Genomic DNA, 144,179 nt, shown 5'->3' with positions numbered 1-144,179 from the left:
AGCCTGCCTCAGGTTTGTGGGTGCTGGCAGAAGACTCGAGATTCCTGGGTCAGAGACAAAGGGCTTTATTAGATGTTGCTGCATAGCCAGCCACGGGGGCTACTTGTCTGCATCAGTTCCCCTTGTTCCCTAAGTTCCCTCAAGGTGAAGGGGTTTTGGTGGATGCTGTGCAAGTTTGTGCAGAGCTTCTGTCATAGCTGAAGAAGCCCGAGCTTGGGAAATACATGTCTTTTCACATGGGCAGTAAGGAAACCTGCCAGAACTTTGTTCCTTAAGTAGACATTTCTGCTCTCTGCTCTAGAAGGAGACACCATTTCTGTCTTCCAAGGTTGCTGTATTTACAGATGTCCTTGAAAAGTTTGTCTAAAATAAAGGGAATCAGTGCCTTTCCTTGTCAGACTTGCAGAAAATTGAGAGACCTGGGGATAATTGTCTTCCAGTAGCACCTGTTAATCATTTTGACAACAGAAAGAATATCCCCATACGTTTTCAGGTGCCTCCCAGTTGAGAACCAGTAGGCCAGATGGCATAAGTTTAAAAAAGAAAATATTTTTACATTAAGATGTGTAGAAGAAGGAGTTCCTGTCATGGCTCAGTGGTTAACGAATTTGATTAGGAACCATGAGAATGCAGGTTCAATCCCTGGCCTCCCTCAGTGGGTTAAGGATCCGGTGTTACCGTGAACTGTGGTGAAGGCCCTAGACGCGGCTTGGATCTGGCATTGCTATGGCTGTGATGTAGGCCAGCGGCTACATCTCCAATTAGACCCCTAACCTAGGAACCTCCATATGCTGCAGGTGCAGCCCTAAAAAGAAGACAAAAAAAAATGTGTAGAAGAAAAGATGATGACTACCCAAGTTACCTCTTGGTAAAAAGAAAGCATGTTGCCTTTACTTTCGAGTTGCATGGAGGTTATCTTCCCTACCTAAGTGTCCAGCTTTGTTAAAGCAAGTGGATTGACTCTGTGTTCTGTGAAAAGTTTGAGAGAAGAAGTGAATGTATTAAAAAAGGGATACGATGGCATAGATTCCATTGTTTATCTTGTACACCACATAAAACATGAAACTTGAAACCCAAGTAAAGTCTTAGCAGTCTTTCACTATATACTAACAGCCTAGCTAAATTTCTATTATAGTTTTGCCAGTCATCCAACAACATATTCTGATATCTGCTGTCTTCACCTTTTCCACTAAATCACTGGTTTCCATTATTACCCATGTAGGTAAAGGTAGCAACACACAATCCACATGTGATCTTTCTGCCATCTGTGTAATAAATGTCCATTACTATGTATAATATCTCAAAAGTTATTTTTACTTTCAAAACAGAATTTGTTAAAACAGTACTATTTTCTTCATCCCGGTCTACGTGCTCTAATATGGTAGCCACTAGCCATGTGTAACTGTTTTAAGTTTGAGTTGATTAAAATTAAACCAAATTGAGAATCTAGTTCCTCTGTCACACTCGCCATATTTCAAGGCCAGTAGCTGCCATGTTGGCCAGGGCAGATACAGAACATTTCCTTCTCGCAGGAAGTGCTACTGGACGGCGCTCATCTAGAGCCTTACCTAGAGCCTCTCTGAAAATGGACTGGAAATGTCTCTCTGTGTTAATTTAAGCAACATAGTGTCACGGGAAGTTTCTGTTTTCTATGGTAATTAATATTTTGAAATAGAAGAAATCAAACCTAAACCATTATAATATCTTTTTCTTACCTGTTTTTGGTCATGCCTACCTATCTGGTAGCTGCCATTTGCAGTTGCTTCTTTGTAGTTTTTGCTTTAACCATAAGCAAGATTGACATGGTCTTCAGTCTCTGCTGAAGACAGGTAAAAACTTTAATAAAAATTACTGAGGAATTTCCTTAGACTGCAAATGTTTATTCGGATAACCACCTCACTGGAATGTCAGATCCCTGAGCACAGAGATTTTTGTCTGCTCTGTTCTCTGCTGTGGTGAATCCTCAACATCTAAAGCACATAAAGGACCACAGTAATCACCCCGTAGTTACTTACGGGTTAAATGAGAGGGAGGGAGGGAGGAGGGCAGGTACAGCGTATTGAAAGAAGGGATGACTCAGTTTCTCAACTTAATTTTTGTGAACACTTCACATTAATAACAGTATTGTTATGGTCTTGTTTTGTTTTTGTTAAGGACTTCTTTATTCAAGATATTAATGCAGGCTTAAAAGATGAAACAGAAATACCTGAACAATTAGTAAGTACTTGACCTTAATTTTAAAGAGTATTTATGAGCATCTCCACACTGTGAATAATTTTCGGAATAAATTAATTGTTTGATTTAGAATGTATTTTCTTATAGAATCAGTATCATCACTGATGGTCAGTGTCCAGACCAGCTCATGTCCCGTTTTTGTGTGTAGGTTCCAATTTCTTCTCTTTCTGAAGACCAGTTGGAAAACTTAATTAAGAAATTGAGAAAAGCAAGTGAAGGTAAGTCTGCCTAAAGTTGCAAGTTAAATGTTTTTAGAAGAGTCAGGTAGTATATGAGTTAATTCCACTGTAGTTTTAGGAGATGTTATTACAGTTGTTCAGAGCCCCACAGTTTTGTGTTTAGTTGCTTAAGTTTCTGTGCTTTGATTTGGCACAGGTTTGAACTTTACACTTGAAGATCAAATTATGTCCCATCCAGCATTGCATGATGCCCTTAATGACCCTAAAAATGGTGATTCTGCAACCAAACATCTGAAACAGCAGGTATGTTTAAGCTATAGTAACTCTGCTAAAAATGCCTTTTTGTCCATTTGTCAAAGCTAACATTTTATTGTTTCTTAATTTAGTTGCTAATAAGATTTTGTTTAGATTAACTTTCAGGTTTCAGAATCTTTCCATTTCAAAAAAAAATGTATATAAATATATATAAAATTCTTTGGCATGGATATGGTTTTAAGTACTATGTGTTAAGTATTTAAAAGCTAGAGAAAAACTTTAAAGTCAAACAAAAATTATCAGTGTGATAATTCTACACTGCCTTATGTAGAAATTACCTTATTATTTTCCCATTTGAACCAAATGTGTTTGCTGTGGTTTATAAAATAATCTTGTGAAGTTTGCAGGCTTCTATTTTAGGTAACATTGAAAAATTAAAGTTACTTGGTCCAAGAAGATGCTTTGTTGAGTTTGGAGCAGGAAAGGGAAAATTGTCTCATTGGGTTGATATTGCCTTAAATGATGCTGAAAAAGTTCACTTCATCCTAGTAGAAAAGGTGACCACAAGATTCAAGGTAAGTGAAACCATTGCAATATGTTGATAACCACACTTTGTACTTTTCTTGTTTGAAAAATTGATACTCAGAAACATGCCTCTTAAAGAAAATGTATTGTGTGTTTATTTGATTAGAGCTTTTTATTCTGATTATATTGATGACATGAACTGAAGGTAAATTTTTTCATCTGAATTCTGATAGTTCACTGATCTGAGTTCTTAAAGTATTTACAAAGACAGGAAAATATATGGAAAGAGCCAAGCTCAAGCTAGGAGTTACAAGTCTTGAGCCCTAACCTGTCTCTGCCACTTACTGTTCATTCAGTAAACGTTAATTGAGCATAGCACCAGCACCATGATAGATGTTGGATAGATAAAGTCAAATGAGACAAAGTTGGGAGTTCCCTTTGTGGCGCAGTAGAAATAAATCCGATTAGTATCCCTAAGGATACGGGTTCGATCCCTGGCCTCACTCAGTGGGTTAAGGATGAGCTGTGGTGTATGTCGCAGAGGCAGCTCAGATCCCGAGTTACTGTGGCTGTGGTGTAGGCCAGCTGCTGTAGCTCTGCTTTGACCCCTAGCCTGGGAACCTCCACATGCTGTTGGTGCGGCCCTAAAAGAAAAAAAAAAAAAAGCAAATACAACCAAGTCCCTATGTTCTGTTACTTATATTTAGAAAGAAGAAACAGGAGTTCCCACTGTGGTGCAGTGGGTTAAGAATCTGACTGCAGCAGCAGCCTGGTTCGCTGCGGAGGCACAGGTTAAATGACAGGGAAATGTGGAAACATTTCTATGTGCTGGGAGTACATGGTATGAAGTAGAGTCGAGCGATGATGAGATGGGAGAGGGGGCTGAACTATGGGAGGGGTCATATTTCATGCTAAGGAAGGAGTTCGACAGCATCCTGCTACCTGCTGGGGATGTGGTAGAAGCAAGATTTAGTTCTCATCTTCAAGTTTACATCTAGTGGGATAGCCGTGTATTTTGGTTCAGTATACTGAGTGTCTTAGGGTAATGAAAAGTACCAGATGCTATAGGGGTATGACAGTAGAACACCAGCCTCTGTCTAGTGTGGGTCCCTGAAGTCTTCCTGGAGGAAGTGGCAGGTAAGAGGAGATTGAAAGAATATATAAATATTGGTGGAGTAGGAGTTCCCTGGTGGCTGGCATTGTCACTGCTATGGATGGAGTCACTGCTACGGCGCAGGATTCTATCCCTGACCCAGGGCTTTTGCATGGCCAAGGGTGTGGCCAAAAAAAAAGAAAGAATTAGTAAAAAGCAAAGAGTTTGGGGTGGTTTGTTTGTTTGTTTTTTAATGGCCACATCTGCAGCATATGGAAGTTCTTGGGCCAGGGGTCAGATCAGAGCTGCCGCTAAAGCCTACACCACAGCCACTGTAATGCCAAATCCAAGCCACATCTGCTTGAGGCAACACCGGATCCTCAACCCAGTGAGCAAGGCCAGACATCAAACCCATATCCTCAGAGATAGTATCGAGTCCTTAACCCGCTGATCCACAATGGGACTCCTAGAAAAGGGTTTTAAGAGTTCATCATCGCAGTACCATTAAAGCTGTATCAGAAAAGTCTGAAACTCGAAGTAGAGAGATTAATAATAAGACATTTATTATCCAGTAATCCAAGTAAAAAATGGGCTGGATGTTACAATGAGCTAGAGAGAAGGGAAAGAGCGTGAGAAATATTAGGCTGTTGGAAGCCATGAGACTTAGTGATTTATTATTCATTAAGTATGAGAGGAGTTACTTCTGGTGACCTTTTGTGGCTTAAGTAACTAGGTGATGTTCTTCCCTGATGTAGAGATTATAGAAGGAGGAAGAATAGTCTGGAAGGAGAAATAACGAATTCAGTTTTGAATGAGTTTGCTTTTGAAGTAGGACTTTCTAATAGGCAGTTGGGTTTGTGTCTGTGCTCATCAGAAAGGTCTGGGCCACAATATAGATTTATAAATCGTAAGCACATGAATATGGATTAGAATGATTATGATCTTTCAGGGAGAGTAAGAAGGGAAGCAAGCCAAAAATAGTATAGTAGGGGCTGGCAAAGATAAAGGAACTGGCTGATACTCTCAGATAAGTCACGTAACATCTATGAACCTTAATTCCTTCATCAGCAAATTGGGAATTTTTAGAGTTAAAGGAAATAATGAGCACATGATAATTAATAAAATGCTCAAGACTTACAAAACTGTATGATATTGTTGGAGTTCCTTGTGGCACAGCAGGTTAAGAATCCAGGAGTTCCTGTCGTGGCGCGTGGTTAACGAATCCGACTAGGAACCATGAGGTTGCGGGTTCGGTCCCTGCCCTTGCTCAGTGGGTTAACAATCCAGCGTTGCCGTGAGCTGTGGTGTAGGTTGCAGACGCGGCTAGGATCCCGAGCTGCTGTGGCTGTGGCGTAGGCCGGCAGCTACAGCTCCGATTCGACCCCTAGCCTGGGAACCTCCATATGGTACGGGAGCGGCCCAAAGAAATAGCAAAAAGACAAAAAGACAAAAAAAAAAAGAATCTAAAGTTGTCACTGCAGCAGCTTGGGTTCCATCCTTGGCCTGGGAACTCCCACATGCCATAGGCCTGAACAAAAAAAATGTATGATGTTATTTTGGAGTTTTCATCATAGAATATTCCATCTTAAATTTTTAAATTACCAGTTTTACTTTTTAAATACTAAAAAGTAAGATGGAGGAGTTCCCATCGTGGCACAATGAGATCAGTGACATCTCTGCAGCACAGGTTTGATCCCCAGCCTGGCACAGTGGATTAAAGGATCTGGCCTTGCTGCAGCTGCGTTGTAGGTTGAAACTGTGGCTGGGATGTGATCCTTGGCCTGAGGACTCCGTACGCCATGAGGCAGCCAAGAAAATAATAAGATGGAAAATTATTTCAAAAATTTTGAAAACAAATAGACATCTTTTAATTTTTGTAAAACTTTTTTTTAAAACCTAAAAGCCATGGTTGTAATAATGTTCTGTTTGTACAGGTAGATGGCAAACACAGAAAGAAAAACTCAGTATTCGAGAGACTTCAAATTGACATTCAACACTTGTGTTTGAGTAAGTTGCATAACTTTCAGTTGCTCTTCCATACATCATAGAAGTTTCAACCTCTGACGGTTGCTTAGAAATCCAATCATGCAGAACAGTGCTTCGGGGAAAACAAATATTAATCCATTGTTAATATAGAGTGTCATATCTAACATTTAGATAAATATAAATGGAATTACTACTGAAACTTAAAAAGTTATTTTTCAGTTACAACTAGAAATGAAGTATCATACCAGGGAATAGTTTAAAAGTTTTGATAATGTGTCCTTATATTGCTTCTTTGTCCCATTTAAATTAGTTACCGAGTCTGTTTATACCTTACCCTAGCCTTCTGCCTGTAGTTAGCATGACTGCCTAAACTATTAAATGGGATGTATTCTGCCTAGCTAACATGTAAAAGATATTTCCTAGAATTTTAAATTTGTAGCCAAGAAAATAACCCATCTCTGTGAAACTCATTTCATACATGCAACACCCCATCAATCATACTCTTTAGTGCCCTTTCTGTACCTCTTAATAGCTTTTCATATTATTTTAAATTAAAACAATACAAATATATGCAAGCAACCACTTCCACTAATTCTAATTCAGCCTCGTGACTCGACCCACAGCTGGCCCATGTAGTAAATGAAGTTCATTTATTGAATTAATAGTTAATTATAATTTTGTTTACTAGGTCTTTTAAAAGGTATTTCTTTTGAGGTTCCCGTTGTGCAGCAGAAACAAATCTGACTAGTATCCATGAGGCTACAGGTTTGATCCCTGGCCTCGCTCAGTGGGTAAAGGATCTGATGTTGCCACGAACTGTAGTGTAGGTCACAGACACGGCTTGGATCCAGCTTTGCTGTGGCTGTGGCGTAGCCTGGCAGTTGTAGCTCCGATTCCACAGCTAGCCTGGGAACTTCCATAGCCATGGGTGCGGCCCTAAAAAGAAAAATAATAATAACAAAATTAAATTAAAAATATTTGTTTAAATATGTTCCTCAAGTATTTTATTAGTTTCCATCCTCCTGAAAAATTCTCTCTGGGATCCTTTGGACATGTTTTAATCCAGACTGGCTGCTGTCTGATCCTGGAGTACAGTCATCAGCTTCCTAAAACTCTCTTCATTCTTATCCGGGGAATTCCCTTCACTCTCCTTGGAATTTATTTTTGCACATCTTATCCCACATCTTCCTTTACTGATTTGCTCTCTGTGGGGAAAGCACCTCCTTGTATAGCTTCCTGAGTAACAGTTGGCATTAGAGATAAATTTGAGGCTTCGTATTGTCTAAAAATATCTTTTACTTTACCCTTAAATTTGATTTAGCTGGGTATTTCGAAGTTGAAAATCATTTTCCTTTAAAAATTTGAAACCGTTACTTCACTAGTGTTGTTTATAAGTTCAGTGCCATTCTGAGTCCTGATCTCTTGTGTATCATCTGCCTTTTTCTTTCTAGAAATTTATTGGCTCTTTTCTTTGTCCTCAGTGTTCTAAATTCTCACAGTGATTGTCGATGTAGTTTTATTTTTATCTATTGTGCTGGCACTTAGTGGACTCTTGTTTATAGCAGTGGTTCTCAACTGGAGACAGTTTTGGCCCCCAGGGAATAAAGTCCTACTAAATATCCTATGAAGTACAGTACAGCTCCACACAACAAAGAATTATTGGGGCCAAAAGTTAATAGTGCCAAGGATGAGAGGTCCCTACTTAGAGATTCTGGTATTCACAGCGTTCTGGGAAATTCCCTTGCATTCGTTCATAATTTCCTCTGTTCCATTTTCTCTTTTCTCTTTTTTATGATTTAATTTTTAGACCTCCAGGAATGGGTGTCTTCTTTTCTTGACTCTACTTCTCCATTCTGTATTTTTTGGTCTTTTTCCTATACTTTCTAAAATTGCTTCAACTTAATTTCTTCTATCATAGTTTTAATTTCTAAGATAATTTTTGCTCTGACTTTATTATTGTAACTGTTCTTTTTTCATAATTCCATTATCCCTGTGAGGACATTAATGATCGTTTTGGGGGGAAGTATTCTCCCTCCATAGTCTGTTTTCACTGGGTTGCTCTTTTCCATGTTCCAGTCTCACTCTTTCAACTCAGAGGCTGTCCTCAAACATAGTGATTGAGGGGCCGAGAGCTCTGAGTCCTCAGGTAGAGCCGTTGTCTCTGAGCTCCACTTTGGAGTGATCTAAGATGAGATCCTTCCCCTTGGGCCAGTCCGGTTCTCCAGAAAAGACTCTTCTGATCACCTGCCTGGAAGGTAAAAGCCTGGTTACCAATATTTTGGCACCCAGTGGAGAATAAGACCCTAATTCATACCCTTGTTATTTTATTACACTTCAACTTTCTTTTTTCTTTCTTTTTTTTTTTTTTTTTTTCCTTTTTACAACTGTACCAGAGCATGTGGAGTTCCTGGGCCAGAGGTCATTCGGAGCTGCAGATGAGGCCTAGGCCACAGCAACGCTGGACCCTTAACCCACTGAGCGAGGCCAGGGCTCAAACTTGAATCCTCACAAAGACAGCGTTGGGTCCTTAAGCCACTGAGCCACAAAGGGAACTCCTAACTTTCAATTTGTTATTTTCCATCAATCCAGTGACCTCCTCTTTTACTTGCTCCAGAGAATTAATGTACAGTTTTCCATCAAGTGGTAGAGTAACCAAGTGGCTCTGAGGTGAGGATCTGGCTACTGAAATTGACTTCCCAGTAGTACTCTCTGTTACAAGGAACTCCTCAGCTCTACTTCTGAGGTTCCTGGGACCCCCAGTTCCTGAACTTTCAGGAGGCTTGTGGATTGAATCATACTGATTCTCAGCCTTTCCCACTTTTGTCTCCTTTTCTCTTCTTCGGGATCTTGTGGGTTTATGCCTTTTTTAAAAATTCTTGGAGTTCCCGTCGTGGCGCAGTGGTTAGCGAATCCGACTAGGAACCATGAGGTTGTGGGTTCGATCCCTGGCCTTGCTCAGTGGGTTGACGATCCGGCGTTGCCATGAGCTGTGGTGTAGGTTGCAGACGCGGCTCGGATCCCGAGTTGCTGTGGCTCTGGCGTAGGCCGGTGGCTACAGCTCCGATTAGACCCCTAGCCTGGGAACCTCCATATGCCTCGGGAGCGGCCCTAGAAATGGCAAAAAAATAAAAAATAAAATAAAATAAAAATAAAAATTCTTGTATTTTCATTTTGATGGAATTTTAGGAGGGAGCAAACTAGAATCTTATACTCAATCTACCATCATTTCCCAGAAGTTTTACACTCCTTTCTAAGCCCAAAGACTTGGGAGAGAGGTAATGCGGCAATTTTCGAGTATAAAGGCTTTCTTGGACACCCTTTCTCTTCACCCTGATTGATAAGTAGTTTACACCTCTGTGTTCCTTTACACAGACAAACTATTCCGCTTGATTCCAGTTTCTCTTAGCATGTGATACCATCTGGAAGCAAGCAACAGAAGATATTAAAAATTACTAAGGACCTCCATTGGATAATTCACTGGTGCTGAGTGCTGTAGCTGGATTTGAAGGGGGAAGCATACTTTTCATTTCAGAATCTTAGAGAAAGGAAAATGATTTGAGGGGTGGATTGGGAGTCATAACTCTGATATACTACGTTTTACTGCATTACCTTGTAGACACTACTATTAAGATTATTTTCTGGGAGCTCCCGTCTTGGCACAGCGGAAATGAATCCGACTAGGAACCATGAAGTTGCAAGTTCAATCCCTGGCCCCACTCAGTGGGTTAAGGATCCGGCATTGCTGTGAGCTGTGGTGTAGGTTGCAGATGCCACTCAGATCTGGCGTTGCTGTGGCTGTGGTATAGGACGGCAGCAACAGCTCTGATTAGACCTAGCCTGGGAACCTCCATATGCTGCGGGTGCGGCCCTAAAAAGACAAAAAACAAAAAACAAACAAAAAATATTTTCTTTTATTCAGAACGCTGTGAAGATATTTTATTCTTGATGATCATACATATTTATCATGTATGTTATTTATGCAGAATAAAACTAGTAGAGAAAGCTGTGAGCTGTGGTGTAGTTCACAGATGTGGCTCCAATCCCGCGTTGCTGTGGCTCTGGCGTAGGCCGGTGGCTACAGCTCTGATTAGACCCCTAGCCTGGGAACTACATATGCCGCGAGAGCGGCCCAATAAATGGCAAAAAGACAAAAAAAAACAAAAAAAACTAATAGAGAAAGTTTTGAGTCTTTTTATCAATGGGTTAATAATATTTAGCAAAATAAGGCTTCTACAGGGTGAAGTCCTGAGTCAACATAGAAGAAATAGCATATACTTAACTCTTATTTTGGCTGTGTCAGTAGTCATCTGTGTTATTTATCAAGTCACTACAGCTTTGAGCCTCTTACTCTTCATCTAAAAAGAAAAAAATTTTTGTGTCTCTTTCAGCCCTAAAATTCAAAGATTCTAATTAGTTCTCTCTGTGGGAGGCCCCTAATGCCTTATCTCACAAGAGAGCTAACTTCTCATTTCTTTTTATTTCAGGCAAGATCCCTTTGTTAAGCAAAGAAAAACTACCCGTGGTCGGAATTGGGAAGCATCTGTGCGGTGTGGCCACAGGTAGGTAAACACACGAATAACGTTGAAATGAGCACATTAAAATTTAGCTTAGCTTTCTTAACCTGGTGCCAAATAGCGAAAGAATCTCTTTTGAGCTTATAATAGAACTTTCCTATTTATCTGCTCTTTTGGGCCATTTTGCAGGATGAATTAAGAGTTTTATGTGTAAATACTGTCATATGGGACTTAAAATTCTTTGGGTTATATTTCAACCGAAAAAGGAAATGAATTGTTTAGAGAAACTGTATGATTCCATCCCAGAAGCTACCACCTTTTTGGAGGAGTTGCTTAGGAAGAACTCTGAAACCTGTCCTCCCACTAGGAGATGATTCTGTGTCAGGATTCTAGTGCAACAAAAAAGGGAATGTTGAGATGTGTTGTCTTAGCGCTTGGATCCATCGGATGTAGCATTATAAAGTAGAAAGAGCACAGCTTTGAAATCAGAGAGTCTAGGGTTTAACTTTATTGTGTAACCTTGGCAGGTTACTTAACCCTTCTGAGCTCTGGTTAGCTCATCTGTAAAATTTGCCAGTTTGTCTGTAAAGAGTCTGGCGTACCTCAGTGCTAAGTAAATGTTAACTATTGTTATATCTCCTGGCTCCTGCTCGTTTCCTGTCTACCAATACGGGGAACTTGAAGCTTCACTACGAGATGATTCGAGTTGCTGGAAATGGCTTTGAGCGCTATATGTTTGTATTGTCCTTTATAGTTTAGATGATTTTAAACGTACCTTGTCTCATTTAACTTTAATAAAAGTCATTAGAAGTAAGCCACTTCTATCCGGGGGAAGAAACAAAGAACGCTCCTTTACTCCTATCCATCTGTATTTCTTAGAAATAAAATCTGTGCTGGTCATTTCTCATTGTTTCACACCCCCCTCCTCTTGGGTCGCTGTCTGAATCCTCCCTTCATCACTCTATCAGTATCTTCCTGGAAAATCTCTGCTATTGTTGCTCACCCTTCTTGAAATTGTTTTCTTCTCTTTTGTGACCTTCTTTCCTGGTTCTTCCCTACACCTGTGCCACACTTTTTCTGTGTCTCATGGTGTCCTTCCACTACCTGGCCTTTAAATATTAACATTCAGACCCATCTGCCACACACCTAATGTGTCTTTTCCTTCTTAAAGTTAATCAGCAACTCCCAGTCACCTACACCTTAAAGTTTAAGCTCTTTGACATGACATTCTAGTCTCAGTCTGGCCTCTGCCTTCCTCTCTTGGCCACTTCCTGCCTCCATAGTTATTGGTCTGCAAATTCTAACCCTGTGTATGTTCCCATGTATGTTCCCGTGTTCCTTTCTAAACTGGTCAGTGACTACTCCTTCAGCTCAATTATCACCACTGTCAGGGAGCCTCCCTAAATAAGATCCTCCTCCTTCATGTTAATGATAATTGCCTCTGCATAGCTTTACCTCATTGTATTTTAATCGCCTATTTACAGACCTAATTCTCCCACCCTGTTCTGGCTTTTTTTTTTTTTTTTCTTTTTTGAGCATAGGGACTGTGCTAACATGATGCATGGTATATAACAGGAACTCAGTAAATCCTTGAATGAGTAAATAATCTTGACCACCGATTTGCTGTGTTTCCTTTGTAGGTAACCTTTGTAGGCACGTGGCTTTGTCCCATAAGTTCTGTTTAAAGGAGGGGTTGAGATAGATCGTTAAAGCTCCTTCTGATTCTAAAATAACTTCATTCTTGCCACAGGTGTGACTATAAAAAGAAAAAAAATTAACTTCATTCTTTTAATAATTTTTCCTACTGTTCACATTTCTGAAATCATTTGAGTCCAATATAAGTAAAACAGTGACTGAATATGTTTTGCCGAAATAATGGTTTATAAAATAATAGATCAATTATCACCTTCTCCAAATAATAGATTCCCAGTAATGTTTGTTGACTTAAATTCGTATATCAAATTAAATTTACTAGTAAAATATCAGGTCACTTACTAGTCACTTGTGACATCTTAGGGTGGTAAAGTTTAAAAATATCTATGTTCTGGAGTTCCCATTGTGGTGCAGCAGAAACGAATCTGACTAGGAACCATAAGGTTGTGGGTTCAATCCCTGCCCTCAATCAGTGGGTTATGGAGCCAGTGTTGCCGTGAGCTGTGGTATAGGTCACAGACGCTGCTCAGATCAGGCACTGCTGTGGCTGTGGTGTAGGCCAGCAACTACAGCTCTGATTAGACCCCTAGCCTGGGAACCTCCATGTGCCGTGGGTGCAGCCCTAAAAAAGACAAAAGACAAAAAAATAAAAATACATGTTTTGATTGAACAAGCACTAATCACACAATTGTGACAGTCTAATCACACAGAAAGTGTGGATTTTATAGCATAGATCAGAACTTGCAAGTATTGTCAACGATATAGCAGTCGTCACTGGGAAACTATCATAGTCATCAAAAAGCCATTTGTTTAGCTTTTAGGTGGACTATAAGTTTTTCATTTTAACATTCACATAGAGTACATTCACATCTAAGTTTTTGTTTATTAACGTTACAATCCACAAAGCCTTGCACATGAAAGACATCCAGTCACTATATGCTGAATGAATATGTAACTGCAGTGAGGCTACTCCTCCTGAGTGAGGCCTACTTTCCACAACCTGACCCCCTCTTCTTAACTCTTTACTCTTTGCTGTGAACCTCTTACATCTCAAGACTGGCACCTAACATCAGCTCTGGCAGAGTCTTAGCCAGTGCCTTCCCTCCTTTGAGTTCCTTAAGCTCGAAACATCCCTGGAAGGGAAATGTAGATACATCGGTTTTTTTCTATACAGGTCATTTCCTTAGAAAAGAGAGGAGAAGTGAGAGCCAATTTAACTAGTTTGACTAAAAGTTTTACAAAGTGTAGATCTTAAGCTTCAGTCAGTTTTGGGGGGACTTTATGCAGAGTCAGTCATTAGAGAAAGTGATACAGCAATGAGAAAAGAGCAAGTAGAACAAACTTGGTAGTTCATAAAAGAATTAGTACAAGTACGAAGCTAAGTAGGTTTTTTGTTGTTGGGTTTTTAAAAACCATACTGCCTAATAAATGTAAAAAAGACTTATTTTTAAAGATGATGTGGTTTTGGGGGGCCACATAATTGTGTTTGCAGATCTTGCATTACGATGTTTGGTTGAAACCTATGCTGCCAGTTGTGAGGAAAGGAATGAAGAACCTTTAGCCAAACGCATAAAGAATGATAAAACAGAAAAAGAAATTAACACTTTGGCCAAGGAAGGAAATGAAAAAAATGTCCCAGAGAAGTGGACCCCTGTGGCTGGCATTGTTATTGCGCTCTGTTGTCACCACAGGTGTGATTGGAGACATTATGTGGGCAAAGAATATTTCAGGGCTCTAGGCCTTGGAGCAGTGGAATTCCACTATTTCCAGCGAATGAGTAGTTGGGCGACTTGTGGGATGCGAAAAACATCTTCAGAAGCTTCAAACATTTCCACAAAAAGAGAAGAGAAACAGAACGACGACAGCGAAGAGCATGAGGGTGGAGGATACAGAATCACAGACGACAACACCGAGAGTTTGCCTGGGTAAGTGACCACTTTGAAATGCACAGCACTAGAGCAGAGATCCTTTATTACTGCTCTAATTTCTTTTTAGATAAATAGTACCAAAAATTCATTTATGAAAATGTATTTTACTAATTTTAGAATAAATTAAAATACACTTTTATTGTGGCGTAAATAAAACATATCGTGGAAGCATGGGACATAGCTCCTAATATATTGTGGGTTATTTAGCAACTTGTCAATACATAGAAGTGACCAAAATCATTTTTATAAGCTTTTTGCAGAATTTTAACAACATGCTGTATTTATTCAATTTAGGTTTCTTACAGTTGAAGAAAAGAAGAAAATAGGGCATCTTTGTAAGTTGCTGATTGACCAAGGCCGAATCAAGTATTTACAGCAGAAAGGATTCAATCCTGCTTTACAGTATTATACAGACCCTCTGGTGTCTTTGGAAAATGTATTGTTAACTGCTTTACCAAATCATTCTTCGTCACCAGAAACAACTGCTTAATGGAAAAGAAATTTTGAACATCTGTCTTCCACCAAAAAACATTTTTTAATTATATTTTTATATTCATGAAAATATAAATAGCAGATAATATGAACTTTAAAAAATGTTGCAGCCTCATGGAACTTTGGTAATGGCTTTGTTTTTTACTTCAGAAGGTCCAAACATTAGAGAATTCACCAAATTCCCAAAGTAATCCTCTTCAACAGGGCATCACGGATTATATTATCCATCAGCATTTACAGAGTTTGGTAAAGTAGTTGAGCAGTTTACTTGGTTACCTGAAACACACATAACATGTCAGCATGTAACTAGGCATATTAACTTTCTATTTACATTAATTTTGGAAATTTATTTTCCTTTGGTTTTATTTAATACTTTTTATTTTTCAAGTTCAAGATATAGTGGACAATTGTCAATTTATAGCAAGGACCAATATGAGAGTCTTGCTTATATACAGATTTTTTTGTCCAGGCAGATCTGGAAAGAATAATTAATTTTCATTGTTTCTGATGCAAACAAATTCAGAGATATTCACAAACAGTTAAGGAATTCGCCTTCAGATTTCGAGAGCCATACCTGTATTTATACACTGTCAGAACTTGTTCATGACAAACACCAAAACTAAAGATGTTTTCAAGAACAAAAGCTATTTTACTTCACTTTTTTAATTGGATAATTATCTAGTTAGAACTTCCAAAAATAAACTTATAAGCCTAATTCACAAATTAAATTGAAACTTGCAAATAACTTCTGAAGTTAATTAGGTATTATATTTTTTAACAGGCCATTTTTAAATGTACAGGAACAAATATAAATATATTTTCTATTTCTATTTGGGAAAATAATTTGAAGTAAAATGGAAATTAGATAATGATACCAAAAACTTTCTCACTTTTTGGCCTCATTTAACTCACCATCTGTTTCTATGCATAAACAGACATTAAGCCAAACATATGGTAGGACTGTTAATCTTTTCCTCATCTTATCTTTGGTTTATTTCTGCCTTATTTGTAAAAATGGTCTTAATTGGCACATTTGCCAAGATAAAGATCCAGAATTACTGATTTTAGATATTATAATGATATTTTTCAGTAACTATATTTTTATTTGTAGGTCTGTGTTTACATTAATTATAAATTAGAAGACTGGCTCATTTTTAATTTCTGACCTTTCTACCTTAATCTTAATGTCTAATGAGACTACCTAGTTTAAGCCCCAACCCTACTACTTGATCTCTTTGTGCCTCAATTCCCCTCTTAAAATGGGGGTGATACAGATAATAATACCTCACAAGGTGGTTGTGAGCATTAAGTGAAATAACACATTAAAATGCGTAACACTTCTGGAGTTCCTGTTGTGGTGCAGCGGAGATGAATCTGACTAGGAACCATGAGGTTGCAGGTTCAACCCCTGGCCTCACTCAGTGGGTTAAGGATCAGGCGGTGCTGTGAGCTGTGGTGTAGGTCGCAGATGCAGCTCGGATCCTGCATTGCTGTGGCTCTGGCATAGGCCAGCACCTGTAGCTCCGATTGGATTGGATCCCTAGCCTGGGAACCTCCATATGCCGCAGGTGCAGCCCTAAAAAGCAAAAAAAAAAAAAAATGCTTAACACTTCTAAGTACAGAGCAACTACACAATAAATATCAACTATTATTAATAGTACTAATTCATAAAAATATTTTTAATGACATAACAGGCAGGCTTGGTTTTATTATCTTAGTTTAAATTGTAACCTTTTTTATTTTGTTGTAAGTTCTGTACCAAATACTATTAAAATAAGGTGGCTTGATTATTTTTTAAATAAGCTGTTCATGCCTGCAAATCAAGAACATAAATGAAGATAATACATCATTCAATAATTAACCTGATTGTACTGAGTTAGGCAATGCTAATTTGTGTCAATCTGTTTCACTTCATTCAAGGATTTATACCCAGAAATAAAAGATATTCTACAACAGGCATTATCTCTGTTATATTTCATAAAATATGTATACACACACAAGAGTTACTCTGAAACAGTCCCTTGGCCCATTTAGGTTAATGAATGTTTCTGACAGTGATACCAAGTACTGTATGGGAAGGTAAGTTTGCCCTCGAGCCTGCCAGAGACCAGGACTTGACAGAAGAAGTAAGATGGAATGAAAAGTCTATAAAGGAGTTAGTAAATACACACATTCCCCTACTAAAAAGATGTCTTGACCTGTATTGCATACAGACCTCGTACCTGCTCTCCGTGACTCCTCTATGTATGTGTGCATAAACTGAAGGCCAAATAATTCCCGTTCCTCTTCCTCATCTACGTTTTCACTGGGAGGAAGTGTTACTTGCAATTTCAGTGGGTTGTCTCGGAAGTTGACAAACCTAGTAGTTCACCAAAAAACAGTATTTTATAGGTGCCATAGAAATGTATATTTATTTCCCTGGAGAAGAATCAAATGACAGTATACTAAATAACTGTCTTTTAACTGCTTTCAATAACTGAACATCTTGGTGAGACATGATATATCCCAAGTATATTTAAGTTTCTTTCCTAAGAAGAAAAAATATATTAGCTTTAGACAACTTATTTTCCAAGCTTGTAAAAGTAAGTGTTAGTCCACAGCGTAAGTTTAATATGGTGCGCTTTTCCTAGAGCAGTCCTAAGGCATCTCAAGTATACAATTAATGCTATGAACTTAAAGTTTCTGCGTATTTTATAAAACATGTCTTATCATATTTTCACCATCTAGTACAGAGCTCAGAAGTTACTGAATAAGTAAGTGAATGATTTTGTTACAAAGGTTGTGTCTTATGCTCACTGTCAGGAAATAAATTCTGAAAGGAAGATTAATGAGGGAGTTTGTTAGTAATTAACTTAGGAAAAAGTTACATTACTCTATCGGTAATACAACTGCCTTCTCCATTTGTAGTTATTTGGAAGCAAAATAATCACGATTCTTATGTTTCCGGTTTTTATACCATGAATAAAGGTAGCAGCTATAAAGATGATTTTCGGGAAAACATCACCAACCAACACAGGACATTCCATAAAGCTGATAAACCACAGGGGAGTTCCCCTTGAGGTGCAGTGTTAACAGATCCCACTAGTAACTAGTATCCATGAAGACACAGGTTTGATCCCTGGCCTTGCTCAGTGGGTTAAGGATCTGGCGTTGCTGTGAGCTGTGGTGTAGGTCGCAGATGCAGCTCAGATCCCGAGCTGCTGTGGCTGTGGCATAGGCCTGCAGCTGCAGCTCCAGTTCAAACCCTAGCCTGGGAACTTCCATGTACCATGGGTGTGGCCCTAAAAAGTGAAAAGAAAAAAAAAGGAAAAAATCTAGACCAGTATTATTTGAATCCTATTTATAAGTTATAAAATTTCAAAGTTGGAAAAAGATTTTTAAATGGCTTCATTCATGTGCATAAGTCAAATCTGTTAATAAAAATTTCTCTATATTACTTTGTTCTGCAGCCAGAAAGCAATATGTCAGTTTTGTGTCTACAACTTTTACCTCAGATTGGTCATCTTTTCCATGCACACTGGAATATCTTGTAGTTTATTGTTGCTGAGAACAAGAGTACCCAGATTTTTCATATTGCTGATTGTTTCTGGCAAGCATGTTATTTCATTCCGTTGCAGCCATAATGTATGTAGATTTTGCATTCTGAAGAATTAAAAAAGGCTTCTGTGATTAATCACATATAATATGAAAACCCTTGTTCTTATTAATCCCAATTTTTTTTAATGTCATTTTGTACAACAACACCTTCAACCAGTATATCTATTGAGTTAATTGACTTCATGTTACCTGGTTTTAGAGAAACCACATTGAGGAGTTAATATCTATCTACCATACAACTCTTCATCATGTAACGGTAGAAATGAAGTCAGTGTATTCTAGAACTTTTCACTACTCTCATAGTATTTCTTGCAGAAGAACTGCTAAAATGTTATCTAATCTAAATTAGAATCTTAAGAGAAAACTCAGAAATATATGTCCATTTAGGGCAAGGCAAATACGCAAAATAGTTAACAGGCTGGACTCTGAGGCCAGGTGCCTGGGTTCAAATCCTAGCTTGCGCACTTACTGTGATCTTGAGCAGTTTAACTAACATATCTGCATTCGTTTCCTCCATCTGTTTGTAAAGTGCACAAAAGAGCCTGGTATGGAGTTCCCATTGTGGCTCAGCGGGTTAAGAACCTGATGCGTGTCCTTGAGGATATGTGTTTGATCCCTGGCCTTACTAAGTGGGTTAAGGATCCGGCATTGCTATGAGTGAGCTGTGGTGTAGTTCACAGACTCAGCTCAGATCCCGCATGGCTGTGACTGTGGCTGAGGTGTAGGCTGGTAGCTGCAGCTCCAATTCAACCCCTGGCCTGAGAACTTCCATATGCCACAGGTGTGGCCATAAAAAGAAAAAAAAATTCTGGCATACATTAAGCAGTGTTGTTATTGTTGTGGCATATTCTTATCAATTTGTTGAAGTCAGATAGCCAGTTTTTCTCTCCCAAAACCCTTTTTTTTTTCTTATTTGGAGTAAATGAAAATATTCTGTTAAAAAGTGGCATGAATGATTTAGAACTAAGTGCATCTATCGTGATTAATTGTGCTTGGGGTCCCCTTTGTTTTGTTTGTTATTTCTTATTATGATTTCAACACATCTCTTGGTAGCAAAACCAAAAATTATTTATTTTACCTTTCTATGGTATCAGGAAGTTGTTCAAGTCTGTTGCTTCCCATATCAAGCCACTCAAGGGCAGGCATGTTCAACACAGCAGAAGGAATTGTTGTAAAGTGGTTCATACTCAAATCCAGGTGAGTAAGCTTCAACAAATTGCTCAGCTGAAGAGGAAGGCAAGAGTTTTCAAAATAAATGTCCACAATATAAACTACTGGAACATACACATTGTTTGTAAAGGAGATGTTTCACATCTGGGAATGGTTACATTATAATGAAGCTTTATTTAGTCATAACAGTCCACAGTGAATTTGAAATAACAATAAAGCTAAATACTCTCCAGATAAATTAAAAAGCTCTCTCAGGAGTTCCCGTGGTGGTGCAGTGGTTAACGAATCCGACTAGGAACCATGAGGTTGAGGGTTCGGTCCCTGGCCTTGCTCAGTGGGTTAATGATCCGGCGTTGCCGTGAGCTGTGGTGTAGGTTGCAGACACGGCTTGGATCCAGCGTTGCTGTGGCTCTGGCGTAGGCCGGTGGCTATGGCTCCAATTCGACCCCTAGCCTGGGAACCTCCACATGCCGCAGGGGCGGCCCAAGAAATAGCAAAAAGACAAAAAAAAAAAAAGCTCTCTCATAAAAAGGTCATCTATTCAAAGAAAATTTATCTTCCAAAATAACCAAGTGCCAGGGTTTATAGAAGCGCCTAGCAGAAGCTTTTTTTCTTTCTTTCTGGGAGTAAACATATGTTTTCCTTCTATCTAGTAGTCAAGAATTTCATGGTAAAATTCAACCTTCAGAATAATAGTTACCTTTATTAAACCCCCTTCTTTATACCTGATGCTTTACATGTATTATCTCAGTCATAGAATTTACTGTTTGGTAATTCTATTTTTTTAAGTGAAAACAGTAAAAAAAAAAAATTATTAAGACTAACAACACCAGTGTGCTCAGCTTAAGAAAGAAAATATATTCAGAGACTTTGAAAACAAACTTATGGTTTCCAAAGGAGACAGGTGCAGGGGAGAGATGGACTGGGAGTTTGGGATTGGCATATGCACACTGTGGGATATGGAATAATTGGCCAACAGGGACCTGCTGTATAGCAAGGGAATTCTGCCAATATTCTATCATTATATGGGAAGAGAATCTGAAAAAGACTGGATGTGCGTACATGTATAGAACTGACTCACTTTGTTGTACAGGAAAAATTATCATAACATTGTAGATCAACTATATTCCAATAAAACTTTAAAAATACACACACACACACAAAATATATTGATATAACTGCCCCTCTGTACTTCTCCCTTCTTCCTCTTGAAAGATAAGTCTATCCTAAATTTGATATCTGTCATCCTCATGCATTTTTAATGTTTTTATTACTGCACACAAATACATGTTTTCTATATATTTCTTTATGTACATCTATATATTACTATTATGTATTTTTTCATTTAAAAGTTAGTCTTTTATGTTTTTAAATTTTATTTAAAGATGATGATACTGTTCTTTCTTCAACTTGCTTTTTTCTTTCAATATCAGTTTGTAAATGTATTCATGTTGATGCCTATGGCTCAAGTTTATTCATCAGCTTTACAAGGTGAGTACCTCTTTTCCATTTTCCATGGACAGTGTTGGTTAAAGAGGCCATGTAACTAGAAACAATGGAGCTATAATGTACACTCAAGTTTTCATGGACCAAAAGCTACAAAATTTCTAAATTTCTCTTTACTATGTAGTGAAAATTTCAAGATATAAGAATTTAGTTAACTTTTACCAAAAAAATTCTCTATTTTACCTAGGCAAATTCTATATTTCTATCTTGGGGCACAATCAAATTCATTCCACAACTTTAATACCTCAAAAAAATGCACAAATGTAGTGTTTTATGGGTAATACAAAAAGTAGTTTTCCATTTAGCAGGTGATTTTTTTTAGCTTTAGAAGTCAAATCATGAATACTTTTTCAACTTTTGTCATCAAATTTAAGTTTTCAAATGGTTCAGAATAGTGTATAAAAAGATTTTATGTTAGCATAAATATGTGTGTTACAGTGTGTGCAATTTAATGGCTGAGAGATAAATCTCCCATTGCAGATTTCTCAGTGGTGCTAGAACCCTTTCATTTTAGAAGATTGAAGAAAGATGTTAAAACCATTATAATCCAAGTCTTAATTCTGCATATGTGAAAACTGAAACCTAGTTATGTAAAGTGGTCTGTTCAAGGCCACATAGTTACTTAAAAGCCACACTTGGAAATAATCCCAGGCTCAAGATCTCAGTTCAAAACAAACAAACAAAAAAAGATTTCGGTTCAGTATTTGTTCCCATGAAACCTATTTCTTCAAGTAAAGACATTAAAGACAGGTTAATAGATGTACCCAAATTCATAAAGCTTTTTAATGATTAGGAAAAAAAAGTACAAGAATTAGAAATTAGAAATAAGGGAGTTTCTGCTTTAGCACAATGGGTTAAGGATCCAGCATGGCTGCTGCTGTGGCATAAGTCACAGCTGTGGCTTGGATTCCACCCCTAGCCTGAAACGTCCATATGCCATGGGTGTGTGACCAAAAAAAAAAAAAAAAAGAAAAAAAAAGAAATTAGAAATAAGATATTTATTGGCTCTCTTTCAGATATGAAGAAATTGTCCCTATTATGATTTTCATCATAAGCAAGTGTATACATTTCACTAAATTGAACTATTATCAGAAGAGATGGGTATAAATTTTACTTGCAAGAGTAAAATTTTTGGTACATGTTTACTAGTTTGGGGGTGGGGTGACTGTCATGCTTACCAAAATACAGGGGTAGAAGGAAATAATCTTTTATTTTGAGCCTATTATTTTTCTTAACCTTTATCTTGCAAAATCATTACTTTCTAGGCAAAGCACCATGGAAACTTCCTCTGCTGAATCTAAGAGCCTTAAATATGTTTGAAAAGTAATACAAATGTCTATCTCTATGATCAGTTTGGTTTTATCAATAACATGTTATACCGATCAAAGTCCGAAGACATTCTAAGCCCCATTGCCTTCCCTTTACTTGGTGAAGCCTAGGAAGCTAGCAAAAGAACCCTTTGCCTAAACGGAAGAAATCATGTCTTTTCACTTTATCTCAAAAACTGATCACCTCTAAAAACCAACTAATAAACAAAGGAGTTTTTCTATCACCACACTGTCTGTGTTTCATGATAATCATTTATTCACTCAATAAACACTAAGTAATGACTACCACCTAGGCGGTGCCTTCAATTCTAGGAATAGAAATAAGTAAGATGCACTCTGGTCTTCAAGATCACAGTCTAGTCAACAAATGATGTCAGAGATGTGTCAATAATAGAAATACCTTTTTACACTAAATAGATCTTTCTCTAATTAAAAACATGCTATGTAATAAAACCAGGAAATGGTTTTCACTGAATATTTTGATATAAAATGTATAGCACCTTTTCATTAGTGTTCTTTTTAATCTACCACTAGTAGATGGAACATAAGATCGTAGGCATTTGGAGTTCCCGTCGTGGCGCAGTGGTTAACGAATCCGACTAGGAACCATGAGGTTGCGGGTTCGGTCCCTGCCCTTGCTCAGTGGGTTAAGGATCCGGCGTTGCCGTGAGCTGTGGTGTAGGTTGCAGGCGTGGCTCAGATCCCGCGTTGCTATGGCTCTGGCGTAGGCCAGTGGCTACGGCTCCAATTCGACCCCTAGCCTGGGAACCTCCATATGCCGCGGGAGCAGCCCAAAGAAATAGGAAAAAGACAAAAAAAAAAAAAAGATCGTAGGCATTTATATCATTCTGACCTCATGTGGAAGATCGCATATATCTCTGTTAACAGCAAGCTCTAGTTTCTCCAAGCTGACACAGTGACTTAGTTCACTGGGGACAGTCTTGATTTTGTTGTAACTAAGATTCAGTTCCTGAAGTCTAGTGAGCAGTCCTACAGAAAAACAATACACAATAGAGAGCAGATGGATATAAAAAATATTTCCAGGTATTGAGTATTACAGCATAACTTACTTGCCACTTTCATATTGGCAAATTCATACATGGGCTCTTCCTTTTCCCCAGTATGTGTCCTGCCCATTCTTCAGATAAGGAGCAAATGAGTTATCAGTGCTATAGGCAAAAAAAAAAAAAAATTTTTTTTTTCATTCTTTTTACCTGAACCTTATCCTGACTAATTTTCCATTTGGGGATTTTTGTTTCTCATTTAAGGAACTTTTTTTTTCTTGTCTTCAACCAGTTCCCTTCTAGGAAGAACAACTGAACCAGCAATATTTTTCTAGAATCTACACAGTATCATTTACAAAGAAACTTCTTTGTATTGAAATCTCATCTTGAATCACCTCAGTAAATCCAGAAGCTTGGGTCCCTTGGAAGCATCAACTTAGATTAGATGTTTAAAATTTTCTCAAGACTCAAGCATGTTATAAGGATGAGACCTTTATTCCATGTATTTAAAAAAAATGCTCAATAAAAGTCATGGGAATAAAAGCAATCTTTCTTACCAATTCCTCGAGGTATCTCTGAAATTGTGTTCCGAGATAAATCTAGCACAATAAGGTTCTGGAATCTTCCAATGAATTCAGGAATTTTCAGCAAACCAGTTCTATGAAGTTGCCATTCCTGTAGCTGATTCAGTTTCAGTAGGGAAGAAGGGAGGGTCTAAACTCAAGTAAAAGAAATGATGGAGTTACTATATTACTTATTACAGCATCATGCCACGCTGAAATATGATTGTGGAGATATTATTTGATTTGGAAAAAAAAAAACCTTAGGAATATTTTTTCTTTAATGAGTTCTATTTCCAAGTGCTTTGTGTTACTTCTAAGACCTTTACTTTTTTGGGGGGAAGGTGCTAAAACCTCAGTCATTATAGAAAAAAAAAAAAGCACATTTTGGTCAATAGTCCAGACACATAGAGCTGCATTCTAAAGATTCTACTGTGGGAGTTCCCTAGTAGCACAGTGGTTTAAGAATCTGGTGTTGTCAGAATTCCCATCATGGCTCAGTGGTTAACGAACCTGACTAGTTATCTATGAGGATTTGGGTTCAATCCCTGGCCTCGCTCAGTGGGTTAAGGATCTGGCATTGCCATGAGCTGTGATGATGTAGTCACAGACACGTCTTGGATCTCGAGTTGCTGTGGCTGTGGTGTAGGCTGGTGGCTACAGTTCCAATTGGACCCCTAGCCTGGAAACCTCCATATGCCTCAGGTGTGGCTCTAAAAATACAAAAAAAAAAAAAAAAAAGAATCTGGTGTTGTCATTGCTATGGGTCAGGTTGCAGCTATGGCACAGGTTGGATCCCTGGCCCTGGAACTTCTGCCTGCCATGGGTATGGCCAAAAAATAAATAAATAAAAATAAAGACTCTGTTGTATTAGGTTTTCCTAGAGTACATGTGTTACTGAAAATGAGAATTAGTGGTTAATTGAAATCATAGAGAAACAAAAAAATCATTTGACTCAATTCAAACTTCCTTTTCTGTTTTGAAGTAGTTTATAAAAGTTTTTTAAGAGGTTTTTTTTTAATTTAAGAATTTTAAAAGTTTCAGCTATTCCGATCTCTATGCCTTTTCCCTTTCAGCCTAGAATAGCCAAAGATAAAATAAAGGAGCTAACCCCTTAATTAAATGTACCTGTATGAAAACCAACACTAACTCAAGGCATAGAGGCGGCCCTTGTCAAAATTAGAGTAAGCCTAATGTAATCAAGCAACTAAGTGTATGTACATGAAAGAGAAAGATAATATGAATCAGGTTATGAATCTAAGAAAAAAATTAACATACATTTCCATTTGTGCAGTTTGAGCATTTGCTTTGGAAAAACTGTATGATTTTTGTTAAGCAGCTGGTCACCTTTTTATGGAAAATGAGAAATTGCTTATTAGCAGGACAAGTAGGAGAAATGTTACAAATGACTTAAATTTAGGCAGAGTTAAAGCACATTGGTTGAATTTCTGCAAAAAAAAAAAGTGAAGTTATGTTAATTTTCAGTTGTTCATGTGGCCCAAATTCATTTGGCATATTATTAAAATTAGAATCCCTTCTTATTCCAGCCTTAAGCACATAGGCTAAGACTCATTCCCTCAACTTTCCCCCAAAATGCAAAATACAGAAAATCAAATATTACTTCTAGGAGTTCCCTTCATGGCTCAACAGTTCATGAACCCAACTAGGATCCGTGAAGATGCGGGTTTGATGCCTGGCCTTGCTCATTGGGTTAAGGATCCATGAGCTATAGTGTAGGTCACGGATGCTGTTCAGATCCTGAGTTGCTGTGGCTATGGTGGCAGCTGGCAGCTGTGGCTATGGCGAGGCTGGCAGCTGTAGCTCCAATGCGACCCCTAGCCTGGGAACTTCCATATGCTGCAGGTGGGTGCGGCCCTAAAAAGCAAAAAAAAAAAAAAAAAAGAAAAGAAAATTCTATAAAGCTTACCTGCCATTCCTCTTTTTCTATCTTCAAAATAGCTCTTCCATCTTCCATGGTGACCTTTTCCCTTAGCTTGGTTAAACATACTCGCTCTTCCCAAATCCGCACTAGCCTAGGAAACCAGGAAAATCATTTTAGTTCACAGGTAATGACAAAGGTAGCATTCACTTTTATGTGAAAGAGCGACCCATCAAAAACAAACATTTGGGAATTCCCTAGTGGCTCAGCAGGTTTAGGATCTGGCATTGTCACTGCTATGGTTCTGGTTACATTTTTGGCTTGGGAACTTCTACATGCCTCAGGTGCAGCCAAAACAAACAAAACCATTTGATTGATAGTATTTGGAAATAAGAATACTTTATCTTGCAAGAATTATAAATATGATCAGTGGAGTTCCCATCATGGCTCAGTGGAAATGAATCTGACTAGTATCCATGAGGACACAGGTTCAATCCCTGGCCCCGCTCCGTGTGTTAAGGATCCGGCGTTGCCGTGAGCTGTCGTGTAGGTCACAGATGCGGCTCAGATCTGGCACGGCTGCAGCTGTGGTGTAGGCCAGCAGCTGTAGCTCTGATTTGACCCCTAGCCTGGGAATCTTCATATGCTCTGGGTAGGGCCCTTATAAAAAAAATCATACATACATATATATATATATGATTAGTATAATAAATACCCTATTTTAAAGTTTCTAAAAAGCATCATAGATATTTTTAAAATTTTTACGGCTGAACTCATGACATGTGGAAGTTCCCTGGCCAGGGACTGAGTCTGAGCTGCAGGTGCTACCTATGCCACAGCTGTGGCAATGCCAGATCTTTTAACCCACTGTGCCAGGCCAAAGATCAAACCCACACCTCCATAGCAAGCACAGTGACTGTAGTCAGATTCCTAACCCCTTGCACCATGGCAGGAACTCCATATCATAGATTTTTTTTTATAGCAGCTGTATTGAGATTCAATTCATATATAAAAATCCTTCTGGAGTATACAATTCAGTGTTTTTTGGTATATTCAGAGAGCTGTGCTATCATCACCACTATTTGATCCAAAATATTTTTATCACTCAAAAAAGAGACCCCACACCCTTAGTAGTCACTCTCCATTCCTCCCTCCCCAGCCCCTGGCAACACCTGGTCTACTTTCTAAATCTATGGATGTGCCCATTCTGGACATTTCGTATAAAGGGGACTATATAGCAGGTGGTCTTTTTGTGTCTGGCTTCTCATGTAACATAGTTTTATCCAAAGTTTATGCATGCTGTAAAATATATCAGTACTTTATTCCTTTTTATAGAAGATTAGTATTCTACTGCATGGATATACCAGATTTTGTTTATCCAGTTGATAGACATTCGAGTTAATTCCGTTTTTTTAGATGAGTGTTGCTGCTATGAACACTCATGTACAAATTTTCATGTAGACATAGTTTCATTTCTCTTGAGTGTGTATATTCCTAGGAGTAGCATTGTCACATCATTGGGTAACTCTATGTTTAACTTTTTTAAGAACTGCCAAACTATGTCCAAATTGCTTGCATCATTTTACCTTCTCCCCAGCAGTATATGAGGATTCTGGCTACCATTTTCACCAACATTTGTTATCGTCCATCTTTTTTTCTTTTTTCTTTCTTTTTTGGTCTTTTTTGTACTTTTAAGGCCACACTCACAGCATATGGAGGTTTCCAGGCTAGGGGGTGAATGGGAGCAGCAGCCACCGGCCTACACCACAGCTCACAGCAACACCAGATCCTTAACCCACTGAGTGAGTCCAGGGATCGAACCTGCATCCTCATGGATACCAATCAGATTCATTTCCACTGAGCCATGATGGGGAAATCCTTGTTAATGTCCATATTTTTATCATAGCTATCCTAGTAGGTGTGAAATGGTACCTCACTGATGTTTTGACTTGCATTTATTAAATACCTAATCTATAGATACGTAATTTAAAAGTGTTGTTGTTGTTGTTGTTGTTTTCTTGGAGTTCCCAGGCCAGGGATCAGATCCAAGCTGTAGGTGTGACCTATGCTGCAGCTGCAGCAACACCAGATCCTTTAACCCACTGTGTTAGGCCAGGGGTCAAACCCGCATCCTGGTGCTGCAGAGATGCCTCTGATCTTGTTAGGCCACAGAGCAAACTCCTGAAAGTTTTTTAATGAACTGCCAATGATACAGTTCGACTTCAGAGTTAAACTGTACATTACTATATTCAATTTTATCCAGGTTTTTTTTCAGATATAAAAATGTACAAAATTCTAGAGCACATCCTACTGATTTTTTGGTTCATTCCAAACATATATAACAGCTAGCCATAAAAATGGCTAGGAAAAGGCTGCAGAAGTTTTCTATTTTTTTTTTTTATCCTTTTTAGGGCCACTCCTGTGGCATATGGAAGTTCCCAGGCTAGAGGTCAAATCGGAGCTGTAGCTGCCAGCCTACACCATAGCCACAGCAACGTGAGATCCAAGCTGCATCTGTGACCTACACCACAGCTCACAGCAATGCCAGATCCTTAACCCACTAAGCAGGCCAGGGACCAAATCCAAATCCTCATGGTTACTAGTCAGGTTCATTTCCACTGCTCCACAACAGGAATTCAAGCTTTTCTTTCTATTTCTATACTAGAATTTTTCATGTATGAAAATTAAATTAAGATTTGAAATCTTTGCACTTTTAACCTATTAAAATGATAAATAATAGATATAAGCAATCATCAAATAACATAGGTTTAATTAATTTGACTATTTATTTGCCAAGATTCTCTGACATCCGAGAGTTAATATATATTCTCAGCAATTTTGTGTATTAACTGATCTTCAGTGAGAATTTTAATGAACAGAAAACCAATATCTCTGAAAGTGTAATATTTGCTATCTACATATGTGTTTGCAAAATATTCCTGTAGAATTCCCATCGTGGCTCAGCGGTTAATGAACCCTGCTAGCATCCATGAGGAAATGGGTTCGATCCCTGGTCAAGTTCAATGGGTTAAGGATTTGGTGTTGCCGTGAGCTGTGGTGTACGTCACAGACACGCCTCAGCTCTGATCCCCAGTGGCTGTGGCATAGGCCAGCGACTACAGCTCTGATTAGACCCTAGCCTGAGAACCTCCATCTGTCGCAGGTGTGGCCCTAAACACACACACACACACACACACACACACACAAATTCCTGTAGAGTATGTATTTTCACCCACTACTTTTCTGAAAGTTAACTAATCTGCTAACAAGTGTACTATAGTAATGGCTTTGTGGTGACTTTTTAGACTGAATAGCTAAGCTTCCTACAGGTGTGGTTAAGGGAGATAAATGTTTAATGCCATCTATTCAATTACACCACTTTTCATAAAAATAGAACTATTTAAACAGTAGATATAGCAGTTCCCGCTGTGACACAGCAGAAATGAAGCTGACTAATATCCATGAGGATTCGGGTTGGATCCCTGGCCTCACTCAGTAGGTTGGGGATCCAGCGTTGCAATGAGCTGTGGTATAGGCTGACAGCTGTAGCTCCGACTCAACGCCTAGGCTGGGAACTTCCATGTGCACAAATGCAGCCTTAAAAAGCAAAAACAAAGCAAAACAAAGAAACAAACAAACAAACAAACAAAAACAGTAGGCATAGGAGTTCCTGTTGTGGTGCAGCAGAAACGAATCCAACTAGGAACCATGAGGTTTCGGCTTCCATCCCTAGCCCTGCTCAGTGGGTTAAGGATCCAGCGTTGCTGTCAGCTGTGGTGTAGTTTGCAGACATAGCTTGGATCTGGCGTTGCTGTGGCTGTGGCGTAGGCCTGCGGCTACAGCTCCGATTGGACCCCTAGCCTGGGAACCTCCACATGCCATGGGGTACAGCCCTAGAAAAGACAAAAAAACCCTGCAAAAACCCAGTAGGCATAATGATTATTAATTACTTATTACTCACTGAGATATACATATTTCATTCTCTTTAAATTTATTTTATTTTTTTTTGTTTATTTATTTTTAGGGGTGCACTCGAAGCATATGGAGGTTCCCAGGCTAGGGGTCGAATAGGAGCTACAGCTACTGGCCTACACCACAGACAAAGCAACGCAGGATCCAAGCCGCATCTGCAACCTACACCAGAGCTCATGGCAATGCTGGACCCTTAACCCACTGAGCAAGATCAGGGATCAAACCTGCATCTTCATGGATGCTAGTCAGATTTGTTAACCAGTGAGCCAGGATGGTAACTCCTCAAGATAAATATTTCAGAGCAAGATTTAATGCAATGAGGTATCTAATTCCCCGAACTTTAACTTCAATTAAAGAATTCATCAAGCATCCCCATTAAATGCCAAATACTATGCTAACCTCACACAGGTCAGATTGGTCATCATTAAAAAGTCTACAAATAACAAATGCTGGCGAGAGTGTGGAGTAAAGGGAACCCTCCTACATGGTTGGTGGGAATGTAAGTTGGTGCAACTACCATGGAAAACAGTATGGAAGATGCTCAGAAAACTAAAAATAGAATTATCATACGATCTAGCAACCCCACTCCCAGGCATGTATCTAGACAAAACAATAATTTGAAAAGATACATGCACCCCTATGTTTATAGCAGCACTATTCAGAATAGCCAAGACATCAAAACAACCTAAATATCCATGGACAGATGAAAGGATATAGAAGATGTGGTATATATATATATACTATGGAAAACTATTCAGCCATAAAAAAGAATGAAATAATGTCATTTGCAGCAACATGGATGCAACTAGAAATTCTCCTACTGAATGAAGTTAGAAAAAGACAAATACCATAAGACATCACTTTTATGTGGAATCTAAAATATGGCACAAATGAACCTATATATAGAACAGAATCAGACTCACAGACATAGAGAACAGATTTGTGGTTGCCAAGGGGGAGGGAGGAGAGAGTGGGATAGATGGGGAGTTTGGGGTTAATAGATGCAAACTATTACATTTAGAATGGTTAAGCAATGAGGTCCTACTCTATAGCACAGGGACTATATTCCATCTCCCGGGATAAACCACAATAGAAAAGAATAAAGAATGTATATAGGTATATAACCGAGTCCCTTTACTGTACAGCAGACATTAATTAGCACAACATTGTAAATCAACTATATACTTAAAAAAAATACCATGCTAGACTTTGTGCATCTGAAAAGCTCTGTCCTTAATGAGTTTACAGTGACGCTAGTTAGACAAGTTTATTTCCATCTCCACAGTGACTCATTAATTCTTCCTGGCTTCTGAATTACTATGATCCAAGTCTGGAATGCATCAATTAATTTGATGACCATGGCCAAGATATCTCACATCTATGGGCCTTACTATGAAACAGGAGGTTTGGATTAAATAATGCCTCAGGTCTCTTCTAGCTCTAGCATTCTATAATTCCCACATTGCTTATTTTAAGCTTGAGATTCTTTCAAGTTTTGAACAGACTTTTTCTACCTCTTCTAAAAACCCTTTGATTACAGTCTAAAGCCTTTCTCAAATGTTGTTACACAAGCTCTTACCCAAGTACTTGATTTCTTCCAGGCAACTTGACATCAAAAGACAATGAGAATGATTTCTGCCTAAACTTAAGGCTTTTTGTTTAGCCCCTTTTGGCTGAAAAAAAGAAGCATTAAAGTACATTCTTATCCTTTTAGGGCCTTGCCTGTTTTGTACAGAGAAAACTTGAAGCTGCTGAAATGAAATAATTCCCTTTTTTAAACATTATTTATCTTTGGCCACACCTGAGGCATTCAGTAATTCCCAGGCCAAGGATCAAACCTGCGCCACAGAAGTGACAATGCCAGATCTTTAACCCAGTGAGTCACCAGGGAAATAAAAATGATCTTTTTTTTTTTTATTTTTAGGGCTGCCCTCATGGCTTATGAAAGTTCCCAGGCTAGGGGTCTGATAGGAGATGCAGCATCACAGCCAAAGCAACACCAGATCCAAGCCAAGTCTGCAACCTACACCACAGGTCACCGCAACGCTGGATCCTTAACATACTGCGCTGGTCCAGGGATTGAACCCGCCCCTTCATGGACACCAGTTGGGTTAGTTTCTGCTGAGCCATGGGAACTCAGTGGGAACGCCATTTTTAGCTTTTTCTTTCACTTGCTGAAAGACACAAGATCATTTTTTACACTCGATCTTAGCCAAAAGGCTGAGAAGCAATACAAGACCATTTTTAAAATGGAGATATAGGGAGTTACTGTGGTGGTGCAGTGGCAACAAATCCAACTAGGAACCATGAAATTGCGGGTTCAACCCTGGGCCTCGCTCAGTGGGTTAAGGATCCCGGGTTGCCATGAGCTGTGGTTTAGGTCACAGACTCGGCTCAGATCTGGTGTTGCTTGGTATAGGCTGGCAGCTGTAGCTCCAATTGGACCCCTAGCCTGGGAACCTCCGTATGCCACAGGTGCTAAAAAGCAAAGAATAAAATAAAATAAAATAAAATGGAGATATAATTGACATATAACAATGTTTAGAAAGAGACCTAATGAATGATAATTATAGGAAGCTATACGGAATCTGTGAGGAAAGGGGGTATTCTTGCAAGAATTGTGGGATAGTTTGGAGATATCCTATTAGGTGAGTAGGTAGAGATTGACAGGGCAGCAGAAGTGAACATTAAACTAAGGAGAACCCGAAATGATCAGGTGGATGAAGCAGTCCGCAGGGCCCCTGGGTGGAACTCACAGCTATGCAGATAGGTGAGATTCTACTGCACCGTCCTCGCCAGATGTTGTTTTAGATCCTAAGGAATACAGTGTTGACCAATCTCTGAAAAGCAGGCTAAATGATACTTTCATGAACATTAAACAAATGCCTATGAGGGCTTAGGATAACAGTTGTATTTATATATAAACACGTCTATTTTTTGTTTGTTTTTTTTCCACACCCATGGTACATGGAAGTTCCTAGGCCAGGAATCAAACAGGAACGGGAGCTGTGACCTATGCCACAGCTGCAGCAATGCTGGATCTTTAACATACCGAGCCACAGTGGGAACTCCGACACTTGGTTTTTTTTTTTTTTTTTTGTGGCCTTCATAACATAGCCACACTTAATTGAGTCAGGTGCTTCCTTTAGTTATATTTTGGGCTTTCAATAAATAAAAACCTCTATCAAATTCAATAATAAGGCATTTAATAAATGCTCTTTTCAGAGTTCCCATTGTGGCTCAGTGGTAGACTACTATCCACGAGGATGCGGGTTCCATCCCTGGCCTTGCTCAGTGGATTAAGGATCCGGTGTTGCCATGAGCTCTGATGTAGGTCTCAGATACGGCTCAGATCCTGCTGGTGCTGTGGCTGTGGCATAGACTGGCGGCTACGCCTCCGATTCAACCCCTAGCCTGGGAACTTCCATAAACTGCACAGGGGGCCCTACAAAGCAAAAACAAAACAAAATAAAAATGCTCTTTTCAATAATAAGAATGTTATGAATTTTTACTAATTCAAAATACTAAACAGGTTATTACATACTTTTGTTGAAATTCCTTCTCTCGCTTCAGGTCTTCATTGTGTTTCTTTATTCTCTCTTCCCAAACTTCTTTTACAGCAGTGACAGCCCCAGTACAAACCACATTTTCTGACATGATTTCTCCACATTGTCACAGAGTCATCAACTTCATTAATTTTTGAAGAGCTGAATCACAGATGCCATCTCAGAAAGGACCTGGTTGTACCAGAGGGAAAAAAACGTGTTTCAGAATGTTGATTGAGGAGTTCCCGTGGTGGCACAGTGGAAACAAATCCGACTAAGAACCATGAGGTTTGGGGTTTGACCCCTGGCTTTGCTCAGTAGGTTAAGGATCTGGCATCGCTGGGAGCTGTGGTGTAGGTCGCAGACACGGCTCGGATCTGGCAATGCTGTGGCTCTGGCGTAGGCCAGCAGCAACAGCTCCGATTAGACCCCTAGTCTGGGAACTTCCATATACTGCAGGTGTGGCCCTAAAAGGACAAAGACAAAAAAAGAAAAAAGAATGTTGATTGAGTACCATAATTATCATAACAGCTATGCTTCTTGAACATGTTCCATGTTCCCAAAATTATTTGATGCACTTTACATACCATATTTTACTTGGTAATTCTCATAAAAACATCATGACATGGTTATTTTTTTGTCTCTAATATATAGATGAGAAAACCAAGCCCTAAAAAAAGTGGGCTATTGGTTAATGTCTCATCTCTAATAAGTGGCAGAGATGGGACGTGATGCCAACTCTACTTCTTTTGTGACTATTAATTCCCAGCAATGAAAAACCACAACTAGTTTACATGTCCAATGACAGAGAAATGTTTAATAATGGATTTATATGATAAGCAGGCATGTTGAGATATCTACTGAATTTAGATGCTATGTGCACAGGCTGGAATTCCATTAAGTGGTAAAATATTGGAGTGGTTTGCTCTTGCATAAAATAAAGTGCAAATGGAGTCATCCCGCATTGAGGATTGTGACCTGCATCTCAGAAATGGGAGGAAGAGGGGAATGGTTATGTAAATGACGGTAGACCTGTTTGGTGGAATGTAATTCGCCTTACATATAATGGTATTGACTTTTTACCAGATTGTACTAGCAATGATGCCAGAATAGGATTCACAGTTAATTTAATAATTTTCTTCAAAATTCAAGAAGTCAAAGATGTCTACATTTACCACCTCCATTGAACCTTATACTGGAAGGCAATAATGCAGAGAAAGTAAATAGAAAGGCATAAAGTTTGCAAAGGAAGAAGTGAAATTTGCAACAGCATAGGAAAACAGGTAGTCTCATACACTAAAAGTGCTAGTATATACAGTCATCTTCTATGGAGTGAATTTTGGTAATATCTACCAAACTTACAAATCCACAGTCACACTTGTAGGAATTTATATTGCAAATATTTTAAATTATAAATTGACATCTTATGAAGTTATTCCGTACAGTGTTTTTCTCAATAGCAAAGATTGGAAAAAACTTTCCATCAGTAAATTATAGTACATCTGTATCATGGGAAATTACATAGCTCCATGAAAAAGGAAAGCATTTTATACACCGATATGCCATGATCTCCAAAACATGTGCCTGTGACACTATTTATTTGTCCATTCTAACGAATGTGGATATTTGGGTCCCAGATTTTTGCTATAATGAACAATACTATTTCTAAAATTCCTGTTCTTATATTCTTAGTACTCAAGTGACATTATTTCCGTTGAGTATATATTCAGGATTAGAGTTGCTAGATCATAGTGATGTGGATGTGCCCATTTGTAAGACGGAGCCAAACTGTTCTGCCAAAGTGGTTATGCCCGTTTACACACTAACCAGGACTGTATGGGTCCCCACAGGTGTATGTCCTCACCCACACACCGTGCATAAGAAGATATCTCATAATGCTCATAATTTACACTTTCCTCACTACTAAGTGAGCCAAGTTAATATAGAAAGATTATCCAATTAAATAAAAGACAAAATCCTGTGGCTTGTTTAGAAAAGGCTCAACTAAAACATAAAGAGACCCACGTCACTGAGGCATAGGCCTGGCGCTATAGCTCCGATTTGACCCCTAGACTGGGAAGCTCCATGTGCCACAAGTGTGACCCTAAAAATATAAAAGTTAAAAAAAAAAACCCATAGAGAAAAATGGTAAGTAAAAAAATAGAGAATGATCACTCCTAGGTTTATACCCAAGAGAAATGAAAATACATGTTTACATAAAAACTTATACCTGAATGTTGATAATAGTATTATTCATAAGAGCTGAAAAGTAGAAACAAATGGCTATCAACTAATAAATGGACAAACAAAATGTGATTTTTCCATAAAATGGAATATTATTATGCCATGAAAAGGAACAAAGCACTAATATGTGCTACACCATGAGTAAATGTTGATTTATGCTGATAGAAGCCACTCGTGAGATACCACAAATTGTATGATCCCATTCACATGAAATGTCTAGAGAAGGCAAACCTATGGAGATAAAAAGTAGATTAATGGTAACCAGAGGGGTAAAAAGGAATGATTGCTAAGGATACAAAGTTCCTTTTTTGTGTGATGAAAATCAACTTTTGAAATAAACGAAACTATGAAAAAGCAGGCTTATATATGGCTAAAAACCAGGATGTAATACATCTTGAAAATGTAAAAATAAAAACATTTTTAATAGCACGTGGAAGAAGAAAACAGAGAAGTAGAAGGTAGGGAGATCAAGAAATCCTGCCTATACTTCATGGAACAAGAAATAGAGATTTAAGTATGTACATTATAAAAGCAATCAGAAGAAAGTAAAATAGAGATATAACTTTATGGGGTGTAAGTGAACTTAAGCATCGCCTTTCAAAATGAAACTCGAGATAATATTTAAGGCTGATAAAACATAGCACAACTGCTTTTAAAAAAGAAAAAAAAAGTATTGTGGAGATAAATATTGAAAACTAAATCCTGAAATATTTAAAATCATTTTGTCCAAGATGATAGAAATTAGATAGATAATATTGCTTTTATTATTAATCTCCTCTAAATTACTGACTTAAATCTAAATTACTGATTTCTTCAAACCAAGTATACAATTCCTGTGTGAGAAAGAGACAGAGAGAGAAAAATGTATTACAGAGGAAAAGAGTTTAACATTTTAGGAGGAATATAAAATTGCAACACACAGAAAATTATTAGGAGGTGGTCCTTATTTTTAAGCAATACATGCAGAATTTATTTTTTATTTACTTATTTATTTTTGTCTTTTATCTTTTTAGGGCCACAGCCGAGGCATGTGGTAGTTCCCAGGCTAGGGGTCTAATTGGAGCTACAGCTGCTGGCCTATACCACAGCCACAGCAGTGCCAGATCCGAGCTGCATCTGCGACCTACACCACAGCTCACGGCAATGCTGGATCCCTAACCCACTGAGGGAGACCACGGATTGAACCTGCAACCTCATGGTTCCTAGTCGGATTCGTTTCTACTGCACTGCGATAAGAAGTCCTACAGGCAGAATTTAAACAGGAACAGATTTGCCAGGTCTTTCTGCCATCAAAAAACTTGGGATACCCATGCTGATAATTCAGTCCTCAGGGTATGTCACAGTCCAGCTACAATTTATTTGTTTATCAAATAATAAGACTTTTTTTTTTTTGTCTTTTTGCCTTTTCTAGAGCCACTCCCACGGCACATGGAGATTACCAGGCTAGGGGTCGAATAGGAGCCGTAGCCGCTGGCCTACACCAGAGCCACAGCAACGCAGGATCCAAGCCACTTCTGCGACCTACACAACAGCTCACGGCAACGCCAGATCCTTAACCCACTGAGCAAGGCCAGGGGTCAAACCCGCAACCTCATGGTTCCTAGTCGGATTCGTTAACCACTGCGCCACAACAGGAACTCCAATAAGACATTTTTTAAATGTCAAGAATCTACATGTAAATGCATATGTTACTAAACCCATGTAACAATTCATGTGCTATTCATTTCCCCATTTGCCATTACACTTGAGCCCTCAGTTTTCCCATAATAGTGACCAATGCCCCTTTGAGGAAAGCAAGTCAGTAGTGATGAATGTATTTCTACCTCCAACACAGGCTGGTGTTCTCTAGCTTGGTTATTACTATAACAGGAAACCACGTAGCACAGCAGTAAGGTAAGCATGGCTATGACATGACTGGGGAGTCGGCTTCCCAGAGTCAAAAGAAAGCAAAAGAAATACGACCTCAGAAGAAATACTTCTTAACTTCCAGGGAAATTGACCTTCTGGAGGAAGACAACTACATGAATGACTATGAACCCTCAAATAGACTTTTAAACTCAATTCTAAGTTTAGTTGTATAGTGCAGCAAATATAGACACAGTAGAGACATCAATAGCACTCTCTTTATGCCAAGAGTGGGAAAAGAAGGTTTTAAAAAGTACTTACCATGGGCAGTGGATGCAGAAGCCAGCATCCCCCAAAATTAGTGATTATCAGCTAAGAGCGGACTTCGGGGAGTATTGTTTTCAGGGTGACTCCGAATGATTAAAATCCTCAGTCAGACTCTAACCAAGTGGAATGCAATGTCAGCCCAGTTCTAATTTTAGTTCATGGACAAAGCTGAGAATAGCAAAAAATCACATGGAGCTTCTGTGCACAGGATCAACTGATATAATGTATGTGAGAGCGTTCTGTACACGGCAAAATGCTGTGCTGCAGGTATTTTAAAACCCTCAGGCATGACTATTTCTAAGCTCCCGAAAAATAATGTGACTTGTGGGGAGCCGAGAAGATGCAGGGACTCAAAAAAAGAACTTTGCCCCTAATGGCAAAAAAACCTGAAGGCAAGTTTCTAACCAAGGAAGGGAGCTCACCTGAACGGTACAAGCCGAAGGTGGGCTCCTGGCCAGGATGAAAAGCCTGCCTGAACAATACAAGCCGAGGGCAGGCCTCAGGTTACACAGCTCTCATTTTGGTATTGATGGGAAGAAATTGGGGCTTTCCTGGGAAATCAATTTCCATGTTTGCGCTGGAGAACATGGATTGCTTCTCAGGTGACCTAGTCTTTCTGTTTTATTTGTTATTCAGTTTTCCTCAGTCTTTCCTGATCATTTACTTATTATTTTTATTTCCCATTCTTATTTTCCTGTGGTGATTTGTGATTTAACAAAATTGCAACAATAATAAAAATTTCATCCTAAAGGACTTTTTCCTATTCATATCCAACTTAATGAATGTATAGTGTTTATCTACTAACGAGCTACAGTAATCTTTAGAGTTAGGATTTTAATGAGGTTTATAGAAGTTAGGCATATATTATTCTTGATCAAAAGAAACCCAGCTGTGAGTCTTGTCCTTGACTTTAGAAACTTTTAGTGGTAGCTAGCTAAGTTGATTTGTATTTTCTCATACTGTTTCCCTGCCAAGGACACCTTGAAGATATACACTAGTCTAAAAACAAGATTTGTAAATGCCAGATTTTTGTAACTTCTTCAGCTTGTGGGACTTGGCTGGCCATGAGATGGTTTGTGCTGTCTCTGCTTTCCCACATGATATGCTACACCTGTTTGTCCTTGAATTGTACTCATTATATTTAGTTAAAGATTTAAAATGTGATGTATTGCTACTGTACCATGTGATCAAAAAACAAAGCCTAAGAGTTAACTAATGTACTTTTAACACTATGATGTAATCTGTAGTAAAAAACTGTCTATATAATCAACCACTTATGCTAATAAAATTTGAGCAGTCCAGCGCCCTAAAAGAAGGGACAAAGAGGCTGTCTCAGTATGTACATTCGCCTACGCTGTCCATCTCCAATGGGGATGTATACTCCCTGGCTGCCGGAGCTGCCTGGAGTCCATTTTTGCTGCTGTGGGCACCACAGAGAGTATATTCAGAGGTTAGTTTTGGCAGCAAGTTTCCTGACCACGTGAATGCAGCAGGTCCTGGGCCACCCTCAGCAGCCCCCTACATAGGCCAGTCCTGGAATATGACTCCAGGAGCTGTGTTGTGCACTAATAGCCCTTCCTTAAACTTGCTGGGGTGGGGGAGTTCCCATCATGGCTCAATGGTTAATGAACCCGACTAGTATCCATGAGGACATGGGTTCAATCCTTGGCCTCACTCAGTGGGTTAAGGATCTGGGTTAAGATTGCTGTAAGCTGTGGTGTAGGCTGCAGATGAGACTCAAATCCCGAGCTGCTGTGGCTGTTGTGTAGGCTGTCAGCTGTAGCTCCGATTTGACCCTAGCCAAGGATGTAGCCCTAAAAAGCCAAAGGGAAAAAAAAAATTGTTAGGGAGAATTGTTCTTTGCATTAGAGAAACTGACACACGGCCACTCGGGATCTAAGCTGCATCTGTGACCTACACTGCAGCTCTCAATAACGCCAGATCCCTAACTCATTGAGTGAGACCAGGGATCAAACCTGCGTCCTCACGGTTACTAGTTGGGTGTTACCACTGAGCCATTCTCAGCACTCCCATGACACAACTATTTTTAAAATTTCTTGTTAATTTTCAAAAATATGCATATTTCAAAAATACGCTATTTCTTCACCTACTAACTTCAGAATCACCTACTGTTACTCTGGAAGATGAGAATTCTGCAGTCTTAAACCACCTACTCATTATCCTACATTTCTCCTCCTCCTGTCTTCCCAATATAGTTATATCACAATTTTTCTTAAATCAGTAGTATTATTATTTGTAAATATCATTCATAGATGAACCAAATAGTGGAAATGATTACTTTCCTTTTCTTGGGTATTTTCTGGGTTTTTTCTGAAGTGTTATTTTTTTTTACTTGCTTAATTTTCTGTGTACCTATCACGAAATCTCCATATTCTTTATTTTTTTAACTTTGTGATGAAATCTCCATATTCTTAAATACATCAGCTCCCATTGTGTATCTCAGACAAGTAACTTAAACTTCCTATGCTTAAGTTCTTTTTTTTTTTTTTTTTAAATGGCCAAGCTCACAGCACATGGAAGTTCCTGGGCCAGGGATCAAAGCTGTATCACAGGAGTTCCCGTAGTGGCACAGTGGTTAATGAATCTGACTAGGAACCATGAGGTTGCAGGTTCAATCCCTGGCCTTGCTCAGTGGGTTAAGGATCCGGTGTTGCTGTGAGCTGTGGTGTAGATTGCAGACACGGCTTGGATCCCGAGTTGCCGTGGCTCTGGCGTAGGCTGGCGGCTACAGCTCTGATTGGATCCCTAGCCTGGGAACCTCCATATGCCTCAGGAGCAGCCCTAGAAAAGGCAAAAAGACAAAAAAAAAACTGTATCACAGGAGTTCCCTTTGTCGCTCAGTGGGTTAAGAATCCAACTAGCATCCATGAGGATGTGGGTTTAATCCCTGGCCTCACTCAGTGGGTTAAGGATCTGGCATCATTGTGAACTGTGGTGTAGGTTACAGATGTGGCGTTGCTGTGGCTATGGCACAAGCCAGCAGCTGTAGCCCTGATTCACCCCCTAGCCTGAGAACTTCCATATGCCATAGGTTTAGCCCTAAAAAGAAAAAAAAAAAAAAAAAGACTGCATCACAGTGGTAACCAAAGCCACTGCAGGGATAATGTCAGGTCCTTAACCCACTGAGGCACCAGGGAACTCCTCCATCTCTGTTCTTTATTGCTAAAACGTAGATAAAAGTAAAAGCTTGTCACGGGCTTTTGTGAGGATGAAATGAGTTAATAAATGGAAGAGGTGGGACAGTCCCTGAGCATAGTAAGTATTCAGTGAGGCTTTGTTATTATTCCCACCCTCCAACAGCAGAGCCAAGACAGGGGAAGGGGGGTATGGATGTGGGCTCTGTATGAGCATAAGAGGCTTTCCTAAGGCGGAGAGGGTTTTCTTCTGAGGCTGAGGTAGAATTAAGGAGAAGACAGCTTTACCGTGGAGGGGAGATGAGGGAGCTCACCTTAAGTGGGGTCACTCTTCGCACAAAGTCATCTCATTCTCCAATGTTGCTGACACTGCTTTACCCTCTCCTCTGTCACTGTGTGCTTCCTGCTGCTTAGTGCCCAGAGTTACATCCCGAGATCCCTCACGGGATCCATGGCCCTGATGGCACTCACCTGCAATATGTGTTTAGAAAAAGAAAATAAACCTCCAAGAGGGCCAAGTGGGATGGCCAAGTAAGAGAGGAGATAACAGCACATTAAAAATATAACTTCATCCAAAAGAACTCAAAGCACGATCTCGACTAGACATTTGAACCACCCCATGTTCTTCACAGCATTAGGCACAATATCCAAGAAGTAAAAGCGGCTCAACTATCCATTGACAGATGACTGGATAAAGAAATTGTGGGAGTTCCCTTGTGGCGCAGGGGGCTAAGGATCTGTCATTGTCACTGCAGCAGCTCAGGTTGCTGCTGTTGTGCAGATTCAGTTGCTGGCCAGGGAACTTCCACATACCATGGGCACAGCCAATAAACGAGAAAAAACATTTTTTAAAGAAATGGTATATACCAACAACGGAAAGTCACATGCTACAACATGGATGAAACTTAAGAAGAGTATGCTAAATGAAACCAAAAAAAAAGGCACAAAAAAGACAAATTCTATATGATTCCACTCACATGAAATGTCCAAAGTAGTCAAAATCATAGAAAGAGAAAGCAGAAAGAAACGTTCATGATACCATGTTACAGGAAAGAAAAGGCTGCAGATGTTTTGTTTTATTCAGATCAGCATTTGATTAGATGAGTCCTGTCCACACTAGGGAGGCTAATCTGCTTTACTCTGTCTACGGATTCAGATCTTCCTATCAGCTAGAAACACCCCCACAGCCACACTGAGAATACTATCTGACAAATGTCTGGGCATCCTGCAGCCTGGCAAGCTGACACTTAAGTTAGCCATCACAGTAGGTGCACGAAGAAACCCAGTTGAGAGAGAGTAAGGGATTTGTCAAAGACACACAGTTGGAAAAGAGCTGAGCTCAACACAAATGGATCTGGCCCCCACACCTTGACTCTTTTGCTTCCTTTAAAAAATTTATGGGAGTTAGGCAAAATTCTGAGTAGACACCAATAATATCAAAGCAATTTTTTAAAAGCATTGCTTCATTTGTCTATAGAGAGGCAGTGAATGAAGGTTGGGGAATAGAGATAAGAGTAACAGGGGACTGGAGTTCCCACTGTGGTGCAGCAGCTTAAGAACCTGCCATTGTCTCTGAGGTGGCGTGGGTTTGATTCCCAGCCTCGTGCAGTGGGTTAAGGATTTGGCGCTGCCACAGCTGTGGCATAGGTCGCAGCTGCAGCTTGGATTCAGTCTCTGGCCGGGAAATTTCCATATGCCTCAGGTGTGGCCAAATAGGAAAAAAAAAAAAACCAAAAAAACAAAAACACAGAGGACTGGAGTTTCCATCATGGCCCAGTGAAAACAAACCCGACTAGTATCCATGAAGTTGTGGGTTCAATCCCTTGCTCAGTGGGTTAAGGATCCAGCATTGCTGTGATCTGTGGTGTAGGTCCCTGGCGCAGCTTCGATCCAGCATTGCTGTGGCTGTGGCATAGGTCAGTGGCTACAGCTCTGAATCAGTTACTGGCTTAGGAACCTCCATGTTGTGGGTGTGGCCCTAAAAAAAAGAAAAAAGATAAAAAAATTAAAAAGTAAAAAAAAATAAGAGTGGACCGGGAATAGTTCAAGTTACATAGTCCATTTTCTTTCCACCCTATTCCATCATAATCTGTGTTAATAGGCAGAAATTTAAAGAATGATTGTAATTTTTTTTTTTTTTTTGCTTTTTAGGGCTGCACTCTCAGCATATGGAGGTTCTCAGGCTAGGGGTCGAATCAGAGCCACAGCTGCTGGCCTATGCCGCAGCCACAGCAACACGGGATCCGAGCCCCGTCTGCAACCTACACCACAGTTCACGGCAACTCCAGATCTTTAATCCATGATCCAGGGCATGAATTGAAACTGCGACCTCATAGTTCCTAGTCAGATTCATTTCCACTGCGCCACAACGGAACTCCTGTAATATTTTTGTGCGTGTGTGTGTGTGTGTGTGTGTGTGTGTGTGTGTGTGTGTCTTTTTGCCATTTCTTGGGCCGCTCCCTCGGCCTATGGAGGTTCCAGGCTAGGGGTTGAATTGGAGCCGTAGCCAACGGCCTGCACCAGAGCCACAGCAACGCGGCATCCAAGCCACGTCTGCAACCTACACCACAGCTCACGGCAATGCCAGATCCTTAATCCACTGAGCAAGGCCAGGGATGGAACTCGCAACCTCATGGTTCCTAGTCGGATTCGTTAACTACTGAGCCACGACGGGAACTCCTGTAATATTTTTAAACAAAACATTAAGACGAAGTGGTTATTATCCTGATTTTTGTAAATTGATTTTATGGGCATTCCCACTGTGGCGCACTGAGTTAAGAATCCAACTGCAGCAGCTCAGGTCCCTGCAGAGGTACAGGTTCGATCCTCAGGCAGGGCACAGTGGGTTTTAGGATCCAGTGCTGCCACAGCTGCCACCTGACCTCAGATTCAATCCCTAGCCTGGGTGCGGCCATAAAAAAATATTGATGTTATGAAACCTGGAGCATTTCCTTTCACAAAGTAAAATAAAACAATTGGATTTATGGTCATTTAGTCAAACTTCTTCCTACAAATTGTGACGACTATATAGTACTATAAGTAATCATATCAAGCATAAAAGCATCTGTTTTGTGAGTGACCCATTCATTCAAATAAGAATAAGAGAAAATAATGGAACACAGGGAAAAATGGAAAATAAGATATTATCTTGGGATTTTGATCTGTAATGCTTTTTTTATGACTCTCTAGAGTCCTTTAATAAAACAAGTAAACTGTGAGTAATATGTCAGAATTCAAGGCTTTGAAGCAGAAACATTATTACTCTAGAGAAGCAAGAAACATAAGTATATGAGACTTGCTGTCATTTATCAGATCAATAATTTTTCAACGTTAAGAATTCTATCTTGGAGTTCTGTTGTGGTGCAAGAGAAACAAATCCGCTTGGTGCTGTTCTTATCCAAGGGGCAGTGAGGGCCATGCCCCTTACTGGTTTCCCTGGTAACTAACGAGCCAACCTGCCCTCAATTGCCCCTATAACTGGGACTCTGCCCACACCTGCGGAACAAGGGTTGCTGCCATGTCCTGCCCACGGTGGGGTGTTGCCCCGGGACCTTGCTTCAGTTACGTAAGCTCCCCCGACTGCTAAACCACCTCTGTCTCTGCTGCTGACTCCAGGCTCTTTGTGCTCCTTTTTTTTTTAGAGCCATGCCTGTCACATATGGAAGTTCCTGGGCTAGGGGTGGAATGGAGATGTAGCTGCCGCCTTACCCCACAGCTCATGGCAGCACCAGATCCTTAACCCATTGGAAGAGGCCAGGGATTGAACCTGTGTCCTCATGGATACTAGTCAGATTCGTTACCACTGCGCCACAATGGGAACTTCTCTGATCTCTTTTTTTTGTTTGTTTGTTTGTCTTTTTGCCTTTTCTAGGGCCGCTCCTGCGGCATATGGAGGTTCCCAGGCTAGGGGTCTAATCGGAGCTGTAGCCGCCGGCCTACACCACAGCCACAGCAACGCGGGATCCGAACCTCGTCTGTGACCTACACCACAGCTCACGGCAACACCGGATCCTTAACCCACTGAGCAAGGCCAGGGATCAAATCCGAAAACTCATGGTTCCTAGTCGGATTCATTAACCACTGAGCCACGATGGGAACTCCTCTCTGTTCTCTCTTAAAGCTGGGCAACTACAGGCCTTGCAGGCCTGTGTGGTGCAGCCCAACAAATGTATATATACACTATATCCTCAAAAGTTGGATTGGTAGTCTAGATATTCACACAGAATTATCCAGTGAAAGAGTTTAAAATTTGGTGTAACTTTCATTCCTGTGGAAGTAAAAAGTAGGGCATAAAAATAGGAGTCCACATTGTGTGACTAGTATCCATGAGGTTGCGGGTTCAATCCCTGGCTTTACTCAGTAGGTTAAGGATCCAGTGTTGCCATGAACTGTGGTGTAGGCCACAGATGCTACTCAGATCCCGTGTTGCTGTGGCTGTGGTGTAGGCAGGCAGCTGTAACTCCAGTTGGAGCCCTAGCCTGGGAACTTCCATATGCCACGGGTGTGGCCCTAAAAAAGAAAAAAAAATTCTTTCAAAGACAGAATTTGAAGGCTATAATTGCACTTCAAATATTTGAAAAACCTAAGAACTCTTTAAAAACGGATTTATTTAGCTGTAGAACTTTCTGGAACACTGATATTCTTAAATGTGAAAATGTTCCAGTAAAAAAAGGGTGGGTAGGTGTGTGTGTGTGTGTGTGTGTGTGTGTGTGTACCCAAGGTCCTAAAAAACAGATCACACACTTGCCAAATATTAGGGAGTTCCTCTTCTCTACATTTTGATACTTGTATTAGAAAATTATAGCTACATACTCGCTTGTTCCAATTTGTCTGACAAAACAAAGCTATTTCCTCAGGAGATGGTAGGAAGTACAATTAGACACCAAATTCCTTTTCCCTGGAACTTGAGCTCTCAGATTCCAGCCAGTCTCATGTGACTTCTGCCACATTACCCCACAGTGGCAGTCTTGGACTAACGCTAATCATTCCCTCCCCCCTCCCCATTATCAAATGTTTTATAACAAAAAGTTAGTGTATTTACCCAGCAGTGTACTTAAAATGTACTTCTGACGTAGAGTTTTTGTGCTGGTTGTCATTTTGGATAGATCACACACACACACACACACACACACACATCATTTCCCTAAGCCAATCCTCGGTGGAGACAAAAGAAAGTATTATATGAAAACTGTTTATACTATAGCCTCCTGGGAATGGGCCAAAAATTAGAAAGCCATGGAAGTGATTTTAAAATCTTTTTTTGTAAAAAGTATGCTGTGAGTCTAAGTAACCATTATGTCATTTAGCCAGAAAAATGCAAGTGAACGAAACATTCACTTTATTCTTGCATGAATGAAGTGGTTGCCGCAGCTTTTCCCATCGTGCAAAGATAGTTCTCACAAGAAATATAAAACTTGAGCAGTAGTAAACAATATTATGCAGCTTATTTGAGCAATTTAAAGTTAAAATCAGATGAACACAGAATAAAACCATTATAGTCTTGCTTCAAAAGAAAAAAAACAAAAGAAAAAACAATACCCCTCCTATAATCACCAAATACTGACCCCAAAATTGCACAAGCTTGCTATATGTTAACTATCCTGACTTTCCCCGTGTCTAATCTGAATTCTTGATCTCCCACCTGTTCTCGTTTCTTCTCCCCTGTCTCTTGGTAAGACTCACGACAGCTGTTCCCCGTGCTTTGCATTGCAACATTCCACAAAGTACTCAGTAAAAGCTGGATATAGACAGCCCCTTTATGGGAGAACTGCAATTATTCTTGTCAGCTTCGGTTGTTTTTGTGGCTCGCCTCTGGGCTGTCTCCAAATTCTTCTGCTCAGTTTTAACAAGCTGGCCGAGTTCCCTCACAGGGCTCTGACTCACATATGAATTCGCTTGGCATTAAAGGGCCCTACTGCACAGCACTGGGACTGCCTGACAATGAATTTATATCTATCTAATTCAGAGCTTGCGAAAATCAAGGATTCATGTTACCTTCAGTGTTCACCTAAACGGTACTGCCTTTGTCACATAAAAATTGTGGTTATTTTGATGGGATAAAAATGGTCACATGAATCGTCTCAGGTTTGGCCTAAATAGTTCAGAGGTGACCTGGTCTGTCTGATGAGATTGTTACCGGAAAGATGTTACCGGAATCCGGGTTCTTGTTCACGGAGCCAAAGAATGAACTTCTTGAACACACAGACAGCAAGCAAGCAAAAGTCTTTATTACAGGAAAGCAATTAGCTCCCAGCACAGACACTGGGAGGGGGGAGAAGAGTCCGTCCCCCTTTTTATTGTTCTATGGAGGTTTTTATTTCTTAAAGACAGGAGTACCAACGTGGGATCCAGATACCAGTTCTTCCCACTGCCCTTGCCCAGTTTACCTATATCAGTCCTTGTCCATTCCGGGTCTTAGGGTGGATATGCCCTGTAAATTTTATGGTTTCCTTTGCTCTTCTTTGCCCTGGACTTGGAATCACCACTCTTTACATTCTTTTGCTAACAGTCAAATGGATAGCTCTGGGGTTAATTCCCACCTTGACGTAAAACACATGTGCTTTCCGTATTAATCTTCCAGCAAGCAAGGCCTGTTTGTCCTGTTTAGCTTTTACAACTCTTAAACCATGGACATTAATCAGGGAATATCTCTAAGCCCGTGTTCCTACACTAGCTACCTGAGCTATTGTTCTGCCTCAAGATGTCACTGTCACACGTGGTGACCTTGAGTTGCGACAGAGTGAAAATGAACTGAGGAGAGGTGGATCTGGAAAGAGCTATTTAGGAGACAGTTGAGATAAAGATATGGCCAAACTTTTTGCCAAGCACACTATGATGACAGGGGAGCAGTGGGGAAGGAAACCAGACTGCAAGTTCATGACTGCCCACTCAATTCTAACTGAACTCAAGTAAGGCCAATGCAGGAAGCGACGTTCAGGAGGCTTGTTCATGCAGTGGCAAGTAGAGTTCATGAGGTAGGCTGGCACCTGGGATCTTTTGCTGCAGTGGCTACAGTGCTTGCACCTGGACAAACACCTCCTGAGGTAACAAAATACAAAGAAAATATAGGAGACTAAAAATATCTATGTGCACGCCCAGCCGGGGCAAATTATAGACAGCAAGATACAAAAAACCTAAAAAGCCAACTGCCACTTCTGATAAAGCCCAGAGCAAAAGCAGGGTACTACACATGCCCCCTGCACACACCACCACCAAGAGGGTGGGAAGACCACCTAAGCCACCCCTTTGACCCCAACTCCTGGGCCACAAAAACCCCATATAAAGAACCAGCTTCCCCCGCCCCCAGTGAGTGAGCAAGCCAGGGAGTCTGTTGCTTATTTTCATTCCCCCTGCTGCAGCAGGGGCCCCAATAAAGCTTTGCTTGAGTTTCCTATTTGACCTGTATAACCAAGCAGGACACTATGGGGCTCCTGGACATACAAGCCTTTCTGTCCTCTGTTTCTTGTTTTAAGGGAATAAACTTCAGTCTCCATGACCTTCCATGAGTTAGTTCCAGAGGCCAGGTTCAAACAGTTGCTAATCAGGGAAGGGAGGGGATGCAGAGACCAGGGAGGTGCAGTTAAGAGACAACAGTGCAGCCTTGGGACAGCCTTCAAGGAATATAGGTAACAATACCTTTGTGCCCTTCTGGAGAGCTAAAACCCCCAACAAATGGAAGATGTTAACTTTTTTTTTTTTTTTTTTTAGGGCCACAACTGTGGCATATGGAGGTTCCCAGGCTAGGGGTTGAACTGGAGATGCAGCTGCGGCCTACACCACAGCCACAACAATGCGGTATCCAACCTACACCACAGCTCATGGCAACAATGGATCCCCAACCCACTAAGTGAGGCCAGAGATTGAACCCGCATCCTCATGGATACTAGTCGGATTTGTTTCCACTGAGCCCCAGTGGGAACTCCCCAAGTGTTAACTACTTGATGAAGCATTCTTCATCCAGAAAGACAGAGGACCACCAGAACTAGTCCTGGAGCCACTAAACACCAGTTCTGAGAAGCAACACAAGCTTGCCTCTACCCTGATCCTTATCTGCGGCCCTATTTTCCACTCAAAAAACTATAAACCACAGCCTAATCTCTCCCAAGGAAAGCAGTCTTTAAGGCATTAGCCTAAAGCAGCTTCTTTTGCCTGGCAAAGCAAGAAAAGCTATCTTTATCTCCTTCACCCAAAACTCTGGCTCCACAGCAATGCCAGATCCTTAACCCACTTAGTGAATCCAGGGATTGAACCGGCATTCTCATGGATACTAGTTGGATTCGTTTCCATTGCACCACAACGGGAACCCCTCCCTGCTGGTTTTTTTTTTTTTTTTTTCTCCAAATATTTAGTTAAGCACAGGGTCTCTCATTTCCCAGACTCCCTTGCACCTAAGTGTGGCTGTGTGAGTAATAGTGGGATGTAATGGGTAGTTACCAGAGCAGCTTCCAGGAATCTTCTGTAAGAGACACCTTTCACCTTTTCCCTCCATCCTGCAGTGTGGAATGTGGATGTGATGGCTGAAGTACTGTTCTAGACAGCTGACGACAGATGTGACACCAAAGGAGTAGCCTAACAGCTGGAAGGAGCCTGGGTCTCTAAGGACTTAATGGGGCAGAGCCACCATACCAGCTAATTACACTTGCAAGAGAAAGAGATTTTCTTGTTTAGGCCATCATTTGGCTGCCTCTTAGGTACGGCCAAACCTAGTCCTAACTGAGATACTTACTGTGAAGTATCATCATGATGACTGAGACACAGAGAGTGTTGAACATGGTCCTGCTGCAGAGTAAACACTCAGTACCATGGGTTTCCCTCCTCCCTTTTTGTACCTAAATAGCGTCAGTAGGATTAATACTGTGGAGTATAGTCTCTCCCACTTTCCCAGATTTGTTGTATTTAAGCCAAGTTATTCCATTAAACTGTTTGTTTGTCTATCCTTTTCAATTTTTTTTTTTTTTGCTTTTTTAAGGGCTGCACCCACGGCATATGGAAGTTCCCAGGTAAGGGGTCCAACTGGAGCTGGAGCTGCCAGCCTATACCACAGCAATGCCAGATCCGAGCCACATCCGTGACCTACACCACAGCTCACGGCAATGCCAGATCCTCGACCCACTGAGCAAGGCCAGGGATCAAATCTGCATCCTCATGGATGTCGGTCAGATTCATTAACCACTGAGCCATGATGGTAACTCCTATCCTCGTCATCTTTATCCACAATGTCTATCCCAGGGCCTGGAACTGAATACATGCTCAATAATAAATATGTGCAGAATGAACTAATTCATCAGTTTCAGGGTGAATGTTAAATAAGGCTGAAGACTGCAAGGAAAGGTTTGTGCAGTGCAAAGTGAAATCCATCAACTTTCTCAAACTATGATTTACTTAGAAGTCAGCAAAGGAGTTACCACTGTGGCTCAGTGGAAATGAACCCAACTAGTATTCAGGAGGAGGGGGGTTGATCCCTGGCCCTGCTCAGTGGGTTAAAGGACCCAGAGTTGCCATGAGCTGTGGTATAGGTCGCAGACATGGCTCTGATCTGGTATTGCTGAGGCTGTGGTGGAGGCCAGTAACTGCAGCTCCAATTCGACCCCTACACCATATGCCACTAGCGTGGCCCCCCCCCCCCCAAAAAAGTCAGCAAAGAAATCCATCAAATGATCTTTGGGTCCCACCTGGAGTGGGAAGCTATAGGAAATGCCCAACTAGCCTGTGGGTGCTGTGCTTCTTCCTACATAACCAGAATAACCAGTTCTTGGAATATTTCAAGATTTGGTACATTTTGATCTCTAAAATGGAAATTAGTACCAATCTGGCTTCTGTCCTTCAAACTTCCTTCCCTGTTGTGCTTCCTTTTCAAAATCAGAAGAATGCTCTACATAATGAATGGAACCTTGATTTTCTTTCGTTCTTTTTCTTTCTTTCTTTTTTTTTTTTTTTTTTTGCTTTTTGCTGTCCTGTGGCATATGGAGTTTCCAGACCAGGGATCAGATATGAGCTGTGGCTACAGCAGCACAGGATCCTTAACCCATTTTGCCAGGTGGGGAACTGACCTGCATCCCAGTGCTCCCAAGAGGCCACCGATCCCATTATGCCACAGTGGGAACTCCAAGAGAGTGGTTGGCTTCTCCCCTTTAATTCCAACCTTTAGGAAATTTTTTTTTCCTCTTTTTGCCTTTTTTTGAGCCGCTCCAGCGGCATATGGAGGTTCCCAGGCTAGGGGTCTAATTGGAACTGTAGCTACCGGCCTACGCCAGAGCCACAGCAACGTGGGATCTGAGATGCATCTGCGACCTACACCACAACTCACAGCAACGCTGGATCCTTAACGCACTGAGCAAGGCAGGAAACGAACCCGCAACCTCACGGTTCCTAGTCGGATTCGTTAACCACTGCGCCAAGATGGGAACTCCCAACCTTTAGGAATTTGACTAAGGCCTTGATTTACCCACCACCCACCAATGATGTGTAGAGCCCTGTGGGCGGCAGCTAGCACTGAGCTCCTGGCCCCCTTTGTCCCTTCCAGGGGGATCCTCTGATCTTAACATCGAACACACAATGGAAAGCAAATCCACTGCTGAATTCTTAAAGGAGGAGACAAAAGAGAAGGTGGTAATGGCAGGGATTTGAGATAGAAGAGCTAGATGGAGTGTTTGAGTCAGTGATGTTGGACTCTCAGGGGAACATGCTACATGCTCATTTCAAGACTCTTGTTCTTCTCCTTGTTTTCACCTTTTCTAGGTGAGGGGAAATTTTTACTGATCATGTCATTCTTCATTTAAAATTTTGTAAATGTCATCAATAGGGAATTGATTAAATTATGGCACATCTTCTCCTGACCTTCCCAGACAGGATCAGTAACCGCGAGGAGATGCTCTCATAGCACCCTGGTTTTCCCTACTTAGTTAGAAGTTATGTTTTCATGTTTATGATTATTAAACATCTGTCCCCCCCATAAACTGAAAGCCCAGTAAAGGCAGGGACCACGAGGACGGGCACCGTGTACCCAGCGCTTAGCACCATACTTGGTATAGAGCAGATGTTTAATATTTAGACATGCAGAATAAGTGCAAATGTGGTACTGTGCAACCTTTTAAAAGTATGATAGGAGTTCCCGTCATGGCGCAGTGGTTAACGAATCCGACTAGGAACCATGAAGTTGCGGGTTTGGTCCCTGCGCTTGCTCAGTGGGTTAACGATCCGGCGTTGCTGTGAGCTGTGGTGTAGGTTGCAGACGCGGCTCGGATACCGAGTTGCTGTGGCTCTGGCGTAGGCCGGTAGCTACAGCTCCGATTAGACCCCTAGCCTGGGAACCTCCGTATGCTGCGGGAGCGGCCCAAGAAATAGCAAAAAAAAAAAAAAGTATGATAATGTGGAATTGTTTACTGACTCATAAGGTTAAATTTATTTTTTTAATTTTTTAATTTTTTAAATTTTTTGTCTTTTTGCCATTTCTTGGGCCGCTCCCACAGCATATGGAGGTTCCCAGGCTAGGGGTCGAATCAGAGCTATAGCCACCAGCCTACACCAGAGCCACAGCAACGTGGGATCTGAGCTGAGTCTGTGACCTACACCACAGCTCACAACAACACCGGATCCTTAACCCACTGAGTAAGGCCAGGGATCGAACCTGCAACCTCATGATTCCTAGTCAGATTCATTAACCACTCAGCCAGGACAGAACTCCCCATAAGGTTAAATTTAAAAACTCAAATTAGAAAATAGTATATACAGCATGACCTCATTTTCATAAAAAGAATAGCTATGTATACAAATGCCTTGATCAGAATGTTAATAGCGGTAGGATTGTAATGATTTTATTTTCTTTGCAACTCTTCATATTATCTGAATTTGAAAAAGAGTAACATTCATTCGATCCATTATTTTCTAATTTATACATCATTTCCATTTATAAAAAAAACCAAGTAGTCATTAAAAGAATTTCTCTTTTGTCATAAAACTTCACTTGAACACACGGCATTCAACCAGATGATATTAGAAATAATCTGGGAGTTCCTGTCTCGAGACATGTCTCTACAGTATTTTCTTAGCCTCTTTGCTGAAAAATCCCATCTTCCTGCTTGAAAAACAGTCACAGTGCTGGTAAATGACTTAAGCTTAAGAACAAAGACCTAAAGGCAAAAGCTATTCATAGGGTCAGCTGAATGAGGACATAATGCATTGGTCTAGGCACACCAGACCTGTGCAGATTGGCAGGCCGTGCGCTTGCACAAGCATGATATGTCCTCTAAGGGATAAGAGAAAGAGGAACCTCATGGTCAAGTGGTTTATGAGTGGTGTTAGCAGAATATGCATTAACAAAGAGAACCAAGATGCAAACCTAGGCATGCAGGGTTGCCACAAATAGGCATGCCATTTGTGGAAGCACAGTGAAGATTCTCTGGAATGCTATGCATAGATAGCTAACTCAATTGCTAATGATTGTTATGTGCCTAAAGGTCAGAGTAAAAGCATAACCTTTTACCAGCTAAGTGGCTTTTAAAATAATAAAAGAACTTATAAAATAGTAAACGAACCGTATAACCTCCACCCATAGCCCCTCCTCACTTGACATCATCCTAAAGAGCACAGTAAGAGCAGTGTGGTTTCTTGAGGCGGTGCTCTTGGGTCCCTGAGACCTTGAGTCCCCTGGTTCCCACCTTTACTTAAGATAAATGTCTCTGTGTCTTGTTTTATGTTAACTTTTCCCCTTAAATTTCACAGCACCTGTTCTTCAGCCCCATCTTGCTGAGCTGGTCTCGGCAAGTTCCCACCGTGATTCAGCGGTAACAAACCCGACTGGTATCCATGAGGATGTGGGTTTGATCCATGCCCTCTCTCAGTGGGTTAAGGATCTGGCGTTGCTGTGAGCTGTGGTGTAGGTTGAAGACGCAGCTCAATCCAGCGCTGCTGTGGCTCTGGTGTAGGCTGGCAGCTGCAACTCCAGTTTATTTATTTATTTATTTATTTTCATTTTTTTGGTCTTTTTGTCTTTTGTTGTTGTTGTTGCTATTTCTTGGGCCGCTCCGCGGCATATGGAGGTTCCCAGGCTAGGGGTTGAATCAGAGCTGCAGCCACCGGCCTACACCTAGGGCCACAGCAACACGGGATCCGAGCCACGTCTGCAACCTACACCACAGCTCACGGCAACGCCGGATCATTAACCCGATGAGCAAGGGCAGGGACCGAACCCACAACCTCATGGTTCCTAGTCGGATTCGTTAACCACTGAGCCACGACGGGAACTCCTGCAACTCCAGTTTAAACCCTAGCCTTGGGAAGCTCCATAAGCCGAGAGTGCAGCCCTAAAAAGAAAAAAAAACATGAATTTCTTAATGCAAATCAAAATGGTGGATTATAATTCATCTTGGTGCTATTTCTGATTCAGGTGGGCCTCTAACAAAATGATTATGAGGATACCTTTATTTCTGTACAAAATGTATTGTTTTACTGTCCATAATTATCCATTACTCGTCTCTCTCCTGTTAATTCATATTCCTTCTCAGGATACAGAGAATGGACTAGAACATAACTTCTCTTTTTTTTTGTCTTTTCTAGGGCCATACCCACAGCATATGGAGGTTCCCAGGCTAGGGGTCTAATCGGAACTGTAGTTGCAAGCCTATACCATAGCCATAGCAGCGCAGGATCTGAGCCTCATCTACGACCTACACCACAGCTCATGGCAACGCCAGATTCTTAACCCACTGAGCACCTCACTCAGGGATTGAACACGCAGTCTCATGGTTCCTAGTCAGATTCATTAACCACTGAGCCATGACGGGAACTCCAAGAACATAACTTCTTAATCTAGCCTATTTTTTAGGGGCAGCCAAGAAAGTTTAAAAAACAAACAAACAAAAAAAAACCCTAAAAGGCAATGGACTTCTGAATGTAAGACAATGTCAACAGCCTGCTATATTTAAAGTGCCTTCCTTACATGAAGCAAGGCTGCAAAAGGTGAAGTTTTCCCAATAAAACACCAAAATATTACCAAAATTCTAAAAGTATATCCATTTTAAACAAATACCTTTAATAGCCTCACTGGTTATAAAATTATAATTGGGCATTTTTAAGATTAGCTTGTAATTTTCCCTTTTAAAAGACATTAATTTATACAAATAAGACACTTAGATGATAATCTCTACAGAGCAACACATTCTTGTATATCTTAAAAGCTATGTATAATTGCACTTATTTTGTACAACAATTTGCATTATTGCGGGGCAATAGAAAGATTTTTACATATAAATTCCTGTTCCCAACTAAGTGTAATGGACAAGTTTCACTAAGAGTTAGTTTAAAATTTAAAAAAAAGGGCAAATACTGCATATAGGTGCCTGTCTTCAAGTAACATTGATTTCGTTGTTCCTGCCAGTTTTATTCCGTTAACACGAAGACCTCAGCACCACATTAAGAAGTCACACTAGGACCTACAAAATTGACAGCCAAGGAGAACTTTTCACCATTATCTGTCTTCTGCAGAAAGTCTAACAGAACAGTGATACACACTGTGCCTCAGAACCTTCATCCCGTATCACGAACCGTTGGCGATACCAACTGTAAGGAAGAACACGTGCAGCACGGCTGGGCTCTGCTTTTCCTTTGGAAGCTCGGAAAGTTCAAGGATGTCTTATCAATCTTCATTTCAGATCTAGCAGCATAAGACTGGGGTTTTCTAAGTAGGATTTCCACAAATTAGAGAAGTGTGACATTGTAGCGCCATCAATAATTCTGTGATCTGCTGACCAGCACACGTTCATGATCTGGGCCTTATGTACGTCTCCCTTCTCATTAAATCTGGGAAGGGCCTACAAATGAGGAAAGGGACAGAGTCAGGTGTCACTTGCTCAAGGCGAGCTCTGGCAACAGCTGCGATGAAAAGAGTAGGCAAATCCCCCTCCCTATAATAGAGAGGAAAGGGGCACCCCAAAGGAGTTTTCAAAATGCCAAGTCCCCCTTTGCCAAACTTTGTGCATACATACGTCAAGCTTTCAGAGTTTCTCCAAGGTATTTCTCATCTCCTGTACAATTTACTGTTTCATCTGTACAGTAAATTTCATCGCAGATTTCAATTATGTAACAGACATTTACTGAGCACCTACTACATACCAGGTACTCCCTAGACTCTGGAGATAAAGCAATGAACAAAACACATAACAATCCTTGCCCTTTTGGAGCTCATGTGGTTAATGGGGAGGGGCAGGTGATTAAGATAGGCAAAACGTACATAGTCTGACAGACAGCAAAAAGTGCAAACCAAACAAAATAAAGCACTTGGGAATAGGGATAGAGATTGTAGGCTGGAGGTAGAAATGGGGGAGAGGGTGCATTTTTTTTTGACAGAGTGGGCAGGGAAAGCCTGCCAAGAAGGTGTCCCCGCTGAAGGGAAGCATGACTGGAGTGTTGAGGCCCACCAAAGTCTGCGGGGCCGGGGTGAGAAGTGGGAGATGGGGTCACAGGGAGCAGGCTGAGGGTGGGGCATGTTGTTAAGACTTAAGAGTGGCAGTTCCCATCATGGCTCAGTGGAATGAATATAACTGAGGACGAAGGTTCGATCCCTGGCCTCGCTCAGTGGGTTAAGGATCCAGCGTTACCAAGACTTGTGGTGTAGGTTGCAGACGTGGCTTGGATCCCACGTTTCTGTGGCTGTGGTGTAGACCAGCAGCTACAGCTCGGATTTGACCCCTAGCCTGGGAACCTCCATATGCCACAGGTGCGGCCCTAAAAAGACAAAAAGAAAAAAAAGGGGCAGATTTCAGAGGAGCAGGTGTGAGGGTGAGGGTGGTGAGGACAACAGGGCACTTGTTAGACATCCAAGCAGGGGCTATGAGTTTGGAGTTGAAGGAAGGAATCTATCTGGTCTGGAGATACAAACTCGAAAGCCATCAGCATAGAAATGGTATTTAAAGCCATGAGACGGAATCAGAGAAAGAAAAGGGCCAGAACCGAGCCCTGCGGTGCTCCAGTGTTTAAAGATTAGGAGATGAGGAGGTACGGGCAAAGGAGACTCACAGGGAATAGGAAGTAGGTAGGAGAAAAGCAGACTAGTAGGTAGTTCCCAAGTCACCATGAAGAATGTTTTCCGAACTCAAGTGAAGCTAACAGGTCAAGAAAGATAAGATACTGAGAACCGAGTAAAGTAGAGATTTTAGTGACTTAAGACTACTTATAACAGTTTAAAATTTATGGTGAAAACTGTTAGTGGAGGGAGTTCCCTGGTGGTCTAGTGGTTAGGAATTGGCGCTTTCACTGCCGTGGCCTGGGTTCCATCACTGGTCTGGGAATTGAGATCCTACATCAAGCTACCACATGCCACGACCAAAACAAATAAATAAATAAAAACAATTAGTGGGAATGTAAATTAGTCCAGAAGCTAATCAAAACATAATGGAGATTTCTTAAAAAACTAAAAAATAGAATTGCTATATGATCCAGCAATCCCACTCTTGGGCATATATCCAGACAAAACTATAACTGAAAAGATACATGCACCTCAATGTTCACAGCAGCACTATTTGCCATAGCCAAGATGTGGAAACAACCTAAATGTCCATCAAAAAGATGAATAGTACGTATCATTTATACATAATGGAATACTACTCAGTCATAAAAAAAGAATGAAATAATGCCATTTGCAGCAACATGGATGGACCCAAGCGAGATGAAGTTAAGTCAGAGAAAAAAGACAAATACCAGGAGTTCCCATTGTGGCGCAGTGGTTAACAAATCTGACTAGGAACTATGAGGTTGTGGGTTCTATCCCTGGCCTTGCTCAGTGGGTTAAGGATCCAGCGTTGCTGTGAGCTGTGGTGTAGGTTGCAGACGCGGCTTGGATCCCACGTTGCTGTGGCTCTGGCGTAGGCCGGTGGCTACAGCTCTGATTTGACCCCTGGCCTGGGAACCTCCGTATGCCGAGGGAGCGGCCCTAGAAATGCCAAAAAAGACCAAAAAAAACCAAAAAACAAAAAGACAAATACCAGTAATATCATTTATATGTGAAATCTAAAATATGACACAAAGGAATTTAGCTATGAAACAGAAACAGACTCACAGTTAACAGAGAAGAGATTTTGGTTGCCAAGGGTTGAGGGGGAGGGAAGATTGAATTGGCAGTTTGGGGAGTAGCAGAAGCAAACTACTATATATAGAATGGATAAACTACAAAGTCCTAATGTATAGCACAGGGGAACTACATTCAATATCCTGTAATAAAGCACAGTGGAAAAGAATATATATGTATGTGTGTATATATACATATATATAAACAGAATCACTTTGCTGTACAGCAGAATTAACAACTATACTTCAATATAATACATTTAAAAAAATTTACAGTGAAAACAGAAGATGGCAAAGGAGAGATGACACAAAGGGAGAAAAGAATGAAATATTATTTGTCCCTAACAAAGTTTAGCTACATTAAATCCCTATGAAGATTTATACTCCAAGAACTATGCCTCATGGCTAGAATAAGCCACTAAGATGATTCTGAAAAAAATACATCGCAAACAGACAATTGTACATCAATGTTTATAGCAGCATTATTCACAATAGCTAAAAAATGGAAACAACCCAAACACTCATTAGAGATGAATAGCTAAACAAAATGTGGTACATACATACAGAGGTTCAGTTTGGGAAGATTCAGAAACTCCTGGAGATGGACGGTGGTGATGGCTGCAAACAATGTGGATGTACGTGGCCACAGCTCACTCATGCTGGAACCACCTGGCTCTTGTTTAATACGTAAGTTTTGGAGGCTCTGTCCCCAAAGCCAAGAAATCTGCCTTTTTTTTTTTTTTCCCCCGTGCCTATGGCACCTGGAAGTTCCTGGGCCAGGGATTGAACCTGTGCCACAGCAGCAACCCAAGCCATTGCAATGACAACACCAGAACCTTAGCCTGCTGCACCACAGGAGAACCCCGAGAAATATGCATTTTTAACAAGCACTCTCAGTGATTGTTGAATTAAGTTTGAGAAAAATGCTCTCTCAATGGTGTCTCACTGTTATAAATAACAATTTGGATTGGCTTACTATTATTCTTTGGTATTCTGGAATAAAGATATTTTGATAGACTCAGGTTGGCTGTATTTGTGATTATTCATAAAAACTCACATCTGTGCCTGGCATAATCCACCATGGTAGATCCTTACGGAAATGACTGAGACCACCGGCATTTAGTCTCCAGAGAGGCAACCACCAGAACTGCAGGCCCAGTTCTTAGGAAGAAATAATTGCCTTACTGAACTCAATACCATACTCAAACCTACAAAGTGAGGGGAAAACCTCAGAAATGCATACTCTTTGTCTTTACTCTCCCAGTTTGCTTAAACTTTTTTTTTAGTTATTTAACAAACATACCTTAATTGCTCCAAGGGCCCCAATTGCCACTTCGGGTGGTAGTATCACTGGTTTGGCATAGGTACCACCAATCTTAAAAAAAAAAAAAAAAAAGAGTAGAAAAATGAAGATTTTGAGGAAGAAATGGCAAGCAAAAGTTTACATATATGTTTCTTTTTGGCTATGCCCGTGGCATGTGGAAGTTCCCAGGCCAGGGATCAAACCTGTGCCTCAGCAGTGACAACACAGGATCCTTAACCCATTGAGCCACAAGGGAACTCTGAAAGTTTTTATTTTGAACTGAGCATATGATCATAAATCTTGTTATGATGTCTGAACTTGAACATTACTATTACTCACTGATCCAATGTTGGAAAGAGTAAACGTTCCTCCTGTAAGATCAGGGGTGCTGAGCTGGCCCGCAGAGCCCAACTTCTGGAGGCGGTTCAATTCAGTGGCGATCTCAAATATGGAGCAGATCTGAACGTTCTTCACATTAGGAACAATCAAGCCCTGCTCTGTATCCATTGCCACACCAATGTTATGAGAAGCCTTAAAAAACAATTATACAGCAGGCCTTTTCATAAGCTAACAGGAAAGAGAGGATAACCTCCCTGCCTTATAAACACAACTATTAAGAACTATTTCCACTAGATATGGTGATCATTTAAAAGAAATCATTTTAAAGGGTTTTTAAAAGGGTTTTTTTGAAAAGATACATACATATATATATATATATTTTATACATACCTTTTTTGGTAAGAATATACGGCAATAAGTTATTTCTGTACATTGTTAGTGCAAGAATAAGCTGGTACAGACTTTCTGGAGAACATTTAACAACATGTAACAACATTTACAAAAATATGTATTAAGGAGATAAATGCAGAAGTAGCTAGAGATGCACAGAGATGTTGAGGTCAAACTGTTTGTAAGATTGAGAAACTGCAAACAATTAAAATGTTTATCAGTAAGTCACTGGCTAAACTAAGGATGACAAAGCTATATTTATGGACATGTAATGATGTCCAAAACATATTACATGAAAAAGAAAACAGTTAAAAGAAAACATAACCCATTGCCTTCTAGGTGTCTATTTCCATAATTTTAACTGGAAAACCCAAAGTGGTTAAAAATGGCAATCTGCCTATCTGAATAGTATCATTAATTATTAACCAGCAAAACCAACATCAATATCAGTAAGTTTATATTCCGTTTAACATTTTACCCCATACTTTTATTTCTAGTCTAAAGAAAATCGCTGTTTGAGGCATAACAGAGCTTCTTTAACCTGCAAGCATATCTGCACCATCTTTTACTTAAATGACGTCTTCACAACACATTGCCCACCTTATATGTTATGCTCTGGCAGTTTTCATCCACAGAAGCATTAAGGATGGGAAACTGTAGCAATCCCAAGGAAGCAGCCTATTCAACAGAGTTGAAAATACAATGTCAGCACTTTTTAACTCCACAAGGATAGGGGATTTGAAGTAATAGGAGGTGTAAAGGTTGAGGGGAGAGAACTCTTATTTAAGCTGAGTTTAATTTCAAGTCTACATGTACCAGGCATATTACTCCTTATGTGAACATTCAGCAAGGTGGAACTAAGTCACCCTAATCGTTTAAGAATAGGAGTTCCCGTCATGGCTCAGCAGTAACAAACCCGACTAGTATCCCTGGCCTTGCTCAGTGGGTTAAGGATCTGGTGTTGCCGTGAGCTGTGGTGTAGGTCGCAGATGAGACCTGGGTCCCTCGTTGCTGTAGGCTGACAGCTACAGCTCCCATTTGACCCCTAACCTAGGAACTTTCATATGCTGCAGGTGCAGCCCTAAAAGACAAAAAGAAAAAAAAAAAGGAATAAAAGTCAGGTGACTTGTAAACATCACAGAGATTTTCAAAACAACTACGCAGACTGATCGAAGTACAATGTCTAAATTCTATGTGTTTTCTTCACTTACATGTAGAGTCTTAAGATTTCCATGAGAAGTAAACCTGTAGTTCAAAGAAATACTTTGAATTAAAACACAAAAAAGGCAGTAAGCTATTTCCCTGTGCAGAAAGAACAAGGGATAAGGATTTGAGGCCAGTGTTTCACCTGGGTTCCTTGGTGTAGTGAAGGGCAGAACTGGTGCAAACATTTACTTAAGAGCCCAACTCCCTGAATCAACCATTTATGTCTTTCCACTCCGCCTTCATTTCCTCTCTCCCTTCCCTTTGTTCCCTTGAATATCATTTCTCTGTCTTCAATATGCTCGTTATAGCTGGTTCTCTGCCCATCCAGGATCTAATCAAAGTTCACGCACTGCACTTGATTGTCCTGCCTTGTATTCAATTATAAATGAAAATAAATGCTTAAGGATTGTCCTTAAAAAGAATTCCTGGACTTCCTGTTGTGGCGCAGCGGAAACAAATCTGACTAGGAACCATGAGGTTTCGAGTTGGATCCCTGGCCTCACTCAGTGGATTAAGGATCTGTCATTGCCATGAGCTGCAGTGTAGGTCGCAGACACGGTTGGGATCCGGTGTTGCTGTGGCTGTGGCACAGGCCAGCAGCTGTAGCTCCGATTTGACCCTTGGTCTGGGAACCTCCATATGCTGCAAGTGCGGCCCTAAAAAGCAAAAAAGAAAGAAAGAAAAAATTTCCTCCCCTACTGCCTTCATTTAGTTCAATTAAGAGTTCTTTATATGCATTGTGCTGTGTTATTTTTGTCGGCAGGTCCATGGTCTTGATAAAAAAAGGAAATTGCACCCTTGAATTAGACAGTTAGGGAAAGTTTTATTAAGCATTTGATGATAACTATAACCTTAATATTTATATAAAGTCCATAAATAAGGTTAAAGTATTATACATTAAAAACAGTATGTTGCAGAAGTTCCCATTGTGGTGCAGACTAGTATTCATGCAGGTTCGATCCCTGGCCTTGCTCAGTAGGTTAAGGATCTGGCATTGCTGTGAGCTGTGGTAGAGACCAACAGCTGCAGCTCTGATTTAACCCCTATCCTGCCTGGCCTCGCTCAGAGGGTGGGATCCAGTGTTGCTGTGAGCCGTGGTGTAGGTCACAGATAAGCTCAGATCCTGCATTGCTGTGGCTGTGGTGTAGACCAATGGCTACTGCTTCAATCTGACTCCTAGCCTGGGAACTTTCATGTGACGCAGGTGTGGCCTTAAAGACAAAAAAAAAAAAGTAAGAAACAAGCAAACAAACAAAAAACAAACTTGACACAGCACAGCTTGGGAAAAGTGTTTATCTCTCTTCACCTCTGCCAGTACTGAGACCACATGAAGGCTCGTATACTGGGCAGATGGGAGAGACATCCAGAAGAGAAACGAGCCATCTTCGCTGAGGCCATCCTATACTAGCTGGCCCTACCCAACCTATCAGCTGTCTGTAGATGTATGAGAGTTCTGCCAAGATCAGTAAACAGGTCCTGCTACCTGGAGACTCATGAGAAATAACAAATGGCTTTTATCAAACCATTACATTTGGGGGTGGTCTGTTAGAGAGCACTAGTTACGCTTGGCTTTTCAGGGGCTCTTTCCAGCTTCTCCTATGGCCAAACCACAGACGTCACTCACCTTGTTCCACTGCCTCTGCCAATTCAAGTTCTACCTACGCCTTAAACACTGATGTAAACTCTTCGCCTTCTTTTCTTCTCTTTCACACAAAATTCGGGTGCTCTTTTTTATCCCCCCTTTTTCCTTTTTTGGCCACCCCACATCATGAGGAGTACCCAGACCAGGGACTGGATCCAAGCTGCAGTTGCAAACTAGCCACAGCTGTGGCAATGTCAGATCCTTTAACCCACTGTGCCAGGCCAGGAATCGAACCTGCGTCCTGGTGCTGCAGGGATGCTGCCGGTCCCATTGTCCTACAGCAGGAACTCCAATTTTAGTGATCTCATCCCTGTGTTTCAATTGCTGGCCTCTATAGAGGCCAGCTGTATAGAGACCAGAGCTCACATGTGTTGCCACCTACTACACCTCATGTTTATAGAGCATCCCCTTACCCGAGAGGGGAGTTGTTAAAAAGATGGAGATACAAGAGAACAGTTTCTGCCTTTTGAGACTCAGCATCAGAGAAAGGACAACTGAGTATAAACACTTTCACTATCTTGAGATAAACTGCAATGGGAAAGAAAAGGCTATTTAACTCAAACTGTGACAGCCACAGGCTTCTGTAGGAGGCTAAACTGGAACAAAGTTTGGTGTTTAGAATGTACATGTATTTGATTGAGGGAGGAGGCGGTACCTCAGGTGGAGCTGTGTATTTTAGTGCCTGCGCATAGCTGATGACTACAGCAGAGGGGCTGACTGTGAGGGAGAAGGCTGGGGAGGTAGGCAGCACAGGTTCAGGGTGATATTTTTTCAAGTCAGTGTAAGGCATTTACAAACTATCCTAAATGCAACCCTGAAACAGAACCACGGAAAAGAACAAGGAACTAATACAGTAATTTGATCTACAGAAGATTAGTCTTGGTACAGTGCAGAAAGGGCTGGTGGGAAGCCACCCTTGAGCTAGAGAAAGAACTTGAAATAAGTTCTCCACTTATTAGATATAAATCCTTGACAAGGTCTCAACTTCTCTGAGCCCCAACATCCTTAAATGGAAAGTGGGGGTAGTAATACCGACATGTCAGGGTTGTTCTGAGAGTTAAAAGAGATGGTATATGCAGCAGGCTTGGTATGGTGTTGGGCCCTGGGTAGCTGCTTCATAGATGCTGGTTAAGTGAGCTAGACTGTGAGCTGCTCAAGATCAATGGAAGGTCTTATTCTTTTTGATACTGGTCCCAAGACTTAGGAAACTAGTACTAGTAAGTCTATCAAAAAGCAAAAGGTGAGTCCCAAGTCGCACTTCCGTTCAAATCAGGACTTTGCTGGAGTGATCCTTCTAGATATTAAAAGCTTTACCTAACTGGCAGGACAATTCTCACCCAGCTCAAAGAAATAATCTGATATGGACATCTCAATTCTATAAACTTCCTTGACACATTTTTCTATCTATGTGATATTGTGAGAAATACATTTTTTCTTCAAACGCATAGTTAACACATTGTGCACTTGCAACGAAACTTAAATGTCTTACTGTAGCCTTGTTTGAAATGAATGAAATCTCACCTTTAAGAAGAAGGGCATAAAGGTGAGTTTAATTCCACGAGCCAGAGCAATGGGTTTTAATTCTTCACGGAGCTTAACCAGTTCAGTAAGGTCAACCTCATCACAATACCCAAAGTGAGGTATCTTCAGGGCTGCAGACATGGTCTTGACCATTGCTTTGTGAAAGCCTGGGAAACATTAAAAACAAAACAAAACAAAACAATATATATATATACACACATATATATATATAAAATAAATCCTTTAATCTCTTTAAAAACTAAAATTGAAGGCTCTCTAACATCACTTACTCTCAACTAAACTGTTCCTCTTGGAGCTACCATCTTCATTATATAACTTGAAAGACATTAATTTCAATGCTGAAGCACTGACTGCAGCACAACAGTTGGTGTCAAGTGTAATAATGTAACAGGTAACTTCTTCCAATGCTGTGGCATATAAAAAATTCAAAAGGATGCAAGCCATGTATTTATACAATGGCTTTCTTGCAAAGCTGCTCTTCTGGAAGTTAATCATCCTAAGAGTCAATAAGTAACAAATCAGAAGCAGCTGTTATGAAAGCTAACAAAAAATGGTAAATGTTTAAAATATCCGTGGCCTTGCTTGCTCAGTGGGTTAAGGATCTGGCGTTGCCGTGAGCTGTGGGGTAGGCCGGCAGCTGGAGCTCCAATTCGATCCCAGCCTGGGAACTTCCACATGTCATAAGTGTGGCCCTAACAAACAAACAAACAGACAGACAAAAAAAATATTGTCTATGTACAACTTCATACTCTAGGAAATCTGCTAACATGTTACTCTTCAAAAATTATCAGTATATATTGAAGCCTTCCTTAGAAAAACTATAATTTCATCATGCTGAAATAGCTTCCCCCCAAATAAATTGCACCATTTACCTTCCATTACTGTAATTATTACCTTTTATAGGTTCTGTTCTGTCTTTGCCTGTGAACACTGGAGGTTTTGATATTGGTATAGGAATAGTTCTGTCTTTTGGTTTTGGTGGAGGTGGCATAATTTCAGCTTTTGGTGAAGGAGGTAATATAGCTCCTGTTTGCTTTTCCAAATAGTTGAGAATATCTTCTTTAAGTATTCTGCCATCTTTTCCTGAGCCAACAACTTCACTCAGCTTAATCTAGAAAAATGACATCTTAATGCTAAAAATAAAACTATCGAAAAATAAATAAATTCATCAAGGTCTCTAGATGGAATTAAATGAACTGAAGGTAAAAGTACCTCTGCCCAATAAATTAGTATAAGGAAATGACTTATCTTTTTTTTTTTTGTCTTTTTGGCTTTTCTAGGGCCACTCCTGCGGCATATGGAGGTTCCTAGGCTAGGGGTCGAATCGGAGCTGTAGCCGCCAGCCTACACCAGAGCTACCCACAGCAACTTGGGATCTGAGCCACGTCTGCAACCTACACCACAGCTCACGGCAACGCCAGATCCTTAACCCACTGAGCGAGGCCAGGGATCGAACCCGCAACCTCATGGTTCCTAGTCGGATTTGTTAACCACTGCGCCACGATGGGAACTCCATGGAAATGCCTTATCTTAATAGCATGCTATGAACTGTATAGCTCCCCTTCATAAGCAATCATTTGCTATGTCTGTATACACTGTTCATTTGCTCATGTGGCAACAATGCAGGATCTGCACTGTGTATAATCCACAGAAGTTTATGAAAACTGACATTTTAAAATAGACAACTATTTTTAAATTTCTTGCATGTCTTTTTTTTTTTTCCTTTTTAGGACCATACCTGCAGCATATGGAAGATCCCAGGCTAGGAGTTGAATCAGATCTACAGCTGCCAGCCTATACCACAGCCACAGCAATGCTGGATCTGAGCTGCATCTTTGATCTACACCTCAGCTCAAGGCAACGCTGGATTCTTAGCTGAGGCCAGAGATTGAACTCACATCCTCAGGAACACTATGTCAGGTTTTTAACCTGAACTCAGAGTAAGAGTTAAACACTCTAATAAAGACAGACCAGGAGTTCCCGTAGTGGCTCAGTGGTTAACGAATCCGACTAGGAACCATGAGGTTGCGGGTTTGATTCCTGGCCTTGCTCAGTGGGTTAAGGATCTGGTGTTGCCGTGAGCTGTGGTGTAGGTCGCAGACGAGGCTCAGATCCCAAGTTGCTGTGGGTAGCTCTGGTGTAGGCTGGCGGCTACAGCTCCGATTCGACCCCTAGCCTAGGAACCTCCACATGTCGCAGGAAGTGGCCCTAGAAAAAGCCAAAAAGACCAAAAAAATAAAAATAAAAAATAAAAAATAAAAATAAATAAAAAGATCAAATGTTTCTAACCTTGGCCACCAGCAAACATGTAATAGTTAAAATAATCATGCTACAAAAGCTCTCAAATTAGTTTTTCGTGATGACTGTTTTAGAAAGATGAATACAAAACACTGACATTAACTTTATTGAGGCATATTTGGAATGAGATTTTCTCAGCCCAAGTTAAGGGTCAAATACTTAACTTTAATTAATGCTTTCTATGGAATAAACAGTAGATAATAGAATTTCACTTCTCAGTAGGCACTCATGATACTTTTTGGAAACATATGTGATCTGGCTTTATTTAATCATTGCCTATGGTTGGTTATAGAGATAAAACATTCTCATTAAATTTAATTCAATTTGATAAAAAGACACAGGAGTTCCCATCATGGCTCAGTGGGTTAAGAACCCAATTAGTATTCATGAAGACAGGGGTTCAATCTCTGGCCTCCACCAGTGGGTTAAGGATCCAGTGTTGCCATGGCTGTGGTGTAGGCCGGCAACTGCATTTCCAATTAGATCCCTAGCCTGGGAACGTCCATATGCCAAAGGTGCGGCCCTAAAACAAAAACAACGCCGGATCCTTAACACACTGAGCGAGGCCAGGGATCGAATCCACAACCTAGTTGAATTTGTTTCTGCTGCATCACAAGGGCAGAAATTATTTGCTTACATTCATTTCCTACAATCTAAATGTTTGACATGATTCAACCCCTAGCCTGGGAACTTCCATATGCCATGGGTGCCACCCTAAAAAGCAAAAAAAAAAAAGCAAAAACAAACAAACAAAAAAGGTGGTAAGAGAGAACACAAAAGGTTGGCCTCCTTGACTCAGGTCAGTACAATTCTGTGGTTTTCCCCACCTCCCTGAGATGCGGCAGATCCTTGAGGTCACATCCTTGCCTGGCCCATTTTCCTTCCCTTCCCTACTCATTCCTAGTCAAGGTGATCACTCGATCAATCAATCACATGTTCCCGCATCCCTGTCTCAAGCTGGGCTTCTAGAGCACCTGACTTAAGACACTAGCATTTACATGTGCTAAAGAAACAGCAGTCCCTGACTGTTACTAGGCTCTCAGAAGGAATAATAAAACCACACTTTTCAATTCATAGGAATAAAAAGTTCACGATTTTCTTCTAATTTCTTGTGAGGACATTCATGCAACTATCATGTTTCAGTAACAGACATTTTCATGTTTTCTTTAATCCCAACTCCAGCTATCTCATCATGGCATACCTGGGCAATTTTTCATAGATAAAAATGTATGCGACCTCATACTTAAATATTAAGTAAAACTCACATTGTTTTCCATTGCAAGGCGACGAACTGCTGGAGTTGCCAGTGTTTTGTGACCCTTTATCTCTTGGTGTGTGTGTTCATCATGGGACACAGCAGGAGTTTCAACAACATCTTCTTCTGAATCTGGTAACAAGGCAAAATTGTACTCTTTAGTTGAAAATATTAAAACAATAACAAGATTAGTGTCTTAAAATATATAAATAAATTTAACTGAAAATTTATAGTCAAAAAGCATAATAGATGAGCTACTTCAGGACAGAATACAGCTTTAAAATGGAAAAACCAACAGGTATGGCGTGAGCAAGGTGGGGTATACTGGTACCTGGCACTGTGATATATATATACGGCATGAAATGAATCGAGTGCGAGATAAATTACATGAAAAGTCATGTAAAATCTGTGACAATCTTGAATGCTTTCCTAAGATAACATAGCATTTAAATTTTTTCTTGGAGTTCCCGCTGTGGCTCAACAGGTTAAAAACCTGACTAGTATCCATGAGGACGCGAGCTCAATCCCTGGCCTCACTCAGTGGGTTAAGGATCTGGTATTATTGTGGCTGTGGTGTAGGCTGGCAGCTGCAGCTGCAGCTCTGATTCAACCTCTAACCTGGGAACTTCCATATGCCACAGTCCTAAGAAGAAAATAAATATTTCTTTTTTTTTTTAATTAAAAAAAATATGATTGTAGGAGTTCAGGACATGCCATCTGAAAATATGCCACTTTGGTGTACTGATTATTTTGAGCTGTCATCACCTGAAAAACAGCAAGTGCAGAGAGGCTTACTTTCTCTGGGGTGCCTAAAGACATCTTCCAAAAGGAACTCAATCATACACTTTCTCTGCAGGAGTTTCATCCACCAGGCAAGTTTGACTCTTATCATAAGAGAAAGGAACAGAAATCAGCAACACACCCAAACTTTTGTCACAAACTGTCATACCTCCTATATCTTCTTCTAAGAGCCAATTTATCTTTCCTAAAAATCATTTACTCTCCCCTAAGAGGCCTACATTCCTTTCCCTATTAAGATGGTATTTAAACCTTAATTCTAAAGCCACCTCTTTGAGTTACTCATTTTTTTTTCCTGGATGTCTTCCAGTTATATATGAGGTCTGCATACTAATACATGTTTGTTTTCCTCTTGTTAATTGATCTTTAATTACAGGAGTCTCAGCTAAGAACTCAGACAGTAGAGGGAAAATTATTTTTTTCTTCCCACAAGCATCTAGTATATGTCACACACTGCACTAGATAAGCAGTATCTTAATACTCACCCCAACTGTGCAAGATAGGTGTTATTATTCCCATTACAGATTTTAAAAATTGAGACTTGGGAGTTCTCTTGTGGCACAGTGGGTTAAGGGTCTGGCATCATCACTGCAGTGGCTGGGGTCACTGCTATGGCACAGGTTTGATCCTTAGCCTAGGAACTTCCACATGCAACAGGTGCAGCCAAAAAAAAAAAAAAAAAAGAGAGAGAGAGAGCGAGAGCGAGCCGTGAGAGATGAAAGGATTGGCCCAGTATCATACACCTAATAAACTGTGAAGAGCTGGGGTTCAATCCTAGGACTGATTCAGTTTGTGCTGTTTCCTTTCATTCATGACCCTAGTAAATTTTCTTTCTGGTCAAGTAAGCTGGAATACAACCCCAACTGTTCAAAGCATAATTCTGTTGCATTTTTGAGAAGTCCTGTGTATTCTCCACATCTGTTAAAGTTATTGAAGAAACTAGTAAGAAAGATTAGCATTAGGAACTAAGACCCAGAGAAAAACCAAGGACATTCAATTGCAGGAATCCCAAATATTTACTTGAATAATGCATATTTGTGGCAATAAGAGAAATGCATAAATGCCCAAATATATTATATACAAGTTAGCATACAATAGTTCCAAAAATTGTGTAATTTATTGCTACTTACCTTTCTGGAAAACATTTTGATACATCACCAAGTAGGATTGCCTTTTAGAACAACTTTGGTGTAAATATTAGGTAAATAAAACAAAGACTTACAAGTCACTCATACATGATTTGTAGTAGGCATGTAATTGTTGGAAGAAAGCTCTTTTTTTTTTTTTTTTGTATTTTTAGGCCTGCAGCTGCAGCATATGGAGATTCCCAGGCTAGGGGTCAAATTAGAGCTGCAGCTGCCAGCCTATACCATATCCACAGCCACAACAACACAGGATCTGAGCCGTGTCTGTGACCTGCACCACAGCTCATGGAAATGCTGGATCCTTAACCCACTGAACGAGACCAGGGATCAAACCTGCATCCTCATGGATGCTGTCAGATTCGTTTTGCTCAACCACGATGGGAAGTCTGAGAAAGCTTATAATTCTAAAATACCACCTTGATAAATAGCATTTTAGGTAATTTTCTAAGTGTCTTTATATGCTTATATAAAGTAAACCCATATATTTATTTTCTCCTTTGAAGATCACAACAATGTTAGAAGAATGCAGGGCAGATTTCTTGATTTTTTCCCAACATAGAGACAGACTCTAAGGGCGGTGGAGTTAAGACTAAACTAAAACTTCATGACTCTCCCATTGATGTGATTTTCATGGTTCCAGCACTACATTTTAACATGTGGGATTTTATACCTTCAGGAGTGGAGTTAGATACAGTTTTTAAAGCCTTCATTAAATTTTAGGAAAAAAACAAAAAACCTAGCATGATAAAAATAAGCACTTTTTATCATGAAGACTGTCAATTTAGTACTGATGGAACTCATCATGTGAAGCAGATTTATAATAAACTATTCTGTCAGATTACATAAAAATTATTTTTTCAGATTACATAAAATAGTAATTTGAATTAATAAAAATATTAAAACTGTGAAATTGCAATGGAAAATTCTTTTTGAAATACCAAAGCTCTACAGGGTTTTTGAAATAGTTTGTATTCACTTGATCTTAGCCAAAAGACCAAGAAGCGATAAAAGTTTGTTTTCATAAGAAGCTTCAACTTTTCCCTCCTGCAAAACTGCTCAGGAAGACCTTTCTTCATAGCACAAATGTAACCTTATTTTCACTTTTGCCCAAAAGATCATAAATTGAGAATGACACCTAAACTAATGAGATTTCATTGCATTCTTTTTCACCTCAAATTATTGAAGCAGCTAATTCAATCTATAATTAGCTGTACAAAATAAGGTTATAGCTACCATTAACTGAGCACTTACTATGCCCAGGCTTTGTGCTATGCAATTTATGCTATCGAGTGTAACTTAACTAAATGATATGCTATGTTGTTGGAAAGGTTTTATGAACAAACCACTTAACTCTAAAATTCTGTATTATCCTAGCAAACATTTTAATACCATAAACTCTATAAGACATCCAACTTGTGTTGTTATAGTAGAATTTTCTAAATATGCATATATACAGTGTTAGAAATTTAGTCTCAGTGTTCTAGAGGCAAAATGGAGCTAATACCCATAGTCTCTGAATAGAATTTGCGGTGCAACAAAGCAGTTGGGAACGTGTTTTAAAATTAAATAGAGCTGGGGTCAAACTGCAGCTCCACCAATTACTAGCTATGTGGCAACTGATTATACTTTTTTTTTTTGTCTTTTTTGGCATTTCTAGGGCCACTTCTGCAGTATATGGAGGTTCCCAGGCTAGGGGTCTAATTAGAGCTGTAGCCACTGGCCTACGCCAGAGCCACAGCAACTCGGGATCCGAGCCTCATCTGTGACCTACACCACAGCTCACGGCAACGCTGGATCGTTAACCCACTGAGCAAGGGCAGGGACCAAACCTGCAACCTCATGGTTCCTAGTCGGATTCGTTAACCACTGCACCACGACGGGAACTCCCCGCAACTTATTATACTTGTGTGGGTCTCATGTTACAGGAGTCAAATATGTATAACATTCTGTTTGATTTAATGAGATAATACAAATATAGCAATAGCACAAAGAATACATTCAATCAATGACAAACATCGATGATAAAGGTAAATGCAATACAACGGCAGAATAATGTTAGTTTTATAAAGTATTCTACAACATCGTATTCCCTACCCCTCTTTCTTTCCTTTTTCTTTTTTTGGTCTTTTGGTCTTTTAGGACCGCACCTGCAGCATATGGAGGTTCCCAGGTTAGGGGTCCAATCAGAGGTGTAGCAGCCAGCCTAGGCCACAGCAACGCCAGATCCAAGACACATCTTCGACCTACACCACAGCTCACAGCAATTGGGGATCCTTAACCCACTGAGCAAGGCCAGGGATCAAACTGAGTCCTCATGGATGCTAGTCGGGCTCATTAACCGCTGAGCCAGGACTGGAACTCCCCTTCCCTCTCTTTCTTTATTGCTTCCCCATGGGGGCCAGACTCAATTAGGGCTAATTAGGTATAGTAACTCTCCACTTGCCTGGTGGTCACTCAGCAATTAATCTTGTACACAGCTTCTGACCCAAAACATCTAAATTAGTTGTCACACTGTCTCAGCAAAATCATACACTTTCTCCAGAGAAAAGGCACTTCAACTCTCAATTAGATTCTATTTTCTCTTTTCAGCACCTATTTCTTTTTTTTTTTTTGTCTTTTTGCTATTTCTTGGGCTGCTCCTGCAGCATAAGGAGGTTCCCAGGCTAGGGGTCTAATCGGAGCTGTAGCCACCGGCCTACGCCAGAGCCACAGCAATGCAGGATCCGAGCCGCGTCTGCGACCTACACCACAGCTCACGGCAACGCCGGATCGTTAACCCACTGAGCAAGGGCGGGGACTGAACCCGCAACCTCATGGTTTCTAGTCGGATTCATTAACCACTGCGCCACGACGGGAACTCCCCTCAGCACCTATTTCTTAACAAACTTGGTTATCTGTGTTTCCAGAAAGTTAGGAAGGAGAGTGATACCTTGGCACAATGACTCTGCTAAGAAGCAGGCTGATAAATCAAAAAATCAGATTCAGAACTGCATTTTTCCCAGAACAGTGAATGTTTATTCACACGTCAATGCACAATCATAAAATATTTTAGGTTATACTCAATATCTTCATTTTAAGAGGGAGTAAAATATATAGCTTAAAAGAAAACCAACTAAAAATAATAAAATTAAAATGACTCTCCTTAAATGGTTTTCAGAAGTTTTGGTGGAAAAGCTTTAGTTGTTTAGGAAAGTGAGGAGTCATCTGACTTCTTAAAATAGAGGTTAGAGGAGTTCCCTTCATGGCTCAGCAGAAATGAATCTGATTAGTATCCGTGAAGATGAAGGTTCAATCCCTGGCCTCACTCAGTGGGTTAAGGATCCAGCGTTGCCATGAGCTGCGGTGTAGGTTGTAGATGCAGCTGGATCTGGCATTGCTATGGCTGTGGTGTAGGCCAGCAGTTGCAGCTCTGATTTGATCCCTAGCCTGGGAACCTCCATAAACTGTGGGTGCAGTCCTAAAAGACAAAAAATAGATAAAAAATTTAAAAATAAAATAGAAGTTAGAGAAAGCCAGGTTAGCTGTAAAGAGGACTCATGGCATGGCAATACTTTTTGTTTTTTATATTTTGGCTGCCCCCTTGGCAGTATATGGAAGTTTCCAGGCCAGGGAATGGACCCAATCTGCTGCAGTAACAATGCTGGATCCACAAGAGAACCCCTATTGGCAATATTCTTAAAACTGACTTTATAGAAGACAACTATACAACTGTACTGAGACATGGATTAGCTTTGATATAATCTTTATAATATTAACTAATTTCAATTTGTAAATAATAAGAAAGCTTCAATAAGTTATCTTCTAGGTTCTGGAGGCAACATGTTATCATGGAAAATATTCTGGACAAAGTCTCAGGACATCTAAGTTCTAAATTTGGCTCTGTCACTGTCTTTGGGCAAATCATACAACCTTTCTAGGTCAGGTTTAGTTTCTTCATCTGCTAAACCGGAATGCGTCACGAAAAGGATAAACAAAATATTAAGTGTGAGACTTTATAAACTGTGAAGTGTGATTATGCTATCAGTACTATATTATCGTATAGCCTGTAGGACTAAGAGTCAGCCAGCCGCTGTAATTCAGACTCATAGAGTTTTGAATTACGCTACTGAAATGTCTTCATCTCAGCACTTCCAGATAGACTGCCAGTTTAGGGTTGTATCACAGAATTATATTCCACCCACATCAAAGCTTCCTAGATGACGTAACTTTGGTGTGTGTGTCACATAACTTTTATATTTCAGGAACTTCTGACATAGTCAGCTATTTGCTACCTTAGGGACAACACACTTTTAATATTCCTAACATTCTCATAATGAATTCCCTTTTGTCAGGACATCGACTGCTTATAAGTTCATGGCTGCTGCTGCTTCTGAAGGCCAGTCTCTTTGCTTCTCATTCGGCTTTTCCTTACTTTCTTTTTTACTTCTCTCTAAGAAGTTTGGCCTTCACACCATCACCAGTCAGTGTTTTGGTTTTGTATCAGTGGCAAATGGAGCAATCCCATTACGTGAGATTTAACTAGTGATTTTAACTAGTGATGCAGTGTTCAAAGCCTGAACCTTTAATTCCCAAGAGAGCTTGTTGCTACTTTGAATACCAAAGTTTCCCGAAGGTAGGCCTCCACATAAATGAAGTATTTCTGTACATGTTTTTAACAGGATAACTGGTTAAAAGATAATCATGTATCACAGACTACCTTTTCCATTTTCCTGATTTCAGCTTCTAAACGCCAAATCAAATACTTTTAAGTTATCAAAAGTAAACACTACTTTCAATTGGTATCCAATGACAAAAGGACAGACAGCAGTAATCAATTTGGCAAAATAGAGGAATATACATATACAGTACCTTTTAAGGCTTCCGTTTCTATATCTACTAATGGCTTTCCCACATAAGCAGTATCGTCTAGATTGTAATACAGTTTTTTAATGACTCCATCGTAACGACTAGTGATAGTAACAGAAGCTTTATCACTTTGAACTTCACAGATGCTATCAAACTGAGACACTGTATCTCCTTCTTTTACATACCTAAGAAAAAGACATAGGACACTTTTACACAAAAACAAAAAGGCAAATCATTCTAACAATATAAATGCCACACTGAGTTAGATCAGTATCCATCCAGCCCCTCATTTGGTCGAAAGGGTACATCAAAGAATGTTTCAGAAAAGATACAATGGCTCCTGAAGGCTCTTTGATATGTCTCCAAGAATTATAACCTTTTTTTTTTTGTCTTTTTGCCATTTCTTGGGCTGCTCCCGCGGCATATGGAGGTTCCCAGGCTATCGGTCAAATTGGAGCTGTAGCTGCCAGCCTACGCCAGAGCCACAGCAACGCGGGATCTGAGCCATGTCTGCGACCTACCCCACAGCTCATGGCAACACCGGATCGTTAACCCACTGAGCAAGGCCAGGGATCGAACCCGCAACCTCATGGTTCCTAGTCGGATTTGTTAACCACTGCGCCACGACAGGAACTCCAAGAATTATAACATTTTTAAAAACAATTTTAGGAGGGCCCTGGAGGTTCAGCGGGTTAAAGATTCAGCATTGTTACTGCTGTGGCTTGGGTTGCTGCTGTGCTGGCCCAGGAATTTCTGCATGCCATGGATGTCGCCAAAACAAAAAACAAGCAAAACCGACAACTGAGAAAAGAATTCAGGAGTTCCCATTGTGGCACAGTGGGATTGGCGGCATCTTGGAAGTGCTGAGACACAGTTTCGATCCCCAGCTCAGTGGGTTGAGGATCTGGCGTTGCTGCAGCTGCAGTGTGGGTCACAGCTATGGCTCGGATCTGATCCCTGGCCCGGGAACTCCATATGTCATGGGGTGGCCAAATAATAACAATACTACTACTACTAATAAAATGTTCATAGATCTTTTTTTCTTTTTCAGCTGCACCCATGGCATATGAAGTTCCTGGGCCAGGGACTGAATCCGAGCAAGCAGCTGCTGGTCTATGCCACAGCTGCAGCAACACCGGATCTTTAACCCACTATGCTGGGCCTGGGATCAAGCTGGCACCTCCACAGATACAAGCCTGATCCTTAACCCACTGCACCACTAGGGGAACTAATCCAAAAATTGAATTAAACTGTGAGGTTTTCTGCCTAATCAATTTCTTGGAAGAAAGTCTAAAAACATATTTTAAAAGTGTTATTTTTCTTTTACTGTCTTGGCCTTTATCAAACTTTAAGGGATGACTATTATTTCTAGAATTGTCAAAAATTTGATACTCTCAATACATATCCTTTTAGTTTGAGTTCTTAGTCTTTGTTTCTAAAATGGCTAGTAAGTTTCAGAGTCAGGCTCTTTGATTTGAGGTACACTGCTCTTTCCTTGATCTCACAATGACAGAGATACAGCTGTAAGGTACACCTGTCCTATGACAGTTCTCTTCTAACCTACACAGCAATTATGAGACCTGCAGAGAAACAATGCTCAGATGACTAAATCAGATTCTTTTTTTTTTTTTTTTGCTTTTTAGGGCCACACCTAAGGCATATGGAGGTCCCCAGGCTAGGGGTTGAATTGGAGCTACAGCTGCCAGTCCATACCACAGCCAAAGCAACGCCAGAACTGAGCCAAGTCTGCCACCTACACCACAGCTTACGGCAATGCCAGATCCTTAACCCACTGAGCAAGGCCAGGGATCAAACCTGCATCATCATGGATGCCAGTCAGATTTGTTAACCACTGAGTCATAACAGGAACTCCTAAATCAGATTCTTAAAATAATAATCTTCTTTTCTTTTTCTTTTGGTCTTTTGTCTTTTTAGGGCCGTTCCCACGGCATATGGAGGTTCCCAGGCCAGGGGTCTAATCAGAGCTGTAGCTGCCAGCCTACGCTAGAGCCACAGCAACATGGGATCTGAGCCTGAGTCTGAAACCTACACCACAGCAACGCCAGATCCTTAACCCACTGAGCAAGGCCAGGGATCAAACCCACAACTTCATGGTTCCTAGTCGGATTCATTTCCGCTGTGCCACGACGGGAACCCCTCTTTTCTTTTTTTAATGACAATGTCTTTAATTCAAATTCCTTTCTCCATTCTGGTGTACTTTTTTTCTTTTCTTTTTTCTTTTTAGGGCCGATCTTTGGCATATAGAAAATCCCAGATTAGGGGGTCCAATCAGAACTGCAAGTGTTAGCCTGCACCACAGCCACAGCAATGCAGGATCCGAGCCGCATCTATGACCTATGCCATAGCTCACGGCAATGCTGGGTCCTTAACCCACTGAGTGAGGCCAGAGATCAAACCCACATCCTCATGGATACTAGTGGGTTTGTTACTGCTGAGCCACAAAAGGAATGCCTAAAAAGGATCTTTAACAGTATAAAACTATTGGAGAAAATCTACTGACTCACCTTAACTGCTACTTACAGAAACCTTTAAAAATTTGTTTAGGACACAGAAGTGTTTTCCAGAAAATGGGAAAGGAAGAAAAAGGGTAGAGGCAGATAACTAAATAGATAAATAAATAACTAAATACAGGTCTTTTGTTTGTTTCATGTTTTGAGGTTTTGTTTTGTTTTTTTTTAATTTTTTTAACCTTTTTGAAAAAAAATTTTTTTGGCCATACCCAGGCATGCAGAAGTTCCTGGGCCAGGGATTGAACCTGCACTGCAGCAGTGACTCAAGCCACAGCAGTGACAACACTGGATCCTTAAACCACTGAGCCACCAGGGAATTCCAGAAAAATTATTTTTTGAATCTTGCCTTTAATATAATCTAAAAATGTAGGTACACTGTCAGGTAATGGTGAGCCAAATGTACCTGCAATCTTCCTGAAGTCATTTTCAGTAAAGAAAGCTTTGACTACATGAAGACTTTAAAGTAATTTGGAAAGAAGCTCTAAGTTCATACATTAACTGCTTTTCAGAACACAGTCACATCAATTTAATGTCTTTTAGAGGCTAATTTCTCTCTTTAAACTGAAGTAAGGGGTGGACAATGAAACATTTTTTAAAAAAAAGAGGAAAAGATGATGCTTAACAAATTACATCAAATAAAAATGCCACGATGCATAAGCAATTGTGTCGATAGAATACTGACAACACAAACAAGGTTTATCTTGTTGCTTTAAAAAAGATCAATTGGAGTTCCCTTCGTGGCGCAGTGGTTAACGAATCCGACTAGGAACCATGAGGTTGTGGGTTCGATCCCTGGCCTTGCTCAGTGGGTTAAGGATCTGGCGTTGCTGTGAGCTGTGGTGTAGGTTGCAGACGTGGCTCGGATCCCATGTTGCTGTGGCGGTGGCTACAGCTCTGATTAGACCCCCAGCCTGGGAACCTCCATATACTGCAGGAGTGGCCCTACAAATGCCAAAAAAGACCAAAAAAAAAAAAAGAAAAAAAAAAGATCATTATAAGGAGTTCCCATTGTGACTCTGTGGTTAACAAACCCAACTAGTATCCATGAGGACTCAAGTTTGATCCCTGACCTTGCTCAGAGGGTTAAGGATCTGGTATTGCCATGAGCTGTGCTGTAGGTTGCAGATGCAGCTTGGATCTGGCATTGCTGTGGCTGGGGTGTAGGCCAGTGGCTAAGCCTCCAATTCAACCCCTAGCCTGGGAACCTCCATATGCCACGGATGTGGCCCTAAAAAGACCAAAAAAAAAAAAAAGATCATTATATGTTACAGAAGGAGGTTTCTCAATTTAAATAGATTTCTATTTTTATTCAAATTATTTTTATACTTACTTAAATTTTTTTTGGAGTCCTGTTGTGGTTCAGCGGGTTAAGAACCCAACTAGTATCCATAAAGATGTGGGTTTGATCCCAGGCCTCACTGAACGGGTTAAGGATCTAGTGTTGCTGCAGGCTGCAGCACAAGTTGTGGATGTGGCTTGGATCTGGCATTGCTGTGGCTGTGGCATAGGGTGGAAACTGCAGCTCTGATTCAACTCCTAGCCAGGGACTTCCATACACTGCAGGTAGGACCCTAAAATGAAAAAAAAAAAAAAAAATTTTTTTTCCCCCACAATAACTTACCATTCTTTAACAGTTACTTCTCTAATCCCTTCTCCGATGTCTGAGAGTTTGAACTGAACGATCTGTCCCTGTAAAACTTCCAAGACAAGAGAGAAATGATCTCATTAAACATGTAACATAGTGTTGATAGAGGCTCTGACACCTAAAATTAGAAAATATTCTCAAGCAGAGGCAGAAATCATCCCATTTTATACATTTTAAAAAGTATTTTATAATATTTAAAAGCATAACCATCATTCATAACCATCCAAGATTTATATAAATTGTTCAGTGACACAGACCTATTGATATTGCCACAGAACTGACATTTTTCCTTTTTTTTCCTTTTTTCTACTATTTTTTTCCTCTGGCCTCACTCTCAACATGTGAAAGTTCCTAGACCAGGGACAGAACCCTTGCCACAGCAGTGACCCAAGTTGCTGCAGTGGTAACACCAGATTTGCCAGATTATTATTATTATTATTATTTTTTGTCTTTTTTTGCTATTTCTTGGGCCACTCCCGCAGCATATGGAGGTTCCCAGGCTAGGGGTCTAATTGGAGCTGTAGCCACTGGCCTACGCCAGAGCCACAGCAGCAACACGGGATCCAAGCCGTGTCTGCAACCTACACCACAGCTCACAGCAACGCCGGATCGTTAACCCACTGAGCAAGGGCAGGGACCGAACCCGCAACCTCATGGTTCCTAGTCGGATTCGTTAACCACTGTGCCACGACGGGAACTCCCAAGATTTGCCAGATTCTTAATGCGATGCGCCACAAGAGAACTCCCAAAACTGACATTTTCTGTCTTCCAAAACAATGTTCTTTTAAAGGGTATAGAAAGCCCTTGCAACAAATGAGATTTTGGGAGTTCTCGTTGTGGCGCAGTGGAAATAAATTTGACAAGTATCCATGAGGATGCGGGTTCAATCCCTGGCCTTCCTCAGTGGGTCGAGGATCTAGGGTTGCCATGAGGTGTGGTGAAGGTCACAGATGTGACTCGGATCCTGTGTTGCTGTGGCTGTGGCACAGGCCGGCAGCTACAGCTCTGATTTGACCCCTAGCCTGGGAACTTCCATATGCCTCTGGTTCGGCCCTAAAAAAACAAGAAAACAAATGAGATTTTGCAACAATAGCAATAAACAAAAATAGAACAAGATATTGTACGAAGGGAGATTCAGTTGGATCTCCTGGTTTTATGTTATGAAACAATAATAAACATTAATGACTGACTCTTAAAACTCTTTTGCTTTCATATAACTCATCTCATTCTTAGTGCCTAAAGATCAGGCAGATCCATATCTAGGAGATTTGCCCAAACTATGTTCTGCCAACTTACCATTACATTTTAGTCTTTTCTTTCCCTTCCCAATTTTTTTCTTCTTGGCCGTGCCCTCAGCATGTGGAAATTACTGGGCAAGGGATCGAAGGGATGGATCCTGAGCCACAGCAGCAACTCCAGCCACACCAGGAATAATGCCAGATACTTAACTGGCATTTTTTCACTCTTTCCATTTTTTACTCCTTTTCAAATGTCTACACCCTTTTCATGAGAGTTAGATGCCAATGATACTTTACAGTAATTATTCCTAAGACAGAAAGTATTTCTAGGCAACAGAAAGTACATATGGATCCTCTCAGTTTTCCAAATTAACAAATGGCTTTGAACCAATTGAAAAGTGCTCCTCTGTCTTTAAACTGCTATTAATCAAAACTGTTTTATAACATACATAAGCTGATGAGGTAGGAACATTTTCTTTAAAAAATATGAAATCAGTAGCTAAGAAATACTGGAGTTCCTGTTGTGGTGCATGGGAAACAAATCCGACTAGGAACCATGAGATTGCGGGTTTGGTCCCTGGCCTCACTCAGTGGGTTAAAGATCTGGCATTGCCATGAGCTGGGGCGTAGGTCACAGACGCAGCTTGGATCTGGCACTGCTATGGCTCTGGTGTAGGCCAGTGGCTACAGCTCTGATTCAGCCTGTAGCCTAGGAACCACCATATGCCGCAGGTGCGGACCTAAAAAGCCAAAAATTAATTAAAGAGTAGTGGGAGTTCCCATTGTGGCGCAGTGGGTAATGAATCCGACTAGAAACCATGAGGTTGCGGGTTCGGTCCCTGGCCTTGCTCAGCGGGTTAAGGATCCGGTGTTGCCGTGAGCTGTGGTGTAGGCTGCAGACATGGCTCGGATCCCGCGTTGCTGTGGCTCTGGCGTAGGCCAGTGGCTACAGCTCCGATTAGACCCCTAGCCTGGGAACCTCCATATGCTGCAGGAGCGGCCCAAAGAAGTTTCAAAAAGACCAGAAAAAAAAAAAAAGAAGGCCGAAAGAACCGGTTCCTAACACTGTGAAGATACAAGTATTATATGAAAGAGGAGTAGGAGACAGGGGAGCCAAAAAAAAAAAAAAAAAGAAAAGAAAAGAAAAAAAAACAGAGAATTGGATAGATGTGGGGAGAGCAAGGAGGGCCAGGCTAGAAGTAAGAGGTCAGCTTTTTTTTTTTTTACATTAAGTCTTCAAGTGCTGAATAAGACACAGAACGTTATGTCTTACAGGCTATTTTAAGATCATACTTACCAGCACTTGTTTTCAGCAAATGATGCGGATGACTATACTTGAATGAAGGAGCATCAAAGGAACAAGCATATTTTGGCTTTAAAACATGAACATTACCGCATGTTTGAAAGTAGCGGACACAAATCTAGAGAGGAGCGAACAACAAAGTAAAAGCTTTTATAAATGACCTTAATGGCTTGATTTTACATATACACTGAATCTCAAGTCTATTCTAAAAACAGAACAATCACTATCACAATAAAAATGGTATAAAGTTATGTAGGCTGAAATCAGGACACTGGCAGCAATGACAAGTTTCTGATGTATTTCTGGTCAACAAATCAAAGGAATTCTAGCTCTAGCACAGAGAATATTTTGCTGTTCTTTTGTTTAGTAAAACTGTATCCTTAGAGTCAGATTATGATCGTTGCCTAAAATTCTCTAGGAAAAGTAAAAAATTTTCACAATGTATTCTGTATAAACACATCAGCTTGTAGTTATACTTGAGTCATTAAAGACTTCTTAAAATAAAACAACTAAAGAATTCAAAACTGGAGTTCCCGTCATGGCGCAGTGGTTAACAAATCCGACTAGGAACCATGAGATTGCGGGTTCGATCCCTGCCCTTGCTCAGTGGGCTAAAGGATCTGGCGTTGCCGTGAGCTGTGGTGTAGGTTGCAGACTCGGCTCGGATCCCGTGTTGCTGTGGCTCTGGCGTAGGCTGGCAGCTACAGCTCCGATTTGACCCCTAGCCTGGGAACCTCCATATGCCGCAGGAGTGGCCCAAGAAATGGCAAAAAGACAAAAAAAAAAAAAAGAATTCAAAACTGACATCTAAAGACCCTGAAAAACATATGCAATACTATACTCAAAGGTTTTCTTATTGCACTTTATAGATGACTTTAGATTTAACTACTTTACATAAAATCTTAAAATAATAAAATACATTATAGAAATAAGTAGGACTGAAGGTTATTTCATTTGATCTATCAAAACCTAAGTATCTAAAAGGTAGACTATTTTATTTTGAAAGTTAACTTTTCAATGTTATTAATGCCTGATTAACTACATCACACTTTTTTTTTGTCTTTTGTTTTTTTAAGGCCACACCCGAGGCATATGGAGGTTCCCAGGCTAGGGGTCAAATCAGAGCTGTAGCTGCCGGCCTCACCACAGCCACAGAATCACCAGGGCGGAGCCGTGTCTTCGACCACAGCTCACGGCAATGCCGGGTCCTTAACCCACTGAGCAAGGCCAGGGAATGAACCTGCATCTTCATGGCTATTAGTCAGGTTCGTTACTGCTGAGCCATAATGGGAACTCCCTCTTCTGTACAATTTTTAATTGCAGTTGGTTTTTTTTTGTTTGTTTTTTTTTTTTTTTGATGTTGAGCTGTATGAGCTGTTTATAAATGCTGGATACTAATTCCTTATTTGTCATATCAATTGCAAATATTTTCTCTCTTTTTTTGTCTTTTCTAGGGCTGCTTCTGCGGCATGTGGAGATTCTCAGACTAGGGGTCGAATTGGAGCTGTAGCCGCCAGCCTATGCCAGAGCCACAGCAACACGGGATCCAAGCCGCGTCTGCAACCTACACTACAGCTCACGGCAACGCCGGATCCTTAACCCACTGAGCAAGGGCAGGGATCGAACCCGCCACCTCATGGTTCCTAGTCGGATTCGTTAACCACTGAGCCATGACAGGAACTCTGAAAATATTTTCTCTTATTCAGAAAGCTGTCTTCTCATTTTGTTTATAGTCTCCTTTGTTTTGTAAAAGCTTTTAAGTTTAATTAGGTCCCATTCATTTCTATTTCCTTTACTTTTTTTCCCCTTCTTTGGCCATCCCACAGCAGATGAAGTTCCCAGGCTAGGGATCAGATCCAAACCACAGTTGCAGCAACACTGGATCCTTTAATGAACCCACTGCCCCTGCCAGGGATCAAACCCATTCCTCACAGTGACTGGAACTGATATAGTAGGATTGATTTTTTCGTTTTATTGTTTTTTTCTCTTTCATTTTACAGTAGGATTCTTACGCCACTGTGCCACAGCAGGAACTCCTCCGGCCTTTCATTTAGATCTTTAATCCATTCTGAATTTATTTTTGTGTATGGTGTTAGAATACTTTAATTTCATCCTCTCACATGTAGCTGTTCAGTTTTCTCAGCACCACTTAATCAAGAGACTGTCATTTCTCCATTGCATATTCTTGTTTTGTTGTAGATTAATTAACTGTAACTGTGTGGGTTTATTTCTGGTCTCTATCCTGCTCTATGGGTCTATGTGTCTGTTTTTATGCCACTACTGTACTGTTTTGATGACTCTAGCTTTGCAGTATAGTCAAAAGTCAGGGAGCATAGACTTTTCCAGCTCTATTCTTCTTTCTGAAGATTGTTTTGGCTATTGGGGTCTTTTGTGTTTCCACATAAATTTTAAAATTATTTGTTCTAGTTCTGTGAAAAATGCCATTGGTATTTTGATAGGAATTGCAACGATTCTATAGATTGCCTTGGGAAGTAGTCATTTTAACTATATTGATTCTTCCAAGAACATGGTACATTTTTCTATTTGTGTCATCTTCAATTTCAATTTATTAAAGCCTGATGAACATCACATTTTTAGACATAAACTACAGAAATTTCTAATTTTCTTAGTATAGCTGAGAATACTGGTATGTATTTGAAATTTTTTCATTAATGTAGGAGTTACTTTTACTTAAAAAATTACCATATATTATCATGTACTTTATACTTTAGTGGTGATTAGCCCCTAAAATTTAAGTTATACATATTGTGTATTACAGTCATGTTATAATACATATTTATGAACTAGAATTTTGTTATTTTTCTTACAGCTAATAAAATATAAAAACCAAATACTTGGTTTACTGACAAGAATAATACATTTAAATTCTTTTATTTATTTATTTTTGTCTTTTTTTTGCCATTTCTTGGGCTGCTCCCACGGGATATGGAGGTTCCCAGGCTAGGGGTCAAATCGGAGCTGTAGCCACCGGCCTACACCACAGCCACAGCAACTCAGGATCCAAGCTGCATCTGCGACCTACACCACAGCTCATGACAACACCAGATCCTTAGCCCATTGAGCGAGGCCAGGGATCGAACCCACAACTTCATGGTTCCTAGTCGGATTCGTTAACCACTTCACCACGACGGGAACTCCCACATTTAAATTCTTATGTAATCTTTCATTTTATTTTTTTTAGGGCTGAGCCTGCATGAAGTTCTCAGGCTAGGGGTTGAATCAGAGTTGTAGCTGCTGGCCTAAACCACAGCCACAGCAATGCCAGATCTGAGCTACATCTGTGAACTTCACCACAGCTCATGGCAATGCCGGATTCTTAATCCACTGTGTGAAGCCAGGGATTGAACCTACGTCCTCATGGATACTAGTCAGATTCGTTTCCACTGAGCCATGACAGGAACTCCTAATTTTTCACTTTAATTTCCGGGCTATTACTGGATTTCTGAAGGCAAAGAAAAAGTAAAGAACCCGTTCCTAAAACATGAATAATCTTCAATTGTACATTTTAGCTTTAAAGGAACTAATCTTTTTTTTGGCTGCACCTGTGGCACACGGAAGTTCTTAGGCCAGGGACTGAATCCATGGCACAGCAGCAGCAGTGAAAATGTCAGATCCTTAATCCAGTAAACCACCAGGGAACTCATTAAAGCAACTAATCTTTTTTTTTTTTTTTTGGCTATACCTGCAGCACCTGGAAGTTCCCAGGCCTAGGCCAAGGACCAAATTCAAGCCACAGCTACAAATTACACCATAGCTGCAGCAATGCCAGATCCTTAACTTACTGTACTAGGCCAGGGATTGAACCTGTGCCACCACAGAGACAATGCCTGATCATTCACCTACGAGCCACAGCAGGAACTCCCAAAGTAATTAATCTGTATAATCTCTATATTATATTCTTATTAACAACAACATGCAGGCTATGAATATAAAGCCTAACAAAAATAACTAAAATTGATAGCTTAAAACTTAGCAGGAAATGAAAAAGTTCTCTTTCCTAAACACCCCCATTTTGTCTGTTTTTCGTTTCTCCTTTAACTCTCAAAAACTGGGCTCTTGGTCAACAACAGAATCAAAGGAATAAATCAATCTCTGTTGCCTCAGACATTACACAATTTAGGGACTGTAAATGAAAGTGCTGAGTTATACAGATTCACCTCAATATAACTTAAATGGGTTCATATTTTTAAACCCTTTGAAAGAAAATTAAACTACTAGAAAATTCTACCTTCAACAACCTAACTTATTGCAAAACTATTAATGGGTTAAAGGAGGCAAAAACTATCAAACTTAACATGTATTGAGAACCTACTATGCTCTGGGTACTTTAAAGGTCATGCATCTGGAATGCATCTTTTTTTTTTTTTTTTTAGCATTCCCTTTCTCTTATTTAATTTTTTAAGGTTTTTTTTTTTTTTCCATTATAATTGATTTACACTGTTCTTTCATCATTTTTTTTTCTCCCTACCCCCTGCATCTTCTTTTTACCTCAGTTACTTTCTAGAATAGGCACATTAGCCCTCTTTAACAACTCAGAGACTAAAGATCAGAAAGGGAAAGTAATTTGTCCAAGATCACACAGCAAAAGAATGGCAAAACTCAGCTCTGATGACAAGTAAATTTGATTCCAAAATCCAGGCTCATTCTATCACACCACATGACTACAAATTAGGAGAAATAATCTCTGTTCTCTAGGACTTTCCAACCTAGTTGAGACAACAAAGACACACACATACCACGTATTCTCTCTCTCTCATACATGGGCAGGTATGCTCAAAGTTCTTGTAATAAACACAAATAACAAGTGTTAAAGAAGTTTATGTAGGAGTTCCCATTCTGGCACAGCAGAGACACATCCAACTAATATCCATAACGGTGCGCATTTGATCCCTGGCCTTGCTCAACAGTTAAGGAACCGGCATTGCCCTGAGCTGTTGTGTGGTATAGGTCACAGATGAGGTTTGGATCCCACATTGCTGTGGTGCAGGCTGGCAGCTGCAGCTCCAATTTGACCCCTAGCCTGGGAACTTCCATGTGCTGCAGGTACGACTCTTAAAAAAAAAAAAAAAAAAGTTTACATAGAGATTTTTTAAAGATTGACTTGACCTAGGAAGGCTTCCTGAAGAAAGATTTAAGCTGGGCCTTGCATAACAGGTATAAGTAAATAAAGAAAAGCAGTACACTTTTACAGCAGAGGAAACACTAAACAAAGGTACTGAAGCAAGAACTTGGTTAGCATGTGTCCTAGGGCAGTGGGTAACCTGATTTGGCTTGATCAAATTTCTCAAAGGGGGCAGAGGAAGGAGTTCAAGGACCAAACTGGTGATGACTATAAAGATCAGTATAAGGAGCTTGAACTCACACATTATGGGTTATTAAAGGACAAGGATTAAGAAATTAACCTAGTTGTATATATTTTTTTAATAATTAGACTACAACAGGTAAAGCCTGGAGAGAGGGCAAAGTTAAGACACTATTATTGTATGTGAGGTGTAAAATGGTAGGCTCCTTCCTGGCTGAGGTGATTGAGTGGAAAAAAGGAAACAAGCAACATAAATACAATAGGCATTATGTGATAAACAGGGACTGAATGGCTATCAGGACAATGTTAAAACACATTAGCAAAGCTGCCAAATAAGAGGATAAAAAGGAAAATAGAAGCTTAAAAATGGGAGTTCCCTTCGTGGCTCAATGGTTAATGAATCCACTAGGGACCATGAGGTTGCAGATTCGATCCCTGGCCTTGCTCAGTGGGTTAAAGATTGGCGTTGCTGTGAGCTGTGGTATGGGTCAAAGATGCTATTCGACCCCTAGCCTGGGAACCTCCATATGATGCAGGAGCGGCCCTAGAAAAGGCAAAAAGACAAAAAAAAAAAAGCTAAAAAACAGAAGGGCGGAAGAAAAAGTAGGAAAGGCATTTTTTTTTTTTCTGAATTCATTTTTCTTCTTTTACAAGCAACACAAAAAATAGAAAGCAATGAAAAGAAGGTTTAGCAGATTCATATAATAAGGAAATAAATTAGTAATAATTCAACAGGCAGTTGCTGAGCACAACTTAAGACAGGATTGCTTGCACTTGGGAATTCAAAGCTAAATAAGATACAGAATAGAGTCTCTGAATTCAAATTTCTTACACTTTACTGCAGGAAGACAGTCAAAATAGAAAAATTCAAGATGATAGGGTAAATTAATCAAGAGTCAAATGCATGATGTCATATGGAGTATAAACACAATATAAGCCTTTCTTAATAATTTACTACAGGTGATAAGACCTCTTGTTGCTTATAATTTTTACAACAGATGAAAAAAGAAGACTTATTACTGAGTTGTTCACCAAATGTTTATCGAGTACATACTATGTACCAGGCACTTAGAGAACAAAATTCATGTGATTCCTTCCCTTATGGAAGGAACAGTCCATACTGTAAAAAGTAAAAATAACCCTGGCGATTACAACAGTGTTAAAATGGGAGAGACAGTGTTAAGAAAACACAAAGGAGGGACCCTACCTGTAGAAAGTGAACTTGAAGTAAGATCTAAGGGATGAGAAGGAGTCACCCATAGGTGAGATGTGTTGCAGATAAGACTGTTAGGGGATTAAGACAAGTCTTTAAACCAGAGGAAATGCATGTGCAAAGGTTTAGAGTTCAGAGAGAGAGGGAGAGAACAGTCTGTGTTCAAGTAACTGAAATTGTTCAATATACTTCTGGTGTAGTTATTGGTGTGGGCTGATAGTAAAGCATCAGTGTCAGGGTTGAGCGGGTGAGTTTTAGCAAGGAATGAGGCCTGAGAGATTGGAAATTGCTCATAAATTGCTTCACAGTCATCTGAATTCTAAGGATTTTGCTGAAATCAGTTTTAAGCAAGGTAATGACGTTCTCAAATGTTTATGTCTTACACCATTAAGATCACTCTGGCAACACTATGGAGAATGAGTTGGCAAGGCACAAGATAAGAGGTAGAAGCCCAGTTTAGGAAGATCTAGGGATTATCTGTAATTGGAGACAGGGACTAGATTTTTGAGAGACTTCCAGGCTAGAATCAAGAAAACAGGTTTGAGGGTTTAGTTACAGAGCCTAGGGTCTAATGTGGCTTGGAGGCCTTAGAGCAAACACTGTGAGATGGCTCAAGACTAGCCCTTCCAAGCTCCCTTGTAACACAGTTCTAGCCAGTGAGTCTCGGCGTTTCAACACTTTCTTTCTTCCTTTGAACACAAAGTTATAGCAGCCCTCCCGTGATCCTGAGAGAAAGGCCAAATGAACAGATGAAATAACAACCCTGATGAGGATGAGCCATTTAATCAGTGCCAGGTGCCTCCTGTCAGGTGTTTTGTATACACAGGTACTTAACACATGTACATATTGATTGGGTTTATTACTTAATAGCTGACAAACACCTAATACACATTCAATTTGAAGATTTCCAGGAGAGTAAGACATATGATAGGTCTGGAGTAGAGCTGGCTCGGAGATGGGAACTTCAGGAATCATCAGCATATAAATGGCAACTTAAATCAAAGAACTGGATGAGGTAACCCAGGACGTGCATGAAATACAGACTGCCAAGTCAGAACCTTTAGAAACACCAATATTTACCAGTTAGGCAGGGAAAAAGGAGGTTGGGATCAAGTGTTCAAAGATGTGGGAAGAGTAATATCGGGAAGTTGGTGTCAGAGAAAACAAGGATGAAGAGCTTTCAAAAGAAGGCAGGCTTTCTTCTGGTTACCTCCTACTTAGTTTTCACAAATTTCAAATCTCACAGTATTTTCTGGGCATTTGCCTCATCTTCTCGTGCTGTGCTGTAATTGCTTGTTTAATATCCTTCTCTCTCTGCCCTGTGCCAGACCGCACAGCTGTAATTAAACTGAGAGGGCAGAGATCAGTCTAGAATTGCATCCCCAATTCCTAGCACTGTACCTGCTACATAGCAGGCTCTTTTGTTGTTGTTGTTGTTGTTGCTATTTCTTGGGCCGCTCCGGCGGCATATGGAGGTTCCCAGGCTAGGGGTCTAATCGGAGCTGCAGCCACCGGCCTACGCCAGAGCCACAGCAATGCGGGATCCGAGCCGCGTCTGCAACCTACACCACAGGCCTACGCCAGAGCCACAGCAATGCGGGATCCGAGCCGCGTCTGCAACCTACACCACAGCTCACGGCAACACAGGATTGTTAACCCACTGACCAAGGCCAGGGACCGAACCCGCAACCTCATGGTTCCTACTCGGATTCGTTAACCACTGCGCCACGACGGGAACTCCCATAGCAGGCTCTTGAAAGGTTTTGTAACGTCAGGGGTCGAACACTGTAGAAAAATCCAAAAGAGGGGACTCGGGACGATAAACGCTATGCAAATAGGACGAAACACTATGCTTACTGGGATGTTAACAGTTTCATCTCAGCAAAGGGGACTGTGTCAAAGGGGAGACAAGAAGGGGAAATAGTGGTGAATGGTAACTCTGGTGATACAAAAGTTTGGAAAGATACCGGTGCAGATGTAGGAGACAAGTATAAGCCCAAAGAACAAAGCTTGAACCTCTCCGCTGCTCAAGCAAGGACTTAAGGAGTTGTTTCCTTGCCCAGTCTCTTCCTTTGGACTGTAAACTCCTCGAGGGCAGGGGTCGTAATTATCAGCGTCCGGGACAAAGGGATGCTCAATAAATGCTGAATGAATATAGTATATCTCCGTACCTCCAGTGCCCGGTACCCAGAGGGTGCTCAGTGAAAGGCTACTGGGCCAAAGTCGAGCTGGGCTTTGGGGTTCAGATGGAGCGGGAGGAAGACCGGGTTACCTCAGAAGCGCACGCAGGTAAGGAGAGAAACTGGGTCTCCAGACAGGTTGGCTCGCCACCTTCGCTGCCCTTCGTTGTGCACACATCCCTCCACCTTTCCATCACGCGAGCCCGGCAAGCGAGGCACTCGGAGGACAAAGTTAACACACCTCCCCCAGGTGACGCCGGACAACCACATCTTCCCGACCTCAGATCTGCCCAACCTGCTTACCAGCCGCCCAGCATTCCGGCTCCAGGTCCTCAGCACAAGCGCTGCAGCCATCTTACTCCGGAAATGACAACTGCTCCGGGGTTGGACGAGCTGCCCCGGAGGGGACCTATCCGGAGCCGGAAAACGCGCCTCCCCCAAGCCTCGGGTGGAGAGCGAAGGAACGAGCCTCCCACCCAAGAGCCAACCAGGGAGCGGGAACGAGCCTCCCACCCAAGAGCCAACCAGGGAGCGGGGCGGGGCTGAGAATAACCCCAGAGGGGGCCGGGCGCCCTGCGGAGAGGGAAAGAGCCTGGGGGAGGGGAGCCAAGTGGGGAGGAGGGCAGTGCAAATTTAATTTCCGTGACACTTCTGAGTAAAGCACTGCTGTGTAAGTAATGTGCCCTCACGATCATCTTTTCGGTCCAAGTAACGGAGGAAATAGAGTGTGTTAAAGAAACATGAAGGGTATTCACCTGGAGAAATTTAGGTTGAAGTAAGATCTGCAGGATAATTAGGAAGGAAAAAAAACAAAACGGAAACATTCCTTCAGCTTGTTAATATAACCACCTTGGTTACAGAAGACAGTACTGTACTCTGTAGCAAGGGTCTGTACCGATGGTGGAGTCAAGTCTATACTGGAATACTTCCTAATGCCTGGCATTTCTCACTTCATTGAACGTTCTTGGTTACTGAAATTGGCTTTTAGATTCTTTTTTCATGGAAGATGAACAAGACTACCAGGTTTGAGATAAACGTCATCGAGGTTACCTCTCCTTCTCGGATAATGCTGCACGATGTTGCTACCCAACACAGGCAATATACATCACAGACACAGTACCTGGATTTACCTGCCTCATGGAGAAATGCCGAATAGATGTCAGTGAAACCGATAAAGAAAAGATTAGCGCTTTAATTGTCAATCCTCCTCACAGCAACTAGGAAACTAATTGGTAGAAATGTCCAGGATGATACTTTTCTATTCTAGCCTCTTAAATAGGAATGAAAATCTGTACAGATGTCTAAAGAATTACAGAGGAAAAGGCCAGAACAAAGGAAAAAAATCATAAATCCTCAACACTGAAGATTAGTGGCTGTAAAACAAAATTTCATGTATTTCACAAATTCACTAATATTACTCAAACTCAGACTTTTGCCTTATTTGCCTTTCAGTGTATTCTCTCTTTCTCTCTCTCTTCTGCTACTTTGATTTTTTTTAACTTTCCAACAAAGTATTTTATAGGCACTAAAAATTTACTATATGCCTGTGTTTGTATAAAGAGGTAAAGTAGCTGTGCCTTTGAACTGAATTATTTTTCTTCCCAGGGTCCCTATAACACCTTCTTCCTCTTTTTTTTTTTTTCCCTTTTCTTTTCAGGGCCATACCTGTGCATATGGACGTTCCTGGGCTATGGGTCTGCAGCTGCCAGCCTACACCATAGCCACAGCAACGTGGGACCTGCACCGCAATTTGCAGTAACTCCGGATCCTTAACCCACTGAGTGAGGCCACGGATCAAACCCTCACTATGTAGGGTTCTTAACCCATGGAGCCAAAACGGGGAATTCCCCACGTTTTTCTACTTTACCTAACTTTACCTTCTCCCAAGAAACTATCTGTTTTCTTTTCTTTCACATTTTTTTTTTCTACCTCTGTGGATTACTGCTTCCCAACTTCATTTTATGTTGCCTTATCTTTCCTTCCAATATCAAGAGATTTGCCATCTATTCACTAGTTAATCCTTTCACCTGGGCTCCAAATAACCAGATAACCCATGTCTTCTCCTTTTTAAAAAGTGAATAAAATGATTATTACCTGGCAATTCCATTCCTAGGATACCCAACAGAAATAAAAACATATGTCCACACAAACTAGCACAAGAATGATTGTAACAGCCTTACTCCTATTAGCCCCAAACTAGAAATAGCCCAAATGTCCTTCAATACACGAATGAATAAACAAAATGTGGTGGATTCATATAATGGAATATCATTCATCACTAACAATGATTCAAGTATTGGGAGTTCTCTGATGGCCTAACAGGTTGAGACTCCTGCATTCTCACCACTGTGGCTCTGGCTGCTGCTGTGCGGAGCAGGTTTGATCCCTGGCCCAGGAATTCCCATATACTGCCTGTGTGGCAAAGAAGAGAGAGAGAACCTGAAATAAACGTTGCAACTCTCATCAAAATAATAAATAAATAAATAAAATATTTGAGGTAGGAGGAGATGGGCCCCTCAGCTGAGCACAGGTGGGGCTTACTAGGTGGAGGAAATTGGGCCTTGTTTCTCTTTGACACTTCAAGGAGAAAGTTAATGGCAGGAGCTGAGCTCTGCTGGGGTAAAAGATGACCACATCAATCACTCCTGGGGTCAAGGAGACATCCCTAATTACACATAGGCAGAAAGACTCCTAGGGGTCAAAAAGGGAGGGGGTACCAGGCCCGAATAAGTTGATACCTTCTCACAACCCTTTGCCCTGGAATTCGTCTTAGCCAAAAGATGTGCACGCAAAAGATGTGCCTTGGGTCTGGTCAGGTGTGAGAAATAAAAGAAGATAATTGGCCAAAGGAAAACAAAGACCCAGAACTATCCTGTTTAAGTGATTTAAATCACCTCTCAGGTACAGGGGGACTCTTAGGAATGTATCACTGCTTTGCTTCTGACTTAAATTACTTCTCTGTTTGATCTTTCACATGATGTACTGTGTTTCTAAAAATAAACTTTGTACCTGTTTTTACAGTGTTTGCCTCCTTGAAACAGTCCTGCTTTCAATATGGGCAAATCAGGGAAATTCTGTTTTTAGCTTCTAGCTGGTCTAGCAGATAGGATTCCTGGTCCTGCCCAGGTTTAATTCCAGAGCAGAGAATTAAGATCTCAATCCAGGAGTTCCTGTCGTGTCTAAGCAGTAACGAGCTCGACCAGTATCCATGAGGACACAGGTTCGATCCCTAGCCTCACTCAGTGGGTTAAAAATCCAGCGTTGCCAAGAGCTGTGGTGTAGGTCACAGACGCAACTCAGATCCCACATTGTTGTGGCTGTGGTGTAGGGCAGCAGCTATAGCTCCAACTGAACTCCTAGCCTGTGAAATTCCATATGCCCTGGGTGTGGCCCTAAAAAGCCAAAAAAAAAAAAAAAAGGATTTCATTTCAAGCCATCACTCACTGCTGTCTCTCCAAGATCGTATTGGTGCATGCTTTAACATGAATGAACCTCAAATATATTATGCTAAGTAAAAGAAGCCAGAACCCAAAGGTCATAAATTGCCTGATCCCACATATATGATATGTCCAAAGAAGGCAAATCTACAGAGACAGAAAGCAGATTAGTAGTTGCCAGGCACTGGGGTTGGGAAGGGGGAGTGACTGCAAAGGGGCAAAAGGAAGCTTTCTGTGGTGACAGATTGTGGTGATGGTTATATAACTCTGTAAATTTACTAAAAATCTTGAATTGTACACTTAAAACAGGTAAACTTTATGGTATAGACACCTCAGTAAAGCTGCTAAAAATTGTGTTATACTGTAAACATACAAAAGAATAATGTAGCATACAGATTAAGTCACACATAATAACAAAAATATTGCACTCATCAGCACCTAATTTAAGAAATGGAACCCTGGGAGTTCCCTGGTGGCCTAGCAGGTTAAGGAGCTGGTGTTGTCACTGCTGCATTGCTATGGTTCTGTTTAATCCCCCTGGCCCTGGAACATCTTCATAGTGCAGGCATGGTAAACAAACAAACAAACAGAACCTTTCTTATGCTGATGAAGGTCTCAGTCTGCTCCTCCTTTTAACCCTCCCTTTCCTCTTTAGACAGCTATTACGTAAACTGTGTATTTGTCATTCATTTCTTTCCTTTAGAATATACTAAATAGATGGATCCCTAACAATAAATTGTTTATTTTTGGTTGTTTTTGAACATTATAAAAATGGTATTGGGAGTTCCCTTCAAGGTGCAGTGGAAATGAATCTGACTAGAATACATGAGGATGCAGGTTTGATCCCTGGCCTCCCTCAGTGGGTCAGGGACCCGGCTTCGCTGTGAGCTGTGGTGTAGGTTGCAGATGCAGCTTGGATCCCACAGTTGCTGTGGCTGTAGTGTAGGCCAGCAGCTGTAGCTCCAATTTGACTCCTAGACTGGGAACTTCCATATGCTGTGGGTATGGCCCTAAAAAGCAAAAATAAATAAATAAACAAACAAATAAAATGGTATCAAACTCTGTATCTTTTTGCAAGTAGCTTTTATGATGATACCACAATATATTTATCCATTTTCTTTTCTTTTCTTTAACTTGGGTCATGTGGAAGTTTCCCAGCCAGAGACTGAACTCATGCCACAGCGGTGACTTGAGCTGCTGCGGCGGCAATACTGGATCCTTAACCCACTGAGCCACAAGAGAACTCCATTTATCCACTTTCTATTCAGTGAACATTTGCTTCCACTTCTTTGCTATAATCACCAGTGCTGCTATGAACATTTGATAATTTCTTTTAGTGCACATGTAAGAGTTTCCTTAAGGCAGTGCTTTTCAGACTGTAATGAGCATTCATATCAACTGAAAATGTTACTAAAGTACATATTCCAATACAACAGATCTGGGCAGGGCCTCATTCTGCATTTTTAACAAGCTCTATGGGTGATACAGATACTATTGATTAGCCAGCTACACTTTGATGGGTAAGGTAAGAATACATACCTAAAATAGAATTGTTGAGAGATGGGTCATATTTATCTTAAAACTTTACCAGAGGGAGTTCCCATGTGGTGCAGCGGAAACAAATCCGACTAGGAACCATAAGGTTTCGGGTTTGATCCCCAGCCTTTCTCAGTGGGTTAAGGATCTGGCATTACTGTCAGCTGTGGTGTAGTTGCAGACTCGGCGTGGATCCTGAGTTGCTGTGGCTGTGGTTTAGGCCAGTGGCTGCAGCTCCGATTCGACCCCTAGCCTGGAAACCTCCATATGCCACAGGTGCAGCCCTAAAAAACAAACAAATAAAAAACCAAAAAAATACCCAATACTTTACCAGAGATAGGAATTCCTGTCATAGCTCAGAGGTAACGAACCCAACTAGTATCCATGAGGATCCACTGGCCTCAATCAGTGGGTTAAGGATCCAGCGTTGCAGTGAGCTATGGTGTATATCGCAGGCGAGGCTTAGATCCAGCACTGCTGTGGCTGTGGCTTAGGCCAGCAGCTACAGCTCCGATTCGACCCCTGGGAACTTCCATGTGCCATATAAACAAACAAAAAACCCAAAACTTCACCAAAGATAATGCTAGACCGATTTCCAACATGATTGTACAAAATACACAGCAGCTGTTAAGGTAACACACATTATTTCTCATTTAATAGTCACAATTAAGAGTTAATTTTCCCCCAACTTAGTGGTTATAAAATGGTATTACGACCTTACTTTGAATTTCTCTGATTTTTTAAAAATAGTTCTATTTTTTAAAGTTTTATGGCCACATCTGCAGCATATGCAAGTTTCCGGGCCAGGGACTGAATTTCAGCTGCAGCTGAGGCAACTCTGGATCCCTAACTCACTGCACCCCACCCGAGGATTGAACTCATAACTCTTCAGTGACCTGAGCCGCTGCATTCAGATTCGTAGCACAATGCACCATAGTAGGAACTCCTGAATTTCCCTGATTATTAATGATGTCAAACACATTTTCATACATTTTTTAATCATTCTTGAAATGCTTGCGCATGCTTTTAGCCTATCTTATGCCTATTGTGTATGTATCTTTTCCCTGTTGACTTGTGTAGGAGTTCTTTACATATTTTGAATTCTTTTTTTTTTTATCTTTTTAGGGCTGCATCCTCAGCATATGAGAGATCCCAGGTTAGGGGTTGGATCCGAGCTACAGGTGCCAGCCTACACTACAGCTGCATCTTCGAATTATACCACAGTTCACAGCAATGCTGGATCCTTAACCCAATAACAAGGCCAGCGATCAAACCCGCTTCCTTATGGATACTAGTCAGGTTCATTACTGCTGAGCCATGACGGACACTTCTTTTTTTTTTTTTTTCTTTTCTAACATTTGTCTTTTTTAATTAAAAAAATTGAAATATCATTCACATACCATAAAATTCACCTGTTTAAAGTGTAAATTCAGTGATGTTTAGTATATTCACAAAGTTGTACAACCATTACCTCTAATTCCAGAACATTTTCATCACTCCCCAAAAGAAACCCCATGCCCATTAGCAATCACTTCTCATTCTGGAACTCCATCCCACCACTAAGCCCCTGATAATTACTAATCTACTTTCTGCCTCTATAAATTTGCCTATTCTGGACATTTCATATAAATGGTGTCAAACAATATGTGGCTTTTATAACTAGCTAATGTTCTCAAGGTTCATCTATTTTACATGTGTGTCAGGTATTTTATTTAGGGCTACAGGAGCGGCATATGGAATTTCCCAGGCTAGAGGTCGAATTGAAGCTGTAGCTGCCAGCTAAGCCACAGCCACAGCAGCGCCGGATCCGAGCTCCCTCTGTGACTTAACACCACAGCTAACTGAAATGCCAGATCCTTAAACCACTGAGTGAGGCCAGGGATCAAACCCACATCCTGTAGATACCAGTCGGATTCATCACCACTGAGCCGCAATGGGAACTCCCTACCCAATTCTTTTTTAGTTATTCTTGCTCTTTGTTCTTTCATATAATTTTTTTTTCCTTTTTTGGGCCACATTTGCAGCAAACGGAAGTTTCCAGGCAAGGGGTCTAATCAGAGCTGCAGCTGCCAGCCGACATCACAGCCACAGCAACACAGGCTCTGAGCTGCATCAGTGATCTACACCCCAGCTTGGGGCTGCTGGATTCTTACCCCATTGGGCAAGGCCAGGGATTGAACCCAGACCCTCATGGATACCAGTCCAGTTTTTAAACCACATAGCCACAACAGTAACTCCTTCATATAAATTTTAGGATTGGCTTATCAGGCTCCCTAAAAAAGTCCTGGTGAATATTTGATTGGAATTTTATTGAAACTATATTTTCAATAATATATCTAAAGATTTGCAGGGGTTCTATGTAGGTAATCATATCGCTTGTGAATAATGATGGAGCTGTTTTACATCTTACATCTTTTTTTTCGTCTTTTGTCCTTTTTAGGGCCGCATCTGTGGCATATGGAGGTTCCCAGGCTAGGGGTCTAATCAGAGCTGTGGCTGCCAGCCTAAGCCAGAGTTCAGCAACGCCAGATCCGAGCTGCATCTGTGACCTATATCACAGCTCATGGCGACGCTGGATCCTTAACCCACTGAGTGAGGCTGAAACCTCATGGTTCCTAGTTGGATTCATTTCTGCTGCGCCACAACGGAAATTCCCAATCTTACGTCTTTCATCTCTTTCTTGTAGAATCTGGCTAGACTAGACTACTATTATCTAATGAAAAGAAGCCATAATCAAGGGCATTCTTGCTTTGATTTTAAAAAGTATCTTATGTTTTACTATTATTTACTGTCAGTAACAATAAGATCTGTTGTAGGGTCTTCCAGACGTCCTTAATCAGGTTAATGGAGTTTACATTTATTCCTAGTTTTCTTTTCCAAGTTTTATTTTATGGTCACACCCGAGGCCTATGGAAGTTCCTGGGCCAGGGATTGAATGGGAGCCGCACCTGCAGCAATGCTGGATCCTTTAACCCATCATGCCCCCAATCAAATCCGCACTTCCACAGTCACTTGAGCTGTTGCAGTTGGGTTCTTAACACATTGAGCCATATCAGGAAATCCTATTCCTAGTTTTGTTTGATATTTTTTTCATCATAGTAGATCTTGATTTTTTTCAAATGCTTTTTCTTCATCTATTAATGTGTTCTTAAGTTTTTGATACGTCATTCTAAAATTAAAAAAAAATTTTTTTTCTAGTATTAAAATGATATCCACAATGTATAATCTTTTATACACTTTGTTGGATTTGTTAATATTTTGATTGATCCTGGAGTATCTAAATTTATAAAGTTGGTCTATAATATTTACTTTCCATGTCATCTTTGTCTGGTTTTGATATAAGAGATTGGGTTAAGTACATGTGTTCCTAGAGCTTCCTCTGCTACAAAAGTTGTAGAACACTGGGATTGAGTCAATGGTGTTCACATCAGACCAAGTAGGTTCAGGTCCCAGTCTTCTAGTTAACAACTGTGTGGCCTTAGAGCAAGTTAAGATATGCAGCTGTAAATCAGAGTACTTGAGCAGGTTCCGAATGCAGCACGCAGCAGCTAAGCGCTCAATAAGTGTTGGCTGTTATTGCTATGATTTATAATATCCTAATCGCTGCCCCCTTTACCTAATATGTACAGTACATCGTCAAGAAGAATGACGCCATAAAAAAAGAAAAAGAATGACATTATAATTGATTACTTATTAGTTTGTCCTACTTACTTCCAATAACTTCGGGCCAGCAACTACCTTACTCTTCTTTGATTATCTACAGGCTTGAATATTATTTGGTAATTAATGTAGGGATTGAGCCACAGGCAGAATCAAGAAGCTGGCTGTTGTTCCTGTCCTGGTCTGAGGTGAATTATGTTAGTTACTACAGCGGTGAAAGCCCAGAGTCCTAACCACGAGACCAGCAGGGAAGTCCCGATGGGGACCTTTCTTACATCTTCAGCTCTAAGAATCTCCAGTTCTGGGTACCACAGGACCCTGGAGAAAACCGAGGTAAACACAGATGTACAAGCCGGCGAGACAACTGGAGGATCCAACTAGAGCTGAAACAGGCTTTCCGTAATCTGTGGGGTTTGCGGCGCTTAGGGTACAAATCTTCCGGGGACTCATTTCTTACCTTGTCCCGGAGCTCCCCGGTGGCAGCCAGCGTTCCTCCGGGAAAGCTTCTAATTCGCGGGAATATTCTGGGCGCCGCCCCTTTAAGCGCTGCGCCCAGCCGCGCGCACGCGCACGCGCACGCGCACGCGCAGTCTGCGGGCTGCCGGCTTCTCGGTGCGGTTCGCGTTCCCTAATCTGGGCGTTCGGGCAGCCGGTCAGTCTTCTCTCTTTCGGCGGCGTCCCGCAGCCTCGAGTCAAGACTGAGATTCCGGAGCTGCGGGGCAGGAGCCTGCTTCTCCCCTTCCTCCTGCTCGGGCCGAGGCTGCGTCGCGGCGGGCCAGGCCCCAGGGCGACTCCCATGGCGGGGCCGCGGGTGGAGGTGGACGGCGGCATCATGGAAGGGGTGAGTGCGGGGGCCGGAGGCCTGGCCGGTGGCGGCTGCCCCCGAGCTGCCCCCTGGTCCCGTCTGATGTTCTCTCTCTTCTCTCCGCAACAGGGCGGGCAGATCCTGAGGGTGTCGACGGCCTTGAGCTGCCTGCTGGGCCTCCCCTTGCGGGTGCAGAAGATTCGAGCCGGCCGCAGCACGCCCGGCCTGAGGTAATTGGGAAGCCGGGTCGCGGGACTGGTGGATGAGGGCTGGCGCCGGGCTGGGGACTGAGGGGCTGGGAGGACAAGTCTTGGGGCTGGAGGGGTGAGGGGCTGGCAACGGGCTGGGCACTGGGGGAGAGAAGGATACAAGCGGTGGGACTGGACGGTGGGGGCGGGCGCCGACCTGTGGTTTGGGGGTGGGGTGGGGATGGGGAGCGCGCGGTGGGGCTGGGCATCCGGAGCCCGGCGGGGATGCCGGGAGATCCCGGTCCCAGGGTTGAGGCCGCAGCGACCCGGGGAAGAGCGCTCCGGCCGTGCCCGGGGGTTATCTGTAGCTGGGCTTGTATGCTCTTGAAAGCCTCAAGGAGTAAGTTCACAAAATAAGCCCGTGTTTTCTCTGTTGGGCCAGAGTTGTCTCTTTATCTTTTAAAACATTTCCCCACCTCCTCGGTCGTGCCTAGCAACCGGGAGACCTCGTAGCAGCGGGCAGGGTAAATCAGCGCAGAGCAGCCTCAAGGTCTAGACAGAGAAAACCTCACTTTTTAACCATTGTATTTTCTGCTATCGCACATTTTAGTCTCAGAAGAGCAGGAAAGGACCCTGAGATGTGTCATTCCAGTTTTATTCAGACCTCTAGGAAGCTGTGGATGCCACCAGGATTATCCGTTGTGGCGAGGGAATATTTACGTTGACGTTGACCTTGTTTCTTCTGTCTGGGGAGCTAGGCATGCCACTAGTTTAAGTGTCAGGTATAAGCGCCTGTTAGAAGAGGACCCAGGGTGATGCCAGACCAATTCCTTTGTATTTTGTATATGTTTTGTTCTCATGGATCAAGTGTCTCTTAGTCTTTTATCCACTCTTCACTTTGAAATTATTAAAGGGCAGTTGCTGATGTGTGTGAACATGAATTCCCTTTGTCACAGCAGTAGTTTTCAGCTATCCATTTCACTAATAGGTAAATTAATTCATTGAGGCTGTGTTAAGTATTTTATTAGTTTGCTGGGCTGACATAACAAAATCCCACAGACTAGGTGGCCTAACAACAGAAATTTGCTTTTTCTCCCAGTTCTGTAGGCTGGAAGTCCAAGATTAGGGTGCTGGTCAGGTTGGTTTCCTCTGAGGACTATAAGGGGAGATTCTATTTCAGGCCTCTCTCCTTGGCCTGGAGATGACTGCCCTTTTGCTGCCTCTTTCCATGGTCAGCCCCCTGTGCATGTGCACCCCGGTTTCTCTCTGTTCTAATCTCTTTTTGCAAGGGCACAGGTGAGAATGGGTTAGGGCTCTCGCTAACTGCCCTTTTTAACTTGATCACCTCTTTAAAGGCCTTGTTTGCAAATATAGTTACTTCTGAGGTATTGGGGGTTAGGGCTTCAACACATGAATCTTGGGGAAACAAAATTCAGTCCATAACAGGTACCACCGATTATTCATTGAAGTGCAGATGAGACTGGTGGCACTTCAGTAGTTTTATTAGTTTTCCTCTTTTGCACACTTCTAATTTGCAGCAATATTTTTTTATTAGAGTATAGTTGATTTACAACGTTGTGTCACAGTTGTGTGTGTGTGTGTGTATTTTTTTCCTCCTGTTATCTTCCATCATGTTCTACCCCAAGAGATTGCACATAGTTCCCTGTGCTGTACAGTAGGACCCCATTGCTTATGCATTCTAAATGTACTAGTTTGCACCTATTAACCCGGAACTCCCAATCCATCCCACGCCACCCCCCCTTCCCTTTGGCAACCACAGGTCTCTTCTTTACATCTGTGAGTCTGTTTCTCTTTTGTAGATAGGTTCATTTGTGCCGTGTTTTAGATTCCATATATAAGTGATATCATATGCATTTTTCTTTCTCTTTCTGACTTCACTTAGAATGTAGTGCATCCATGTTACTGCAAATGGCATTATTTTGTCTTTTTTATGGCTAAGTAGTATTCCATTGGTAATTTGCAATGATATTATCAGCATGTGTTTATAGCTAAAATAACTATTCTGAAGGGAACCCCTAAAAATGATGCCTACTCACAGGTAGTTTAAGTACATAAAAAGTAGAAAGGAAGCTCTGACCCTGAAGACATAGTGTTTACTCTGGTTAGACCTTGCTGTTTTCTTGCCATTGCAGTTTTATAAATGTGTCGTAAAATGTAGGGATATAGGCAGTCTGAATGCACACGTTTTGATGCAGTATTATGACCTGAAGGCCTCAGCATTTATCTGGACTGGAAATGGTTCGAGATTTGTGTGATGGGCAACTAGAGGGGGCAGAAATCGGCTCAACAGAAATAATGTTTACACCAGAGAAGATCAAAGGCGGAACCCACACCGCAGATACCAAGACAGCAGGGTATGTGTCACTTACATTCTGTTTAAATATGGGCTTTGAATGCAGATACAGGTGCTGCCACTTACTTAACCTCTTAACCTCTTTGAATCTTTAGTTTACTCATTTTTAAAATAGAGATAGGGAGTTCCCCTTGTGGCACAGAGGAAAGAACAGATCCAGCCCTAAAAAGACCCCCCCCCAATCGGTTTCATTTTATAAAATGGTATGTATTCTGTAATTGTTTCTGGTGATTTCTCACATTTTTTGACTATGAGGACCAAGCAGAGGTGAATTATAGCAAAGATTACTTCTTTGAATTTTTCTGTTTGTTTGTTTGTTTTTGCTAAAATTAGGGCCGCACCCAAGGCATATGGAGGTTCCAGGCTAGGGGTTGAATTGGAGCTACAGCTGCCCCTCTAGGCCACAGCAACAATGTAGGATCAGAGCTGTGTCTGCAACTTACACCACAGCTCATGGCAACGCCACATCCTTAACGTACATCGAGGCCAGGGATCGAACTGGCAACCTCATGGTTCCTAGTCAGATTCATTTCTGCTGTGCCCCAACAGGAACTCCCTTTTTTTTTTTTTTTAATTTTTTGCTTGATTACTTCCTTAAGTTTTTTCCATGTAAAATATTCAGCTATCAGTCTCTGTAAGTATTGTGCTGTCATAAATTCCATGATGGTAGGAAGTATATCTTTTTTGTTTGTTTGTTTGTTTTTGTTTTTTGGGGCCATACCCACAGCATATAGAAGTTTCCAGGCTAGGGGTCGAATCAAAGCTGTAGCTGCCAGCCTATACCACAGCCATAGCAACTCAGAATCTGAGCCATATCTGTGACCTACACTACAGCTCATGGCAACGCTGGATCCTTAACCCACTGAGCAAGGCCAGGGATCGAACCCGTGTCCTCGTGGATACTAGTTGGGTTTGTTTCTGCCGAGGCACAATGGGAACTCCATGATGCTTTGTTTTTTACCCCACCCCCTGTTGTAATGTAAAGAAATCACACAGCTAATGCGTTTGGTATTGGATTCAAACCCATATATGTTTATCATTTAAGGTCTGTGAAATATTGTCTTTAAGATTCATGATGTTACTCAGTCACTGAGGCGTTTAACTTTAAACTTGAAAGCATGTGCCTGTCTTTTCAGTTTCCTGTGCTTTAGCTAATTGTGATGTGTAGTACTGTCTCATTCTTGAGGCTTTAAAAAGAAAGTGCAGCTAAGCCTATTCTGCCTTCTCCTTAGGAGTGTGTGCCTCTTGATGCAGGTGTCAATGCCCTGTGTTCTTTTTGCTGCTTCTCCATCAGAACTTCGTTTGAAAGGTGGAACTAATGCTGAAATGGCACCACAGATTGACTACACGGCCATGGTAAGGACTTTTGTTGCTGCTGACAAACTAAAATGGTCTCATACATTCTTCTGGATCTCCATTCTCTATTTAAAAATATCCTCGGTGTTTTGTATACATACCTGTTTATTTCTTCATGGTATCAGGTTCTATTGCGGGTAAGGAGTTATGTTTACTTTAGATCGTGTGTTGTATCTTAGAACAGTGCTCATAGTGAATTCTTTTTTTTTTTTTTTTTAATCTTTTTAGGGTCGAACCTGCAGCATATGGAGGTTCCCAGATTAGAGGTTGTATCAGAGCTGTAGCTGCTGGCCTTTGCCAGAGCCACAGCAGTGTGAGATTCAAGCCGAGTCTGCCACCTACACCACAGCTCACGGCAATGCCAAATCCTTAACCCACTGAGCAAGGCCAGAGATTGAACCCACATCCTCATGGATCCTAGTTGGGTTCGTTAACTGTTGAGCCACAAAGGAACTCCCTTTGTCTTCAGGGATGCTAGTCAGACTTGTTTCCGCTGAGCAAAGGCAGGAACTCCCATAGTGAATTCTTTAAGAACCTTAAGTGTAATTACTATATACATTATATTGCTTATTAGGTATGTTATTTTATAAATACAGGGATTATGATTTGGAGGAAAAAAACTCAAAAGAAGAGTTAAAATACTGGAGTTCTTGTTGTGGCTCCGTGGTTAGCGAGTTGGAACTCTCGAGTCTGATTTTTTTTCATTTATAATACATTTGAGATTCACCCATATTGCTTTTATCAGCAGTAAAAGCTAAGGGGTGATCTCTCATGTGGGTGTACCAGTTTGTTTAGTCATTCATCAGTGTTAGAAGTAAAGTCATTGTAAATACATACAGGTTTTTTGTGTGAGTGTAAGTTTTCATTTCTCTTGGGTAAGTACCTAGAGAGAGGTTGCTCAGTTGTAGTAGTAAGTTTATGTGTGACTATATGAGAAACTGCCAGGTTACTTTGGCTTCCAAAGTGGCTGCATTGTTTTGAATTTTCACCAGCACTGTAGGAGAGTTTCATCTCTTTTTCATCCTCCCCAGCACTTGATACTCTCAGATTTTAGTTAAAAATTTTTTTTTGCCGTTTTAATAGATGGTACAGTCTTTTAAAATTCAATTTGATGGGATATATAATGAAAGTTAATCTCTCTTCTACCTAGTAATTCACTTCTAGGAAATGACCCTAATTAAATATTACAAAGTACAGCAAAGATAATGTTAAAGTTATTGCAGCAGAGCATTATATACTGTAATTATTGTTATATAATATATAATTCTGTAATAATGAAAACTTGGAGAATGGTTATATAAATTTTGCTAGCGTGCCATGTAGTCATTTTTTAGGAGGAATTTTATGCTGGGAAAATGCTTTTGTTTATTATATTAAATGGGAAAAAAAGGATAAACCAATGTATATACAGTGAGGTTTCAACTGTATAAAAAAATGGAGAAGGCAGGATGGAATGCTCTTCAGTTTTTTGCCCCTCATTTCTTTTTTTTTTTTTTGTCTTTTCGTCTTTTTGCCGTTTCTTGGGCCGCTCCCGCAACACCTGGTGGTTCCCAGGCTAGGGGTCTAATCAGAGCTGTAGCCAGAGCCACAGCAACGAGGGATCCGAGCCGAGTCTGCTACCTACACCACAGCTCACGGCAACGCCAGATCGTTAACCCACTGAACAAGGGCAGGGATCAAACCCGCAACCTCATGGTTCCTAGTTGGATTTGTTAACCACTGTGCCACAACGGGAACTCCCTGTGCCCCCTCCTTTTTTAGAGTGCTTTATATTGAGAGTGGTTGGGAAATACTGGACTCGAGTATATAACCACTAGGATCAGGTATCCTGAGTTCTGATTTTTTTTTTCATTAGACTTGCACAGTCCTGGTTAATTAAATGTTAATTAAATGTTAAACTAAATCTTAAACGTTAAATTTTAGCTACATATTAGTTACTTTATTTGAAAAATAGAGGTAACTAACACTTTTTATTTTTTCAGACTTTTATAAGAACATTTTTATAAAGCAAAAAATGAACAGAAAATAACCTATCTTCAGCTTGAGAAAAATGGAACAATTGTACAGATTCAAATTATTTTTGAAGATTGGATGATAGCACTAATTCTTTAATTTCTCATGATCAACTGAATATTTCCTACTAGGTAGAAATGAAGAAATGAGTCTTTTACCCCAGAAGCCATGTTAACCTCAGCTGATGTTAGAATTGTATCTTTTCTTTTTCTTTTTTTTTTTTTGTCTTTTTGCCTTTTCTAGGGCTGCATCCACAGCATATGGAGGTTCCCAAGCTAGGGGTCTAATTGGAGCTGTAGCTGCCGGCCTACGCCACAGCCACAGCAACTCGGGATCCGAGGAGCCATGTCTGTGACCTACACCACAATTCACGGCAACGCCAGATCCTTAACCCACTGAGCCAAGCCAGGGATCAAACCCGAAACCTCATGTTCTTAGTCGGATTCATTAACCACTGAGCCACTATGGGAACTCCAGAATTGTATCTTTTCACTGTCCGTTGTCTTTCCTTTCAGATATATGATCTTCTAGATTGGTTAAAACTGAAGAGCTGACCATTAAAACAGTCTCAAACCTACATTCTTCTCCATCTGCTCTCTTTATCCCACCTCAGTTTATGATCTTTATTTTGTTACCCTAGGAACTTGGTATCAATATGTATTTCATAGTTTACAATGAGTTCTGTTTTGAACTACCATTTTTATTTTTCAAATAGTGTATTCAGGGATTGTTTGTCCATTTCCACTTTGCACAGAAAACAAAACCATATCCATGACGTTCATTCAGTGCAGTGGCCCATCAAAATGGATCTCACTGGATGGTCATAATAATAATCCCAGCACATCTGTCTTTGTGGCACTTCGTAGATCACTGGTTCCAAAGTGTCCCTGGGTCAGTAGCATCAGCATCTCCTGAAAACTTGGCTAACACATTTTTATGTCACTCTTTTTCTGTATGTAGTTCCTCATTACTGTCTCGGTGCAGAGCAATTTTCTTTATTAAATATTTATTGAATCAGTGAGTATTGGTGGTAAAGTAACAGTTAATTGATTTTTTTCAGGTTTTCAAGCCAATTGTTGAAAAATTTGGTTTCACATTTAACTGTGACATTAAAATGAGGTAAGTTACTTAAGTCTTAACCCTTTGACCCATTGCTTGTGCTACTAATAGTGGAAAAGTTAGATCCTAGAGAAACTGTCATTCTGGATTGCACTTAATACATTACATATCTTCTAGGAAATAATAGTACTTTGTGGCTTAAAAACAGTAAGCTGCAGGGGCACGGGGTCTTGAAAGCAGCTGCGTATGGTGTTTGCCTGTTTCTTAGGAGAAATATTTTCAAGGGAGTTACCATTTGGAGGCACCTCCATATCTGGAGTAATCCATGCTTGGCCAGATCAAATGCTCACTGTGTACAGACCACTGGACTGGGCCCTGCAGGATCATGAAGGGGTTTCTCCTCCATGGTGCAACCAGAGTTATTTTCCTAAGAGACACATTGGGCATTCAGGTTATTTCTCTATAAGGCTTTACTTTTGCCACATAGTAACAACATCAGGTTTCTTGGTGTGACATTTAAGAGCCTTACAGTCTTCCTCCAATTTACCTTTCTAGCTTAACTCTCCTTCCCCTCGTCTGAGTACCAAATGTTCTAACTGGTTAACATGATTGCTGCCATTCCTTACACATACTTTGGGCCTTCAGACTTTTATATCTTTATTCAGGTTTTTCTTTCCCTGCTCTCCTGAAGTTTGGAAATCCTCCATTTTTTGAAAATGAAACTTGTAATTTCTTGTGTGAATTGTCAGTTGTGCCTCAGTTGGAATTTGTACTTGCACATCTATCATAGTCCTCCTTACAGCCTGCTTTGTGTTCTGGTAGGTTACACGTGGAGCCCCATCCTGCCAGAAGGGGAGCTCCTCATGGATAGGAGCATTCTTTTTTTTTTTTTTTGTCTTTTCTAGAGCCGCTCCCGCGGCATATGGAGGTTCGCAGGCTAGGGGTCGAATCGGAGCTGTAGCCACTAGCCTACGCCAGAGCCACAGCAACGCGGGATCCAAGCTGCGTCTGCAACCTACACCACAGCTCACGGCAACGCCGGATCGTTAACCCACTGAGCAAGGGCAGGGACCGAACCTGCAACCTCATGGTTCCTAGTCGGATTCTTTAACCACTGCGCCACGACGGGAACTCCAAGGAGCATTCTTATTTTCGCTTGTGTGTTCTTAGCATCGTCTATAGAGTAAATGACACTAAATATTTGAGATAAAATTTTAGTGCTTCAGCTAAGTATTCATTATGTATTTATTGAGCGCGTACTTCGTGCCAGACATTGTTTTAGATGCTAAAATATAGCAGGAATAAAATAGATGAAGATCCTGTCATTTAAGTAGCTTATATTCTGAAACAGCACTGTTGAAGAGACGTTTTTGCACTGAGGGAAATGTTTCCTATCTGTCCAGTGTGTTAGTCAGTTGCTACATAAGACTAATGACTATTGGAAATGTAGCGGGTGCAACGGGAGGGCTGAGTTTTAAATATTTTTATTTAATTTTTTAATTTAAATTTTTTTTTTTGTCTTTTAGGGCCGCACTGGTGGCATATGGAGGTTCCCAGGTTAGGGATCTAGACAGAACGGTAGCCGCCAGCTTATGCCAGAGCCACAGCAACATGGGATCTGAGCTGCGCCTTCGACCTGCACCACAGCCCACAGCAACTCCAGATCCTTAACCCACTGAGCGGGGCCAGGGATCGAAACCATGTCTTTACGGATGCTAGTCAGGTTCATTAACTACTGAGCCACAGCAGGAACTCCTTAAATATTTTAAAATTTAAATAGTCACATGTAGCTTAAGTCTACCATATTGGATGGTACAGATCTAAAACATAATTTGGAAATTTCAAACATGAATTATATTTTTGCATATCAATCCATGTTATTTTATTGTAAATATCAAACTTTATTTTTTGTCATGCAGTCAATTTATGTACTTAATTTTACTTTCATAGGGGCTACTACCCAAAAGGGGGTGGTGAAGTGATTGTCCGAATGTCGCCAGTTAAACAGTTGAACCCAATAAATTTAACTGACCGTGGCTCTGTGACTAAGATATATGGAAGAGCTTTTGTTGCTGGTGTTTTGCCATTTAAAGTAAGTTATCTAGATGTTCTTAAATGTGTGAGTGTGTCTTGATAGTTTCACATCGTCTAAGTTTTTTTTTTTTCTTTTTTCTTGTCTGTGCTTCGGCATATGGCGTTCCTGGCCCAGGGATCAGATTAAGCTGCAGTTTTGACCTCTGCTGCAGGTGTGGCAGTGCTGGATCCACTAATGTGCTGTGCTGACAGGGGATGGAACCTGTGTCCTGGTGCTCTAGAGATACCACTGATCCCATTGTGCCACAGTGGGAACTCTATCATCTAAATGTTGAAATTATTAAAGGCACTTTTTTTTTTGTCTTTTGTCCTTTTAGGGCCACACCTGCGGCGTATGGAGGTTCCCAGGTGAGAGGACTAATCAGAGCTGTTGCTTCCAGCCTACGCCAGAGCCACAGCAATGCCAGATACAAGCCGCGTCTGTGACCTACACCACCATAGCTCACGGCATTGCCGGATCCCTAACCCACTGATCGAGGACAGGGATCGAACCTGCAACCTCATGTTTCCTAGTCGGATTCGTTTCTGCTGCACCATGACGGGAACTCCAATGGCACTTAATGTTTTAATAAATCTTTTCATTAAAATTTTTGTTAAGATTCTCTGTTCTCTACTCTTGAAAATTGAGTTTTTATATCATGCATGTAAAATTTATTAATTATATGTCTTTGAAGGCTTGAAAGCAATTGTCAAGATCATCATTAATTTACTTTATTCTATGTTTCTGTTTTGCCAAAATAGGTAGCAAAAGATATGGCGGCGGCAGCTGTAAGATGCATCAGAAAGGAGATTAGGGATCTGTATGTTAACATCCAGCCTGTTCAGGAACCTAAAGACCAAGCTTTTGGCAATGGAAGTGGAATAATGTGAGACAATACACTTTTTCCTAGACATTGGTTGGGAGTCCTGAAATAATTATCCCTTTTTAATTAATTAAAGATTTGTGTCTTTTTAAATTTGTAGTTTTAAGAAGACATTTTTAAGGGCATTTCTACCTAAAACAACAGTATGATGAATTGTGATGACTATTTTGAATTTTTTCCTGAGGATGGTTTACGTTTTATGACATTATAAGACCTTTGGGGAGTTCCTGTTGTGGCTCAGCAGGTTAAGTCAACATTGCCTCTGTGAGGGATGTGGGTTCTATCCCTGGCCTCGCTCAGTGGGTTAAGGATCTGGCGTTGCAGCAGGCTGTGGCGTAGCTTGCAGGTGCAGCTCAGATCCAGTGTTGCTGTGGCATAGGCCTGCTGCTGTAGCTCTGATTGTCCCTGGCCCAGGAACTTCATTATGCTGAAGGTGTAGCTGTTAAAAAAAAAAAAAAAAAAAAAAAGCTTTTTATTTATATAGTGACATAAATGTTTAAGCTAATCAGAAGCTAACCTTTGAAGATGATCCTAAGAGAGAGATTTCTGGTTACTTTTCTGTATCTCAAATGTGAAATCACTTTACAAGTAAATATTAGATATGGCAAATATATATTTATTTTTGTCTACTCTTGAGGCATGTGAAAGTTCCTGGGCAAAGGATTGAACCCATGCCACTGCAATGACAATGCTGGATCCTTAACCTCTAGGCTTCTAGAGAAGTCTGCAAAGATCTGTTGTTGGAAAGAAATATAGCTAGTATGGTAATAACTCAATTAGGAGTTACTGATTTAAGTGTTGTAAAAATGCTTTAATTAATGTTTTTGAAGAATAAAATTATCTTTTGTGGATCGTTAAGTTATTTTTTGTTTGTTTTTGTTTTTGCTTTTTAGGGCCACTCCCACAGCATATGGAAGTTCCCTGGCCAGGGGTCTAATTGGCCACAGCATTGCCAGATCCTTAACCCACTGATTGAGGCCATGGATCGAATCCGAATCCTCATGGATACCAGTCGGGCTTGTTATAGCTGAACCACAATGGGAACGTCGGGATAGTTGAATTTTAAACTCTCAGAGTTCCTGTTGTGGCTCAGCAGTTTAAGAACCTGACTAGTATCCATGAAGATACTAGGGTTTGATCCCTGGCCTCACTCAGTGGGTTAAGGATCTGGTGTTGTTGCAAGCTGCAGCATAGGTTGCAGATTTGGCCTGCATTCTGCATTGCGGTGCCTGTGGTGTAGGATGGTGGCTGCAGCTCCAGTTCAAATCCTAGCCTGGGAACTTCCATATGCCGTGGGTGTGGCCCGTGGAATTTTTTTTTTTTTGTCTTTTGTCTTTTTAGGGCAGCACCCTCGGCATATGAAGGTTCAGGCTAGGGGTCTAATCACAGCTACAGCTGCCAGCCTATGCCACAGCCATAGCAACGCCAGATCCGAGCCGTGTCTGCAACCCATACCACAGCTCACGGCAACGCCAGATCCTTAACCCACTAATCAAGGCCAGGGATTGAACCTGCAACCTCATGGCTCCTAGTCGGATTTGTTTCTGCTGCTCCATGATGGAAACTCCCGGAATTTTTTTTTTAAACTCTCTTTTTCAGAGTTCCTATTAAAGGGTTTAAAGCAAATGTATTTTCTACATATGATACTGTCTAAAAACTCTAAGACAAAATCTCTGTCGAAAGACCTTTTCGTTTAAGATTTTCTTAAAATATAGTGCAGTATGCCTGTGAAATGGTACCACTTTAGTGCTGATGATGTGACTTCTGGGAGGACCATTTCTTACCTGCAGGTGGTTTAGAATTTAGTGTGACTTCTTGTCAGGAGCGCTGAAGGATAATAATACCCAGATGAAGTTGGAGAATGCCAATCATGAAGAATTTCACTTTTGCAGTATACTAACCAGATCTAATTCTGCATATTTAACAGTCACTCTTCTGTGTTGTGTTTGCTTGTACTTTTAGAATATTTATAGCCTAGGTAGTAATACTTTTTTTTTTCCTATATAGCATTATTGCTGAGACATCCACTGGCTGTTTGTTTGCTGGATCATCACTTGGTAAACGAGGTATAGATAAATGGAGTCCCCTGTTCCCAATACTAGTGTAAAATACTTTAATTATCTCTCACAATTAGAATGTTATAGAATGATGGACAAGTTTAAAAGGATATTGTTAACTGATTCTATTTTTTTTCTGCAGCATATGGAAATTCCCGGGCTAACTAGTTCTCATGGGTACTAGTTGGGTCCGTTAGTGCTGACCCACAATGGGAACTCCTTGAGGATTAGCATCTTTTAAAGATATTACAAAGTAGGAATACAGCAATCAACTACCACACAAACAACTAAGAAATTCAACTAGAAGTTGCCTCAATGGCAAAAATAACTTTAAATATTAACAGATGCATACATGTATCTCCACCCCTTTGTCAGGTACTACAAAAATTTGTGTGTTGCTGGTATGGGGTGGACCATGAGTTCAGTTTGCTTGTATTATCATTGGGTACTAAAATGTGTCAGGTACTGTATACAAAGAATTCACAAGAGGAGTTCCCGTCATGGCTCAGTGGTTAACAAATCCAACTAGGAACCATGAAGTTGCGGGTTCGATCCCTGGCCTTGCTGAGTGGGTTAAGGATCTGGTGTTGCCGCAAGCTGTGGTGTAGGTTGCAGACGTGGCTCAGATCCCGCATTGCTGTGGCTCTGGTGTAGGCCGGCAGCTACAACTCCGATTAGACCCCTAGCCTGGGAACCTCCATATGCCGCGGGGGTGGCCCTAAAAAAGGCAAAAAGACAAAGAAAAAAAGAATTCACAAGAGAAAGCCCCCACCTCTGCCTCCTGGCTTGTTCTGCCAGAGGAGACAGACCAGCACTCTGAATATGGTGTCCCCAGGGCACCATGGGGACACAGGAGAAGAACAGCTAATTCTTCGGGGGCCGACCAACCTCAGATCTGTCTTGTGCCATTCGGTGATCTTCCAGTGAGTTCTGTAGAAGTTAGCCAGATGGAAAAGGGAAAAATGATCGCTAAGGAGGAAGGACAAAGAAAATGCTGACATAAAAGTGAAAGTTTCTGTGTTTGGGCCACTACAACCACGAGTGATGAGTATAGGATCTGGGTTGGAGGTGGAGAGAATGAGGTTAGAGAGGTCATCTTATTTTGAAAAGCTTTATACGCCATATAAAGGAGTTTGGGTTTCACTCTGAAAACGTAGATTTTAAGGAGGGATGTAATAGCAGATCTTGGAAAGGTAACTCTAATGGCTCTGTAGAGGATCACAGGAAGACGTGTCAGTTCAGGTCCGAAATGGGGAGGGTCTGCACCAAGGAGTAAGGGGTGCAGTGACTGAGGCTAGAGAGGTGAGAGCTGAGTAAAGACATTTAGGAAGGTGAATTTGGTGATCAGTTGGATATGGGAGGTGAAGGAGGCAATGTGAAGAATGACCTTCTGGATTTCTACCTTGAGTAATTGGAAACATTTACAACTTGGGAATATAGGAGGTAGAGTTGGTTTGCACGGTAGGTGATAGTTTTAGGTATGTTGCATTGACATTGGAAAGGGACAAAACTGGAATTAACTTTACTGCCAGCCCTGAAAAACTTTCTTTACTAATAATCCATCTACATTTTTTCACTTTGTCATTCTGATGAGATGGTTTTTACTTTGACGTTGTCTTTGGATATCACTCGTGTAGAGTACACAGTACTTATTTTTAGACTCATGGTAGTAGAAGGGAATAAAGGATAGAGCAACACATTTGCTCTCATTGCCTGACTCTTTCTGGGCCCATCCTTGTTTCCCGTGGGGCACTTAAGTCAAATGAAATATCATTAGCAAATGCAAAGGCACCTTGGGGTCTTCTCTCTTAGTCTAGGTAGGTTATCTATGTATTAAGGATCTCAGAGAATGTCATGGCTCCCATTATACAGATTCCCTTTCATTTCCTTTTTTTTTTTTTCCTTTTTTTCTGCTTTTTAGGGCTGCACCCGCAGCATATGGAGGTTCCCAGGCTAAGGGTCAAATCTGAGCTACAGCTGCCGGCCTATACCACAGCCACAGCAACACAGAATCCAAGCCTCGTCTGTGACCTACACCACAGCTCACGGCAGTTTCTTAACCTGCTGAATGAGGCCAGGGGTGGAACCTGCGTCCTCATGGATGCTAGTCAGAGTTGTTAACCACTGAGCCATGATGGGAACTCCTGTTTCTGATTTTGTGTGTGCGTGTGTGTGTGTCTTTAGGGCCGCACCCTCAGCACATAGAAATTCCCAGGTTAAGAGTTGAAATGGAGCCGTAGCTGCCAACCTACACCACAACCAAAGCAATGCCAGTTCCGAGCCACGTCTGCAACCTACACCACAGCTCACAGCAGTGCTGAATCCTTAAACCCACTGAGTGAGTCCAGGGATCGAACCCATGTCTTCATGGATACTAGTGGGATTCCTTACTGCTGAGCCATGACAGGAACTCCCATTTCTGATTTAAATAGAAAATTGGAGTTCCCATTGTGGCTCAGTTGGGTAAGAAGTCAACATAGTATCTGTGAGGATGTAGGTTCAATCCCCGACCTTGCTCTGGGTTGAGGATCTGTCTTTTCTACAAGCTGTGTTGTAGGTCACAGATGCAGCTCATTCTTGTGGCTATGGCATAGGCTGGGAACTGCAGGTCCAATTTGACCCCTACCCTGGGAATTTCCATATGTTGCAGGTGCAGCCGTTAAAAAAAAAAAAAAAAAATTAAATAGAGTAAAGGAGTTCCCATCATGGCTCAGTGGAAATGAATCTGACTAGCATCTGTGAGGATGCAGGTTTGACCCCTGGCCTTGCTCAGTAGATTAAGGATACAGTGTTGCTATGAGCTGTGGTGTAGGTAGCAGACATAGTTCGGACCTGGTGTTGTGGTGGCTGTGGTGTAGGCTAGCGGCTACAGCTCCTATTTGACCCCTAGCCTGGGAACCTCCATGTGCTGCAGGTGCAGCGCTAAAAAGACCAAAAAAAAAAAGAGGAAGAAAATTCCTAGAGTTAAGCATTATTATCAGAGGCAACATTGATTGTCCATACCACCATATGTAACTAGTCATGTTTTTGTCATTGTCTCAGTTTATAAAACTATTCTAATCTCAGTTTCCCTATTTATTGAGTGAGAGAATTAGCATGAAGAACCTGTTAAATCCTTTCAGCTATAACATTCTTTGCTCTTTTTACCAAGGTGAGGTTTTGTCTGAGAGAATGTTGCAGTTTCAGATGGAGGCAGTGTTTTATAACAGGGCACTGAACTGAGAGAGAAAAGACCTACTTTTTGGTCCTATGTCTGCCATTATCTTACACAGTGACTCTGGGCTTTCCTTAATCTGAAAAATGAGATTAGACCATTTATCTGTATATGAGTATCTTCCACCTGTATATGATGGCAGCATGGACAGAATGTGTTTTGTCTTTATGTTGTTGAGTATACATTCTTTGATTACTCTTGGCTTTCAGTTGTGTCCATTACTGTGGGGCAGATAGATCTGCTAGAATGAATTATGCCTCTGATTTATCAATCCTATTTCCTGTATATGAGAATTGCCTAGTGTATAGTAAACACTTTCCTTCCCTCCTTCAGTTTATGTGGTAATTCATGGCATTTCTCTGATACCATAATTACTCCTTTGGCTTTTCTCTGTTCAGTGTGATAACTGTGTTACAGTTTTGTCTTTTTTAATAAGCTAGAAGATACTGCAAATTGTAGAATATTCATTTTTGTTTGTCATGAATCTCAAAACTGAGACCATTTTAGAGGTTTAAGAATACCAGAAGATTGGAGTTCTCTTGTGGTGCAGTGGTTGAAGGATCTGGCATTGTCACTGCAGTGACTTGGGTTGCTGCTGAAGCGAGGGTTTGATTCTGGCCTGTGAACTTCTAATGTGCTGCAGGTGTGGCCATAAAAAAAAAAAAAAATCAGGAGGTTATTTGGCAGTTTAAAAAGCATTAAGTTTTCAGGAGAAATTAGGATTTTTGTTCTTTTATTTTGAACATAATACTAATGAAAATTTTCATTTATTTCACTTTATTCACTTGCCACAGACTGCTGGTAATGATGTAGATCCATTCATACCATTGTTCACTCTGAGGTGCTGGGTAGGAAGGAATGTAAATGGCCCTGAGAAATATGCCCCTCTGCGGAGAAACCATAGTATGTCTGCTACTCTTTAATATTACAAAGCCAGGAGTTCCTTCCTTCTCCTTTGCATTCCCCATGCAAATGTTAGCCTTTTTTCAAGGACTCACTTAAGTCCTTCATACTCCATGAAACCTTCTCAGGGAGTTCCCTTGTGGCTCAGTGGTTTGGGAACCCAACTGGTATCACATGAGGATGTGGGTTTGATCCCTGGCCTCGCTCTGTGTGTTAAGGGTCCAGAGTTGCCACAAGCTGCAGTGTAGGTCAAGGATGCGGCTCAGATCTGATGTTGCTCTGGCTGTGGTGTGGGCCAGCAGCTACGGCTCCAGTTCAGCCTCTAGCCTGGGAAGTTCCATGTGCCTTGGGTGTGGCCCTAAAAAGATGAGAAAGAAAAGAAAAAGAAACGTTCTCAAATTATTCTGAATCTATAATCTTTTCCTTTTCTAAACTCTCATTGGATATATAGTTTAGACCATAGAGCTTAGCACTTAACCTGTTCTCTAGTTCTCAAATATGTGAATGTTTTTTAATGTTTCCTCAGCAAAGGAACCAGTTTCTATCACTTAGTGTGGTACACACATAGTGGCTACTCAGTATTAACTATTTTTATTAATAGCTTATTATGAACTAGTCTTGGTAATAGAAGCTTTATGAATATCTCTAATTTTAACAGCTCTGTAACTTTGGTATTATCATTGCCATTTCCCCCTAGAAGGAGAAAGAGAAGAGGCAAAGTAGCTTACCTAGGAAATCAAGATTTATACATATCCCAAACCATTTTATTCAATCATAGAAATACTTAACTGATGAATGTTGTGAAGATAGTAAATTTATTATGTTTTATAACTTCTATAAGGGAAAAATGGTTAAAATTTGAAAATTCCACTTTTCTGGGAAATTTTATTAAGGCATATACATAGTCAAATGAATTTCCAAGTAGAAAATAAAGTAAAAATTAACCACATTCTCATTTTTACCCTTTATTTACTTACTGTTTTTGGTCTTGGCGTGCAGCAGCCTGTTGTAGGGTCTCAGTTCCCAGAGCAGGGATTGAATCTGGGCTATAGTGGTGAAACCACCAAGTCCTAACCAGTAGACCACCAGGGAACTCCACATTCTCCTTTTTAAGAAGACATTTGCAGAGGAGTTCCTGCTGCGATGCATTGGGATTGGCAGTGTCTCTGGAGTGCTGGGGCCCATGTTCAAGCCCTGGCCTGACAGTAGGTTAGTCCTAACTGTAACTTGGATCCGATCCCTGGCCTGGGAGCTCCTCAGGCTGGTGGGGAGGCCAAAAAAGAGGGGGTGGGGAGGTTTGAAGGCTGGATGGCAGGAAATTAAAAAAAACAATCATTTGACATTCCATTACTTTTGATGGACTTATACTCAGAGTTGTACCAAATATTTGGGGTATATGTGGAGAAGCAGCAAATAGAACATGGGGATAATGTTCTGACTTGTCTTCAAAATAAGGTAATAAGTGTTCAAATCGTTTTTGGGTTTTCTGTGTGTATGTGTGTTTGTTTGTTTGTCTTTTCAGAGCCGCACCTGCGGCATATGGAGGTTCCCATGCTAGGGGTGGAATCAGGGCTACAGCTGCTGGCCTACACCACAGCCATAGCAATGCCAGATCCAAGCCGCATCTGTGATCTACACCACAGCTTACGGCAACTCCAGATCCTTAACCCAGTGAGTGAGGCCAGGGATCAAACCTTTGTCCTCATGGATACTAGTCAGATTCGTTTCCACTTCGCCATGGTGGGAACTCCTCAGATCTTGAAAGAATAAAACTTTATATTTGATCTGAGAATTTTTATCTGCTCTTCCTTAGGTGAAAATGAATTCTCTGACTTAAAAAACAATCCTTTCATTATAGTGGAATTGCCTATAGACTAACTGTAACATACATGGATTTGCAAATTTAAAATTTTGAAATCAAGGCATAGTGTTATAGGGTCATAACTTAGTTTAAATTGGTTTTACAATTTGTACTTTTGTTTGTTTGTTTTGTTTTCCGTCTTTTTAGGGTCGCACCAGTGGCTTATGGAGCTTTCCAGGCTAGGGGTCAAATCAGAGCCGTAGCTGCTAGTCTGTGCCACAGCCACAGCAACACAGGATCCGAGCCATGTCTGCAACCTACACCACAGCTCACGGCAATGCCGGAACCTTAACCCACTGAGCAAGGCCGGGGATCGAACCTGTGTCCTCATGGATACTAGTCAGATTCGTTTCTGCTGAGCCACGAGGGGAACACCCTATAATTTGTACTTCTTAAACAGGGCCAAGAAGCCTGTTTTTTCTTCCATTGGTGCATTTAATAAAGTATTTGAACATGCTAAGTTCTCAAAAGATTAAATATACATAAAGATCTTATCCTAAAAATTGGATTAGGTGAGTTCAGAGGCCTAAAAGATGTTACCAGTGCTGACTTTTTTGCCTATTAGTAATTACTTTGTGTTTTCTTTTACATGTGCTTGTTGTAGGTGTTAATGCAGACAAGGTTGGAATTGAAGCTGCTGAAGTGCTATTAGCAAATCTTAGACATGGTGGTGCTGTGGATGAGTATCTGCAAGACCAGGTAATGACACTTTTAGGATAAAAACCATCAAGCCTATTAGATTCATGTAGTTGACATTTGGATTGAATATAAATTTTAGTCATTGACTTTCAGACACTGATTGGTATGTCCTAGTTTGGTCTGTTTTTTAAATATTAGTCTGTAATTTATATAATTGAATATTATTCTGGAATTTAAAAACTGAACTCAGTTTTCAGTTCTCATCTTGCTGGACCTGTCTACAGCATTTGGCACAAGTACAAATGTGCCAATCAAAAAAAAAAAAAAAGAAGAAGAAAGGAGTTCCCGTCGTGGCGCAGTGGTTAACGAATCCGACTAGGAACCATGAGGTTTGGTCCCTGCCCTTGCTCAGTGGGTTGATGATCCGGCATTGCCGTGAGCTGTGGTGTAGGTTGCAGACGCAGCTCGGATCCTGCATTGCTGTGGCTCTGGCGTAGGCCAGTGGCTACAGCTCCAGTTGGACCCCTAGCCTGGGAACCTCCACATGCCGTGGGAGCGGCCCTTTCTTAGAAAAGGCAAAAAGACAAAAAAAAAACCCAAATGTGCCAATCACAATTACAAAACTCTCGCTCTCCCTTTTTGGCTGTGCCCATGACATGCAGAAGTTCCAGGCCTGGACTTGAATCTGTGCCTTGGCAGTGACAATGCTGGCTCCTTAACCTACTGAGCCACCAAGGAACTTCTTTTCTTTTCTTTCTTTCTTTCTTTTTTTCTTTTTTTGGCTGTGTTTGTAGAGGCTTGGTATGGGATCTCTGTTCCCAGGCCAGGGACTAAATCTAGGCTGCAGTGGTGAAAGCACCAAGTCCTAACTGCTAAGACTCCTAGGGAACTCTTCCTTTCTTCTTGAAATACTTTCTCCACTTGATTTCTGAAATACTGTTTTCTTTTGGAGTTTCCCTGGTGGCACAGTGGGTAAAGGATCCAGCTTTGTCACTGCAGCAGCCCAGGTTGCTGCTGTGGGGCAGGTTCAGTCCCTGGCTCCAGAACTTCTACTTGTTGCAGGTACAGCCTAAAAAATAAAAAAAAAAATTTTTTTAATATTATTTTTCATTCGATGGCTATGCTTTTAATTACTTAATGAATTTTATTACCTTTGTAGGTGTACAACAATCATCACAACCAAATTGTATAGCTTTTCGATGGCTATACTTTTTTTAGGGCCTCACTCTTGGCATACGGAAGTTCCCAGGCTAGGGGTCGAAACATAGTTACAGACGTCCACCTGTACCGTAGCCACAGCAAAGTCAGATCAGAGCCACGTCTGCGATCTGCACCATAGCTCATGCAACACTGGATCCCTGACCCACTGAGCAAGGCCAGGGACAGAACTCACATCTTCATAGATACTAGTCGGGTTTATTAACTGCTGAGCCATGACGGGAACTCCCTGGCTATACACTCTTGTCTCAGCTAGTTCTTGTTCTTTGCAACTTCTAAATTTTAGAGAGCCCTTGAGTTTAGCCCTTATTTTCTTTATCTATACTCAGTCCCTCAGTTATTTTCTCCAGCCTCACAGCCATCTGTATCCTGACAGCTCCTAAATTTATATCACTAGCCCAGATCTTTCTCCTTGACTCCACGTATCTCAACATCTCCACTTGGATATATCATACACTTCTCAAACTTAACATGTTTACTCACATTGAGAAATGCTAGTGAGGAGTTCCCATTATGGCACAGAGGAAACAAATCTGACTAGGATCCATGAGGATGTGGGTTAGATCCTGGCCTCGCTCAGTGGGTTGGGGATCCAGCGTCACCATGAGCTGTGGTGCAGGTCGCTGTCTCGGCTCGGATCCCACATTGCTGTGGTTATGGTATAGTCTGGCAGCTGCAGCACTAAGAAGACCCCTAGCCTAAAAAGCTAGGCTGGGTGAGGCCCTAAAAAGAAAAAAAAAAATGTTAGTGAATATTTTCAAAAACAATCTTTTTGTGGTCTCTTGATAGATTTTCTTTTCTACCATACCTTTTTCTCCTTAATCTCAAATCAGATGTCTCTGTTTAGAAATTATTGGTCAAGATTTCTTTTTTTTTGGTCTTTTGTCCTTTTTTAGGGCCGTACCCACGCCATATGGAGGTTCCCAGCCTAGGGGTCGAATCAGAGCTGTAGCTGCTGGCCTATGCTAGAGCCACAGCAACACCAGATCCGAGCCCCATCTGAGACCTACACCACAGCTCACAGCAACACCACCAGATCCTTAACCCACTGAGCAAGGCCAGGGATCGAACCTGCAACCTCATGGTTCCTAGTCGGATTCATTTCTGCTGCTCCACGATAGGAACTCCTGGTCGAGATTTCTTGACTAGTTTCTTAAGACAGTTTTTCTTATTTCATTCTTCTTTATTACTCTGTGCTCTAGTAATTCTGTGATTATTGTATTGATTTACCTGTTAACATGTACTTGTAGAGTGTAGAAAAAGCTTGTCATATTATGTATACTGGCTTGCAGAGACAGTTGGTCTGATTATGGTAACTTTCAGCTCTGTTTTATATTCTTTTTTTGGGGGGGGAGGGTCTTTTTGCCTTTTCTGGGGCTGCTCCCGCAGCATATGGCAGTTCCCAGGCTAGGGGTCACATCAGAGCTGTAGCTGCCGCCCTACGCCAGAGCCACAGCAACACGGGATCCAAGCCGTGTCTGCAACCTACACCACAGCTCACGGCATTGCCGGATCCTTAACCCACTGAGCGAGGCCGGGGATCAAACCCGCAACCTCATGGTTCCTAGTTGGATTTGTTAACCACTGAGCCACGACGGGAACTCCCTGTTTTATATTCTCAAATATTAACTTAAAAAATCTGTTTTGAGATCTGCTACTTATTAGCATTTTTGTCCTTTACCACAGACTTTTGGTAATATAGATTTTCTATTATCTTAGGACTTCTGGAAACCTAAAGAAATAGAAATTCTTTTTTACTTATGATTTGTGGTAATATTTTCTTTTGGAAAGAAGTAGAATTTTGACCCTAAATATTAGTATGTGAAAGGTTGAGTTTTTTTGTTCTTTTTTCAATAGCTGATCATTTTCATGGCATTAGCCAGTGGAATTTCCAGAATAAAAACAGGACCAGTTACACTCCATACCCAAACAGCTATACATTTTGCTGAACAACTGGCAAAGGTGAGTATTCCATTAGTAAGAGTAATTGGTTTTTTGGGGGGGAGAGGGTGCCCAAGGCATATGGAAGTTCCCAGGCTAGGGGTTGAATTGGACTACAGCTGCTGGCCTTTGCCACAGCCACAGCAACGTCAGATATGAGCCGTGTCTGTGACCTACACCACAGCTCTTGGCAACGCCGGATCCCTAACCCACTGAGCAGGGCCAGGGATCAAACCCAAAATCTCATGGTTACTAGTCGGGTTTATTAACCACTGAGCCACGATGGTAACTCTAAGAGTAATTGATTTTTATTTTGGTAAATTTGGAGTCAAATTTTAACATGCAGAAAACTTAATAATAATCGTAATTGCTTAGTAATCATAATTTCTATCACTCAGTGACTACTTCCTGTGTGGCAGACACTGAGCTCACTCAGCAGTGAAGCTGAATCATCTTACTCTACATAACTATTTTAGGTGGATATTTATCATTATTCTCTTTTTACAAGGACTAGGCTCTGGAACAAAAACAAAAAAAAAAAATTTTTTTTTTTTTTTTTTGGCTGCACCCACAACATCCCTGGTCCAGGGATTGAACCTGTGCTCTAGCTGTAACCAGAACCACAGCAGTGACAGTGCTGGATCCTTAACCCATTGAACCACCAGGAAACTCCCTGGAACAAAATATTTTACATCTAGGGTATTGAATTTCTTATGAGTCATTTGATCTTTGTATCTCTAGCTTCTTCAATAAAATGAGTTTGGTGTTAACTGCTTGCCTATTTTAGCTGGAATTACGGGCTTTTCCCATTATCCTGCTTTATGTTACTTATACACTAAATGCTTTTCTGGTTTCAGGCTAAATTTACTGTGAAGAAATCAGAAGATGAAGAAGATGCCTCTAAAGACACTTACATTATTGAGTGCCAAGGAATTGGGATGACAAATCCAAATCTATAGGGTATTTGCCTTTTAAATGATACCTCAAAGATGTATTGTACTAATCATTTCATAAATACCACAGAATAGTGAATAAGAAGTAACTTATTAAAGGATCTGGTTTAATTTGGAGCTGAAGTACAGAATGTTCTAGATTTGCTGAGCATGCTTTATGAACAAATCTCACTTTGACTATCTCCTCAGATATGGACAATGAAATTTAAGAGTTGGCGAATATGTATGATAGCTGATTATAGTATTAAAGTATTAACATATTCTTTTCATCTGAAGTGTGTTTTCTTTTTGCTTTATAAAGTCAAGGGTGTAGATTTGATCTGTAATTTGTGTAAAATTCTAATTACTTTACTGGAACCTCATGTAAACTATAATGAGACAACTTTTATACATGCACTTGCTGTGTCAGCAATAACATTTAGTAAGCATTATGCTGTTCTAATTATATTTATCTTCTTTCTAGTGGGCACTTGATAATTCTTGATTTTGAATCTCTTGACTATGTTGTGAAAGCTAAACAGTGAGAATTGCAATATTTCAACACTAATAGATTTGGCCAAATCAGCCCCAGGTATGTTTTCGTTTGGCTTATAGTATTAAAAAAATAATTGAGTGCCTTTAGAACAGAGTGTGCCTTTCCTTACTCTGTGTTATTTATTTATTTATTTTTGTCTTTTTGCCATTTCTTGGGCCGCTCCTGCAGCATATAGAGGTTCCCAAGCTAGGGGTCTAATCGGAGCTGTAGCCACTGGCCTGGCCTACACCATAGCCACAGCAACAGAGGATCCGAGCCGCATCTGCCACCTACACCACAGTTCATGGCAATGTCAGATCCTTAACCTGTTGAACAAGGCCAGGGATGGAACCCGCATGCATCCTCATGGATACTAGTCAGGTTCATCAACTACTGAGCCATGATGGGAACTCCATATTTTTTTTTTCTTTTTCTTTTTTTTTTGTCTTTTTGCCTTTTCTAGGGCCGTTCCCACGGCATGTGGAGGTTCCCAGGCTAGGGGTTTAATTGGAGCTGTAGCTGCCGGCCTGTGCCACAACCATAGCAATGCAGGATCTGAGCCACGTCTGCAAGCTACACCACAGCTCGCAGCAATGCTGGATCCTTAACCCACTCAGCAAGGCCAGGGATGGAACCTACAACCTCATGGTTCCTAGTCGGATTCGTTAACCACTGAGCCACTACGGGAACCCCTATATTTTTCTATTTTAGAGTAAAACTACATTTTAGTATAGTTGTTGGAAGTGTTGTGATAAATTTAGGGGGGCTTAAGATTATGATTATACTTGCTACTTCTGATGAGGTATGCAGCAGTAATGAAAAGATAAGTTGGGGGAGTTCCCTTCGTGACTCAGCAGTAAGGAACCCGACTAGTATCCATGAGGACATGGGTTGGATCCATGGCCTCAAGGATCTGGCATTGCTATGAGCTGTGATATAGGCCAGCAGCTGCAGCTCCGATTCAACCCCTAGCCTGGGAACTTCCATGTGCCTCAGGTGTGACCCCTAAAAAAGACAAAAAAAAAAAAGGTTGGAATACAGAAATTGGGAATTTTGCAGCAAGAGATTTAAGGTCAACAGTGTACATGAGTTTATGATTAATCTTGGTTCAAGTGTGTCACTATTGTTGAGTCTCAGCTTGCATAAAATAAAAGTAGGACTACTACAAAGAGATATTTAAGTCCGATAAGATAGTTACTTTTCCCAAAATTTTATCTCAATCTGTACTTCTTTATCTGAAATCGTATTTCAGTATGCTTCTTTCTTCATTTTTAATGACCACCTAATACAAGTAAGTCTATCTGTTGGACCCTGTATATATAATGGTCTTTAAAAATATTCTTTTATCTAGAGGCTTTTAAACAGGAATTTTCATTCCACTTGAGTTTCACAAAACCTACCCATGAATTTTAAGTTTGCGGATGTCAATAGTTTTTAGAAAATTTGTTTCCAAATTTCTCTACTTAAATATATACTTCTTTCTAAAATACAGTTGCCTGTGGTCAGGGTAGGACTGTGGAGTTTCTCCTTTTTATCTTCTGTTTCACAATCTCCAATTTTCCTCTTTATAAAAGATGCTTATTTTTTACCCATCCTAATTTTCCTATAGTATATCCCGCAGAGTATAAGAAAATCTTAAAGACACCAAATAAAGGGACAATTTGAAATCATTAGTCTCTGAAAAGCCTATTCAAATTAAAAGATAAACCTCCATCTTATTTTGTATATTTGTATAATTTAAAATAGGGAGATGAAAACTTCAGTGTTTATTTTCCACAGATCAACATAACATCTTTAAACTTATTTTTCTGATTATTAGAGGAGAAACATTTTCAGTAGCTTTGCCAAAAGGCTACTAGAAAATTTAAATACATTTTTTTTTAAACTTTGGGAGATTGCTGCTTAATTAGAATTATGAATTCTCTGCTTTCTGTTCATCCCTATATATGGAGTGTGTTGTAGCTTCTATAATCTAACCTAATATTCTATAAATAAAACACATATAAATAAAACACAGTTGTTGATTTATATTAAGCCCCATAATTGATAACCTTTTTGTTATTGATTTCCACTGAGCTCTTTCTCATCCTGGTAATTAACAATATTTGTCTATAGAAACATCTAATTTTTTAAAGTATCAATGTCATTAAGAGATAAATTTCCATAAATTTTACTTTTTTTTTTCTTTTTAGGGCTGCGCTCATGACACATGGAAGTTCCCAGGCTAGGGATCTACTCGGAGCTACAGCTGCTGGCCTGTGCCACAGCCACAGCAACTCGGGATCCGAGCTGATTCTGCACCCTATACCACAGCTCATGGCAACGCCAGGTCCTTAATGCACTGAGCAAGGCCAGGGATCAAACGCACTCCCTCAGGTTTATTTCTGCTGAGCCACAATGGGAACTCCTAAAACACTGCAAATTAAAATTCATTTTTACTGTAGAGGAATATGATAATGTGAACTTTTGAGAATAAGAATACAAAATTGTGAGAGAAGTGGAATGTATTTTTTAAATGAAGGTGGTGGATATTAAACAGGTATGGTTTTTAGAATCTATTGGACAAATTTGAGAGTGATAGAAAAGTTGTTTTTTATTTATTTATTTTTTTGTCTTTTTGTCTTTTTTTAGGGCCGCTCTTATGGCATATGGAGGTTCCCAGGCTAGGGGTCGAATCAGAGCTATAGCCTCTGGTCTATGCCACAGCCACAGCAACACCAGATCTGAGCCACGTCTGCGAACTACACCACAGATCACGGCAACACCGGATCCTTAACCCACTGAACGAGGTCAGGGATTGAACCCTCAACCTCATGGTTCCTAGTCAGATTCGTTTCCACTGCACCACGACGGGAACTCCTCTAAAAGTTTTATTTTAAAATGAGAATATTTATGACATTGGGTTAGAGCCTTTGCTAGAACTCTTAAAACTTAGAATGAAAAATTTTGAAACCCAGGGAGTTCCCGTTGTGGTGCAGGAAACCCCATGAGGATGTGGGTTTGATCCCTGGCATCACTCAGTGGGTCAGGGATCCAGCATTGCCTTGAGTTGTGGTGTAGGTCACAGATGTGGCTCCGATCCCGCATTGTTACTGTGGCTGTGGTGTAGGCTGGAAGCTGCAGCTCTGATTCGAGCCCTAGTGTGGGAACTTGCATGTGCCTCGGATGCAGCCCTAAAAAGCAAAAGAAAAATTTGAATCCCAGATCTGTTTAAACAGTTTTTTTAATGTGTCTGTGAGGGTTTTCCAGAAGAAATCAGTGTTTGAATTGGTGAACTGAGTAAAGCACATCACCAAATGTGTGTGCACTTCATAGACTCCTTTGAGGGCCTGAATAGAACAAAAAGGTCGAGGAAGGTGGAATTTGTCCTATGCCTGATTGCTGGAGCTGGGACATCAATTTTTCCCTGTCCTTTGTGCTCCTGATTCTTAGGCCTTCAGACTCAGACTGGACTCTACAGCATTGGCTCTCAGGCCTTTCAACAACATTTCAGGCTTTCCTGGGTCCCCAGTTTGCAAATGTGGGACTTCTCAGCCAGCCTCCATGATCACTTGAGCCAATACTTTGTAAGTCTCTCTCTCTGTGTGTGTAGTGTCTTTCTATGTATCTTTATCCTGTTGGTTCTGTTTCTAAAATGCAAGTGGTTTTATCAGAACCTACAGCTTTAAAGGAAGCACTCTCTGGGACTGATTGGTCATATCTCAAGAAGGAGTGCTTTTGAGCTGGTGATTAGAAATCAGGAGTGTTATAGTTGCTACTCAGACTCTTATAGAGGGGGATGCAACCTGACAGGTGATTGGATGGTTCAAGTGGCATGGCCCTGCAGGTGAGGGGCCCAGTGGAAGTAATATTCCAGTTGCCAAGGGGCATAGAAGGGTATGAGGCAGAGCCAGCTGAAAAAAGCTTGGAACCATAGCTAGTGGACCAATCCTGATAGGAGTCTTTTTTTCCTTCCTCTGTCCAAGCTCCACTTTAGGCTTCTGTCCTGCAGAATCTAACCAGGGGCCAGTTGGCAAGGGAGTTGGAAATTACAGTTTATGCACCGAAACAACATGAACAGAGTTTTGTTTTTAGTTTTTGTCTTTTTTAGGGCCACACCCTCTGGCATATAGGAGTTTCCAGGCTCAAGGTCTAGTCAGAGCTGTAGCAGCTGGCCTACAAACACACCAGTTCTGAGCTGCATTTGTGACCTACCCCACAGCTCATGGCAATGGCTGATCCCTGACCCACTGATCAAGGCCAGGGATCGAACCCGAGTCCTCATGGATGCTAGTTGGATTTGTTACCCCTGAGCCACAATGGAAATTCCTGAACAGAGTTTTGAAAGGTGTACTTGGAGCTGAGAGACAGTAAATAGCTAGCAGAATATATATTTTTTGGTCAGTTAGCATCCTTTTACATGTTTCATCACAATAGTAACACCTTTTGCTTTTGTTTAACAAGATTCAACTATCTTTTTACAAACTAAAGTATTTCCATCCTCTTCCTCAAAAGAGGCCTGCAGTCCCAACAGTCACCATAGCTGAGTCTGAGTGATGTTATTTTCTGTTTTACTCATTTCTAACTAAATAAATATTCTGTAACATACAGACCAAATTGTAAAGTTAATTATTAATAACAGTTCTTACAGAAAATAGAGGGATAATGACAGGAAAGGAAAAATAAGTAAATATATATCAACGTGTACACATAATGAGGAAGAATGAAAATTTGCATAACTACTGCTGTCGTGTGTACTTGTAAATTCCCTTTTTCCTTTACCTTCAGTTGGCATCACAGCCAGTCAGGTTTTTTTCTGGTGGAGGTCATCCAAAGGGCCCTAAATCTTAGTGGTCTGAGGGTTTTGTCTTTTGTTTTTTGTTTTTTTTAAACGTGGACAAATAAAACAATGCTTTATTTCTAATGTCTTTTAAAAAGTATTCTAACAATATTTCAGGAGGTAAACCCACATGTATTTTTCTATTACTGTATCAATTTAAAACATTGGAAAATCCCTGAATCTCCTAGGACTGTTCTTAGTGGTCTGTCTTTAATGTGTGGCTACAGCTTTGCCTTAGCTAGTACTGCCAGATCTGGGAGTACTCAGAGACTGCCTGGGGCTCCAGACATAATCCTCCCTGCCTCCAGTGTTACAGCAGCCACTCAGTTTACCCTTAGTAATTGGGAGCAATTGCCCCAGGGAAAACAATGATCCTTTCTTTGTTATTTCAGTAGCAGGAGAAGCTCAGTCTAGCTGGTGGAAGTCTCATCTTCCAGTTCATTGGAGCTGTGGTCATGATCTCTGGTGGGAGCATTCGGCCCTTGATATTAAAACCTCTAAACCAACAGCAATCAAACTTGCAAGGATGGAAAACAAAAATTTGAGGGATTGTAATGAGCTATTATGGTGGAGGAACCTCTCCCACTTCTACCCCTTGATCCATGTATTCTGGCTGTGGAAGAAGTGAGTTCCCTATTTTAGTTTCTGATCCTGAGAAGAGCACACATCCTACAGAATGGTGCCCTAGCCATTCACGTGTTCAGTGTGTTGTATCCTGACAGCTGCGTTGACTGTTTTATCAGCTCTGCTACTTTCGGAGGGATATCAAAAGTATTTGATGTTGATTGAAAAAAAAGCAAGAACAAAAAAACCCTAATAGTTAAAAATTATGTTTTGAAGTTCTCTTGTGGTGCAGCAGGTTAAGCATCTGGCATTGTCACTGTAGCAGCTTAGGTCATTGCTGTGTCAGGGTTTTGACCCCTATCTGAGGAACTTCTACATGCTGTGGGCATGTCCCCTCCCCCCCAAAATTGTTTTGTTTGGTGGACTTTCTAAGGACTTCAAGCCCAGGAGGCAGGACTCAGATTGCTCTGAAGGACTGCTCCAAGGAGGCAGGCGGGGAACCAGGATATATAGGAGTTTTTGCAACAAAGACCAGGTAGTTGGGACTTCAAAAGATTACTGTTAATTAAAGAAAACCGGGTATCTCAAGGAAATTAGTGCTGTTCTGTGTTACGGAAGATGCAGGGATCTGGGCTCACAGAAATCATTCCTTTGATCTGCACCTCAGCTACCTGGGGCCAGCCTCCTGATAGCAGGCATCTCATTTCTATCCTGAGTTCCCTCAGGGCTCACTGTGGGGTGGCTGTAATGTGATGGTCTGGTGGCTGCAATGTCCTTTGTTTACTGATATGGCAGGCAATATTTTTCATTCAAGTAACAAGACCTGTAAACTCCGTGGGCGTAAGCTCACTGGCACCTTTTTTTAGCTGAGAAATGAATTACTTGGTCAGAACCAGTATTGTGTAGAACAAACATAAGTCCACAGATAGTCTTTATATTTATCTGTTGTTGCATAACAGGTTGCTTCACAACCTAGCAGCTTAAAACAACAAACATTTCACAGTTTCTGTTGGTCAAGAATACAGGACCAGCTTAGCTGGGTGGTGCTGGCTCATGGCATCTCTTGAAGTTGCAGTGGAGTCCCACTGGGTGGAGCTACAGTCATCTCTAGCCTTGAATGGGCTTGAAGAATCCACTTCCTACCTCACTCATAGTTGTTGGCAGGCTGTATTCAGTTCCTTCCAGGCTAATAAACTCACCCTCTTGTAGGGCTTCTCACTGCAAGGCAGCTAAGAGAGCCCAAAGTGGAAACCACAGTCTTTATAACTTAATCCAAGTGATACTCCATTATTTCTGCCATATTCTGTTAACTAGGAGGAAGCCACTAGTCCAGTTCATACCCAAGGGGGTGAGATGACTCAAGGCTTGAGCAGCAGGAGTGAGGATCATTGGGAACCATTTTAGAGGCTGGCTACAACAGAAGCACAGACCCAGTGGATTTTGGAATAAGTGACTCTTCTTTTCAGAAATAGCTCTTGGTTTGCTCCTGGATCCTGTTAGAGACAAACTTTGATCTGGGACATCTAGAGACCAGATGGCTTGAGTGTCCCCTGATGAACTGGATGTTTTCTCATCCACCAAGATATTAGATTGGTTGAAGGTATCAGCAATCCAACATGAGGTGGAAATGATGTGAGTAAGATTAAGTGGAAGCAACTCCTGAAGTCATAAGTATCTGACTGAGGAAGAAAAAGCCACGGCCTAGTTTGTCGATGGTTTTCCCAGTGTGTTGGCATCGCCTGGAAGATGGCTGCAGCATTACAGCCATGCCCAGGGATGGGCCTGCGAGGTGGTTGTGATGGAAAATCCTCTCAGTGAGTAGAACCTTGAGCATTTTGTCCACTCTGTCTGGATTGAGAGATGGTCAGAGTGCAAATTTGCTGATTCATAGGCAGTGACTGGCAGTTTGTCTGAAAGTTGGGGACTTGAAAGAAAAACAGTTTGGGGAGTTCCTTTTGTGGCTTAGTGGAAAATGAACCCGACTAATACCCATGAGGACACGGGTTTAATCCCTGGCCTCAATCAGTGGGTTAAGGATCCAGCGTTGCCGCGAGCTGTGGTGTAGCTTGCAGACGTGGCTCAGATCCTGCGTTGCTTGGGTTGTGGCATAGGCCAGCGGCTGCAGCTCTGACTCAACCCCTAACCTGGAAACCTCCATATGCCACAGGTGTGGCCCTAAAAAGCAAAGGAAAAAAAAAAAAGAAGAAGAAAGAAAAGTAAAGAAAAAGAAAAGAAAAGCAGTTTTGTCAGATTGGTGACAGAAGATGGGGAAGAGGTATATGGGTGAAACTTGCAGAATGAACATAGAGTGTGAAAAAAATGTACATCTCACAACACCGCAGAAGGCATCCATGTAGAGGATACTTGCAGTAAACAAGTGGACAGAAGTAAACTGCTCTGTGGTTTGCCAGTCAGCCTCCTCTGCAGTTACCTTCATGCTTGCTCAGCGGCCACAGTGGTGGGAGTGAGGGGGCCTGTGCAGGCCCAGCAGCACGGACCTCCCTCTCCCAGGCTGATCTGGGTGTTCTTACTGCTGAGTGCCTGGCCCGCCCACAGCAGAGACTGGCGCTGGCCCCTCTGCACAGCACTTTTCCCTCAACAAGACCGGAAGAATACCTCATGGCAGGTTGGTCACCATGGAGGAGGCAGCAGGTGTCCTCCCTGCAAAGAACCTGAGGGTATAGATTTGCCTTCCCTGAGCACAGTGCTTCTGTCAGTGTGACTGTGCTTGTACTAATGCAGGTTTGACCCAATGTTACTTCTAAGGCACGTATTTCTAAGTCATCCTTATGTTAGGCAAAGGCAGCTTTCTTGGGAAAAAATGTAGGAAGGTATATATCAAAATGTTAAAAGTAGCTGTCTAATGGGAATTGCTATTTCTTTCCATTTTCCTCTATTTTCCACATTATCATGTATCTGGAATACATTAAATCATGAAGGCAATTGAACATAGTTTTTAAACTACACTCCTAAAAAAGTTCAGTTTCCTGACTAAGGAAGAATTACTTGGCTACTCTATTTTAATCATAATTTCAGTTCTGTTATTTTCAGGCAAAGACTGTTGCAATCTCAATGACATTTCTGTGTAATCTCAGTGGGTCTCAAACTTCAGTGTTTATGAGCTCCGGAGGCTTATAAAGATGAAAACTTCCAGTCCACCGCTCCTACCTGGAAATATTAATTCTGAGTGGGACACAGGAATCTGTATATTTTCAAAAGGAGCCCACGTGGGTGACCCCTGTTGAGATGGAACTGCTCCTGGAGGCTCGAGGGCTGGGGAAAAGCTAGAAAGAATTCAGTTAAGACTCTGGGGGAAAAACAAGTGCAAGTTGTTATTTTGTTTACAGTAGTATCAGATTCCAGAAACCCAAGTAGAAGGACAAGGGAGAATCCTTTTTGCCCTTGCTTAGCACTGATTCAGAATGTGGCGGGTCACTGCACTCACATTACCCATCTAGGTATGCAGAACAGTCTCTGTCTGCAAGACAAAGGCTACACCACATAATGGGTGCTGGTATCAGATTGCTCTTTTAGAACCCTATCACAGCTGCCGCCCAAGCCAGAGGAGACATCCGTTTGAATACTAACTTCATCATTTATTAGTTGTTGACTTTAGGTGAATTAGCTAAGCCCTGGGAGCCTTGAATTTTTCATGGGAAAAGTATTCTTAAGCTTTTACAGAGTGTGACTTCTGTTGAAATACTTAATCATTGTAGAGCTCAGTTTGTTTATAAAATAAAGAGGACTGGAATCTGATATTCTTTCCAGCTCTAAAATTCTTTGTATGTTTTATTAGGATCCTATTTTTATTATAAACTAAGTGAAAACATTCAGATACTTGTACAAAACATAAAAAAAAAATCACAATATTGAGATAAACATCATTAAAATAATTCTGCTTCCTGGGGCAGAACATTTTTTAATCATCAGTATATTCCTAAGTAGAATAATGATAGATAAAGCAGTCATTACTTCAGGTGAAATGAGACTGCATGGTGAAGCCTCAGGGTCTCCTGAATTACAGGCTATCTTTGTACCTGCCCCCTAAGCGCTGTCTTATCAGACAAATACTGCGAATGTCCTCAGTGGCCTTTTTGTCATAAAAGGGTCCGGTGATGAGAACCTGTAGGTTTGCCACACTGCCCCTGATGTTACCAGCTCCATGGTGGGGTGTATGAGAGTGGATAACGTTAAATTCCCAAGGAGCCTTTGAGCTAAAATAGGGTGTATCATCTTGTTTAACTCCTGATGTGACTCATTTCCCTCCTCTCTGCACCAGAGAACACAAAGGGGAAAGAAAGATTTTCCTACCAAAGGCCAGGAGTCCAGAATCCTGCCTTTCCCCGCTTTCTCTCACTTTCCTGGCACTGTCTAGGTTTATGTGGACAGCTGACCTCTGTTGCACAGTGGGGATTCTGAGGCACAAACACTTTTGGGTTTTTTTTGGAATGTACGATTTATTGAGCATGTATTATGTGCAACCCCTCACCGCAGTTGAATTATTCATAAACTCTTTGACTTAAAGGGACAATGTTCTCATTTTATCTTTACCATCAGACTAGGTAATGGATAATTCATTTTTAATTTTTTTTTTCTTTTTGGCTGCACTTGTGGCATGTAGATGTTCCTGAGCCAAGGATTGAACCTACGCCATAGCAGTGTCGGACCCAAGCAGCTGCAGTGACGCCAGCCCCTTAACCCATTGTGCCACAAGGGAACTCCCAAACTCCCTTGAGATTTTTTTTCTCAAGTGCACTTCATATCATTCTGTTGGTTTACATAGTTATTAAATCTCCTAGGTATGCACACTTACCAAGCCGACCTGCAGGTTTAAAGTACTGAACAGATATTCTTCCTGGCATTGCACCTAGCTCTTAGGTTTCCGTAAGGACCTCACCCTTGGGAGTATCGTTACTCTGGTGGCCTTTCCCCCCTTCCATACTCTGGCTCTTTCTGTTCCCCGAAGGACTTTCCCTCACCCTGACATCACTGAATCAAGGCGAAATGGAGTCGGTAGGTATACCAGGTTCAGGGAAGCCAGTGAAAAGGCCAGGAATAAAGCACAAGAGCAATCAGGAGGGCCGCTCAAGTCATCCAGTAGCAAAAAGTTCGTGAGAGTCAGAGGTCATAGAGAAGTGATAGGTCAAACCAGGAGAGCACTCCGGAAACCCAAAGCAGATGCAGAGCCCCACGGACAAGCCCTCGAAACTAAGCCGAAGTCTGTGTAGAAAGGAAGCACCCTGTAGTGTTCTCCTTTTGCTGTCTTGCAGGATTCTTGTTGTGTGAGGCACTCCGGCGACTTACTTTCGCAGACAAGCTGGTCCTGTGCAGGGTTGAAAAACTCACCTTCCCTCCTCAGAAAGAACTCGATTCCATCCTGTGTGTGATTTAGATCTATGCCCCGGCTTTTGATAAAAGCTGCCCTGATTTTTCTTCTTTAATTTGGCTTGCTTATAGCTTTTCTTTTCCTGCTCTAAATGAGGGTGCTTTTCTGTCACTCTTATATTATTCATAAAGATCCTAGATAATCTATTTTCTCCTTGCCTCATTTCTTTTTCTATCAAATAGTGATATTCTTTGGATTCTTCCTTTGCAGTTTCTCTTCTTATTTACCTCCTTTGTAGGTGACCTGCTGTCACACTTTTCTACTCTGTGTGTGTGTGTGTGTGTGTGTTTTATTCTCTTAGAATTTCCACCTTTCTCTTGCAGGTGTCTCTTAGCTCATCTCAGCTGAAGTCACTGTTTTTTTCTCATTAACAATCATCTTTAAAGTGATTATCTCTTAGGAATTCTCTTGGCTCAAATACATCTTTAGCATTTTCATTGTAGCTGCCAACTTGATAAAAGTTTCATTGTCGGAGTTCCTGTCGTGGCTCAGTGGTTAATGAATCCGACTAGGAACCATGAGGTTGTGGGTTTGATCCCTGGCCTTGCTCAGTGGGTTAAGGATCCGGTGTTGCTGTGAGCTGTGGTGTAGGTTGCAGACGCGGCTCGGATCCCGTGTTGCTGTGGCTTTGGTGTAGGCCGGTGGCTACAGCTCCAATTGGACCCCTAGCCTGGGAACCTCCATATTGCCGCCGGAGCGGCCCAAGAAACGGCAAAAAGACAAAAAAAAAAGTTTCATTGTCTTGCATTGAAACAGTGTATATCAAATGGATGTTTTATACAAGAATTTAATTTTTTTCAATTAAACGATTAATATATTAATCATATTCATATTATAAAATATAAGCATATTCAGGATCATCTGGGTACCCACTCTGTGGCTAAATACTACTTCAAAATTTCAGTATTCACAGTTCCACATATAATTGCACAGGCACCAAAAGGAACAGGGGTAGACAACATATAAGTGAAACATCTGAACAAAGTAGAGGCTGAATGATGTCATGGTGTATTGAACAGATGAATATTTTTCAGTGATTGAAATACAGAGAGCTCAGAACACTGTAAATCAGGTATAATAATTTTTTTGTCTTTTTGCCATTTCTTGGGCCGCTCCCTCGGCATATGGAGGTTCCCAGGCTAGGGGTTGAATCGGAGCTGCAGCCACCAGCCTGTGCCAGAACCACAGCAACATGGGATCCGAGCCGTGTCTGCAACCTACACCACAGCTCACGGCAATGCCGGATCGTTAACCCACTGAGCAAGGGCAGGGACCGAACCCGCAACCGCATGGTTCTTAGTCGGATTCGTTAACCACTGCGCCACGACGGGAACTCCATAAATTTTTTTTTAAAGTACAGAGAACTGATGGGAAAAGCGAGTCACCACAGCCAAAGTAAAGCAAACGTATATTTGAACAATTAATGTTATGCCTTGTTTAAACCAAATCGCCTCATTAGTCACCTTAAACTAATGTTATTAATTTGAATGACTGCTGTTAATTCTCTCTTGGATTTGATTGTAATTAATTTATAACATTTTAAAACTTTTTAATTGTATAAGAGTTATATGTAAGAGTTCCTGTTGTGGTTCAGTAGGTTATGTACCTGCCTAGTATCCATGAGGATGCGGATTTGATGAGCTGAGGCGTAGGTTGCAGACATGGCTCCAGTCTGGCGTGGCCTTGGCTGTGGCGTAGGCCAGCAGCTACAGCTCCAGTTGGACCCTAGACTGGGACCTTCCATATTCTGCAGGTATAGCAGTTAAAAAAAAAAGGTTATATGTATAAGGGGTTTACAACTTTTCAATGTTAATTTACCTAACATTATAATAAAAATAATTTATTAGGCTTCTGCTTCCAGCCAAGATGGAAGAAATTTACCCTTCTGCCTAAAACAGTTTAAAAAGTGAACAAAATATATGGAACAGTAATTTGCAAGTATTAAATGCCAGGCAATGAAGGACAGCATTCTTTGAGAGATGGAAGAAAACTGTGAGCCCTGTGATTGCCCCAGCTGACTGCCAAGAGAGTTTTTAAGCCATGGCACAGGGAGGGAAACCTCAAGTAGAGCCTGGTGAACTCTCTAGGTTAAGGATGTTGACTGAGAGCTTGAGGTGGCCTGGATGGCGTGAGTTTGCCGGACAAAGTATGAGGAGAGGGAGTGAGCATCACAGAGAAGTCCAGAGCCTGGCAGAGGGTTCCCCTCAAATATTCACCAAAGTATTGAAGAGTGCATGCATGTGAGGAAACTACCTGAGGCTGAAAGGAATCACCCAAGAACATTCAAGGGAATCGCATTTGGTGTACACAAAGGACTAGGAAAAGTACTTGTCCACTGCCCCCCTCCACCCCCACCCCCCTCTCCTGCCTGCCTTCACCAAATTAGAAAACAGCCTGATTGATGATTCATTGTATACAGCACTCAAGACGGCTCAGAAATGAGGACTTATTAGCCCTAGAATAGATGCCGAATTGGGCCCACCTAGAAATCTTGAAAGAGTTCTAAAAGGGCCAGACTGTCTCCTACTAACTTAACTGTGGCCCGGAACCAATCTCAAGGCTATTTATAAGAAAACAAAAATATCTGGCCCCTAGCAAGGGAAAAAACAATGGCATCCAATAAAAAATTACCGGGCTGGGAGTTTCTGTGGCTCAACGGTTAATGAACCGGCCTAGCATCCATGAGGATGCGGGTTTGATCCCTAGCTTCGCTCACTGGGTTAAGGATCCAGTGCTGTGGGCTATGATGTGGCTTGGATCTGTATTGCTGTGGCACTGTAGCTCAAATTCAACCCCTAGCCTGGGAACCTTCATATGCTGTGGGTGTGGGCCTAAAAAAAAAAAAAAAAAAAATTGCCAGGCTGCAGAAAAGTCTGAACCATATTTATAAGAAAAATGAATCAATAGAAACTCATCCATGGAGTTCTTGCTGTGGCACAGTGGGCTAAATATCCAGCATTGTCTCTCTGGCATCATGGGTTCAGTGCCTGGCCTGGTGCAGTAGGTTAAAGATCCAGCATTGCCACAGCTGTGGCATAGGTCGCAATTGACCTATTGATTTAATCCGACTGTGGGTGAGGCCAGAAAAAGAAAAAGAAACTCATCCAGAACTGACAAAGATGTAAACATACATGACAACATTAAAACAATGATGCTTGGAGTTTCCGTTGTGGCTCAGTGGTTAACGAATCCGACTAGGAACCATGAGGTTGCAGGTTCGATCCCTAGCCTCGATCAGTGGGTTAAGGACCCGGCATTGCAGTGAGCTGTGGTGTAGGTCGAAGACACAGCTTAGATCCTGAGTGGCTGTGGCATAGGCTGGCGGCTGCAGCTCTAATTGGACTCCTAGCCTGGGAACCTCCATATGCCGCAGATGTGGCCTAGAAAAAGATACTTGATGTGAAAAATTCATTGATGGAACTTTTTTTTCTTCTTTTTATGGCTGCGCCCTGCAGCATGTGGAAGTTCCCAGGCTTGGGGTGGAATTGGAGCTGCAGCCTATGCCACAGCCACGGCAACACTGGATCTGAGCCACATCTGCAATTTACGCCTCAGCTTGAGGCAACGCCAGATTCTTAATCCGCTGAGTGAGGCCAGGGATTGAACCTGAATCCTCACTGACACTATGTTGGGGTCTTAAACTGCTGAGGCACAACGGGAACTCCACTGATAGAGATAGATTAGATATTGCAGAAGAGTAGATTAGTAAACCTGTAGACATAGCAGTAGAAGCAGTCCAAAAGGAAACACAGAGAAGTGAATTTTAAAAGATGAACAGAGTATCAGCAAGCTGTGAGACAACTTCAGGCAGCTTAAAACAGATGTAATTAGAGTCCACAGAGGAGTGGGGATAGAAGAGTATGTAAGAAGTGATGCAAAATTTCTCCACAGTTGAAAAATATAAGCTCGAAGTTTTAAGAAACTCAACAAACTCCAAGTGCAAGAAGCATAAAGAAAAAACTACACCAAGGTCCTATGTAGTTAAATTGTTCCAAACTGATGACAAAAAGAAAATCTTAGAAGTAACCAGAAAAAGACACATTCCTATAAGGACAAAGATAAAGATGATTGCAGATTTCTCTCAGAATCAATGCAAGCAAGGTGACTGTGAAGCAATATCTTTAAGGTGCTAAAGGGAAAAAATTGTAAGTAAAAATATCTTTTTTAAAAAAAAGGCAGGAGTTCCCGTCATGGCGCAGTGGTTAACGAATCCGACTAGGAACCATGAGATTGCGGGTTCGGTCCCTGCCCTTGCTCAGTGGGTTAACGATCCGGCGTTGCCGTGAGCTGTGGTGTAGGTTGCAGACGCAGCTTGGATCCCACGTTGCTGTGGCTCTGGCGTAGGCCGGTGGCTACAGCTCCGACTCAACCCCTAGCCTGGAAACCTCCATATGCCGTGGGAGCGGCCCAAGAAATAGCAACAACAACAACAATAACAACAACAAAAGACAAAAAAAAAAAAAAAAAAGGCAGGCAAGGTGTTCTGTTGTGGTGCTGCATGTTGAGGATCCAGCATTGTCACTGTGGCTACTGTGGCATGGGTTTGATTCCTGGTCTGGGAATTTCCATATGCTGTGTGTAGGTGCAGCCAGAAAGAAAAAATAATAACTTTGTGTGGAGTTTATAATACATACAGAAGTAAACCGTATGACAACAGTAGCACAAAGGCTGGAAGGAGAGAAATGAGAATATACTGTTGTAAGTTTTTTATGCTATATATGAAGTAGTATAATTTGTTCTACTTTTGTGATTGTGCCCTAACAGGCCCCAGAAAAAATTTGTTGGGATTTTGAATGGGATTACATTAAGTGTATAGATCCATTTGGAGTCTTTCTATTCATAGGCAGGGTATGTTTCTCCATTTACTTACATCCTCCTTAAAATCTTCTAGTAAAATGTTATGGTTTTTTCTTCAGAGGACATACTTTTTTTTTTGTCTTTTTGTCTTTTTGTCTTTTTTGTTGTTGTTGTTGTTGTTGCTATTTCTTGGGCCGCTCCGGCGGCATATGGAGGTTTCCAGGCTAGGGGTTGAGTCGGAGCTGTAGCCACCGGCCTACGCCAGAGCCACAGCCACGCGGGATCCGAGCCTCATCTGCAACCTACACCACAGCTCACGGCAACGCCGGATCGTTAACCCACTGAGCAAGGGCAGGGACCGAACCCGCAACCTCATGGTTCCTAGTCGGATTTGTTAACCACTGCGCCACGACGGGAACTCCAGGACATACTTTTTTTTTTTTTTTTTTGCTATTCCTAGTTACTTTACATTTAAAACTCAAATACGAGTTTTAAGAAATAGATTTTTTAAAGCGGTTTTAGGTTCACAGCAAAATTGAGCAGAACATACAGAGATTTCCAATATACCCCCTGCCCCAGTACACACAACCTCCCCTGCTATCACCAGCCCACACCAGAGTGATACATTTGTTACAATGGATGAACCTAAATGACACATTATTATCACCCCAAGTCCATTATTTATATTAGGGTTCACTCTTGGTACATTCTCTTGAGTTTGAAAAAATATATTATAACCTGTTTCCACCATTATAGTATGATAGAGTAGTTGCACTGCCCTCAAATTCCTTTGTATTCTCCCTCCTCCCAGCCCCTGGCAACTAGTGATCATCTTGCTTTTTCCATAATTTTGCCTTTTCCAGAATGTCGTAGAGTTACACAATATTTTCCAGAATGTCGTAGAGTCACAATATTTCCCTTTTGTACAGGAATTCCCAGAAATATGTTTTTAAGTTTTCTCCATGTCTTTTCATGGCATGATAGCACATTTCTTTATAGCACCGAATAATATTCCATTGTCTGGATGTACCACAGTTTATTTATCCACTCATCTTACTGAAGGACATCTTGGGGGTTAATTCCAAGTTCTGGTAATTATTGAATAAAGCTGCTATAAACATCTGTGTGCAGATTTTTGTGTGACCATAAAATTTCAACTCCTTTGGAAAATTACCAAGATGCAATTTCCAGATCATACAGTAAGAGTGTTTTTAGTTTTGTAAGCGCCTGCCAAACTGTCTTCCACTGTGGCTGTACCATTTTATATTCTTACCAGCAATGAATGAGAGTTCTTATTGCTTCACATCTGCTCTTTGGTATTATCAGAGTTTTGGATTTTGGTTCGCCTAATAGCTGTGTAGTGGCTGGCTGAATATGTCTTTTTCTTTTTTTTTTCTTTTTAGGACCGTACCTAAAAAAGGAGGTTTAAGGAGGTTCCCAGGCTAGGGGTCTAACCCAAGCTATATCTGCCAGCCTACGGCACAGCCACAGCAACGCCAGAGCCGAGCCACGTCTGCAGCCTATACCACATCTCATGGCAATGCCGGATCCTTAACCCACTGAGCAAGGCCAGGGATCGTACCCGCAACCTCATGGTTCCTAGTCGGATTCGTTTCTACCGCACTACGACGGGAACTCCTAGATATGTCTTTTTAAAATCTCCATTTTCATTCTTCTATGAATTCTGACGACATGTCTGTAGATTCTTCTGTGTCTTCTATTTAGGCAATTATATCATCTGTGAATAGTGGCAGTTTTTCTTTTAATAATCTTTATTACCATTTTGTTTTAAACACATATCTGTTGAAAAAGAATTTTCAGACATAACCTGGAGAAACCTGGCTATAAATAATATAAAATTTGAGGGAGTTCCCATTGTGGCTCAGCAGAAATAAATCTGACTAGTATTCATGAGGATGAAGGTGTGATCTCTGGCCTTGCTCAGGGGGTTAAGGATCCGGTGTTGCCGTGAGCTGTGGTATAGGTCGCAGACGTGGCTTGGATCTGGCATTGCTGTGGCTGTGGCTGCGGCCGGCCGCTACAGCTCCAATTCCCAATTCAACCCCCAGCCTGGGAACCTCCATGTACCGTGGGTGCAGCCCTAAAAAGACAAAAACAAAAACAACAAAAAACGATTCTTCTGCTATAAGTCTCCGTAGAAACTGTTTTTTTTTGCTCACATTTACCAGAATGGAGATCATATGTTTGGTGAAAACATAACCAAACAGGCTCCTTTAGCAATTACATAAGAGTTCTCTGGTGGTCTAGCAGTTAAGGATCAGCATTGTCACTCCTGTGGCACGGGTTCAATCCCTGGCTCAGGAACTTCCATGCACCATGGACACAGCGAATCCAAGTTACAGCTTCCAGACTACACCACAGCCACAGCAACACCAGACCCAATCCGCATCTGTGACATACCAGATCCTTAGCCAACTGAGTGAGGTCAGGAATCAAACCCATATCCTCCCAGAGAAAATGTTGGATCCTTAACCCACTGAGCTGTAACGGAAACTCCTGGATAAGTAAATATTTAAAAAAATAAGGCTCATAGTATCGTTGTTAGTTTTTCTGCCCTTTAGAGGTCATGAACATTTCCTTATAAATTCTTGAAAAATGTTGTATTCAAATCTAACAATGCAGAACAGAAGCAGAATTCACTAGGTAAGACCCATGTGACAGAAGAGTCTAATTCTCTCAGAGCGACAGGACTAGAAAAGATAGCAGAGCAGCAGAGATGAAGGCTGCATTGTTCTTTAGTGGATGCCACGTCTCCCCAGGCCCCATCTGAGGGACTCTGAGAAACTGGAGCTGCTCCTTGAAAGGAGACTTTGTGTGCCCTTGTCTGTGCTCTGGGTTTACTCATCCCCGAGGGTCTGAGGTGAAGACACAGCTCCTCAAATAAGGAGAGAGGGAGCACGGAATATGAGAAAGGAGGAAAAGAATGAGGGGATGTTGAGGGAAAGAAGAGTAAAGAAAGGACACACCCAGAAAAGACAGTGAAGTCTGCCCTGCATAAATTGCTTTTGTTCTCTTGTGTATTCATTGTAAGAGAAGCAAGTGGCATGAGAATCTTGCTAACACCCGACTGGGAGTCAGGGGACGGGGGTTTTGCTAGTTCTGACCCTGTTACAGTCTCACATAAAAGCATGTCGGTGGGGGGAGTTCCCGTCGTGGCGCAGTGGTTAACGAATCTGACTAGGAACCATGAGGTTGTGGGTTCGGTCCCTGCCCTTGCTCAGTGGGTTAACAATCCGGCGTTGCCGTGAGCTGTGGTGTAGGTTGCAGACGCGGCTCGGATCCCGAGTTGCTGTGGCTCTGGCGTAGGCCGGTGGCTACAGCTCCGATTCGACCCCTAGCCTGGGAACCTCCATATGCCGTGGGAGCGGCCCAAGAAATAGCAACAACAATAACAACAAAAACAAAAAGACAAAAGACAAAAAAAAAAGCATGTTGGTGGAAGGCAGCATAAGGCCACTGAGTGGTAATGTCAATTCAGGATTCTCATGTCCCGTGTCCAACTCGGTCTTCTTTTTAAAAAATTAAACTCATAACAACCTTATCTTTTTAGTCATCACCTCTTTCTTTTCATCTTATTATTTCACTTTAAATTAAACTTGAACAAAATTAAGCTCATTGCCCTGCCTCTACCACCCACCCAGGTTTATCTTCTCTTTTTTTTCCTTTTAATTTTTTTTTACTATATATATATATATATATATATTTAAAGTATTTACTATGTGGCTAGATACTGTGCTAGATATAGGCTAAAACTTAAACCTTTCTGGGCTGAGGGAATTTGATGGGGCCCTGGGGAGACTTTATAAGTCAGATCACTGAAGAATAATTATGGGACCAGAAAATATCCTTAAATTCCAAATTACCGTCTTCATTTCCATTTCTGAGTCTTTACACTAGACTGACCCCTGGTCATTTCTTACCTGGATAATAACATGGCTTCTCTGATGGTGCTTCTGTGTCTGTTTTGCTGTCTCCAGTCTAGGCTAGCACCACTGGGAAACTAACCTTGTACACAGCTTTGAACAAACTCAGTGACTACCAAATCCAATTTATACTTCTCCAGCAGCTTTTGAGAGTCTCCTAATTTAGGGTCATCAAGGCCAGCATGGAACTTCCTGTTTTGTTGTTGTGGTATCTTCTATGCCCTTAGAAAATGCCATTCTCCTTCCTGCCTCCACTACCTGTTAACGCCTCTAACTTGGACTCTTCTTTCCATCTGCTTTTTTTAAGGTCCTTCCCATTCTCCAAAGTACAGCTCAAGTCAGCCTTGCTTTTTTTTTTTTTTTTCCTTTTCTATTTTTTGGGCCACTCCCACGGCTTATGGAGGTTCCCAGGCTAGGGGTTGAATGGGAGCTGTAGCCGCCGGCCTATGCCAGAGCCACAGCAACACAGGATCTGAGCTGCATCTTTGACCTACACCACAGCTCATGGCAACGCCAGATCCTTAACCCACTGAGCAAGGACAGGGATCGAACCCTCAACCTCATGGTTCCTAGTCGGATTCGTTAACCACTGAGCCACGATGGGAACCCCAAGTGAGCCTTCCTTGATGAAACCTTTCCAGTTTCTCTAGTCCTACTTTCATCTCCTCTGAACTTCCAACCCACCATAGACTTAACTCCTGAAGTATAACACTTTTTTTTTTTTTTTTGCTTTTTTAGAGCTGCACCCGTGGCATATGGAGGTTCCTAGGGTAGGGGTCGAATTGGAGCTACAGCTGCCGGCCTACACCCCAGCCACAGCAATGCCAGATCCAAGCCGTGTCTGCGATCTACCCCATAGCTCACGGGCAATGCTGGATCCTTAACTCGCTGAGTGAGGCCAGGGATCAAACCCCATCCTCATGGGTACTAGTCAGATTTGTTTTCACTGCGCCACAATGGGGACTCCCTTTCTTGAATTCTGAACCATGTTTGTGTATTAGCTACACAAAAAATGGAAAGCAAAATTAAAGAGTAGAGGTTTTTGTTTAGCTCAGATATGGTTCTTCCAATTTAATGAGGGAAAATTTTTGCAGTAGCAATATGTTTATGGAAATGACTTGACCTGCGTTTTGTGGTCTGCTGCTGAATTAGGCTAAATAGCAAATCTTTTCTGTTTATCATAGGCTAGGATGAGAGTGAGCTTGACTGCCTTCTGGTCAGGGGCTGGCTCTTGCTGAGGTAAAATGGATGTTTCACGGTTGCCCCTTCAGTAAGGCAATGGGTGGGGCACTTACCATGATTGATATGCTTAGTGTAACAACACAAAGAAACTATAAAATATTCCCAGTGGATCCTTGTGGCTGCAGCAGCACCATTTAAAAATGATGAGGAGCAATGAGATCCTGCTGTATAGCACTGGAACCTATATTTAGTCGCTTATGATGGAGCATGATAATGTGAGAAATAAGAATGTATATTTGTATGTGTGGCTAGGTTACTTTGCTGTACAGTAGAAAATTGCCAGAACACTATAAGCCAGATATAACAGAAAAAACAAAAATCATTATAAAAAATAAAGTAAATTAACAACAACAAAAAAATGATGAGGGAGTTCCCTGGTGGGTCAATGGGTTAAGGATCTGACATTGTCAACACTGTGGTGTGGATTCCATCCCTGGCCCAGGAACTTCCATATGCCTCCGGCAGGGCCAAAAAACCCCAAACCAACCAAACACTA

At 41.2% G+C, this 144,179-nt stretch overlaps 4 protein-coding genes across 13 annotated transcripts in view; 2 read left to right on the top strand and 2 right to left on the bottom strand.

The window, feature by feature from the left end:
* Positions 1–14,858, top strand: part of TRMT13 (tRNA methyltransferase 13 homolog) — a 22,798-nt gene extending 7,940 nt beyond the window's left edge. Inside the window, exons 4-11 of one of the 2 annotated variants that reach the window (XM_047785202.1) lie at positions 2,155–2,217; positions 2,384–2,453; positions 2,611–2,717; positions 3,077–3,244; positions 6,222–6,294; positions 10,758–10,832; positions 13,933–14,365; positions 14,663–14,858. In XM_047785202.1, coding sequence (XP_047641158.1) covers positions 2,155–2,217; positions 2,384–2,453; positions 2,611–2,717; positions 3,077–3,244; positions 6,222–6,294; positions 10,758–10,832; positions 13,933–14,365; positions 14,663–14,858 — 1,185 coding nt within the window. Of the gene's footprint in view, positions 1–2,154; positions 2,218–2,383; positions 2,454–2,610; positions 2,718–3,076; positions 3,245–6,221; positions 6,295–10,757; positions 10,833–13,932; positions 14,366–14,662 lie in introns of those variants that run through there. The other variant, XM_047785203.1, reaches the window with a different exon arrangement.
* Positions 14,544–46,727, bottom strand: LRRC39 (leucine rich repeat containing 39). Of its 3 annotated transcripts, none has more exons than XM_047785204.1 (9): positions 37,832–37,984; positions 33,421–33,613; positions 25,953–26,058; positions 24,023–24,179; positions 23,315–23,451; positions 19,536–19,681; positions 18,350–18,502; positions 17,083–17,219; positions 14,544–15,136 (listed from the first exon to the last, which is right to left on the bottom strand). In XM_047785204.1, exons 2-9 carry the CDS (start codon positions 33,531–33,533, stop codon positions 15,081–15,083), a joined length of 1,005 nt encoding a protein of 334 aa, XP_047641160.1. In that variant the 5' UTR covers positions 33,534–33,613; positions 37,832–37,984; the 3' UTR covers positions 14,544–15,080. The 3 variants fall into 3 exon arrangements, with proteins under 3 accessions (XP_047641160.1, XP_047641161.1, XP_047641162.1); XM_047785205.1 differs by lacking the exon at positions 37,832–37,984 and adding an exon at positions 46,634–46,727 and having other exon boundaries at positions 14,885–15,136; XM_047785206.1 differs by having other exon boundaries at positions 14,982–15,136; positions 17,076–17,219.
* An 8,274-nt stretch (positions 46,728–55,001) lies between these two features.
* Positions 55,002–99,375, bottom strand: DBT (dihydrolipoamide branched chain transacylase E2). 4 transcript variants are annotated; one of them, XM_047785199.1, is made up of 11 exons: positions 99,337–99,375; positions 81,525–81,648; positions 78,966–79,041; positions 74,817–74,998; positions 68,036–68,157; positions 65,367–65,583; positions 64,452–64,618; positions 60,683–60,760; positions 59,693–59,884; positions 59,354–59,425; positions 55,002–55,799 (listed from the first exon to the last, which is right to left on the bottom strand). In XM_047785199.1, the coding sequence occupies exons 5-11, from the start codon at positions 68,045–68,047 to the stop codon at positions 55,632–55,634; spliced, it is 906 nt and encodes a 301-aa protein (XP_047641155.1). In that variant the 5' UTR covers positions 68,048–68,157; positions 74,817–74,998; positions 78,966–79,041; positions 81,525–81,648; positions 99,337–99,375; the 3' UTR covers positions 55,002–55,631. The 4 variants fall into 4 exon arrangements, with proteins under 4 accessions (XP_047641155.1, XP_047641153.1, XP_047641157.1 ...); XM_047785197.1 differs by lacking the exon at positions 99,337–99,375 and adding an exon at positions 90,550–90,653; XM_047785201.1 differs by lacking the exons at positions 81,525–81,648; positions 99,337–99,375 and adding an exon at positions 90,550–90,593.
* An 89-nt stretch (positions 99,376–99,464) lies between these two features.
* RTCA (RNA 3'-terminal phosphate cyclase) lies at positions 99,465–128,433 on the top strand. 4 transcript variants are annotated; one of them, XR_007135604.1, is made up of 14 exons: positions 99,465–99,720; positions 99,814–99,914; positions 102,104–102,247; positions 103,479–103,602; positions 106,676–106,734; positions 108,625–108,766; positions 109,510–109,634; positions 111,639–111,697; positions 118,271–118,365; positions 121,381–121,485; positions 122,322–122,424; positions 122,881–122,988; positions 126,364–126,497; positions 128,143–128,433. XR_007135604.1 is itself a non-coding variant. In XM_047785195.1 (12 exons), exons 1-11 carry the CDS (start codon positions 99,676–99,678, stop codon positions 122,421–122,423), a joined length of 1,101 nt encoding a protein of 366 aa, XP_047641151.1. In that variant the 5' UTR covers positions 99,465–99,675; the 3' UTR covers position 122,424; positions 122,881–123,038. The 4 variants fall into 4 exon arrangements, 2 of the variants coding, with proteins under 2 accessions (XP_047641151.1, XP_047641152.1); XR_007135603.1 differs by lacking the exon at positions 128,143–128,433 and having other exon boundaries at positions 126,364–127,089; XM_047785195.1 differs by lacking the exons at positions 126,364–126,497; positions 128,143–128,433 and having other exon boundaries at positions 122,881–123,038.
* Positions 128,434–144,179: the final 15,746 nt, after the last annotated feature.

Source organism: Phacochoerus africanus, chromosome 6 (genome assembly GCF_016906955.1).
Source record: "Phacochoerus africanus isolate WHEZ1 chromosome 6, ROS_Pafr_v1, whole genome shotgun sequence".
In the NCBI taxonomy this organism is placed as follows: domain Eukaryota; kingdom Metazoa; phylum Chordata; class Mammalia; order Artiodactyla; family Suidae; genus Phacochoerus; species Phacochoerus africanus.
This window is presented reverse-complemented; position numbering and strand designations above follow the sequence as displayed.

What these genes read in the sequence shown, in the direction of transcription:
- RTCA (XM_047785195.1), top strand. Translation starts at nt 99,676, where the DNA reads ATGGCGGGGCCGCGGGTGGAGGTGGACGGCGGCATCATGGAAGGG. An exon ending in GCAGATACCAAGACAGCAGG is followed by an intron (nt 102,248 to 103,478) that starts GTATGTGTCACT and finishes CCTTCTCCTTAG; the next exon opens with GAGTGTGTGCCTCTTGATGC. An exon ending in AACTGTGACATTAAAATGAG is followed by an intron (nt 106,735 to 108,624) that starts GTAAGTTACTTA and finishes TTACTTTCATAG; the next exon opens with GGGCTACTACCCAAAAGGGG.
- DBT (XM_047785197.1), bottom strand. Translation starts at nt 90,600, where the DNA reads ATGGCTGCAGCGCTTGTGCTGAGGACCTGGAGCCGGAATGCTGGGCGG. An exon ending in GAAGTAACTGTTAAAGAATG is followed by an intron (nt 74,999 to 78,965) that starts GTAAGTTATTGT and finishes TCTTTTTCTTAG; the next exon opens with GTATGTAAAAGAAGGAGATA. An exon ending in CAGAACAGAACCTATAAAAG is followed by an intron (nt 64,619 to 65,366) that starts GTAATAATTACA and finishes AATGTTTCCCAG; the next exon opens with GCTTTCACAAAGCAATGGTC.
- LRRC39 (XM_047785205.1), bottom strand. Translation starts at nt 33,533, where the DNA reads ATGTCAGAAAATGTGGTTTGTACTGGGGCTGTCACTGCTGTAAAAGAA. An exon ending in TAGAAAAAGAGGAATGGCAG is followed by an intron (nt 24,180 to 25,952) that starts GTAAGCTTTATA and finishes ACTTGAGTTTAG; the next exon opens with ACCCTCCCTTCTTCCCTACT. An exon ending in TATGCGATCTTCCACATGAG is followed by an intron (nt 19,682 to 23,314) that starts GTCAGAATGATA and finishes CTTCCTCTTCAG; the next exon opens with CTGAGCAATTTGTTGAAGCT.